Here is a 144,179-nt window from a genome sequence, read left to right as displayed (position 1 = left end):
GTCAGTCATTAATAATTGCCCCAGAGGAGTGGGAAAGGCTTCGGCATCCTGCACAATTGCACTCTCGCAGCTATATAGGGGCTTCATTCATTCCATTCCTGACTTGGTCGACTGACTGGGAAAAGGTGGTGGATTTTTCATAAGGATTAGAATGGACTAGGAATTGGAAAGAAGCGGCCATGCCCTTAATTGAGGAGTGTCTGTTGAACAGGTGCTGTTACGACTGCAAAAATATTCACCGTTTCGTTAATATACATTGCAATACCTGAACACTGCCGAATGTCAAGAGCAATTCAGACCAAAATATGTTGTCCAATTCCTTAAATGTTGCACCATACCCAATCATGGGTACGGTTCATATACATTCATTATATATTTCTTGAGGTTTCCCACAATTTTCTTAAGGTGGAAATAGCGACTCTTGAAGATACACACCTCACTTAAGGCATAACCCCAGCTTTCGCCTAGTATGAAGATGAGAAACCGAGGAAAATCCTCTTCAAGGCTGGTGACTGTGGATTCGATCCCACCGTCTCCCGTAAGCAAGCCGACAGCGTGAAAAAATGCATTTAATACGTGTTTATAACAATGAGACGACATTAGCTTGTAAATGAAAAGTGGCATTTATAATATTTAATTATTTTATTTTGTTCACTCTATTTAGAGTAACTTTCACTTCTTCCCAGTATCAGCTATCATGGGATTAACCCAAGCGTTTTTTATTGTATTAGTAACTATTTAAAATAAAGCGGCTGCCTAGCCAAGGTAGTTAAAGCGTCTTTGGTTGTCCTGGAAGAACGTGGGTTCGATTCCCAGTCAGGAAGTGCAAAATTTTTAGAAACAAGATTTCCACTTCCGGAAGAGCATATAGCCGTGATGATCTCTCAGCCAACACCAGAAATGAGTACCAGGTTAATTCATGGGAGCAAAGGCGACTGAGCGTAAAGCTAACCACTCTACCCCACCAAGTGCCGAAGTTACTTATAGTGGAAGCCTTTACCTTCCACCTCTCCAAGAGCATGCGTGGCCTGCACGGAGATGACTTTGCTTCTTAACAGCGTTATTTGTAGTGTTATGCGACGACCGCTTTCCTCGGACTCACGTAATTACATCACACCCTCACGATCTCACAATAAAATGAGGAAGGTTCAGGTTAAAGTGTATAAGTTACATTGCCTTGGACTCACTGCGGTGAGCCTGCTTCGTCACGAACTGTCAAGGCAGGTCAATGCCGTGTTGGAGAGCATTCAAGTACTTTCGATCTATCTTAATTATTTGGACACGGAAATAACAGCATACGTATCGATTAACTTCGCTTACCTGTGTGTATGTGTCGAAATGAGAGGAATTTTGGGCATTAATAGGTTATAAATACAAACGTATTTAACGAAGGTGCAAGTGTCTTCTAGCACACACAAGGATCTAGAGTGAGATTTGCATAACTATTAGCGATCTGAACGATCCTAACCCCTGAAATTCATGCAACACATCGACATAACTGTAGAGCAACTAGATGATACTTGCGCCTTGGTTAAATACATTTGCAGTCTAACCTACTTGTGAAAAAAATCCTCTCCTAGTCATGAAATTGCCTTACTCTACAGCAGGCCCCTGTTATGAAAATGTCCTAAGATTTTTTTCAATTTAATCTATGCATTGTCATTCATTGGAATACCGGTGCAAAGTTGACATTTTCTACAACAACCAGTGTGTGTAAAATTCAAATTTCACTCTCGAATGGTCAAAAGTTTCTGAATATTGCTTTATCCCCCTTTCCTTCAAAGATGATGATGATGACGATGCTTGTTGTTTAAAAGAGGCCTACCATCTAGGTCATATGCTGGTAGTGGTGCGCTATGAAAACGAAATGTAACGACAATTTAAAAGTCCAAAATCATCCACTGACCAGAATTCGAATCGTGATGACGAAGAATGAATGGTGGATATGAATTTAAGACAATCAGTGGATCCGACCCGCAATGCCTCACATTCCCAGAAACTATCGTAAAACAATGGTATTACTGACCAAGGGACTGCTCCTAAAACACAATCCTGAATCGATGATGCTTGCTGTGTACAGGGGTCAAAATCCAGGTCATCGGCCCCTCAAATCGCTAGTAAATTAGAACCATGGTATTTGACATGTAGCGGTACTAATCAGAAGTAACGTAGACTCGCGGTATTCTGCACATTAGTGTACTTAATACTCACAAGTAATGTAATACGCACATAAACGCTGACCTATGGTGTTTTATCACATTGCAGCACCACTTACAGGCCGCGCAAAACTACGGTGTTCCTCACATAAGTGTACTAATCACAGGAACTCGTACTATCCCGTGGTGTTCCTCACATAGGTGTACTAATCACAGGAACTCGTACTATCCCGTGGTGTTCCTCACATAGTGGGTACAAATCACACGCAACGCCCAGACCCGTGGTGTTTCTCACATAATGGTACTAATCACAGGGACTCGTACTATCCCGTGGTGTTCCTCACATAGTGGGTACAAATCACAGACAACGCCCAGACCCATGGTGTTTCTCACATAATGGTACTAATCACAGGTAACGTAAGCCCATGGTGCTCCGCATGTAGTGGTACTAACCACGGGTACTGTAAAACCCATCCTGATTCACACTCTGTTGCTACTAATCACAAACCTACTGTGGACCTAGCATAGTGGGACTACTCGCAAGTAAAGGCGATACATGGCATTCTCCACGTGATGGTACTAATTACAAGTAGTTTCATAGTTATAATTCGATCATCCCTTGTTCACCCCTTTTAGTCGCCTATTACGACAGGTACGGCATACCATGGGTGTATTCTTCGTCTATATCCCCACCCACACGGGGTCCCTTGAAATATGTTCATGTTACGTGTGCTTTCTTAAAGCTAATGAACTGCTCCCCCTTTTCCCTTTGGGGCTTATAAATATGCTTAACTCTGGAAAGGGCGCACGAAAATAACCTCGTGAGGAGGCGCACGCGGTATTATAGACCGGGTCGGGGAAAACTAACTCAAATTAAACAAAAACAATGTTAATGTTACAAAAATAGTACATAATTTTCAACCAACTTGTAAATGATGTCTAAAAGTATTCTAACAATGCGAACATTAATTTAAAACAATTGACATCACGTCCATTCTGCGTCATCACTTAATTCTTGACTGTCCGTAGTGCACCAAACACATGTCGCTGCCGAGTGTTCTTCGCAGATATGTCGCTGGCATACACGGCACCTAGTCTTGGTTTTTCTGTTCTTTTCTTCAGTTGCAGTAGGCGCATCTTCTAGGACCTTCTAGTTCTTGTGGAGCTTTACACGGCTGCTCTTCTTCAGGCAATCCTAACATTTGGCGAATATTCCTTTTCTAAAAGTCTTTCTATTTCTCGTCCCCTATTTCTATCCATGATGTGTTGTACTTCACTATACACGAAGGCACTATTTTACACGAAAATAAAACGAAACTGACACATTATCAACTGAAAACATAAAATAAAAGTTAACTCTTAAACACGCATACGTCATGGGTCGCGCCAGGAGTTTTAGCCCGGGTCCGTCGAACAATGCACTCAGGCTAAAACTGAGGAGGAGCGTGAGGGGCGAATTGTTTACCCACATTGATAGTGCACCAGTCTAACGTAAGGTACAGAGAGAATGGAAGTTAGCGGCACGCTACGTTAAGAACTATAATCATTTATCTCTGAACCCCGTCGAAAAGACCCTCTCCAAGTTCAAATGCCAGTTGCTAGATATTTTGTACCTCCTGGTTCTACTCGTTGAGTTACATATGTGGTCGTATGTTCATCTCGTTCTTTTTTACAATAATGTTTTCCCATTTTCATCGAAATTTGCTATCAATGTTGTTACATTACATTTAATATGAACCATTGTAGTCTCGTGCATTGTATCATTTTCTTGAAGACTATTTCCCCTTCCTATAGCGTTCTTCTAATATGTTAGACCGTAGATATACTATACGGTCAACGTCTGCTTGTTATTAATAACAACAATTGTAAGAATGTTGTATTACTCTTTGTTGTTGACTTGGCTGTTAACTCCTCTAGTTTCAAAATATGTCATGTTGAAATGTTGAAGGATTCTACAATCAATCAATCAATCAATCAATCAATCAATCAATCAATCAATCAATCAATCAATCAATCAATCAATCAATCAATCAATCAATCAATCAATCAATCAATCAATCAATCAATCAATTAATCAATCAATCAATCAATCCATCCATCACCACTGCTCTGCATTTATGGCAGACACCCAGGGGGCAGATTCTCTATCTGTTGTTTACCTACTCTTTCTTAAATAATTGCAAAGTATTTGAAAATTTAATGAACATCTCCCTTGATAAATTATTCGAATCCGTAAATCTTCTTCCTACAAACACATATTTGCCCCAACTTGTCCTCATGAATTCCAACTTTATCTTCATAATGTGACCTTTCCTACTTAAGAAAACACTCAAAGTTATACGTCTTCTAATGTCACTCCACTCCATCTCTCCACTTACATGTAGCAAGATACCACTTAGTCGAGCAGCTCGTCTCCTTTCTGCCAAGTATTCCCAGCCCAGCTTTATACCATCTACGAATCTGTCCTAGTTTACCTCTTTTCTGTTCCTTTTCTTTTTCATATTTTGGAAATGGAAAAGACCCCTAGGGCTTAGTGAACTTAGTTTCCCTATACTCTTGCGTTCCGGCCTTTGGCCTTTGAGTTTGCTGCGCCGTGTTACTCTGCTGTTTTCTCTGGTTCGTTGTAGTGCTGGGTGTTTATGAGCCAGACATTGTTGAGACATACAGTACGCGTCCTAGCATATATTATTAGACATTGTTTATTACTATCATTATATGCCTGTTCATATGCAGCAGTTATACTACCTTTCCACATGACGATATTAAATTATAATTAACGAATAAATGTGTGCATGCTACAGTTATTGGTAATGAATCCGCGTATTACTGTGGTATCAGTCATAACATGCCCCAGAATCACAAAAAATTCAGGGTCTGTACTATAATGTCATCAAGTGGTGAAAAGTCATTATCGTCTAAAAGCCCAATTCTTCACACGGATACATCATAGACCCTCGCAAAGAAAAGCATCACTTTATAGATACATGACAATGAAACGCCACAAACTTGTAGATTTGTGGATGAAAACGGAGTATGAGAAAGGGATTTGGTTTTTCAAGCCAGTGTAACGAGATATTCAGAGGATGAGACAAAGAGAGAGAGAGATTCGTGGATGGACAGAAGATGAGAAAGGCGCCATCCCGAAATTGTTGACGTACACATCTCTTATGGCTGGAGATCAATCGAAAATGTGTGTAGTGACGCGACAGTAAGTGGAAGTATAACCATAGCAACCGTCCAGGTTTTGTTCTTATCGCTGGTTGCCATATGAAATTAGTAGTTATTGTTGGTTGGCCATTACCAGCCATGACTTACGATCATTATATTTTCGGAAAGAGAATATTAGTTTAATTTATTTCTTTAAAAATAGTTTGAAATGATCTGTCCTCTTTCCACTTCAGAGCATATTATGGAATTATATTTCTGTGGCATTGTAGAGGAGGTATCTAAGACTACGTGATATTCTTTACGTAGATTATTTTTGGAGAATTCTCTAAGCAGTTCGGAGCTGAAAAACTTCTTCTCTGCCACTTGAATTAGCACAACAATAGGTACAGTCTCCATTTTTAGAACCACGCACTTGGAAGTTAAAAATTATTCCTTGTTCCCTTTTTCTTCAATTATCCTATTTCCAAAATGAATAGATTCCTGCCTAAACAAAATTTGTATGGTACTCTTAGCCTTTATGTAAGACTGCAAATGTTGTAGGAAAAATGTGAAATAAAAAAACTTTTCGCTTTGGGAAAACCAAATGATCATAAATTTGTCTCCCTGTCATGGCCATCCATCAACGGCTGCTAATTTTAGATGGTGACCAGCCATAAGAAACAGCCTGCACGGTTGCTAGGTAACATTGTCTGACCATACCTTACATCACTGCCTGCACGGTTGCTAGGTAACATTGTCTGACCATACCTTACATCACTGCCTGCACGGTTGCTAGGTAACATTGACCATCCACCCATACCTTACATCACTGCCTGCACGGTTGCTAGGTAACATTGTCTGACCATGCCTTGCATCACTGCCTGCACGATTGCTAGGTAACATTGTCTGACCATACCTCACATCACTGCCTGCACGGTTGCTAGGTAACATTGACCATCCACCCGTACCTTACATCATTGCCTGCATCGTTGCTAGGTAACATTGTACGACCATCCATCCATACCTTACATCTCTGCTGCACGGTTGCTAGGTAATATTGTACGACCATCCACCCATACCATACATCACTGCCTGCACGGTTGCTAGGTAACATTGTACGACCATCCATCCATACCTTACATCACTGCCTGCACGGTTGCTAGGTAATATTATACGACCATCCACCCATACCTTACATCACTGCGTGCACGGTTGCTAGGTAACATTGTACGATCATCCATCCATACCTTACATTACTGCCTGCACGGTTGCTAGGTATTATTGTACGACCATCCATCCATACCTTACATTACTGCCTGCACGGTTGCTAGGTAACATTGTCTGACCATCCATCCATACCTTACATCACCGTCTGCACGGTTGCTAGGTAACATTGTTCGACCATCCACCCATACCTTACATCACTGCCTGCACGGTTGCTAGGTAACATTGTCTGACCATCCATCCATACCTTACATCACCGTCTGCACGGTTGCTAGGTAACATTGTTCGACCATCCACCCGTACCTTACATCATTGCCTGCATGGTTGCTAGGTAATATTGTACGACCATCCATCCATACCTTACATTACTGCCTGCACGGTTGCTAGGTAACATTGTCTGACCATCCATCCATACCTTACATCACCGTCTGCACGGTTGCTAGGTAACATTGTCTGACCCTCCACCCGTACCTTACATCATTGCCTGCAAGGTTTCTATGTAACATTGTCTGACCATCCACCCGTACCTTACATTACTGCCTGCATGGTTGCTAGGTAACATTGTACGACCATCTACCCATACCTTACATCACTGCCTGCACGGTTGCTAGGTAACATTGTACGACAATCCACCCATATCTTACATTACTGCCTGCATGGTTGCTAGGTAACATTGTCTGACCATCCACCCATACCTTACATCATTGCCTGCACAGTTGCTAGGTAACATAGTCTGACCATCCACCCATAACTTACATCATTGCCTGCACGGTGGCTAGGTAACATTGTACGACCATCAATCCATACCTTACATCACTGCCTGCATGGTTGCTAGGTAACATTGTACGACCATCCATCCATACCTTACATCACTGCCTGCATGGTTGCTAGGTAACATTGTCTGACCATCCACCCTTACCTTACATCACTGCCTGCATGTTTGCTAGGTAACATTGTACGACCATCCATTCATACCTTACATCTCTGCCTGCATGTTTGCTAGGTAACACTGTACGACCATCCACCCATACCTTACATCACTGCCTGCATGGTTGCTAGGTAGCATTGTACGACCATCCACCCATACCTTACATTACTGCCTGAATGGTTGCTAGGTAACACTGTCTGACCATCTACCCACACTTTACATCATTGCCTGCAAGGTTGCTAGGTAACATTGTACGACCATCCACCCCTACATTACATTACTGCCTGAATGGTTGCTAGGTAACACTGTCTGACCATCTACCCATACCTTACATCATTGCCTGCAAGGTTGCTAGGTAACATTGTCTGACCATCTACCCATACCTTACATCATTGCCTGCATGGTTGCTAGGTAACATTGTCTGACCATCCACCCATACCTTACATTACTGCCTGCATGGTTGCTAGGTAACATTGTACGACCATCTACCCATACCTTACATCACTGCCTGCACGGTTGATAGGTAACATTGTACGACCATCTACCCATACCTTACATCACTGCCTGCACGGTTGCTAGGTAACATTGTACGACAATCCACCCATATCTTACATTACTGCCTGCATGGTTGCTAGGTAACATTGTACGACCATCCACCCATACCTTACATCATTGCCTGCACAGTTGCTAGGTAACATAGTCTGACCATCCACCCATAACTTACATCATTGCCTGCACGGTGGCTAGGTAACATTGTACGACCATCCATCCATACCTTACATCACTGCCTGCATGGTTGCTAGGTAACATTGTCTGACCATCCACCCATACCTTACATTACTGCCTGAATGGTTGCTAGGTAACACTGTCTGACCATCTACCCACACTTTACATCATTGCCTGCAAGGTTGCTAGGTAACATTGTACGACCATCCACCCCTACATTACATTACTGCCTGAATGGTTGCTAGGTAACACTGTCTGACCATCTACCCATACCTTACATCATTGCCTGCAAGGTTGCTAGGTAACATTGTCTGACCATCTACCCATACCTTACATCATTGCCTGCATGGTTGCTAGGTAACATTGTCTGACCATCTACCCATACCTTACATCATTGCCTGCATGGTTGCTAGGTAACATTGTCTGACCATCCACCCATACCTTACATTACTGCCTGAATGGTTGCTAGGTAACACTGTCTGACCATCTACCCACACTTTACATCATTGCCTGCAAGGTTGCTAGGTAACATTGTACGACCATCCACCCCTACATTACATTACTGCCTGAATGGTTGCTAGGTAACACTGTCTGACCATCTACCCATACCTTACATCATTGCCTGCAAGGTTGCTAGGTAACATTGTCTGACCATCTACCCATACCTTACATCATTGCCTGCATGGTTGCTAGGTAACATTGTCTGACCATCCACCCATACCTTACATTACTGCCTGCATGGTTGCTAGGTAACATTGTACGACCATCTACCCATACCTTACATCACTGCCTGCACGGTTGATAGGTAACATTGTACGACCATCTACCCATACCTTACATCACTGCCTGCACGGTTGCTAGGTAACATTGTACGACCATCCACCCATATCTTACATTACTGCCTGCATGGTTGCTAGGTAACATTGTCTGACCATCCACCCATACCTTACATCATTGCCTGCACAGTTGCTAGGTAACATAGTCTGACCATCCACCCATAACTTACATCATTGCCTGCACGGTGGCTAGGTAACATTGTACGACCATCCATCCATACCTTACATCACTGCCTGCATGGTTGCTAGGTAACATTGTACGACCATCCATCCATACCTTACATCACTGCCTGCATGGTTGCTAGGTAACATTGTCTGACCATCCACCCTTACCTTACATCACTGCCTGCATGTTTGCTAGGTAACATTGTACGACCATCCATTCATACCTTACATCTCTGCCTGCATGGTTGCTAGGTAACACTGTACGACCATCCACCCATACCTTACATCACTGCCTGCATGGTTGCTAGGTAGCATTGTACGACCATCCACCCATACCTTACATTACTGCCTGAATGGTTGCTAGGTAACACTGTCTGACCATCTACCCACACTTTACATCATTGCCTGCAAGGTTGCTAGGTAACATTGTACGACCATCCACCCCTACATTACATTACTGCCTGAATGGTTGCTAGGTAACACTGTCTGACCATCTACCCATACCTTACATCATTGCCTGCAAGGTTGCTAGGTAACATTGTCTGACCATCTACCCATACCTTACATCATTGCCTGCATGGTTGCTAGGTAACATTGTCTGACCATCCACCCATACCTTACATTACTGCCTGCATGGTTGCTAGGTAACATTGTACGACCATCTACCCATACCTTACATCACTGCCTGCACGGTTGATAGGTAACATTGTACGACCATCTACCCATACCTTACATCACTGCCTGCACGGTTGCTAGGTAACATTGTACGACCATCCACCCATATCTTACATTACTGCCTGCATGGTTGCTAGGTAACATTGTACGACCATCTACCCATACCTTACATCACTGCCTGCACGGTTGCTAGGTAACATTGTACGACCATCCATCCATACCTTACATCACTGCCTGCACGGTTGCTAGATAACATTGTACGACCATCCACCCATACCTTACATCACTGCCTGCACGGTTGCTAGGTAACATTGTACGACCATCCACCCATACCATACATTACTGCCTGCATGGTTGCTAGGTAACATTGTACGACCATCTACCCATACCTTACATCACTGCCTGCACGGTTGCTAGGTAACATTGTACGACCATCTACCCATACCTTACATCACTGCCTGCACGGTTGCTAGGTAACATTGTACGACCATCCACCCATACCTTACATCACTGCCTGTACGGTTGCTAGGTAACATTGTCTGACCATACACCCATACCTTACATCATTGCCTGCATGGTTGCTAGGTAACATTGTCTGACCATCCACCCATACCTTACATCACTGCCTGCACGGTTGCTAGGTAACATTGTCTGACCATGCCTTGCATCACTGCCTGCACGATTGCTAGGTAACATTGTCTGACCATACCTCACATCACTGCCTGCACGGTTGCTAGGTAACATTGACCATCCACCCGTACCTTACATCATTGCCTGCATCGTTGCTAGGTAACATTGTACGACCATCCATCCATACCTTACATCACTGCCTGCACGTTTGCTAGGTAATATTATACGACCATCCACCCATACCTTACATCACTGCGTGCACGGTTGCTAGGTAACATTGTACGATCATCCATCCATACCTTACATTACTGCCTGCACGATTGCTAGGTATTATTGTACGACCATCCATCCATACCTTACATTACTGCCTGCACGGTTGCTAGGTAACATTGTCTGACCATCCATCCATACCTTACATCACCGTCTGCACGGTTGCTAGGTAACATTGTTCGACCATCCACCCATACCTTACATCACTGCCTGCACGGTTGCTAGGTAACATTGTACGACCATCCATCCATACCTTACATCACTGCCTGCACGGTTGCTAGGTAATATTATACGACCATCCACCCATACCTTACATCACTGCGTGCACGGTTGCTAGGTAACATTGTACGATCATCCATCCATACCTTACATTACTGCCTGCACGGTTGCTAGGTATTATTGTACGACCATCCATCCATACCTTACATTACTGCCTGCACGGTTGCTAGGTAACATTATCTGACCATCCATCCATACCTTACATCACCGTCTGCACGGTTGCTAGGTAACATTGTTCGACCATCCACCCGTACCTTACACCATTGCCTGCATGGTTGCTAGGTAACATTGTACGACCATCTACCCATACCTTACATCTCTGCTGCACGGTTGCTAGGTAATATTGTACGACCATCCACCCATACCTTACATCACTGCCTGCACGGTTGCTAGGTAACATTGTACGACCATCCATCCATACCTTACATCACTGCCTGCACGGTTGCTAGGTAATATTATACGACCATCCACCAATACCTTACATCACTGCCTGCACGGTTGCTAGGTAACATTGTACGATCATCCATACATACCGTACATCACTGCCTGCACGGTTGCTAGGTAATATTGTACGACCATCCATCCATACCTTACATTACTGCCTGCACGGTTGCTAGGTAACATTGTCTGACCATCCATCCATACCTTACATCACCGTCTGCACGGTTGCTAGTTAACATTGTCTGACCCTCCACCCGTACCATACATCATTGCCTGCAAGGTTTCTATGTAACATTGTCTGACCATCCATCCATACCTTACATTACTGCCTGCATGGTTGCCAGGTAACATTGTACGACCATCTACCCATACCTTACATCACTGCCTGCACGGTTGCTAGGTAACATTGTACGACAATCCACCCATATCTTACATTACTGCCTGCATGGTTGCTAGGTAACATTGTCTGACCATCCACCCATACCTTACATCATTGCCTGCACAGTTGCTAGGTAACATAGTCTGACCATCCACCCATAACTTACATCATTGCCTGCACGGTGGCTAGGTAACATTGTACGACCATCCATCCATACCTTACATCACTGCCTGCATGGTTGCTAGGTAACATTGTACGACCATCCATCCATACCTTACATCACTGCCTGCATGGTTGCTAGGTAACATTGTCTGACCATCCACCCTTACCTTACATCACTGCCTGCATGTTTGCTAGGTAACATTGTACGACCATCCATTCATACCTTACATCTCTGCCTGCATGGTTGCTAGGTAACACTGTACGACCATCCACCCGTACCTTACATCACTGCCTGCATGGTTGCTAGGTAGCATTGTACGACCATCCACCCATACCTTACATTACTGCCTGAATGGTTGCTAGGTAACACTGTCTGACCATCTACCCACACTTTACATCATTGCCTGCAAGGTTGCTAGGTAACATTGAACGACCATCCACCCCTACATTACATTACTGCCTGAATGGTTGCTAGGTAACACTGTCTGACCATCTACCCATACCTTACATCATTGCCTGCAAGGTTGCTAGGTAACATTGTCTGACCATCTACCCATACCTTACATCATTGCCTGCATGGTTGCTAGGTAACATTGTCTGACCATCCACCCATACCTTACATTACTGCCTGCATGGTTGCTAGGTAACATTGTACGACCATCTACCCATACCTTACATCACTGCCTGCACGGTTGATAGGTAACATTGTACGACCATCTACCCATACCTTACATCACTGCCTGCACGGTTGCTAGGTAACATTGTACGACCATCCACCCATATCTTACATTACTGCCTGCATGGTTGCTAGGTAACATTGTACGACCATCCACCCATACCTTACATCATTGCCTGCACAGTTGCTAGGTAACATAGTCTGACCATCCACCCATAACTTACATCATTGCCTGCACGGTGGCTAGGTAACATTGTACGACCATCCATCCATACCTTACATCACTGCCTGCATGGTTGCTAGGTAACATTGTCTGACCATCCACCCATACCTTACATTACTGCCTGAATGGTTGCTAGGTAACACTGTCTGACCATCTACCCACACTTTACATCATTGCCTGCAAGGTTGCTAGGTAACATTGTACGACCATCCACCCCTACATTACATTACTGCCTGAATGGTTGCTAGGTAACACTGTCTGACCATCTACCCATACCTTACATCATTGCCTGCAAGGTTGCTAGGTAACATTGTCTGACCATCTACCCATACCTTACATCATTGCCTGCATGGTTGCTAGGTAACATTGTCTGACCATCTACCCATACCTTACATCATTGCCTGCATGGTTGCTAGGTAACATTGTCTGACCATCCACCCATACCTTACATTACTGCCTGAATGGTTGCTAGGTAACACTGTCTGACCATCTACCCACACTTTACATCATTGCCTGCAAGGTTGCTAGGTAACATTGTACGACCATCCACCCCTACATTACATTACTGCCTGAATGGTTGCTAGGTAACACTGTCTGACCATCTACCCATACCTTACATCATTGCCTGCAAGGTTGCTAGGTAACATTTTCTGACCATCTACCCATACCTTACATCATTGCCTGCATGGTTGCTAGGTAACATTGTCTGACCATCCACCCATACCTTACATTACTGCCTGCATGGTTGCTAGGTAACATTGTACGACCATCTACCCATACCTTACATCACTGCCTGCACGGTTGAAAGGTAACATTGTACGACCATCTACCCATACCTTACATCACTGCCTGCACGGTTGCTAGGTAACATTGTACGACCATCCACCCATATCTTACATTACTGCCTGCATGGTTGCTAGGTAACATTGTCTGACCATCCACCCATACCTTACATCATTGCCTGCACAGTTGCTAGGTAACATAGTCTGACCATCCACCCATAACTTACATCATTGCCTGCACGGTGGCTAGGTAACATTGTACGACCATCCATCCATACCTTACATCACTGCCTGCATGGTTGCTAGGTAACATTGTACGACCATCCATCCATACCTTACATCACTGCCTGCATGGTTGCTAGGTAACATTGTCTGACCATCCACCCTTACCTTACATCACTGCCTGCATGTTTGCTAGGTAACATTGTACGACCATCCATTCATACCTTACATCTCTGCCTGCATGGTTGCTAGGTAACACTGTACGACCATCCACCCATACCTTACATCACTGCCTGCATGGTTGCTAGGTAGCATTGTACGACCATCCACCCATACCTTACATTACTGCCTGAATGGTTGCTAGGTAACACTGTCTGACCATCTACCCACACTTTACATCATTGCCTGCAAGGTTGCTAGGTAACATTGTACGACCATCCACCCCTACATTACATTACTGCCTGAATGGTTGCTAGGTAACACTGTCTGACCATCTACCCATACCTTACATCATTGCCTGCAAGGTTGCTAGGTAACATTGTCTGACCATCTACCCATACCTTACATCATTGCCTGCATGGTTGCTAGGTAACATTGTCTGACCATCCACCCATACCTTACATTACTGCCTGCATGGTTGCTAGGTAACATTGTACGACCATCTACCCATACCTTACATCACTGCCTGCACGGTTGCTAGGTAACATTGTACGACCATCCATCCATACCTTTCATCACTTCTTGCACGGTTGCTAGGTAACATTGTACGACCATCCACCCATACCTTACATTACTGCCTGCACGGTTGCTAGGTAACATTGTCTGACCATCCACCCATACCTTACATCACTGCCTGCACGGTTGCTAGGTAACATAGTCTGACCATCCACCCATACCTTACATCACTGCCTGCACGGTTGCTTGGTAACATTGTACGACCATCTACCCATACCTTACATCACTGCCTGCACGGTTGCTTGGTAACATTGTACGACCATCTACCCATACCTTACATCACTGCCTGCACGGTTGCTAGATAACATTGTACGACCATCCACCCATACCTTACATCACTGCCTGCACGGTTGCTAGGTAACATTGTACGACCATCCACCCATACCATACATTACTGCCTGCATGGTTGCTAGGTAACATTGTACGACCATCTACCCATACCTTACATCACTGCCTGCACGGTTGCTAGGTAACATTGTACGACCATCTACCCATACCTTACATCACTGCCTGCACGGTTGCTAGGTAACATTGTACGACCATCCACCCATACCTTACATCACTGCCTGTACGGTTGCTAGGTAACATTGTCTGACCATACACCCATACCTTACATCATTGCCTGCATGGTTGCTAGGTAACATTGTCTGACCATCCACCCATACCTTACATCACCGCCTGCACGGTTGCTATGGTTCCACTTCCGTCACACATTTCGTCGAGTCACGTTACACAAATTTCCGTATGACCTCTAACTATAACCAGGGCAGAGTTCACGCATGCGCTGTACGGTTGTTGAAAACGCTATTCGTATGTGGCTTTTCACCAAGTAATCCTCCGAATAAAGCGGATTCTCTGTTATATCTTCACTTTAAATAGACGGTGCTTTAAAACCATAATCGTTTTCATGATTAAGAGTCCCTGCACAACCGTAGAATGTGCATAAAATTCCAGAATATCAGTGCTCTTCTGTTCACAGAGTGGCAGAAGCTGATATGAACGAGCTCAACAACCCGGTCTCTCACCCTGTGTTACATAGCATGTTCGCCAACAACCTAGCACTGAATAGATAATTACGGAAATGGTATTCATTATTTTAATTCATCCATTAATGAAGTTATTGAATTTGATACGTGCCATTTTATAATGTAACAAGCAATGAAACAGACACACAGCGTGGGTTCTAATTTTAAATGTATGATGTAATAAATGTTATAATGTGATTATCATAACCTACAAAAACCAATCAGGTAAGATCAGTATTAATATCATTCATTACGTAATTATTTCGTTACATTTCAGGATCGGTTAATGGTAATGACGTAATTAAATTCCATTGTGGACAGAGAGTTGAGAGAGGAAAATAGAAACCGAGAGAGATTAGTTTTCCCAAGCTATGCGTAAGGAGGGATTTAGGTGGATGGAACTATCATAAATTTCAGGGAACGGATTTCTAAGTAAATATGTATCTATTTAGGAAACTAAAATTAGTCATTACTTTTTGTTATCTTATAAGAATGAAGACGTGTGCAGTTGAAACATTAAGTACTTATTTCCATACTGGTTCATATTTTGAAGTTTAGCATATATGATCCATATTCTTAGACATTAAAGTCGATACAACCCATATTTCAGGCAAAAATAAGAAATTGTATTAAACTAACAGTTCTCTCAATAATGATGAAACATATTAAGAATGTATATTTAAACATTTAATATTTTAACTGATGTGCACATCAACAATCGCGAATTTCCCTTCTGAGCTGAGAAGAGAAGAGAAGAGAAGAGAAGAGAAGAGAAGAGAAGAGAAGAGAAGAGAAGAGAAGAGAAGAGAAGAGAAGAGAAGAGAAGAGAAGAGAAGAGAAGTATTGTAAACAAGGTTGGGTTTACAAAAACACAACTTCTTTATATACTTCACATATAAAATTACAATATTTATACTAACAAAACTGAAAGTTATCTCGAAGCAAAATGAACTATGAATTTGGAGAAAGAGTCTGTCTTTGTACACTATATACATGTTGGAGTATTCACGTTCACTACTATTTCGGAAAGATAGTCCTTGTGACATGAAAAGTTCTTGATAGTCGAAAACTATCAGAAGCACTGACGTAAATATCTCAGAGAGTCCTTCCTTGTTGAAGTGTCTGAGTTCATTAACGTAAGTTCAATGACTGAAGAGTTCCTACTTAGCAAAACAAAGTTGATAATGGGAGCTTGCATTAGCTAAGGAATGATAGTGGCATATTGTACCGGGCGGTACACCTCTACTCTGTTTATTTAAAAGTTGCGCCAGTTGAAACTCCTCTTCTGGAGGAAGGTTGAACTTTATCTATTCTATTAATTCTCTACTTTCTCAGAAGATGTCACCACGTGGAAAATTTTGAGTTTTTGAACTGTGTCACTTTTGATGTGTTCTTGTTTCGCTTGAAGTAAGAAGTGTGAACTTTCTCTTCTAGAGGACACTACTGAAGATCAACAATAGTGCGACCTAGTGCGGAGTTAAAGAACTATTTTGTTGGAGAAATTTTTATTTCAAGAGTTTGTTCTTTGTTAAATTTCTTTCTGTCATGGTTTAAGTTGGCTGTATACCCCTCTTTTTCCCCTTATTTTGGATCTAGCCAATCCCGAATTTCTTTAATTAATTTTCCACCAATAATGTGTTTCTTCTTCCTCTATGTAGGGGTTTCTTTTCCCGAACCAATAAAGATTTTGTGGGAGGGTGTTTTCTTTCCCCTAACGCCTAGAATCTTCCGCGAGAGGATATAAACTGCTGATTTTGGGGTCTCCGGGCCATTTCTGTTCCATCTTTCAGTGTATTAAGTACATAGCAGGAGGCGGGAAGCGCCTCTTTCTTCGGCGGCGTCTACAACAAGGTAATGGCCAAGTAATAACTTCTTTCTTTGCTTGCTCAGCAGTTTAATCTTCGGGGCGGGTTCTAGGCCTTCCACCATGTAACCTTCCTTTAAAATGTAAAGACTACTGGTACCTATCCTATCTTCTAAACCACATATTGGGATAGAGAGTGCTAACCATCTCGAGTTCCCACTCATATTGTTTTGAGGTGGACTTATTTTTCAAACCAATTCTTCCGTGATGTAATGTAAATTGTTATTTTCTGAAGTCACCTCTGTAGTATGGGATTAGCCCTTGCGTTAGCGGCCCAGAGCCAGATTAGGTTTTAAAAACAAAGTGTATTAGGAGTGCAAGTTCGCCTCCTCTCAAATTGTTATTTTAGAGGTCATGTAATCAACCTTCTTTTCATGTAATAGACCTCCGTAGTTTGGGTATTTTACCCCTGTAAATACGTCCTTAGAGGACAGCTCGAAGGTAGAGTTTGGTGTGGCCTTTGAGAGGCTTAAATTTTGAGAGCGGATCGCTCTTTTGAAATGGAGTGTCATATGCCTCGTGGAGGCTTTTCTGTGTAATTCGGAGCCAGGGGCTCCTAGAGATGAACGGGGTTTTCTGCCCCTCTGTTAAAACTTGTGTTTGTGGTAAAACTGAGCTGATCGCTGAAGTTAGGGCGTGAAGCCCAAAACCTGTAAATTTTGTAACTCCCCTTGTTTTGCTACATTGTACCTGCCATGTCTGTTATTGCTTTGTTTTTGAAAAGAAAATATAACCTTGTTAAATTTTAAATTAATTTTACATGCACTATAATTTCGTAGCTTGAAACCCATTCACACCCGCACCTTCTTTCACCTCTACCTACCACGGATATCTCCGTAACAAGTGGTAGCAGAGCGTGGTTGAATGGGTCTCAATTTAGCCCCTTTTGACGGCTAAACATTGCTTTGATTCGAACTCTAACAATTTTCTTAGTTGCTGGAATTTTTGAGTTTTTCAAAATTGTTCTGTCATCATGCCCGGCCCTCGCGATGTTCTCCTCCTTAACTACTTGCGTAAAGAGGAGTTGATATATGAGTTAACTATCAGAAACGTTCAATCTGGAGGCACGGTTGCAATAGATACTAACAAGCTTAGAGAGTCCCTTGATTTGCCCATTTCCATCCCCAATTTGGGAGAGAAAGAAATTAATGACTCTCTTTCCACGATTGTCGAGAATATTACTGGGCTAGCATCGGTAGTCAGCTTTTTTGATGAAAACGATCCGTCTCCTAATCAAATTAAGCGTGTGCAAGGCAGGCTGTATCACTTTGCAAATAGAGTTAATGATCTGTTGTCTCTAAAGGTGAATGACGTCCAGAGGAAGGACGCTAATACGCTCCTTGAAACTATTTCTGAATTGTCTAATAAGGTCACTCAATTGCTAACCGGCGAAGTTCCTCCCAAAACTGATCAACCCGCCACGGTGAATGTAGGTAACGAGGAAGAGCCTCCTCAGGGAGAAGTCAATAGGATAACCGTTGCTGCTCAAACTATCTCTGCCCCATCGAACAACGAATCTGAACGCCGTGCGTCATTGAGTAACATCCGCTCTGAATTAACTTCTTTGCCATTGAAACCTTTAACGACTATGTCACCTGGGTTCAGCAGCTTGCCTCATCCGTTGGCAATGTTGCTTAGAGGTATCTCTAAGTTTTCCGTCAACACCACCAGTGACGTAATTTCATTTTTAAGATTTCTAGTGGAATTTCAGGATCATGCCCTTGTGTTTTATCTTTCCCCATGTCAAATTTTGCAAATTATCTATCCTTATGCTATTGGTGTTCTATCTGACAAAATAGTTAGAGCCATTGCCGAGCAATCTTCTATTGAGGATTTCCATGCCCATTTGCTAGCTAACTTCATCCCGGCTAGGGCCAGGTCCTCCCTTATTCAGAAATACTATTATCGGGTACAGCGCTTGGATGAAAACCTGGCAGACTTCATCCAAGATATTAAGTTTTATACTAGGGTGTTTGCTCTTCACTTCCCTGAGGATCAAATTGTACAAGCTATTGTGGAAGGTATTTCACCATCCTATAGGTCATATTTGTGTTTCGCGGCGTGCCCGCAAACGTTCTCGGAACTTGAAGCATTGGCAGTCTCAGCGGAAGGAGTTAGGTATGCCGATTCCTTGCGTGTGGCGAAAGAACCCCCGCCTTCCTTTAGTAACACTCGGCCTCCACCTCGCCGACCAGTCAATCCCCGTAAATGTTATGCTTGTGGGTCGCCTGACCATCTGCGGAATAAGTGTCCTCTGATCAAGTCAAGTGGGACAAGGAATGGAGCAGGGTCATCACAAGGCTGTTTTAAGTGTGGGGCCTTCTCACATATCGCCAAGAATTGCCCAAACTCAAATAGCACCCCCTCCTGCTCAACTTCTGGTGCAAATTCCAGCTATGCCAATAATAAAAAGTGACTAGTGGCGTCGGCTGAGCCGACTAATCCATATTCCCGAGACTCAGCCCCTAGTAAACAGGTTGTAAATGCAGGGAACGACCAGCCTTCAAATTCATCTTTTGAATGCCCTAAAGAGTGTCTTAGGATTGCGGCGGATACCCCCGCACCTGTTCCTTTTCTTAAGATTGAGTTAAATAACGAGCCTATAACAGCTCTCTTAGATTCAGGCAGTGTTTGTTCCATTATTTCGGCTGATTGGTATTCTAAATTGAAATCGGTTTGTAAACTCCCTGACTATGACTCATCTCCTGTTAAATATGTTTCGGCTAATTCATCTCCATTAGAAATTCTAGGTTCCTTACATGTCAAAATTCGGGTTTTTAAATTTACATGGAAGATCAAATTGTTTGTGGCCAAGCGTTTGTCTTGCCCCATCATATTGGGAGCGGACTTCATTTCTCACACTGGTCTTGTGCTCGATCTCCAGAGTAGGTCGTGCACATTCAAATTTGCGTCCAATTGTAGAATTCCCTTGTTAAAGTGTAATTCTGTATCATGTTCATCTATTTCGCCTACCCAGGATGAGATGTTGTTAGACCTTAGACATCTACCTGAGGAGCAGGCTGATAGTATTCGGAAACTGTGTCAGTCGTTTCCCGAGGTGTTCTCTGATACTCTTGGTGTTACTGACCTTATTGAATACAAAATCGAGGTCACGGATTCGATTCCTGTTCGCTTTCCACCGTATAGACTATCTCCACCTAAAATGAAGGCTCTGAAAGAAATCATCGATCAGATGTTGAAGGATGGTATTATTAGGCCCTCTAAGTCAGCGTATTCTTCGCCTATTTTTCTAGTCCCGAAACCCCAAGGAGGCTTCAGGCCTGTCATTGATTACAGGGCTCTCAATCGGAAGGTGGTGTTGCAATCTGTGCCCCTTCCCGACCTTCATTCTTGCTTTTCATGGTTTCGTAAGGCCAAGTTCTTCACCATCTTGGACTTGAATCAGGCCTATAATCAAATTCCCCTTGCCGAAGAGTCTAAACATCTTACTGCGTTTGCCACGGACTGGAATTTATACGAATACAACCGCGTGCCTTTCGGGCTCCCCACGGGGGCAGCTGTGCTCACTAGGCTACTAGATAGGGTCTTCTCCGACATCAAATTTGAGTACTTATATCACTACTTGGATGATGTCGTCGTATTTTCCGAAACCTTTGAAGAACATCTAGATCATCTGCGAGAAGTTCTCAATCGCCTTCGTAAGGCTGGGTTAACTGTTAAGTTGTCCAAGGTTGCCTTTGCTAAGCCCTCTATGTCATTCCTAGGGCATATTGTGTCACCTGATGGTGTAGCAGTCGATCATTCTAGAACACAGGCCATCCGTGATTTTAAACCTCCTAAGGACATCAAAGGTATCGCTAGATTCATTGGTATGGTGAATTTCTTCAGGAAGTTTATTCCTAACTTCGCTAATCGAGCGGCGCCCTTAAACCTTCTTCGTAGGAAAGGCATCAAATTCGAGTGGGGACCTTCTCAACAAGCCGCTTTCGAAGATCTTAAATTAGCTCTCTGTAATGCCCCTGTACTTGCTATGCCTGATTTCTCGAAGAAATTCATCGTCCAAACGGACGCGTCGTCGTCAGCTGTAGCTGCAGTCCTTCTTCAAGAGACTGAACTAGGGAGGCGTCCCATCGCCTATGCATCTAGGACATTGTCAGCTCAAGAAGCAAAGTATTCCATCTATGAGCTCGAAGGGTTGGCAGTCTTATTCGCCTTAGAAAAGTTCCGTCTCTATCTGGAACATGTCAAATTCGACCTGGAGACAGATAATCAAGCCTTAAGCTGGGTCTTAGGTAGGCCGCGTCGTACTGGTCGTATAGCCCGTTGGGCCATCCGTATTTCTGCCTTCCAATTTGATGTACGACATATCAGAGGTACCGAAAATGTTGTTGCTGATGGACTCAGCCGTATGTTTCATAACGACGTCGAGACCCACGAACCGGTCGATAGTTCATCACCTTCCGAGTCCATACTATCTGGTGTTAATGCCATCTTAACAGGTGCTCCCATGCTTTTTAGGGATATTGAGAAATACCAACGTGAAGATCCGACGCTGGCTCCGATAATGGAAACCCTTTCTTCTGGGGAACATGCTGTCCCTTATGTTCTGAGGAATGGTGTTCTATGTTGCCCTTCGAGGCATGATAAGTTGATGAAAGTTGTTGTTCCAGCGGTTCTTGTACCTATGATCTTCAAATACTATCATGAGACCCCATTGGGGGGGCATCTTGGAATCTTTAAAACTCGTGAAAAGATTCGTGAAATGTTCATATGGAAAGGTATGGACGGTGAAATTCGGGAACTTATAAAAGCTTGTAAATCTTGTTTGATCAGTAAACCCACCATGTCCACTAAAGTAGGCCTTTTGTCTTCTCATCAAGCGTCGCGCCCCATGGAACGCCTGTATATCGATTATGTGGGACCCTTCCCCCAGTCAAAGGGTAATGCCAACAAGTTCATCTTTGTGTGTGTAGATGGTTTTACAAGATTTTCCTGGTTATTTCCGACTAAGCTGGCTACCGCTCAGTCCACCATTACTTGCCTAAATTCTATTTTTGCTTCTTTTGGTCCGTGTCAATATATTGTATCTGATAATGCTAAGGCTTTTACATCAAATTTATTTCGTAAATTCTGTTTTGACTTGTCCATCTCTCATGTAACTACATCTGCTTATTATCCTCAACCATCTCTGGCTGAACGGGTTAACCGTAATCTCAGGTCCGCACTCATTGCCTATCATCATGAAGATCCTTCCAGGTGGGACACGTCCCTGCATTGGATAGCTTTTGCTTTGAATTCGGCGGTTCATGAATCTCACAAGTTTACTCCAGCTTCTTTAATGTTTAAGTTTGTTCCCAACTCGCCGCTCTCTAACCTCTGGTCTTTGAATGACATTCTACCCGAGACAATAGATCCGGATAACATTAAAGATCTTTGGAAGAAGGCTAAAGCCAATCTTAAAGTGTCTCATGAAAAGGTTAGGGAAAGGTATGATCGTGGACGGAGACCCACCACTTTGAAGGTAGGCGACCAGGTTATGGTCAAAAATTTTGTTCCCGCGGGCAAGCTTGCCCCCAGATTTCATGGGCCTTGTATCATTCTCGATTTTCTTACGCCGGTTACCTTATTGCTAAGTAATCCAGCCACCGAGAGGATATTTAGGGTTCACCTGTCCCAGGTGAAACCGGTGTAATTTCTGTGTTAACTTGCTTCATATTATTTTGAAAGGATATGAAGGTTATATTTTTTTTGAGTTTCACTTTTAAGGCATTCTGCCCCTTCTATAGGATTTTGTTTCTTATGTAAGCATGTTTGTGAAACCTGCCCCGACCCATTAAACTGCCATCCTGTTCTTGCCACGGCCATTACCACGCTCCCGTCTCCTGCTCCACCTTACACTGTGGCTTCATAATAGCAAATGCCATGGATATCTACACGCCGCTGGCCCCTCAACCTCTCCACAAGCCTGTACCCTCTAAGAAAATGATTGTCCAACACAATTCTGCCGCCTAGCTTTAATGTTTCAGCGCCCCCGCAGCCGCGCAGCGCCGTGCAGCAACTGGGGAGGGGGATGGGCCCCCTCCTCTCCAGCGAGGACGACATGTGCACGGCGAGCCGGAGCTCACCTCCCGGCCAAGGCTGATGTGCGGCGCACGACCTGCTACATGCCCGCAGCCTGTATCTGTTCACCGCGGGCGCGGCGTACTTCAACACCTCTGCTCCCCTCATAGTGCGGGCGAGCGGTATCTCAGGGTACTTAAGGGGTCCGAGCGGCCTCCGTTGGACGCAAGCTGCAACGGCCGGTCTGGCCATCCGACTCAATCTACATCAACTACATGGACAGTTACTATAAGAGATAACTACATTTGGGAATTTAACAACAATATTTGGTGGACATTGCAAAACTTTTCTTCACTTTTAAGCATTAAAGGTTTATCTTCAGAAATTCAACTACTACAACAGAAAAACTTTACTGCACCTGCAACAACAAAATTTTGAAATTGCAACCAACCAAATTACTAAAATCTTATAAATGCTTCCGCAATTAATCTTAACATCAACATCAAAACTTGGACCTTATTTTGGAAACAAAACTTATGTTCTTCTGTGTTACCCCTTGGAGGAACTTTTTGGGGGGGGAGGTCTGTACCGGGCGGTACACCTCTACTCTGTTTATTTAAAAGTTGCGCCAGTTGAAACTCCTCTTCTGGAGGAAGGTTGAACTTTATCTATTCTATTAATTCTCTACTTTCTCAGAAGATGTCACCACGTGGAAAATTTTGAGTTTTTGAACTGTGTCACTTTTGATGTGTTCTTGTTTCGCTTGAAGTAAGAAGTGTGAACTTTCTCTTCTAGAGGACACTACTGAAGATCAACAATAGTGCGACCTAGTGCGGAGTTAAAGAACTATTTTGTTGGAGAAATTTTTATTTCAAGAGTTTGTTCTTTGTTAAATTTCTTTCTGTCATGGTTTAAGTTGGCTGTATACCCCTCTTTTTCCCCTTATTTTGGATCTAGCCAATCCCGAATTTCTTTAATTAATTTTCCACCAATAATGTGTTTCTTCTTCCTCTATGTAGGGGTTTCTTTTCCCGAACCAATAAAGATTTTGTGGGAGGGTGTTTTCTTTCCCCTAACGCCTAGAATCTTCCGCGAGAGGATATAAACTGCTGATTTTGGGGTCTCCGGGCCATTTCTGTTCCATCTTTCAGTGTATTAAGTACATAGCAGGAGGCGGGAAGCGCCTCTTTCTTCGGCGGCGTCTACAACAAGGTAATGGCCAAGTAATAACTTCTTTCTTTGCTTGCTCAGCAGTTTAATCTTCGGGGCGGGTTCTAGGCCTTCCACCATGTAACCTTCCTTTAAAATGTAAAGACTACTGGTACCTATCCTATCTTCTAAACCACATATTGGGATAGAGAGTGCTAACCATCTCGAGTTCCCACTCATATTGTTTTGAGGTGGACTTATTTTTCAAACCAATTCTTCCGTGATGTAATGTAAATTGTTATTTTCTGAAGTCACCTCTGTAGTATGGGATTAGCCCTTGCGTTAGCGGCCCAGAGCCAGATTAGGTTTTAAAAACAAAGTGTATTAGGAGTGCAAGTTCGCCTCCTCTCAAATTGTTATTTTAGAGGTCATGTAATCAACCTTCTTTTCATGTAATAGACCTCCGTAGTTTGGGTATTTTACCCCTGTAAATACGTCCTTAGAGGACAGCTCGAAGGTAGAGTTTGGTGTGGCCTTTGAGAGGCTTAAATTTTGAGAGCGGATCGCTCTTTTGAAATGGAGTGTCATATGCCTCGTGGAGGCTTTTCTGTGTAATTCGGAGCCAGGGGCTCCTAGAGATGAACGGGGTTTTCTGCCCCTCTGTTAAAACTTGTGTTTGTGGTAAAACTGAGCTGATCGCTGAAGTTAGGGCGTGAAGCCCAAAACCTGTAAATTTTGTAACTCCCCTTGTTTTGCTACATTGTACCTGCCATGTCTGTTATTGCTTTGTTTTTGAAAAGAAAATATAACCTTGTTAAATTTTAAATTAATTTTACATGCACTATAATTTCGTAGCTTGAAACCCATTCACACCCGCACCTTCTTTCACCTCTACCTACCACGGATATCTCCGGATATCTCGAAGCAAAATGAACTATGAATTTGGAGAAAGAGTCTGTCTTTGTACACTATATACATGTTGGAGTATTCACGTTCACTACTATTTCGGAAAGATAGTCCTTGTGACATGAAAAGTTCTTGATAGTCGAAAACTATCAGAAGCACTGACGTAAATATCTCAGAGAGTCCTTCCTTGTTGAAGTGTCTGAGTTCATTAACGTAAGTTCAATGACTGAAGAGTTCCTACTTAGCAAAACAAAGTTGATAATGGGAGCTTGCATTAGCTAAGGAATGATAGTGGCATATAATGGTAAGACTGGGCATGGACAGCGGAATAGACAAGAGGAGCGGTGACCCGAGGTGAGACCTCTTACTGCCAGAAATTCAGTCCACCTGGCCGAAGCACATTTTCAAGAGGAGTAGCCTCCGTGCTCGACGTAGGGTGTATTTTGGAGCTGGACACCGGGGTCAGTGGGCGTCTGGACAGACTAGGAGCTCCTTTTTATAGCACACACGACGTTCCAGGCACGCGCACTGAGAGCTGCGCGTCGAGGCTCGAAGAATAACACACTGGCACGCGTGTAGCTGGCTGGCGGATCGAGAAGGGAGCGACGGACATACAACACCCTCCCCTCCTAAATACGCCGGTACGGCGTGAAACGGCGGCGGCGCTGGCGGCGGCTGCGATGCTGGGCCGGAGCTGCTGATGTCTCTGTTGTATTGTCCGGAGCAGAGACTGGGCGGAGTGGCGCTGCCTCGTCCTGAAAGGAACCCATGGTTATTAAATGGTCTAAAGCTCGTTCAGCAATAGCTTTATCTGGCTTAGCAATGGCATCAATAGCTGGACATGGGCGGTAGCGCAGACGTATCTGGTCTTGATGGCAACAGATACGTTTCTCCGTAGTCTATATCTCGTAGAGACGATGACCCAACGATCTGCAGATGACTCCAGGTATCCAGAGTGGGGTGGACTTGAATGTCCCGGTGTAGACCTTGTCGTTGACGGAGAACTTCGGTGGTGAGGTCTGAGGCTGGGCCGGAAGAGGCTGCAACAGAGAAAGTAAAGTTCTGTGAGGTCGTCCGTGGAGCTTCTGTGCAGGAGTGATATTATCAGCGCCGGGCAGAGTTCTGTAGTTGCTTAAGAGTTGGAGCAATGCTTGGTCTTTAGTTAAGCCTGAAGAGACAGCTTTTTTCATACTTCTCTTAAATGTTTGTACAAAGCGTTCAGCTTCACCATTAGATTGAGGGTGAAAAGGCGGTGCTAGGATATGACGAATGCCATTATATGTACAAAAGTTCTTAAAAGCAGTAGCTGTAAATTGAGGTCCGTTGTCCGAAATGAGTACTTGAGGTAAACCTTCTGTAGTAAATATTTTCTAAAGAGCACGAATGGTAGCTTCTGTCGTAGTAGTTGAATGCATATCCACTACATATGGAAAGTGCGATAGTGAATCGATGACTATTAACCACATAGAACTGAGGAAAGGACCTGCGAAATCGATGTGAACTCGTTCCCATGGAGTAGTAGCAGGAGGCCATGAAGCTAGATCAGAAGACGGGGCGTTCTGATGCATTTGACATTGTTCACAATGACGGATGAGTTTTTCGATGGCGGCATCAATACCGGGCCAGTAGCAGTGTTGACGTGCTAGGTGCTTTGTTCTGGATAAACCCCAATGGCTTTGGTGTAATAATTCGAGAACTTGTTTCTGTAGGCTAAGTGGGATAACCACTCGGAAGATGGTGCCTGTTTCTAGGAGTACGACTCCAGCACGAGTCGTGAGACGATGCTGCAGACGATGATAAGGTGCAAGGTTGGCCGGAAGCTTGCTCTGAAGAGGCCAACCGTTGCGGATGTAAGTACGCACAGTAGCAAGTGTACTGTCCCTATCCGTAGCTTTAGCTATGCAGGTAGCATCAATCGGAAAACTGGATACAGTATCTTCAAGTTCTATGTCCAATTGAAGACATTCAGATTCCTGATAATCGAAGGCAGTATCAGGACCAACTGGTAAGCGTGAGAGGGCATCAGCATTGCAATGCTGGGATGTGGCTCGATAGACAATCTGATAGGAATAATCAGAAAGGAACATGGACCATCTTTGAAGCTTTCGGAGGGAATTCTCAGGGATCTTATTACCAGGGTGGAATAAGTGTACGAGAGGCTTATGATCTTGTGAGAATTCTTTGTGGGAAGAATAAGATTGATCTGATCCACTTCCATGTCTTGGCGGGGCTGTATATGCTTCCGGCGTGCTGCAGGGGTCTTAGCAGGGCGGAGCGAACTCCGACATACAGTCTTAATGTGTCCAAGTTTATTACATCGTTCACAAGTGGCTTTGAAAAAACGACATTCACGACGTTCATGATGCTTGAAACAGCCTCGGCAGGAAGGCAGGAGTTTCGAGTTGTTTTTAGAATTGGGCTTCCTTGTAAAATTACGAGAGGGACCCGTGCGAGAATGCTTGGTAGAGAGCGCCTTGTCTGCGCGGTTCACTGTAGCAGAGGACTTGTGGGCCTGAGGCGAGACTTGAGCAACTTCGTGTGGAGAAGCTATGGCTGCGGCAGTCTTGGTAGTAAGCTCATAAACCGTAGCAATACGCTGGACGTCTTCTAAAGAAGGGTTACTCTTCTTGACAGCGTCAAAACGTATTTTGTCCTCAGGAGTATGTAAAATTACCATGTCCCGAATGAGAGAATCAGTGTAGGGTGAACCACAACCGTCCTTGGAGCATATGAACTGGCAGGGTTTAGCTAGACCACGCAATTCAGTTATCCATTCAGTATGTGTCTGATGGGGTTGCTTTCTGCTATGAAAAAATTTATAGCGAGCAGCCACTATGTGAGGAGCTTTGGCATAGTGTTCAGTGAGACGCGCCAAGAGCAGTGCGAATGGGACCTCAGAGAGGTTTTCTTCTGGACTTAATTTACGTAGTAATTCACACGTAGCATTGCCAACCGAACTAAGAAAGAGTGCTCGGCGGCGTTGATCATCTGTGACAGAATGGCAGATGAAATGCTGTTGTAAGCGGGCTAAATAAACCGACCATTCTTCCTTAGCCGGATCAAAAGCAGAGAACGGAGGAATAGCTGATGGCTGTGGAGAGACAGAAATAGCTTGAATAGCCTGAATTAATGCTGTCTGTTGTTGTTGCATAAACTGTTGTTGTTGCTGCTGTAAGGCCTGGAATACTGTAGCGAGTTGCTCAGCTGTAGCCATTGCGATATGCGTGCAATAAAGAGCAAGTATAGCTGTGTGTCAGAACTGGTTGTAGGCGAGACCTTGACCGGTATAGCGGGGAGTGAGAGAGAGAGCAAGCAAACACGCTGGAGCGGGTCACACAGGTGGAGCGTACGACAGAGAGCTGTGGAATGTCGGCTGACGTTCCGGAGCGTGAAGAAGTCTAATAGCTTCACTTGAGAAAAGCGAACTGTTGTGATAGGTCGTACGGGCGCCAATGTGGAATGATGAGAGTTACGTAGTATAATGTCACTGTGCCCATGAGTGGATAATATCCCGCAAGAGTTTGTTGGTCTGTTGCAAATGAGTTGATAAACGAATGGACACAGGCTTGCACTTTGTTTCGACCGAGTGGGCGACACACTGAGCACTGATTGACTTCGTCGCCAAGGTATAAGTGTCTGAGGGCACGGAGTTTGCTGTATCTCGGTGTGAATGAGTGGATGAACGGGCCTATAAAGTTCGTGCTGTGTCTCGTCACCACTGAGTGTCGATTGGGGCAGATGAATTGCAAGTTTGTTATCCCGTCGCCCCAGAGTTGGCGACCGTGTCCGAGGAATTGTAGTTTTTTTTTTGTACCTCGTCGCCACAGAGTTGTGTTGTAAACAAGGTTGGGTTTACAAAAACACAACTTCTTTATTTACTTCACATATAAAATTACAATATTTATACTAACAAAACTGAAAGTTATCTCGAAGCAAAATGAACTATGAATTTGGAGAAAGAGTCTGTCTTTGTACACTATATACATGTTGGAGTATTCACGTTCACTACTATTTCGGAAAGATAGTCCTTGTGACATGAAAAGTTCTTGATAGTCGAAAACTATCAGAAGCACTGACGTAAATATCTCAGAGAGTCCTTCCTTGTTGAAGTGTCTGAGTTCATTAACGTAAGTTCAATGACTGAAGAGTTCCTACTTAGCAAAACTAAGTTGATAATGGGAGCTTGCATTAGCTAGGGAATGATAGTGGCATATAATGGTAAGACTGGGCATGGACAGCGGAATAGACAAGAGGAGCGGTGACCCGAGGTGAGACCTCTTACTGCCAGAAATTCAGTCCACCTGGCCGAAGCACATTTTCAAGAGGAGTAGCCTCCGTGCTCGACGTAGGGTGTATTCTGGAGCTGGACACCGGGGTCAGTGGGCGTCTGGACAGACTAGGAGCTCCTTTTTATAGCACACACGACGTTCCAGGCACGCGCACTGAGAGCTGCGCGTCGAGGCTCGAAGAATAACACACTGGCACGCGTGTAGCTGGCTGGCGGATCGAGAAGGGAGCGACGGACATACAACAAGAAGAAAGACAGAGGTGGAATACCGGAGGAGGTAAGATAAACTGATAAACGGTGCAGAGAAAATAGTTTCAAAGAACCCTGCAAGTGGAAAAGATTGCTGCAATTCATAGAGACTTAAGCGTGAAGTCAACGTTGGACTTTATTCTAGAAAGCAATCTGAAGTTCAAATATGACTCTATTACCTCTTCAGATGTTGGGCGCAGTTTGAGTCAACATAAACGTCGTCGGAGAAAGAAGATTATTCGCTTTTCAGCATCTAAGATATTTTTTTGCAATCCATTGTTTTCTTAAGATAAAATAAATGGTAATATGTTCTTCGGAGATCATATTAAAATGGCAACATTATGTTTCATGCAGGTATACATTCATCATAAAGTATGAAGGCTCTCACGGCCGGTGTCAATATAATAAAAATCTTCCGGGCTATTATGCCGTGGTCCACTCCTCTCGCCTCTCCTAGACGTTTCGACTACTGCTGCAGTATTCATCTTCTGTGGCGTCGTGTCGATGCAGACTGCGGGATGCAGGAGAGCGTATCGACACGACGCAACAGAAGAAGACTACCGCAGCAGTAGTCGAAAAGTATGGGAGAAGCGAGAGGAGTGGACCACGGCATAATAGCCCGGAAGATTTTTATTATACAGGTACACATTGTTTAGATTTGATATTTAATAAGAATGATATATTAATTCTCATCAGTGCTCCTATATTCAGTTCTGACTCTACTAATTCTTATGCCTCTCTCTTCTAAGGTTTTTCTATATTCATCTAGCTTCCCTTCAAATTTACTTTGGTCACGTATAACAATATCATCAACAAACAGATTGCGCCAAGGTTCTGTATTTTTCACAGCTTGCACATTCACATATATAACCACATTAAGTAGGTATGGGCTGAGGGCTGAACCCTGGGGTAAACCAATTGTTACTGGGACGCTCACTGTTCTTCCCGCAATATCTGTCACTTGCGCCACTACGCTATAATACAACACATTCATCAAACATATTTTAGGTGTTCCTTTCAGTTGAAAATGGGAAGGTAAAGCCAGCCGGTAAAGAGTAAAGTATATCCAGCAGGAGAAAATGGCATGAATTCCCTACATCATCAGCTTCATAAACTCATAGAAAGTGTGTTCTTCCGCGTAAAAATATCCGCTTAAAGAAACACATAAAAAGGAACATCTTTAACTTCTGAGTGCAAGGAACGAAAGTCAAGTATGATACGCAAGTAACATCATAAAAATCTTCACATCAAGATGGATGTGATTTGAATCCCAACCAAACAACTTGGCGGGTTCAATCGGTATACTTTCCAGAACATAAAAATAACACTTGAAAGACAAAATTCCGGCACACCGGCGCCTTTGAACAACGTTAAAGAACCTAGTATGTGTAAAATTATTATTATTATTATTATTATTATTATTATTATTATTATTATTATTATTATTATTATTATTATTATTATTATTATTATTATTATTATTATTATTATTATTATTATTATTATTATTACATTGTGCCCAAAGAAGAAGCATGACTGAACTTGCTTAGCTGATGTATTTGCTTTCTTCTTGCACCAGAACCTGTTCATCTTCTCGTTGTGTTTTTTTCTTCCGTTCTTCCGTACATGCAGTGGTGGCCTTTATCTTGGATTTTTCAGCAAAACTATGTTAGTTCTCCAACGTCCTAAGGCTAGGCTTTTCCCATAAAATGTCAAATGTTATGCTGATTTCTTGAAGGTCTTTTTAAATTTCTATTATCCAGTTATTCTTTACTTTTAGTGAGGAGGCGTAAAAGTTTTAGTAAGTATTTCAGTATCCATCCTTTGAGTATGGCCATAAAATTGCAGTCATATTTTTTCTAATAGTGTCTGATATTTTCTCACATTGCTGGTATAATTCAGGAGATCTCCTTTTCATCCACATAACCACATTAAATAGGTATGGGCTGAGGGCTGATCCGTGTAGTAAACCAACTGTTACTGTTACTCGCTGGCCTTCCCACACAATCCGATGGATTTCCCTTTCATGTTTTTCTAAAGTTTTAAGTAGTGATCTACATCCAACGATCAAGGTTTCTGATGCTTATAATGCTTCAGGCTTATTTACTTTGCAGTATTATTATATTAATATTATAAACATGGTACAAATGCTACAAAATCGTATTATCAAAACATTCTTTTGGACGAAAACAGCTTAAGTGAGGATATGTTAACAGGGATGTACCAGAAGGAAAGATGCTTGAGAGTTAAACAACTTTGTATGTACAACATAATTAAAGAAAATTACTGCAAGCCACAATATAGAATTGTAAATGAACATACACATGGAGCAAGACTGAGACATATAAGTTATTTTTAGGACATCAGGTACTACAACAGATATGGGTCCAGAACACTGCAAGTTGTAGTTCCTAAATTTTTGGGCAAGTTGCCCTCAGAATTGACAAACTTAAAAACAGAATATCAGCTTAAAAAACATGTGAAACTATGGATCATAGAAAACAACATTACAGTTAAATATTTGTACATGAATTAAAAATGCAGCGAAGACTTACTTCTTTTGAATAACAATTTTAGGGATTGAGAAGAACTCACACAACAGGACAAAATTACAATGATAATGTAAATGTACAGACCTTATTAACGTTGTAAACAGTAAGCATTGCAACAATGTATACCAATATGAAACAACTTCACCGGCAGATAAAACATCAAGTGCTATGCAAGTGTAAATAATTGCAAAGACAGTGTATAATATCTTACTGCATATTTTGAAATGTATTTTAGATAAGTAATAAATAAAATAAATATAAATAAAATTATTATTATTATCTATTATTAAAAGTCGCATTCTTGTTGTTCATATTGCACGTAAAATTGGAAATATATTAAGTATCATCACGAAATGATCAATTATGTGAAACTGTGAATTTGTGAGGAAATATATTTTGTAATTTATAGATTAGCCATGAATTATTCAGTTGTGAAAGTACACTAAATACATTCTAATAAGAACACAAGACACTATGTTTTACTATTATACAAATCGTTTGATAATAATTTATTTCCGCCTTGTTTAATATGTATATAACGTAGTTTAATTGCAAAAATATACTAACATTATCCTTTAATAACGTCAACTGAAAGAGATCAACCATTAGTGGTATATTTTTCTATTCACAAATGAAGGAGAACTCTGAAGTTGACGGAAACAACATTCTTGTTCCCACTTGGCCGTAGTCCAGACCACTGGAGGGAGACTGCCAAAGAAGAATACTACAAATCTGAACCAAATGCGAGGGGATATCGTGTTGATATATTCTGACGTCAGGGAAGATTATTACTAAAATTAAGCACCGTAACTTTACAAGACGTAAAATTAATTTTGCATGTTACAAAGATAAACTGCTATAACGCATACATTCGAAAGAAAAGAAAATGAGTCACCAAAATTTTATAAACATTTACCGGTATAATTACCAGGTAACCCAGCACTTTTTACTTATAAGTGCCCCGTATGTACTAATGATCGACGGGGTGTCTAGTAACTGATTTTCAAAAGGGTATTACTGCCTTTATTATTATTAATAGTATTGTACTGGAGGTACACCCACTCCGTTCATTTAAAGTGAGCGCCTATTAGAAGGCCACCTGTTATACGAACAGTGAACTGTCTTGCAGAAGAAGTTTCAAACCTTGCCTTCAGATGGCTCTGCTGTCGACTTATATGCCCCCTCTGGTGGGAAAATGGACAATCAATTTTCAAGAGAATTTTGGTTTTTATAAGTTTTCTAAACCGAACTGTTTGTAGATTGTTTTTGGTGTTCGAAGGTCACTACAACCTCTATCTATTCCCGTCTTCTTTAAATTTTAGCCAATCACAGTTTTGGATATTTATTTAAATTAAGCAATAGAAATTGGGGGTGTGTAATGGGCTTCGGCCCCGAGAGTTCTGGAACCTTCCTCTCCGCTATAAAAGCCGGGACCTTTTGGGCCAAGTTGTCTTTTCCATCGCTCCAGTCAAGAGGTTGAGAGTGTGTTGGAGGCAGGGCCCATGCCTCACCCATCGTTAGAAGTCCCGCCAGCTCGAGGTAATGGCACACATCTTTTAATCATGTGATAGTCTCAGAAAGCTAACTTGAGGGGAAGGTTTAAAATTATTTTTAATGTAAAACTCAATCTTTCAATGTAAATTTTCAAACAAGTCTAAACAGCCTATTCTAACTTGGGAATGAAGAGAGTGAACCCTCTTTTAATTGCCATTCAATTTGGTATTGAGGTGACTATGAGTTCGTAAACTTTAAAATTTAGAATTTACTCTCCATCTAGTCACCTCTTTAGTATAGGCTTAGCATCTGTAACTTAGGGCCATAAGCCCACATAGGGTTTTTAAGAATTTTCATGTGAATTTCAAAGGAGTGGAAGAGTTCGCCTCCTAACACTTTGGGTTTACGGTCGAGATATTAAATATTCTCTTTTTCACTAAGGCCATGTAGAATGTGCACTTGTTGCCTCTGTTGAAGTTTAACTTTCCTGTTTAAATGTAACTTAGGCTGTCGAGCGAGTAAGACAGTGAAAACTCTTTATATTTAATCTAACGTAAAAATAGAGAATAGGGCCTTGGAGAGGCTGAAATTTTGTCAAATATGGAGCCCCATCTCCTATCTTGTAATTGATTGGAGCAGCAGTGCTCTTTGTAATAGTGTAACGTTTGAGCTATCTAACTCATCTCCTAAAAATCATTATGACTATTCTACCTGATTTTCTTAGGTTTCAAATAACTATTGTTGCTAGAGATGACGACCTCGCCCTTTGTCTATTGAACTGTTATTTGGTGTTTTTCATTCAGATTTGAACTGAGAAAAAACAAGGAAAGAAATACAATTTTATATTTTAGAGTTTTAAATTAATATTTTATCTTCTCTGTCCACCCATTCACTCCCTCACCTTCTGACACCTCTACGCTCCACGGAAAGTCCGTAATAATAATAATAATAAGAATAATAATAATAATAATAATAATAATAATAATAATAATAATAATAATAATAATAATAATAATAACTCCGCACTGAAGCCTCATATGCTTCAGAATGTATAATATTCAACAGGAGGGAACTCACGGACAAGCTCGAAATCCACGAAAGAGAAATATTTAGGAAGGCAATGAAATCAGTCAAGGAAGGGAACGAATACAGAAGGCAACCCAAACCTGACCTCTACAAATACTGTGAATAAATAACGGACGATGGCAAGAAGAGACGCCTAGCATTTCATGGAAACGTCTACAGGATGCATCATACGAGGATGACCAAGCAGCTTCCGGCTTACTAGCAAAAACGGAAGACAAGGTCACCATAGTTGATGGAAGTAAGCAAAGACGAATTGGGAGGAAGAGAAAGATACTTAAAAGACCAGAACATCTCTCAGGAGGTTGCTAACGAATGAGGTTCCAGGAGAAACCATCAGGAAGGAAGGTAGGTACCCTCTAGGAAGAAGAGAGGAAGGAACAACACAACCAGAGGATGCAAAATCACTGGGCAAGCATCAAAGCCCACCACAAATGCACTAGTTGAATACCGTTATCCTGCACGAAACAGAAGGAGAATAACTCCATGTGGCTATTTCCAGCCTGGTGAAGCCCTTGCAAATCACACCCTCCGGGCAAGAGTGGGCAGCGTCCGGCGTGTATCTGAATTTGCGTGCATGTGTTCTAGAGAATAGTGTTTTAGTGTTTTGTGTAGAAAATGAGTTCCAGGAATGTTGAGTTCAACACAAATCTCCAGTCGCCAAACAAAAGGAATTAATCGTTTAGATTAAAATCACTCGAATGGGCCAGCAACCGAACCCAGGGTCCCGAGGATATAAACGTTGATCACTCATCAACAAAGCTGGAGAGCTACGTCCGTTAACTAGTTATAGAATATTAAAAAATGATTTAGTCATTAGTTTATTTCTTATTTAAAGTTTTTCAATAAAAATTCCCTTTATTTATACTTGATACGTAAAAAGGGTTAAGATATTAAATGAACTTCTGAATCGTCAAACGTGACCTGAGATATATTAACTATAATTTTCACGTTGTTTAATTCATTTTAATTGATATGGAATTGAAATTGTCTTATACTATCGACCAAAATTTATTTCTGTTTCAGTACGCTCAACATATACCCCAGGATTTAGAAGATATTACTAAGTAAGTGTTTCAGCTTTCTTGCTGCATTTCTGGGAGTTATTTAGCATAGTCTCGTTTTAAGAGTTGGTAATCCTGGGCACGGCCTAGAACGTGTGAAAGGATAGTAGTGTATAAGCTGTTGACGCCATTAAAGGCAATAAACTCACTATAGAAATGAATAGCATTGATGTGAACTCGACACCCTACATCCCTCTTCCCTGTCACCATGGATTTTAAAGCAATTAATCATTTCACGTCCTTTCATGGCCTCCAAAACTGCAGAGTTCATCTGTGCGCACTTCACGTCATGAAATAAACAGCTGCTAGCGGCTGAATCTATACAACACACAGTGGCAGTTTAAGTCCCATAAGATTGCAATGAATCATCCCGAACACCAAAACACCACATGCACTTGCTGGAAACAAGCGTGAGCAGAAAATATAGGAAGATCTATCTGATAGGACGGTCTGGAAAATTTGTAGTACAATTCAGATTAAATGTAAATCAAGTGATAAGGTCAGTATTCCACAAAGTAGGTGTATTTCCCGCGGTCGCCCTATCCAATGCTAGGCGCTCATCACTAAGTACCTACTGACGCGAACATTAATGCTAATCTATTTGTCACAATAATCACCTTTGGTGTAGTCATCGACGCTTGAGAATAATAGGAAAGTATGCGTGACATCCATCGAATTCAAGAAAGCTTTTGACTAAGTCGACTGGAAACAGAAATTGATTGTAAGGATTAGACGCCTCAGACTAAACTTATACAGAATGTAGAACACTTATTTTGAAATCAATGGGACAAAGAGAAATGTCCTTATAAATTAAGACCGTCCAAGCGGTTTTTGTAACTCTCCGATTCGAAAGCTGTAGTATTGGAGGAGCGCGCATAGTTTTTGACCTTGCAAGAAGCGTGCATGTATTCGACCTCGAAAACATCAGGCGCCAGTATGAAACTCGGCTGTTAACATGCTGAAACAGTTATATTTAAAACGTCGTATTATCGTATGCAAAAGTTATTTTAAGTACGAGTCGGCTCGACGGGTATACGATCCATTTGTTTAGCAATATCTAGGTGAAGTGCCACCTTCACGAGTACAAATTTACGCAATTGTAAGTGTACCGGGCGGTACACCTCCACCCCGCTAATTTAAAATGTGCGCCAATTGAAACTCCTCTGCTGGAGGAAGTCTGAACTTTATCTACGGTATTAATTTTCTACTTTCTCAGAAGATGTCACTACCTGGAAATTTTGGAGTTTTTGAACTGTGTCATTTTCGACGTATTTTTGTTTTGCCGGTAGTAAGAAGTGTGAACTTTCTCTTCTAGAGGACACTACTGAAAAACTACAATGGTGCACCCTAGTGCGATGTGAAAGAACTGTTTTTTTTTTTTTTTTTGGAGAAATTTTTATTTCAAAAGTTTGTTTCTTGTTAAATTTATTTCTGTTATTGTTTAAGTTGGCTGTATACCCCTCTCTTTCCCCTTGTTTTGTATTTAGCCAATCCCGAATTTCTTTAATTAATTTCTGACCAATCTGATCTATCTTCCCCCAACTGGGATATGTTGCTGTACCCTACCCAATAAAGTGATTGCGGGCGGGTGTTTTCTTCCCTAAAACGCCTCGAACTTTCCGCGAGAGTATATAAACTGCTGATTTTGGGGTCTCTGGGCCACTTCTGTTCCATCTTTTCGTGTGTAAAGTACATAGCAGGGGGCGGGAAGCGCCTCTTTCTCCGGCAGCGGTCAACAACAAGGTAATGGCCGATTAATTACTTCTTTTCTTGCTTGCTCAGCAGTTTAACTCTCGGGGCGGGTCCGAAGTTTTTCCATTATGTAACCTTCCTTAAAATGTAAAGAAACTCGTATCTATTCTATCTTTTAAACTACATACTGGGATAGAGAGTGCTTAACCCTCTCGAGCTCCCACTCATATTGTTTTGAGGTGAACTTATTTTCTCAACCTATTCTTCCTTAACATTATGTAAAATTCTTCTTAAGTCACCTCTTTAGTATGGGATTAGCCCTTGTATTAACGGCCTAGTGCCAAGTAGGTTTTAAACAAAGAGTATTAGGAGCGCAAGTTCGCCTCCTCTCAAATTGTTATTTTAGAGGTCATGTAATTAATCTTTTCTCACTTAATAGACCTCAGTAGGTTGGGTATTTTACCCCTGTGTCTATGTCCAGAGAGGACAACTTGAAGGTGGAGTTTGGTGTGGCCTTTGAGAGGCTTAAAGTTTGAGAGCGTGGGGCTCTTTCTTGATAATTAAGTGTTGTATGCCTCGAGGAGGCTTTTCGGTGTAATTTGGAGCAAGTGCTCCTGAGCATGAATGGGGTTTTCTGCCCCTCTGTTAATTCTTATTTTGAAGTAAGGTTGGGCTGATTGCCCAAGCATTATGAAGTCGGGGCGCGAAGCCCAAATCCTGTAAATATTGTAACTACCTTTTTGACTTGCTACTCTGTACCTGCCGTACTTGTTATTTCTTAATTTTGAAAAGAAAATATAACCTTGTTAAATTTTAAATTAATTTTACTTTCGTAGCTTGAGACCTGTTCACCACCCCGCACCTTCTTTCACCTCTAACTGCCACAAAAACACGGTAACAGTAAGTATGAAACTACTGGCTCAGTGCTCTATAAAAACATGCGTGCGCGTGAACAGTTTTAACAGAGGAAAAGCTAGATGACATTGGAAGGGGAAGAGGAGTTGGACAAGGGTGTCCACTCTCTTCTTGTCTCTTCAAAATGTTCAGGAAAGAAGCCCTCAGTCATGAACGAGAAAAAATCTGGGAATAAAATTAATGGTATTATATTATATTATATTATATTATATTATATTATATTATATTATATTATATTATATTATATTATATTATATTATATTATATTATATTATATTATATTATATTATATTATATTATATTATATTATATTATATTATATTATATTATATTTGCTGATGGTATTGGTGTACTAGCAGAAACAGGCAAAAGTGTTCAGAGAATGATCAACATACTAGCAGAAACTTTAGGCAAACGGAACCTCAAAAATAATGCAAGGCAATCAGAAACCATAACAATAGGTAAATCCAAGAAAACACATATAACGCACATCAAATTTGGCCCTGATAAAACTGAACAAGTGGAAAAGTTTTGTTACCTAGGAACTTCAATCACGAGTGATAATCAGAGCATATCAGAAGGCACGAAAAGGATAGTATATTAGATATTCAAACTCGGAAGGCCTTTGTAAAAAAACATTTGTATGCACGTTTGCAAAAGACGGACTTTAGGAGAGCAGGAAAAGAACAGACTAGAGGCAACTGAACTGTGGATCTGGAGGAGAATGCGTTGAATAAGTTGGACTGAAATGAAGAGCAATACCGAAGTCCTTAGAGGGATAGGAGGAAAACGATGTCTGGCAACTGAAATTGAAGAACGGAAAATAAAATTGATTGGTCACATTCTACGTCATGAGGAGTTCGTTTGTAACATCAATGAAGGAATAATTTCCGGGGGAAAGGAAGGATCTGTTTCAGAGAATGAACTGCAAGACCTACGCTGAGTAGAAAAGCCTGAGTCAAGGTAGGCATAGCCTTGAAAATATGATGATGATGATGATGATGATGATGATGATGATGATGATGATGATGATGATGATGATATTGATGATGATGATGATGATAATAATGATGATGATGATCATGATCATGATGGTGGTGGTGGTGGTGGTGGTGGTGGCGGCGGTGGTGGTTGCACAAAATTTTGACCTCTAACTCCTGTTCTTTCTAATATTACTCTCTCCCCTCTCACATGTATGCATTATGTTGCGAATGCCAAACATGATGAATACATCACCTTCCTCCTCATAAAACTCTCAATAGCCCTTGATACGCATAGAATTCTGAATACAGAGAATCCTTTCCTTCATCTTTGCAACATATTTAAGATTGTGAAATCTGTTCATGCCAGAAATAATAGGTTCCATAAAGACTACTTTCCTAATTCCTAACAACTCCATAAACACATCTAGGCAATCGTTTGTTTGTACGCATAACGCATCTTTACAACCTTTACAGCCGTTTCACAGATAATGCAATCTACCCTCCTAAAACAGTCCTTAACATTTGCCATTGATGCTTTCACGGCCCGTTCTTAGACATCTTTCTTCTTGGAGAAGTAGCCCTACGTAAAAGGCCACTTTAGATACATATCGCTGAGAAATCAGACACTCAGTTATTTCTTCAAAGGTTTGTACTCTTTTCAATTAAAATTAATTATAATTATTATAAAACAGTGGAACATCGATACATCGAATTACCTCGGGAGCTAAATTTTATTTCAAGTTATCGATATTTCGAGATATAGAAAATATCGTTTTTGGGCATGTATAGCACCGCGAAAGCACATAATTGAATTATATGTATCTACGGGCTTATACTGAATACATCACTTTTAACAGTACTTAAAAATATATAAACAATCTCTACTTTACAGCATCACTTTAATTACAACCCTTAGTATAGTGCCTTTTTTGAAACATAGGATACAGTACATACGACAGAGAAACAAGAAACATACCTCCGTTAATACCCTTGGAAAACATCCGTTAGGGTACGAACATACCGAAGATGCATCGCAGCTCGCGGTCGCGGTTTACATCGCGGTCGATGCCTCGATGTCACCTCCTGGTAACACAAACACACAGTTTTAAATGGAACAATTCATGTCAAAGATGCTCGCTTCCATTCACCATCGCCATTGTCTAGCGCGATGACTAGAAAGTTTGTGTTCTCATCGCTGTAGAAGGGGAGGCATCGATGTAGCTTGCTCCTGATTGGCTTGTCCGGATTGGGATCACGTGATATATCACCCCGTTCTACTTTGCCCTTGATCCTGGTGTTCACAGAGCCCGCGTGTGTATTCGTGTGGTAGTTATTGTGCTCCAAAATATCAATTTTTGATTCCACATGGTTCTATATGTATTCGAACCTCTCAAGGGACATTCTCATGTATGAATGGAATCTGTCCGGGTTGTGTTTCAATTCTTCAAATAAGTTGTGATATTCCCCAGCGCCTGCCTTCTTTGATTTATAGGATGAGCATTCCACTGGCGGGCTGACTGATTTGAAAGTAGCCACCCTCCAATATGACTTGACTACATATACTCTATACTTGTAAAAGCTCAGCAATAGAGGACAAATTATCTTTAACTTGAACGCGGAGATCTAAACATTACGTCCACTCACTGTAAACACATCTCAGAACACTGAAAGGTAAACCTTCCCGGTATGTTCACCCTCCATCGAACGCGACGTAAGCCAAACTTCTCCTCAACACCTCCCAGCCGAGATTCATAAATGGAGCTTGTCTTCCGCGACTTTGGGGGGTTGCTTTCGTACGTGACCGGTAATGAATTCATACCCGAGAAACTGGGAGGCCTCGCAGATATTCCGATCACTAGCATTTTTATTTTTTCGGTTCGCCACATTAGCTCCCAGCAACACTGTAATCCTTTCTTTACTTATTAACTGCTCCTCACAAACCACAAATGCCGTACTGCACAGTTAATGTTGCACAAAATTCGAGTTATAGACGAATTTTTGTTTCAAGGAAGGAAATGTTTGCTTCGAGAAATCGAATATATTTGTGTAACCGAATTTCGAGTAATGGAGGTTCGAGATATCGAGGTTCTACCACAGTCTAATACATACAGTCGCGAAGCTCTGATGATATTTTTCATCCGATGCGACTGCAGCTCTCCAAGCGACGAAGTAGGGGCAACTTGCTAGCAGACAACAGGGAACGAATTACCACTACAGTCTAAAATGGTCATAACTTCTGAACCATTCATGCAAATAATGTCCTGATAAGGTTATTGTAATCCTTATCAAATAGTGGAGGAGGTCAAACAATTTATTTCAATGAGGCGTTCGAGGATAATATCGAAATATTTATTTAATATATAGGAATTACTTTTCTTTACCGCGGATTATAATATAAAGTCGCTTCAAGAGGGCAACCGGTTCGAAATAGGTATACACCATCGCGGACTTTTTTGTAGAGGTTTCTATACTCTACAATTCTTACGCTTACACTTGGGGTCTATCGTTGACAGTTCAGGCAGCGTAAGCCAAGAATGCAAGCGACCGACCGACATCGAACCTGCCAAGTTGAGCTAAGAAGGTCAGCGCAGCGCTCTACCATGGTCGTCACTTGCTTTCTTGGCTTACGCTGCCTGAACTGTCAACGATAGACTCCAAGTGTAAGCGTAAGAATTGTAGAGCATAGAAACCTCTACAAAAAAGTCCGCGATGGTATATACCTATTTCGAACCGGTTGCCCTCTAGAAGCGATTTTATATTATAGTCTGCGGTAAAGAAAAATAATTCCTCTAGATTAAATAAATATTTCGATATTATCCTCGAACTCCTCATCGAAATAAATTGTTTGACCTCCTCCATTATTTCATAAGGATTACAATAACCTTGTCAGGACATTATTTGCATGAATGGTTCAGAAGTTATGACCATTTTAGACTGTAGTGGTAATTCGTTCCCTGTTGTCTGCTAGCAAGTTGCCTCTACCTCGCCGCTAGAGGAGCTAGTGTCGCTCCAGCTATCAAGTGGATGAACTTTCCTCTTATTAGAGCTTCGCGGCTGTATATATTAGACTGTGGTTCTACTGTATTCTAAGTGAATAAATGTCAGTAGGTACTATTAGTAACAAAATCCCGATATAAACTTGGTATAGGCCTGTGGAATTATAATAAATTATTGACTACAATATCAGACCTCAACTATAATGTACTGGGAGTAAAGATATACTCAGAAGGAATGGAGTACGGATCATGACAGATGGGGTACGACGTGTATACGGCATTCAGCGGATGGAAAATGCAGTCAAGTATCTCAGCTGGACTTCCTCTTCCGCCAGTGATAACAGCCCAGATGTGCTCGCCCGCCAGCGACCAATCATATGATCATTCCTTGCTACAATCGCTCGACTGAGCACATCTGAGCTGTTATCTCTGACGGAAAGTCGGCGAGGAAAGAGGGTATTTTGAAAATCTCATCCTATCGACGTTTTTCATATGAATTAAGTTACAGCAAATTAATTTCAAAAGAATTTTTCTCCTTCCACATTTCTTCGTAATCCCGATATTTAGGGCAGCTGTGACCGAAATGTTGCGATTTTTCAGCGCCTCACACTTGTCAAAACAAGTGCACGTGGTCTTGTTTGTAAACAATAGCACGTGGCCGTGACGTTATTAGCGCTCGATTTTCAATTTTAAACTTAAAAAGTTCCTCTTTAAATCCCGCTATGAGTTTTCCCCTGACGACGTTTTTAACGCTTTTTAACGCTTTTTTACGCAAGGTAGCAACTCAACAAGTGTGTGAAAACCTCTGGAGTGATATTGAGCCATTCCATTTCAATAGCTACTTACAGCTCTTTGGCGAATCTTGGGTACGAACGGACACTTGCCAACGCCCAGCAAATGCTCAATCGGGTTCATGTCGGGCAACAATGAAGGATAGGGGTTCGACGTATATAAAACATGCCCACACCTCTTTCTCTCAGGCTGTCGAACAAAATTAGCTTCTTATTTATTTTTTATTTTTTTGCTATTTGCTTTACGTCGCACCGACACAGATCAGTCTTATGGCGACGATGGGATAGGAAAGTGCTAGGAGTGAGAAGGAAGCGGCCGTGGCTTTAATTAAGTTACAGCCCCGGCATTTGGCTGGCTTAAAATGGGAAACCACGGATAACCTATCCTCAGGGCTGCCGACAGTGGGGTTCGAACTCACTATCTCATGGGATAACCACGTAACAGCGCGTGAGAAGCCCTCTGGATCAGTGATGTGCAGCAACTAGGCAAGGTAGCAACTCAACAAGTGTGTGAAAACCTCTGGAGTGATATTGAGCCATTCCATTTCAATAGCTACTTACAGCTCTTTGGCGAATCTTGGGTACGAACGGACACCTGCCAACGCCCAGCAAATGCTCAATCGGGTTCATGTCGGGCAACAATGAAGGCCATGTCAGTGTTTGAAATGTTCAAGCTGCTGAAGAATGATGGATCTGTGAACTTCTGCTGAAGTTGCTCATCGTTGTGGAGGCACATCAAGGCCATGAAGTAGATACAAATGGTCAGCAAGGAGATGCAGATCTATGGACTCGAAGTATGTCACGAGAACACACACCAAACTTCTACAATGCACGATTGTTCGGCAATATGGGCGTCCTCTCTACCGTGGACTGTAATACCTTCCATACAATACATTTAGTTCACACGTGACAGCGAGAATGGAAGAATACTGAACATGTGTACAGCTCTGGAAATAGAAAATGTCTTCCTTCAAGCAACCACTACCATGTTCGGTCACATTCTGTTAGTTCATGTCGTCTTACCATGAACGCCCTATTTTGTGTGCACCGCCAGAAGACGAAGTCCAACTGAGACAATGACTGAATTTGCCATCCAGTAACGTATACATGTACGCTATATATCATGGCCTGTACTTCTTTCCTTCGGAAAGATTATTGTAGTGAGTAACTGATCATAATTGCACGAGTTTATTCCAAATTTCATGACGCGACTGGAGCGGGTGCATGTGTTATTTTGCAGACGGTTGTACGTACAGTAGATTGCTTTCTCCCATGAAAGCCTCAACTTCTGTTATCCTGGAATGAAGTAATATTGTGATTAGATGACAAATATTACAATATTTTGGAATCTTGTCTTGCAGTAATGAGGCTAATCTATTTGAGCATCTTCAAATACCACCGCATTTAGTAGGGGATTGAACCGGTCAATTTGAGATCACATCTGCTGTCTGAATTACTCATCCTGGCCATACAAAGTTGAATGTAGACAGCCTAAGGAGCACACGTAGCGCTAAATTTCAGTGAGTTTAGCAGACAAGCATCTATTTTATTCTAAATATGTCTAGGTATTAGTCCACTTAACCCTGTCTTGAACAGCTGTCATGGTTTCATATAAGATATCTGAACTCGGCTTCGATTACCCATAACATTATCCATACGCATACACGAAGTAATCTGAGAGTACGTCTTAAACAGTCGTCCTCCTGAAATAGTATCCCTACAAAATCACAAACCTTTTCCCCACTAAAACTAAGTTGCGGTAATTCATTCTACCACCTGCCGTGTTCTCCAGAAATTTTCCCCCAACCCCTATCTTCTGTAGATCCACGGTATTCCCTACCTGACGTAAGAGGCGAATAAAAGGGGACTAGGGGCCCTTAGCTAGGGAGCATGTGTTGGCGAACACCATTCCCCTAGCTGAGCCTGGCATTGCTTCCACTTATATGTGTCAGGCTCCTAAATTTCATATTTATTTATTTATTTATTTATTTATTTATTTATTTATTTATTTATTTAATGTGAACATAAGAGTTCATGGGTCTTAGTTACAATGTTCACGACAATTATTTAACGTTAAAAAGTTACCTAGAACATTCTTAAAATGACTTCCAGTGGCACACGTCACATTAAAAATTATGAAAGACAATAAAACTAATATTAGAATACAGTACTAATTAAGATTTAATGCAATACTTAAACAATTATTAGAACAGGATATTTCACTTGTGATCAACAAATTGAATAATAATATGATTTAAAATTGTTATGTTAATTTTCATTTTAAATTCCCCCACATCTATTAAATTATACTGAGGCGTACAGTGTTACATGACGAAGTGAATGTAGCTTCTGTCATACAAAAATATCAATGTAGGCATGAATATTATTGTAAAATCTCAGTGCCCTATTGATTGGGGAGTTCTTGTGGATTTCAGTCTTAGCCTTCGAAAGAAATATATATTTCTAGAACGATTTAGTTTCAGTGGTGCATATAAAGAGACTGACTGCAACATATCTGAGTCATCAATTTCATAATTAATTATTTTATACAAGAAAGTAGAATCTTTGCAATTTCATGAGGCGCAAGCCATTCACACAATGTTCCTTCAATATACTTGAACAATTTATGAATTTTGGATAATTTCCCGTCATTTTATAGGTCATGAATTTTAGAATTTTTTTTTTAGCACTCGCGGTAGGATCGATGTTCCTTAAGTTCCAAATAACTGAGACATACTCAAGTCTAAACTTTACGAATGAGTTAAATGAAATTAATAGTGCCCTTGGCTGAAATGAGAGTGATTTCCGTATAATAAAGCCTATCATTTTCAGACCATAATTTAATGTGGTTGTTAAATCTTTAAACATTGAATATTATTCCTAAATACGTGTTCGTCTTGACACGAATTAGTACGTCAATTCCCATTGCATAGTTATACTTAATCGCCCGTTTCTTCTCAATAAATGCCATTTATCTACGTTAAAATTTAACCTACTCCGTTTACTCCAGTCTACAAGGGAATCGAAAACTTTATGAAGCTGATAACAGTCAGATATTGTATGTATTTGTATATTTTAATATCGTCAGCAAAAATAAGAATTTCATACGATGTTATAGGTATAGGTAAGTCATTAACCTAAAAAATAAATAGCAATGGTACCAGATTAGAACCTTGAGGAACACCAGAATACACATGAAACTTGGAAGATATATGATCTATGTAACTTACAGTCTGAGTTCTATCCTTTAAAAACGATATCAGTAATTTTTGTTACATGGTCGAAAATCCAACGGAAGAAAACTTATTTATTAAGAAATCATGATTAACCTTAACCAAAGCTTTTTGAAAATCAGTGTAAATTACATCAATCGGTACATATTCATCTAAACTGTCGGGTTCATATTCAGTAAAGTTGCAAAGATATGTTACTTGGATTTTCTCGTCATGAATCCATGTTGTCTCGGTGAGATACACATAATCATAAATGTATAAAATGATTTCAAAGATTTCGGCTGGAAAACAAATAATAGTAACAGGTCTACAATTACTGAGTAATTTTATATCTCCTGTTTTATATAAAGGAATAATCTTGCTTTGTTTCCACAAGTCGGGGAATGTCTCAGTTTTACAATTAGGTTGGCGAGAATAGTTCAAGGACTTTTCTACAACATTGCAAAACATTTCCGAGCCAAACGGATCATGTCAAGGTAGCACAAAGCAAGGATGAGAAACAAAATAAAATATTGAATAGATTACATATCATGCTCAGAGTTAAAATTACGCAGTGAATAAAAATAAACAAGGTGAGATAAACTAAAACTGCCTCCAATCGCAAGAAAAGCGCATAAGAATCATGCTACAGTCTTACGGACCGGCGACAAACAAAAGAAACTTAGATGCAAATAGCAAAAGTGAGCGCCGTTGAGAATAAAAGCTTAAAACGTGAAAATTTTGCCGATAACATTCGGATGATAATCTAAATGAAGTAGTCCCATTTTTCAATAATAATCCAATGACTAAGTCTCCTGTGAAAACGGGAAGGCATTTTCAAGAAAAGGAGAGAAAATACTACATCGGAATAATTTTGGTGCCATCTACCGGGAGACACCTACAGAGCGCATGAAGTTTATAAAATCAATTGGCACAAGTACAATCAAGTCCAATGAGAAAAAAAATGTGCGGTTGAGTCAACCGAGAAGAATCAGACTGGCACAAAAATGAAGAATCATTTAAAAGAAGGTCAATCTATGTCGGACTAATTAGGTACTTCATTAAACAAGGGCGTATCTGAGACTACGTAATCCCAACTTTAACAAATTACAAGCATAAGAATGAAGTGGGTGAATTAATTACACTGCTAACGTATGTGGAGTTCCTCAGATATCCATAACATAAGGATTAATACTAATCTACATTTTCAAAATGAAATAATTGAGATGTGTGAAAATGAACAAGGTCACAGAGTTATTTGGAAGAATAGGGTTGCGAAGGCGTGTGGCTAATTAATAGAGACTTCGAGAATGAATCCAAAAAGGTATTGAACCCTTGGGCCACTATGAAGGATATCTAACTTCCTTACCTATCAGCAATTTTCATGAAATCTGTCTCTTGGGTCGTGTCGGGTTCTTCGTCACTTGCTGAGGTAAAAGATAGGGTTCAGTTATCCTAATCTATCCACTCAAATGAAAGGTATATTGACAAAATATTTGTATTTTATTTTGGAAAATTTACGGAAGAAAATTCAATCTTGTCCACTTGACACCACAATAATTTTAACACAAAGGAGCGACTAATGGTTGAGCCTTTTAGTTAACTGCCTGATGGGCACCCTTACTAGAAGCCATTGTCTCATATTTAATAAAGAAAAGAAAGTCTGGAGATCTTTAAATTCGGCTTCCATGCGAGACTGCATGTACCATCATAATGACTCTTTATGGTCCAGCCCTCGTAACATGAACTCTGGACTCTGGGTATAATTAAGGCAGTCCAATCGGTGTGTGCCATACAGTGGTTATACGGCATGGACCCTTAATTGAATCGGTGTGGCCTGCGACTATGTCATGGACCGACATCTAAACTTCTAAGTTACTTTAGAGTCATTGTGGATTATGACCGCAAGGAAAATGATGCTACAGTGGCATGGCCCAAATCCAAGTCACTGAGGTTGATGACCCCAAGACCATCCAAGTTTCTAAACTGAAGGCTAAACACAATTAAGTTATATCGGTTGATGACCAAAGTTTCCACTTTACTAACCCCAGAACATTTAATGCTCAATCAATCAAAGTCAAATAATACAACAACAACAACGCTCACAACACTCTGAGGCAGTAAAATCAATTACCTTCGGATATGTCCCCTTAATCGTTACGTTAATATTTGAACTTGCCCACAAAAATAAACTAAGATTTCCAGAAGGCATCTTCAAGATATTCACTTGGCTTAAAGTTATTTAACAAATACGGTTTCCACTGAATTTAATAATTAAATGATTTAATGAATCTTAATAAACAACAAATTCTATCACCGCGGACGAATGATTTCTTTCACAAGTCCCTACTCAAATTCTAACGTAATTAATTTTAATTCGTTTGATGTTTATCATCTGTTGTTATCGTGCAGGTGGAAAAAATGTACATAATATATTTCCAGTATTATATCTTGTTTCATGACATCACACTTTAATCTAATCTAATACTAACCATTCTTAATACTTGGATAACCCTAATAATTAAATACAAAACCATAAGTAATTCGCCGTACAATGTAAGCCGATTACGATGCCATACCCCATCATAATGTTTCCATAGCTTTGTGCACCCCTCACAAACAAATCAATCATCAATACCATAACTCTATATATAGGACAACCCTGAAATTGGCTAACCTCGCTCATTATACTCTAACTTCGTTTTTTCAAATATACATTATAATCTCAATGAAACAAATTCACAGTATCTAATAACCTACACGTTATTCCCGGATGAGAATTTCAACTGGTTCACGCAATTAATGATCTCCGTTGCCAAGAAATGCAATCTCAATTCAACACGTAACACACTACATAACTCCCGTTATTCTAAATTGTCCCCTCTCGATCAGTTCGCGGCATTGAAACAAACGACCCTCCTTGCTGTCAGTTTCGACATGAAACACATATATTTCGTCATGTTTGACTGGCCTCTAAGAATGAAACCTTTGACTTCGCAAAATAGAATTAAAATACGATATTCCTGACCAAACCGATATGCACATATATTTTACTTTTAAATGCCCTACAATAAATGTACACGTCGCAAATTAATACCTGCGTGGTTTCTCTCGCTCTTTCCATCCTAAACATTATACAAAATCTTCCTCGGGCTCACATAAAGGTCCCGGGTTCACTACAGGCTTCCAATCACCTGATTCACAAATCCTATCTCAACTCATACGACAAATCTAACCTCTTGTCACAAACTCGACGATTCTCACTGACAAAAGAATGGAATAAAAATCCTTAGAATCCACGACGCATAATTACGCACAAATACTTTAATAACGAACAACTTCGCATAAAATGACCTCGTATCTTAAGACTGGATTTTCAGAAAAATGACTGACAAACTTTGCTGTTATTTATTGTCACATAGCCACAGTTTAAACGGACATAGAATAGCATTACACTTCCTGACAAAATTCACCGATCTGCATTACTCAACCCGACAGCGCTCTTCCACCCGATTGAAAATGTGTAACCACGGGTTTCTTGCACCAATTCCATCAAAATTGAAACAGAAAATGTACGTCAGATAAAACAACTTAATTCGACATCACAAAATATAGGCAATAAATTCACAGAAATGGCGATCTACTTTGGACGTGATATCACTTCGAAACCCTCACTAATAACCTTTTTACAACATGTTACACGGCACTCGCAATACTTTAAAAATTTATCCAAACAAAAAATAAAACAAATGACCTTTCGTTATATTTCTGACATTCACCGAAAACATATGGGTGATCAACTGCGTCATAAATACCCATTAAAAATACGTATAAGTTGACATCATAAAACAAGATAGAGTAGGCGGTAAGATGGTATTTTCACCTAAGTTTACGTCAGCTTCCATCTTTGGGCTTACCAGTAACCCTTCTATATTTATTTAGCCATTTTTATATTTCTGGCTTTACATAGGGTTTTCTTAATGTTTCCTGAAAATAAAGCATATTAAAAAATGTCCTTCACTTTGTGTTTCGTTGATCGAACTCGACTGCTTGTATTTTTTGCCCGCACACGAATTACTTCTCTTTGCACACAATGTTATAAATTATACAAAAAGTACTTCGGTATCGGGACCGTCTTTTATCAGATTACTTCTGCTATGAACAACTATTTCCACATGGAGTCAAGACCCAGCCACATCGTCAAAATCTAGGTTTGTAGTACTTAGTCTACTTCTTGTCGATCGATTTATAGAACAGTTCAACCCTCTCTCTAAAGCATCAATGATACAAATGCAGGGGGTTTCAACATGGCGTTCGTCGCCATAAGACCTATCTGTGTCGGTGCGACGTAAAGCCCCTAGCAAAAAAAAAAAAAAAAATCAACATGGCGTCCCTTCCTTTTTATAGACGCTACCCCCTCTCACCAGGCATTTTCCCTTGCCGCCAAGAAATTTGCGTACTTTCTCTAACTTAAACGAACTGTATTTAAAAGAGTTTTTGATGTAACCACCAAAGTCTTATAGATAAATACAGGACCCTCATTATACTGCATTCACTACTAATTCTTTATTTAAATATATTTATTCAACGTAAACTTTCTTCTGTATCCATCCACGTTCGACACGTACGGATGACGTCACGTATCATAGCGTGGGAAGGGCGGTAGCCACCCCCTTGCCACGTGTCACCTCTGAGATATATAAAATTCGAGCTTCTTATTACAATTGACATGGGGTTCCTGTAATACTTTAATACTTAAAATTCTTAGGGCACAAAGGTCATAGGTTCAGTATAATAATTTTATATATGAGTAGTTTTCTCAAACACAGTAGTATTCCTATAACCTATACGTCTATGTACTTTAAACCTCCACAAGTTTCGTTTTTCTGGGTCTTCCTCACATAGACCTCTTCCTATATGCTCCTTCGACACCATCCACTGATCTCTAAGTTTTCTTCATTTCCAGTTGCTCTCCAGATTTCCAATTTAAAATCATCTTGAGAATTATGTAATATATTTTCTCGTGTACGAACTAGTTTAATATTTCTTTCTTTCTTTCTTTCTATCTTTCTTTCTTTAAGCACGTCTAAAACATACTTCTCAACCTCCGTAAATTAATAATAGTCACTATCATCATTATAATTACAATAATCGAATGGGGCAGTGAAGGGTAGGGCTCACATCCAGTAATGTTGACGTAAAATATATACCAATCTAATAATAATAATAATAATAATAATAATAATAATAATAATAATAATAATAATAATAATGGGTCTCCAGCTGGGACATCGATTGAAAAAAAGGAAAGGAAGTTCCTCGGAAATATTTTGGGTCCTTAGAAAGTGTCCGAGGGTTTTGTCTTCCACTTGAGGTCACACAAGGAACTGTATGCGACAGTCGTAAAGATCACGAACGTTACGAAGAAGCGAAGCTTAACCTGAAGAGAATGAACCCGTAGATATTGGCGCATAAATTGCTCACATTACTGACAAAATGGAAATTTCATCCCTACTGGCTGAAAGAGCTACACAAAGACATGAAAATGATATAAGACCGGAGAACATAGAGGAGAGGACCATCTTCAAGAAGAAAGTTGGGGGTTGAGGGATGATCCAGAGAAAGAACCTGTTAAATCGCGGAAAATCTCGGTGGCAGAACGGCTGAAAAGGAGCGGAGGTTGAAAAACCTTGGTTGTTATGTAAACAAAAATGTGTTAACCTAAGAGAGAGAGAGGCAGGTATTTTGTGTAACAGTAGTCCATACCTGGCTGTATCGATGTAAAAAATTAATAATAATAATATTAATAATAATAATCATAATAATAATAATAATAATAATAATAATAATAATAATAATAATAATAATAATAATAATAATAATAATAATAATTGCGAATGTTATTGGATTTACGTCTCACTAATTACTCTTACGGTTTTCTAAGACGCAAAGGTGCCGGAATTTTGCTCCACAGATATCCTTTCACGTGCCACGAGGCTTACGTGTTTGAGACCTTCAAGTACCACCGGACTGGGCCAGTACGAACCTGCCAAGTTGGGGTCAGAAGGCCAGCGCCTCAATGGTCTGAGCCACTCAGCTCGACGTACCATAAGCTGGATATTGTCGAAATAAAGTATCTAGTTGTTATGGGTTTGAATTTTGCTGTTGATATTTCCTTTCTTAATTCTATTATTATTATTATTATTATTATTATTACTATTATTATTATTATTATTATTATTATTATTATTATTATTATTATTATTATTAATATCAAACACCCGTATCAGAACGAAAGTTTTTAGTTAGACACGTAGATTCATCATCAGTGATTTAAAAAATATTTGTAACACGCTAATCCACGTGGGTGTCTCTTTAAGATAGAAGTGAGTCCAGATGAAACAATCATTGGAAGTGCTGCCTGGACATGCTGTTACACATGGTTACAATAGTGTGGGGTAAATCGATGACTCTAATTTAAAATAGACACACACACACACACACACACACCACCAGCCAAAAATATATCTATATTAAACTCCTTAAACTGCAATCTGCACTTCGTACAACTTTTGAGATATTTCTTCTCCTAAATAGAAAAGAAATCGTCGAAACGTAGTATTATAGAAGAATGCTGAAGGTGAGGTGGTTAGATCGAATCATGAATGAAGATATACTGAATCGAATTTGTGAGGGGAGATCGATTTGACTAAATTTAACGAGAAGAAGAGATGGGACGATAATACACAACTTAAGGCACTCAGGACTTGTTCATTTGGTTTTTCAGGGAAGTGCAGGCGGTAAGAAAGGTAGGGGTACACCAAGGTACGAATATGACAAGCAGATTAGAGCTGATGTAGGATGCCGTAGTTACGGTACGTAGAAATGAAAAGATTAGCACAGGATAGGGTGGCATGGAGTGCTGCACCAAACAAGTCTATGGATTGATGACTCAAACACAACAACTATTTCCTATGCCTCCTTGCTGCAATGAAATAGTTAATGTAAAAATAATACGAAGCAAAAACTGTAAAGTTTATTTCATTCTTTTTGCTTAGGTCATCAGTCCATATATAACTCATCGCAGGGAATAACACGATAGTCAAACGTTGTCAAACCATTCTCCCTTATATATATATAAAAAGAGGTTTTTAATTCGTGGTTTTGGTTAGATTTTTCTTAACTCGAAAATTTTATGAAGTATCTGTTTTGGATCGTGAATGAAACTGACTTGTCCTATACTGACCAGGTATTTCCCTTATGCACCGAGCTTGATGGCTGCAGTAGCCTAAGTGCGGCCAGTATCAGTATCGGGAGATAGTGGGTTCGAAACCCACTGTCGGCAGCACTGGAAATGGTTTACCGTGGTTTCCCATTTTCACACCGAACAAATGCTTGGTCTATATTTAAGGGCACGACATATTCCTCCCCACTCCTAGCCCTTTCCTTTCCCATCGTCACCATAAAACCTATCTGTATCGGCGCGACGTAAAGCAACTTGTAAAAGTTGTCTTACGTGGATCAACAAAAACCAAAGCGTGCAGGTCACATTTGTGTATTGTTAGCTGGTAGGATTTAATATTTCTCTCAAACAGAAGCAGCTTTGTAAATTCACTGCCAGTAATTCATTTACAAGATAACGATGTCCCCATCCAAAATAACCACAGAAAATTTTGCTAGTTGCTTTACGTCGCATCGACACAGATAGGTCTTACGGCGACGATGGGACAGGAAAGGGCTAGGAGTGGTAAGGAAGCGGTCGTGGCCATAATTAAGGTACAGCCCCAGCATTTGCCTGGTATGAAAAATGGGAAACCACGGAAAACCATTTACAAGGCTGCCGACAGTGGGGTTCGAACCTGCTATCTCCCGAATACTAGATACTGGCAGTACTTAGGCGACTGCAGCTATCGAGCTCGGTACCACAGAAAATGTATTAAGCATGAGACATACTGACTTATCTGGTTGAAAATACTTTTACTAACAATATTCAGAATATTAACAAGATAACTCAACTTATCTGGTTCTTATCGGGGACTGTTTTCTTTCTTGAATAATATCCAATATAATGACGAAAGAACGTATCTTGTTAGTGTCAAAGGACGGTGAGCATTGATCTTAGTAGATTACTGGAAAAATTTTAAAAGTAAAATGAATGACTTATCTGGCATTTCCCGAGGTCGAGTGATATATACTACATGCAGATCTCGATGGCTACGTATCCAGTGCTAAGGTCTTTCAATGTCTACGAAACTACATAATTCTACATGTACTCTGATATATTTGTCATATTCACACCTTGATATACCCATACCGTTGGTACCCCGTCCCTGCTTCGAAAATTAAACATATTTTACGAGTCCGAGGGGGGGGGGTATAGTCACTGGCTTCTCACCTAGGTGGCCGCGGGTCGTATTGCAGTCGAAGCACATGTGTTAAAATGTTAATTCACGTTTTATGTGGTTCGTATTCCACGTTAAACTTAAGGCCTGTGGCTATGATCACGATAGCAACAGTCATGGAAAACTTTAACCTTGCTTTATATCTTATATACTGTACATATCAGAGATAGCGCCTAGTACAGCTGTTACACTCACAGTTAAGATGGGTGGCGAATTGTCTACCCTGCAGGAGTTACAGGACACTGTTCCACGATAGAATACAGACGGCTGCACATTCCGTCGATTTCATGAATATAAGTCATTGACTCCCTCTGCTACATGATCAAGTTCACGAATAAAATTACGTCAGTCTCGGAGCATGTGAACAGTATCACCTTCTAATAGACACATTCAGAATCAACATATCGTCTGACGGGATGAAATGCCTGTGTGTTTGCTGCAAAACAAGAAGTTCATAGGTTGAACACAGGGACGAGATTAATGCCACAGTTCCCAAAACCGCAATTTGATCTCAGGAACAAATACAAACCAACGTAATGTGAGTAATTCTTCCACATTAACTAGACAAACGATAATGATACCACTTAGAAATAAACAATGGTTTTATTTCGTCAGTTAATTCAATATACCTGGCTGTGACATAACTCAGGATTCCTGTGACCATTGCGGCTAGCGCTTGGCAATCGTTTCGCGGTCGCCGTAGGCCGTCAAACCGCAGTCAATTCCACATGACCCAGTAAACTGTGGAGAGGGATTTTTAAGGTCCTGCTGCACCTCGCCGTCAATATCACCTCTTAACTCTATCCTACAGAGTTGATACCTCGGTTTTATGTTCTAGTGGCATTCTTCCAGAGTGTTGAATTTGTTACATTCTTAAATAAACATACAAAAACCTTTTCAAATCAACTATTATTATTATTATTATTATTATTATTATTATTATTATTATTATTATTATTATTATTATTATTATTTAATGTGTGTTATTTAATAATAATAATAATAATAATAATAATAATAATAATAATAATAATCCCAGCCTGGTGTGGAGTAGAAAATCTGTTTCTTTCCCATAGACTCTGGGTTCGATTCATCTCCCGTAAAAGTATCGTAATCCTGGATTAAGTCCTCGCGGTTCGTTTAGCCTCCTGAGATTAACTGACAAGCTATTAATAAAAGCGACACTGGATCTGATCAAGAAACCCAAGTAATCCGGTTAACGATTCAGTCACGTTAACAACGTCACATTCCCACATCTGCAGAATATCTGGCTGGACTGCAATCGTCCTTCAGATCAAGAGAATCGTCTTTCTATGCCACTCGTTTTAACTAACAATAAAAATAATAACAATGATAATGATAATAATTTAATATTAATGACGTATGGTCTCCGAAGAAGCCTGGCGCAGGTCTTCCGATGTGACGCCGTATAGGTGACCTGCGTGTCTGTGAAGATGGGGCCCTATCAAAGGTGAATTCTAGTGATGAAGACAGCACAGACACCCAACCTCCGATCCAGAGGAATTAACCAATGAAATTTAAAATTCCCAATCCGCCCGGGAATCCAAGCAGGGATCCGATCGATCAAAGGCCAGCACGCTAACCGTTTAGCAATGGAGCCGGGCATGATAGTAACATTGTAATTAGAGAAGTCTTAATAGTTAGGGTTGACGTCAGGAAGGGCGTCCAACCGTAAAATATCGTAAATATACATGTGTGACAGAGTTCGCACCTGCGATCTCACAGATGTGGGAAAACGGTGGATGTAGAAGAAGGAGAAGTCTTAATAGTTTATTTTCTTATACAGTTCCGAACGTTGGCGACCTAGACACTGTCCTAACAGCACATGTTCGTCCATCCAAGTACCGTCAGCCGCATTCAGCTTTGCATACATTCCAGGATGTCACGGAATCCGGGTATTCAACGTGACTACATGGATTCTAAATGTTCAGTCGTAAAAGACATACTCTATCCTTTACTACCTTTTGCAAGGCAAATATTACGCCTTCTCTGTAACTTTTATTACAAATGCAGTTTCTTTTCCAACCTTTTCTCATTGTCCATAAGTGTTGTTGTTGTTTTTTTTTTCTAGTTGCTTTACGTCGCACCGACACAGATAGGTCTTATGGCGACGATGGGACAGGGAAGGGCTAGGAGTGGGAAGGAAGCGGCCGTGGCCTTACTTAAGGTACAGCCCCAGCATTTGCCTGGTGTGAAAATGGGAAACCACGGGAAACCATCTTCAGGGCTGCCGACAGTGGGGTTCGAACCTACTATCTCCCGAATACTGGATACTGGCCGCACTTAAGCGACTGCAGCTATCGAGCTCGGTTTGTCCATAAGTGAGATAATATTGTGTTCCATGTGTATCGATGATGTGCTCCAGTGCAGATTTTGTACATGTCAGAATATAGGTAGTTCATTTTAAATTACCGTGGAAATGTTGTTGCAGAATCTTCAGTTTCCTCCCATTTAATACTTTTTAGGAGAGTTAGGTAAGGCCCGCAGCGGATGTACCAATATGCAGCTTAATGAACACACCCTAGGAGAGAAGAAAATATGTTATTGTGCTGTGTCTAAATTTGAAGGAACTCTGGCGCCCAAATTATGGGCACTTCATTTTTTCAAGTTCAGTTCAAATCAAGTTTCAAATTGTAACCGATGGTTAACGATACATTAGTTACATGTCTTTGAACATGCTTCATTGGCTAGCCGTAAGCCGCACTATTGGAATGATTCCCTAACGTCAAGGCACGCGCTGTGTCTGAATCATGCGTCTGTTGAAATACAGATAATCTTCACCCTCTTCTTATTGTCAGGTATTCGGCCTCACGCGCACTAGAATGCCTTATGACAACAATGAATGATTTAAAACCTTAAGTATTTTTGCACGTAACACGTAAAGGAGAAAATGATATGTGACAACTACGAATGACATGATTAACCTGACATGGAAAGTTAACCACTGTCTTCCCTCACACTCCATTTTTTAATTTACCCGTTGCAAAAAATCCTTAAGGCCTAAGGTCTTTAACGTCTGACGCCGTAATTTGGTTTGAGTTCCGTTGTTGAAAAAAAGTAACTAACCCTCAGAATGTCTAATCACTGTACTGTACTGTATCAGAAAATCGTTTGGTTTACTCGTGTTCTGTGACAGCTTATTAATTGGAATAAATTTGGTATGTTTTAATATAAGAAAACTAGTTTCAAGTGATTGCGATGGGCGGATGCTCGCTCCCCAGTTGGTGCTCACCCACAAGTTATAAGAATGTAGAATAGAATATATCCTGGACTCTATAACTTGGTTAAGGTATAGCAAATACCTCAAGAGGCTAAGGTTGTCTAATTTTTTAAACGAATTTAAGTAATGTTTACTTTTCTTGTAACATTTCGCTAATTGTAATATCTTTCTTATTTTGTAGTACTATCAGTCCGATCCATTGGCTGAATTATCAGCGTTGAGGCCTGCCAATCAAAAGGTCCCGGGTTCCATTCCGGGCCGGGTCGGGGGTTTTAATCCCCTGTGAATAATTCTTCTATCCCAGGACTGGGTGTTTGTGTTTTCCCAACACTGTCTTTCCTCTTCATATTCAGACAACGCATCACGCTACCAGTCATCACAGAAACACGCAATAGTGATTACACCCCTTCATATAAGGTAGGGACAGGAAGGGCATCCGACCATAAAATAGGGCCAAATCCACACGTGCGACGCAGTTCGCTCCCGCGACCACACAGATGTGAGAAAAGCGGTAGAAAAAAATAAGAAGAAGATTATTTATTACTATCAAAAGCCAACTCCATGTAATTGTTTACAAAATTCGCGTACTCTTTCCTCAGTTGGCTGTCGTCCGTGAATGGAAGAGAGGAATATTCATTCATTCATTCATGTTTAAACACTAGATTCTGTGTCAGAATCCTGGGTCCAATTTCAAACTTCTGTGAAGTGTGCATATGAAATGAGGGCACATGACGCTACTGATGGTGATGTTAATGGGGATGTTAAACCATGAACAGATCCTTTGGTTTTATTCGACCGGAGTAGACTATGTACCGACATCGGGTTTCACCCTCTCCCTACCTTGTTGTTATCGTCATCACCCAATTAGACGCGCAGGTCACCCATGGTCGTTAACTGGAAAGACCTGCACCAGACCGCTTCAGAGCCCACACGATTTCATTATCATGTTATGTTATAATAGAACGTCCTGTATGGGAGGTGGGAAAGAAAGTAAAGATAAGAGAAGAGGGAGACAAAAACAGAGCCACGGGATGGTTTGATGAAGATTTTAAGAGGGAACGTGAGATAGTTATGTCAGCACTAGCAGAGTTTAAGAATGGAGGGAAACAAGAAAAAATAGAGGAATATTGTAAATTAAGAAGAGAATACAAGAAGCTACTGAATGAGAAAATGAAATGCTGGAGAGAGACGGAAGCAGAAAGAGTGAACAGATATTGCAAAGAGAAAAGATTTGAGAGGATATGGGAAACCATTAACAAACCTAAGAGAACTAGGCCTACTGGGAAGGCAACAAGCATAGAAGAAAACGAGTGGGTAGGATATTTTGCAGGTCTTTTGAGTGGGAGAGGAGACTGGCATGGGGAAAAGAAAAGGACATTTATCCAAAGAGATTTGCAAGTAGGAGTACCAACGAGCTAGAATAACATAGAGAGGCGGAAGCGCTGCCTGGGTGAAGCTAATAGAACGAAAGTCCGCCATGTTTCCTGTTGTCACACAAGCAAGGGGGCATGGCCTTTAAATGACGAAAAGTGTAGAAAATACGCATTTTAGAATCACTGGGGGAGAATTAAAGACCGTTGCCGATAGCTTGAAGCATTAAAGCGAATACCGCCACTTCATCATATTGCGGCACGAGACCAACATCACGATCAGTTGATTGTAGGGTAGTTCGAAATCATCGCACAGTGACATACGAATAGGCCTCGAAATCGGAACAAGAGCGTTACCCTGCTTGGCTGTTGTGGTTAAGCGTAAATTAGAATAAAAACGATGGACATAAATATTTATGACAGGAAGCCTTAAAATCATAGGGACCTACAATAGGTTACAACCTCATTCTGTTCATATTTTTAAAATTATTGCATCCTCATGAGTACTGTGTTCCTTTATTAATCTGTTTACCCTCCCGGGTTGGTTTTTCCCACGGACTCAGCGACGGATCCCACCTCTACCACCTCAAGTACAGTGTTCTAGAGCGTGATACATTGGGTCGGGGGATACAAATGTGAGGGAGGGCTGCACCTGCTATGCTGAACAGGGGCCTTGTGGGGGGGAGAAGGAAGCGGCCGTGGCCTTAAGGTAGGTACCATCCCGGCATTTGTCTGGATGAGAAGTGGGAAACCACGGAAAATCACTTCGAGGATGGCTGAGGTGGGAGTCGAACCCACTTCTACTCAGTTGACCTCCCCAGGCTGATAGAATCCCGTTCCAGCCCTCGTACCCCTTTTCAAATTTCGTGACGGAGCCGGGAATCGAACCCGGGCTTCCAGGGGTGGCAGCTGCTCATGCTAACCAGTACACCACAGAGGCGGCCCATGAATACTTTACCATAATATTCGTTTGGTGTAATTATTTATTATAATATAGAGGGGGGTATCATGTTTCTCCCATTACCATATCATACTGGGATAACTAGCTGAAAGGTAAGCTTGAAAGTTGTCCATTATGAAGTGTGGCATAGTTTTAAAAACCAAGGCAACAGACATCCACAATAAAGGCTGTATACATTACAAAAATAGCATTAAAATACTGTATTTACCATACTTGGTGTATGTTTGAACGAAATAAGTGGGGTTTTTTTGTGGGTACGTTTTCTCGGTTGTGGGCGCTCCATTTCCTTTATTTGTACATGTGAATGAAAATTAAATAGGGCTGGAAATGTACAGAGCATAAGCAACTGAATTGAGTGGGATACCATTTATCTCTTTTCGCCCTCACAACGCATTGTTCCGTTGATTCCTTGTTCTTTAAACGAAATCTGAAACAAAATTCGACAAATAATAACCGTGGCTATCCGTACTTTCGCTAAGTAAACAATAAAATGGATTTAATTACAAACAGAAATTACAAAAAGGAATCTCGGCTATAATTCAGTAATACTTACTTAAAGTACGATATATCCTTGGTTTTATTACTCCGATTAGAACAACCATACGCTGAGCTTACGGCTGGAACTCTTGAAAGCGAGAATCTATGTTTTCACTTCTTAAAACTTAGGGAATTAAATTGGCATGCACGATCTCCCTGTCACCTCAACATATGCTCTCGCGCCAATTCGCTTTGTTTGACAACCGTTAACATGGCTGCCCCTTACCAACTTGCTTCAAGCAGGGAGCGCTGATGACAGGCTTACAGCCCCTCTATGTTATTCTAGCTCGTTGAGGAGTACAGTTACTAGATGGGGAAATCAATCCAAGAAGTAATTAGTGTGTTAAGTAAAATAAAAATGAAAGTAGCTGGTGGGGCGAATGGCATTACCAACAGAGTATGGAAGGAAGTAGGGACAAACGAATCGATGTTATGTTATTACCTTTCGTGGTTTCCCATTTTAACACCATGAAAATGCTGGGGTGGTGTACCATAAAGCAAATTGTACAAAATAGTTATTACTGAATAAATACAACGTTTAATTACGAATATTCAATTATATTGATTACATGTTACGATTAAATCACGAATGATTATAATCATTTATGTTCATATTAAAGCGAATAAAACCCATTGCATGAGTCTTTGCCGGCGGAATTTGAGCGAATTAACAGTTGTGTGTGGCGCAGTAAGTTGAATAAGGGCGAGTGATACAGTCTACGCATGCGCATTATTGTGCACCTTAGAATTAAGCTCGGTTGAAGGTTGGATGCAGCGCTGCTTTTCCGTATTATAGAGTTTGTAAACATTTGCATGTACACGTATATACATTTTTGAATCAATTAGGGGCAATCGTCTATTAAATTTTATGTCAACTTCGCTGTATTCACATGGACTAAAATAATATTGCTCATTATTAATCGTAAAGATGACAGTGGAAACAACGTTGTTATAATATTTCTTTGCTATCAAGCTTGATGAATAGCAAGTTTACAGTATACAGTTACGTATGACCTAGGAATTAAACAAATAATTTAAGCCGTACCCTGTAATCCATTGTCACAAATACGAAAAGTAATAGTGTCATTAATGAGAATATCGAGATAGCGTAGTGTTCTCACACAGTGTTTGGTTAGCCTGGAATGAAACCATCTAAGAATAAGAGAGATGCTTAAATTGCCAACACAAAAACGATAAAAACATATTAAGAAGTCGTCTTCATACGATGTATCAATATTAGGAATAAAAAATGAACTGTGCATCATGATTTGACATGCTCATTTTGGCACAGTGAGTTATTAAATGCAAAAGAGTGGCGCTGAGATGGAATAGCCTTCATTAAATGGGATCTAAAGTGTTTAATTCATTTTTGAGAGCTCAACTTGCTTCGTTCAGCATATCCGTGTTTGCCATCTACTTTCCATCACTCACAGGCCTCGCCTCTATCGACTGTCCAATGGAGCCTCTTGAAATCGAGCACGGGAATTTATGCAGGCTTTAATAAAATATGAAATGTATAAAAGAGGTGATGATCTCTATGCTCTCTCCGTGGCTCAGTGGTAGAATGTCGGATTGGGGATCTTAAGATTACGGGTTCAAGTATGGCAGCATAAATAGTGATTCTTGAATTCCTAAAAAACGTCATTGGGCACCCCATGTCGTAGAGCATAGGCAGGTACATGATCCCTGGTGACACACTTAGTGTTTACGAGACAAAATTAATTCAAAACTCTGCCACATGTCTCCAATTATGCATCTGTAATTTGGTAGAATAAAACATAAAGCAAAAATTTACTCGCAGAAAGTGCAAATGGAATCAAATTTTAAAAAAGCAAACGGTAGCAGAAGCTGTACCCTTATTCATTCATTCATTAATTCATTCGATCGTTTATACATTATTTTCTTTGCTAGGGGCTTTACGTCGCACCGACACAGATAGGTCTTATGGCGACGATGGGATAGGAAAGGCCTAGGAGTTGGAAGGAAGCGGCCGTGGCCTTAATTAAGGTATAGCCCCAGCATTTGTCTGTTGTGAAAATGGGAAACCACGGAAGACCATTTTCAGGGCTGCCGATACATTATTTTATCGATACGGTCGTCTGTGGGCCATGTTAACACAATCTACCTGTCCTTCTGCCACGGAGCTAAAACCCTTATATTTGCTCTCACGCCAAAAATCCTTAAGGCTTTTGCCTTTCCTTTCTTTTTCTTCTGCCCAGATGCTCCGTGTCTTGGTTAGTGGCTTTTCGGGTGCATCCCTCACTCCCACAACCACTTCCTGAATGTTGTTCTGTCGTGCATCTCATCCTCCCTAACACCCACTTCTGCTAGGTCCTTGTGAACCTACAAGCCACCCCGGCTGTGTTTTCCATTTTACATGTATATAGAAGGAGTATATTGTTGGTCAACCTCTCTTGGTTCATTCTTTTAATGTGTTCTTATAAGTTCAGTCTTGTTTTCTTCTTCGTCGTAATTTCCTAAGGTTTTATTGTTCCCGATTTGATCGCAACTGGAAAGTATGTTGGTCATTTTGTGACTTCATTGGACGCAAGAACTCCCGAAGGAATTTCCTTTCTCTTTTTGCAAGGTCTGAGTCTGCCACGCTTTTCAATTTTCTCACGATTATTATCGCGATTATTATTATTATTATTATTATTATTATTATTATTATTATTATTATTATTATTATTATTATTATTATTATTACTATTATTATTCGTACACTTCTCCACAGGAAATATTGGTAGTAACGGGGCACGGGATGCACCAAGTGCCTTACAATAATTAAGGTATTTACACATTGTAATACAAATATTGATGTACAGGTATATACAAAACTCTAGATCCCGGGATCTTCATTCTTGCGTGAGGAACGATTGCGCAATTTTGCATATTGACAGGACATAATGTTTCATAAGTTTGTAGATGTTTGGTGGAAGACCCGGTCCTTGCAGACTCTTGTGAAGTGTGTGTGGAATGAGGCCATTGACTGACAGAATCACAGGAACGATCCGTAGCAGTTTCATCTTCCAGATCCTCTTGATCTATTCTGCAAGTTCTTTGTACTCGCAGAATTTTTCATGGTGCTTCTTGTCGATGTCATTGTCATTGGGAATTGCGATGTCAATAATGAAAGTTGTCCCAGTTTTCTTGTTTACCAGTATGATGTCTGGTCTGTTATGGTTGACTGTTTTATCTGTCACTACAGCATTGTCCCAATAAAGCTTAATCGACTAGCTGTCCAGGAGTGGTGTTGAATGGTACTTGTAATCAGGGATACGCTCCTGAGTTAATTGGTTTTCTTGAGCAAGTGCCTGGTGTATAATTCCCGACAAATGATTGTGCCGTCTTGGGTATTCTACGGAGGCAAGTACTGGGCAGCCTGCAGTGATATGGTCGATGGTCTCGAGATGAATGGAGGCCCAGTAGCGGCGATTGGGAATTAGAAGTGGGGGGGGGCAAAAAATATACAGACAACATAAAGTAGCCGAGTTGAAGGATGTAGCGGGCGGTGGGGAGGGGTTATACACATCAGAACTGAACAAAAAAGCTACAAAATGGTAAGTTTTTGATGCTCTTTGAGCGAATTTCGACAGAGAGGTAAAGGTTGACATTTTCCTAACTTAACTGCGGTATTTTTTTTTTTGAGATTTTGATTCAATACTATACAATGAAACTTTCACCAAAGAAACAATATTACACACGCATTACAATTAAATAGAAGTACGGAGTGATTATAAAATTTAAAAAATAATTTAGTATTTGCCTACGCTCAAAGAAACTAACAGACAATATTAAAGAGACTGCCAGACTGACGAATGCACGCAGCAAGCAGGTGAATCATACCTCAGTGTCAACGACCTTGGCAAAAATATATTCCTGTTACCCTTCCTCATAGCATTTGCGAAGTCTCTTCTACTTGCTGTGGCGCTTTACAAATTAAAATTTGCACAATTTTTTTTAATATTTCCTATAATTCCTAGTTTCAGCCAGCTAAAATGGAATACAAATGTAATGTTTTCTCTACAAAGTGGGGGGGGAATCGCCTGCCCCCCTCCCTCGCCCCCTCAGTCACCGCTACTGAATGGAGCATCGTATGCATTTGTGGGAGAGTACGCTGGTGTCTTTGATGATGTACTTTTTGCAATTGTTTGTAGCTATTACTTGGCTTTGAATAGCAACTGCAAATCCCCCTGTCTCCCCAAATAACCGCCCACATTGTAACCACATGAATGACGCATTCTTGTCTATGCTCTGTTGGTTTAGATTCCTGTAGTACGAGGGCTGATCAACAAAGACGGAGACTGATTTTTTCCAGAGATATTTACCACTCCATTTCAATGTTTGCATTATCTTTTTCAAAGTAGTCCCCTCCTACTTCAATGCACATTTTACAGCGTCGTGCATTGTCATGATGAAGTCGCCACCCAGTCCGAGAAACCTCGAAGCTCTGGTCGTTTCTTTGCAATGTGGTTCCTCAGTGTAGCCAATACTGACGTGCATTATGCTGCTGTAACAGTAGTGTAACAGTAGTGATCCTCTCGCCTTACCTCCATTGTCTGCACGTAGCGTCTATACAATAGAGCATTACTACCAACCTACCGATACGAGGGTCCTGCCGCCTTCGGACATTATACATAAAAACCGGCTCTTTTCATATATTTATGTTACAGATAGGAAACTACCACGGAATCTACAGGGAAAAAAGTCTCAGTCTTTGTTGATCAGCCCACGTATTTTTCGTGGAGGGTCTTTATTATTATTATTATTATTATTATTATTATTATTATTATTATTATTATTATTATTATTATTATTATTACACGTTGTGCAGGTAGTGTGGTAATGTCTGTCACAATTATCTGACACAGGTCAGAACAACATGTCGCTTCCACTGAAGTATCCACCATCAGTCATCATCGTTCTGCATTTAGGGCTGCCACCCTGGTGGCAGATTCTCTATCAAATGTATACCTAGGTTTTTCTTAATTGATTGCAAGTAAGTTGGAATTTTATCCAATTCCAATCCCTAACTCCTCTTCTCATAAACGAATATTAGCCTCAAATTGTCCTCTTGAATTCAAAATGTGTCTTTATGTTGTGGTTCATTCTACTTGTAGGGACGCCTTTCAAACTTTTCATCTACTAACGTCACTAACAGCTGTAAACATACCCCTAAGTTAAGAACACGTCTCCCTTCACCCAGCTCTTTCCAGCCCATACTTAGCAAACTTTTTTTTTTTTTGCTAGTTGCTTTAGTCGCACCGACACAGATAGGTCTTATGGCGACGATGGGACAAGGAAGGGCTAGGATTGGGGAGGAAACGGCCGTGACCTTAATTAAGGTACAGCCCCAGCATTTGCCTGGTGTGAAAATGGGAAACCACGGAAAACCATTTTCAGGGCTGCCGATAGTGGGGTTCGAACCTACTATCTTCCGAATACTGGATACTGGCCGCACTTAAGCGACTGCAGCTATCGAGCTCGGTAGCAAACTTTTAATAACGGTACTCGTTGTCAGAAATCCCAGAACAAATCGTGCTGTTTTCCTTTAGAATTCTTCCAGTTCTTGTATCATTTAATCCTAGTGTGGGTCCCAACACTGTGACAATTTACTAATTGGGGTCTTACTACAGAGTTATAAGAGGGGCGTACTATAGTGTTTTACACTTTATTTTTTGTACGTCCGGGTATAGTTCACATTTCATTTTTGAAGGTGGTGACGTGTAACTAGTGTCTTGTTCCACCGTTTGATAGCAGCACACGCACAGGGGCAAACGAATGCACTCGTCATAGCCATTTCAAAACAACAGTGTCAGTGTAGGAGCAGAAAACATGGGAAGTAACCGTCAGGAGCAGAGCTATGCGACTTGGTTCCTATGGAAAGAAGTCTTGGCCACTGCAGAAATTCATCGGCGTTTGGTGGCAGTCACGGAAAACAGTTTACAAGTGGGTGGAAGGTTAGAAAACATGGCGCACATCGGCGGACAAGGGACCCAGTTCTGGAAGGAATATGACAGTGACAACACCAGCCAACATTGCCCGGGTCGAACAGGCCATCCAAGGAAACAAATGCATCATATTTACGGAAATCTTGGCAGCCACGGCAATTAGCCGAAACACCCTGCAGCACCCTGCAGCGGATCCTGCACGGCTACTTTCATTTGGGAAAGGTGTCATCAACGTGGGTGCCTAGACTCTTGTCTGCAGACGAAAAGCAGAGGCCTGTGGACGTGTGCAGATAATTTTTGCAACGCCATGATCAAGATCCAGCCGACTTCATGGCTAGGCTTGTGACTGGTGATGAGATATGGCTCCATTACCATGAGCTACAAACGAAACAACAACCGATGCAGTGGAAGCATAGGGGCAGTCCACCGCCAAGGAAGTGATTATCACCTGTTCGGGAACATGAAGAAACCTCTGCGTGGTCGCCGTCTTGCGGATTTTGTAGAACTGGACACAGCTGCCAATGGTTTAAGGAAGGTCTGGAAAGACTGACACATCGATGGCGTAAGTGCATACAGTCACAAGGAGATTGTGTTGAGAAGGTGAAGTTGTTACCACTGATCTACAATGTTCTTCATTTGGGTAGGAAAAAATAAAGTCCGCCTCTGTGGTGTAGTGGTTAGCGTGATTAGCTGCCACCCCCGGAGGTCCGGGTTCGATTCCCGGCTCTGCCACGAAATTTGAAAAGTGGTACGAGGGCTGGAACGGGGTCCACTCAGCCTCGGGAGGTCAACTGAGTAGAGGTGGGTTCGATTCCCACCTCAGCCATCCTCGAAGTGTTTTTCCGTGGTTTCCCACTTCTCCTCCAGGCAAATGCCGGGATGGTACCTCACTTAAGGCCACGGCCGCTTCCTTCCCTCTTCCTTCTTGTCTATCCCTTCCAATCTTCCCATCCCTCCACAAGGCCCCTGTTCAGCATAGCAGGTGAGGCCGCCTGTTCATTCTCCCCAGTTGTATCCCCGACCCAAAGTCTGAAACTCCAGGACACTGCCCTTGAGGCGGTAGAGGTGGGATCCCTCGCCGAGTCCGAGGGAAAAGCCAACCCTGGAGGGTAAACAGATTAAGATAGATAGGAAAAAATAAAGTGTAAAACAATGTAGTGCGCCCTTGGTACGTCATTTCTTTTTGAACCTTACTTGAACCCATCAATATCGTTATAATTAGAGCCCGGTTTTATGCAGTAGTAGTAGGTATTTTCTTAATGCTGTTTGTTCGGGGTGTCGACGTATAGAGATCTTTTGCCCCTACTTGCACCATGTAATATGAACCTGCGTGTAATTGTAGAGTGTTAAATGTGAGAAAAAGAACGTTAAGGACGACACAAACACCCAGTCCCCAGTCATTTACAAGCAAAAACCTCTAACCTAGCCGGGAATCGAACCCGTGGCCGGCGGGTGACAGACGGACACGTTGCCCCCTACACCACGGGGCCGGACCAGCAATAGGTTGGAATGCGAACTTACTGAAGCGAAGAAGTATAGTTTAATCTGCACAGCGGTTGTGCTATGAGCTTTGCATAAACATTAGGGGTTCGGCCCCTCAGAATCCCCAGTCCTGTTATAACCATATATGAAGAGATGTGTAAATTTTAATTACAAGCAAGATAATGCAATTACCTCAATGAAAATCTTCCTTTATCTTAACAGCTGGGTACTTATAGTGATCCCCATGCGCTACTTTCATTCCATCAACACAGTAATTAAAACTGAGGGCGCTTTTTTCCATGGTGAACATTTCAACCTGACTTTGCACACGATTTACCACCGCTATACAGTATTATCTTCAGGAAGTCTTACCTGTGACTCCAGTTCTTTACTTATATCCAACGTACAGCCAATGGTCTCACATCAGAGACCTGGTTTTCTTCCACTTGATAGAATAAAATTAAACGTCTAAATTGACACTCAGGCACCCCAAATGTCACTAAATCAAAACACACGGTCTCATTTCGACGATGATATTACTTGCGTAATGGCAGGGCTCGTACCTTGGTAGCTAAATAAATGTTAAATATTGGTCACAAAATGAGATGAGTATCTTCAAAATATAGTTGAAATTTGGGAAGAAATGATCAAAAATAAAGATAAAATATTTTCCTTAAAGGAGATTTGTACGTTGTCCATATTAACTCTCGTTAGTGATGAAGTGAATTTATAATTAATCCACCATCATCGAAGTCTATGCAACCATTGTTCTGACTGTGGCATGGTATGGTGTGTGAGTTGCAGGGATGTTGGGGACAGCACAAACACCCAGTTCACGAGCCAAAGGAATTAACCATTTAAGGTTAAAATCTCCGACCGGGCCTGGAATCGAACCCGGAATCCCTGTGACCAAAGGCCAGCACGCCTAACCATTTAGCCATGGAGCCGAACATCCCCGAATATGTCAACCATTAACCACAAATACATGAAAACGACTACATAATAAAGTAGAACGAAGAAAAACTCTTGAAGTTAGTAAACATTAATTACTGAAAATAACATAATAATGACATTACATTGATAAATTGGAACGTGATTATGTCCACGCCACGTGATAGACACTGTGGAAATAAAATACTAGTCAGTATGTGTTTGAAATTTTAAGGTTGTCATTTTATTTTTTAATTCTTAACTATCTTAACACGTCTTCAAAACCACGCGTTCCGAATCATTACTCATCCCTGTAGCAGTAGCTAAATCATCAATCACCAATGATCGGCATTTAGGACAATCGTCCTGGTGACAGATTCGCTATATGTTGTTTACCTAGTATTTTTTAGAAAATTGCAAAGAATTTGCAAATTTATTGAATAACTCCCTTGGTAAATCATTCCAATCCGTAAGTCAACTTCCTGTAAAAATATTTTTCCCAATTTTTCCTCTTGAATTCCAACTTCATTTTCATAATGTGATCTTCCCTACTTTTTAAAAATTGAACTTATTCGTCTACTAATGTCATTCCACGCCATCCCTCCACTGAAATGAAATGGCGCGTATGGCTTTTAGTGCCGGGAGTGTCCGAGGACATGTTCGGCTCGCCAGGTGCAGGTCTTTCGATTATACTCTCGTAGGCAACCTGCGCGTCTTTATGAGGATGAAATGATGATGAAGACGACACATACACCCAGCCCCTGTGCCAGCGAAATTAACCAAGTATGGTTAAAATTCCCGGGCCTGCCGGGAATCGAACCCGGGAACCCTGTGACCAAAGGTCAGCACGGTAATCATTTAGCCATGGGGCCGGACGCTGATTAGCTCGGAACATACCGCTAAGTCGAGCAGCTCGTCTCCTTTCTCCAAAGTCTGCCCTGCATGTGCTCGGCTGAGGAGCCAGTAGTGCGGAACTCGCCTGCTCGGTCACCTTAACTTTGAGACGCTTCCAATAAGCCTTTTGATGCTCAATGTTGGTGATTTCAAACTTTTTGGACTTCTGAAAAGCCGCTTTATCCTCAAATGTGTTTTCAATCATGTTGAAACCATTCATTGTACATATTTCGTGACAATTTGCGAAGGAACTGTTTCAACTTTCTTCGTACCACAGTGTTCTTATGTTCAATATTTAAGCTTGCTTTTTTGTACGTGTGTAGAAACTACTGAGACTAATCAAACGCCACATCCGAGGGACATGGCAATTTTAGTCCCTGAAGATCGCAGCACTGTTGCATCACATTTGATAGGAGGCAGTTTGAGTTTTGCAAAATGTATTTCACTGAGGCCTCTACTTGTAGGATTCCAGCAAGATATTTTAGATTCAGGAGATCAAATGGTCTGCATCGCTATTAACCTACCCAATGCTTATTATAGGATAGATCACGGGAGACTACTCACAAAAATAAGTGCAATTGGGCAAGAAAAAATACTGTAGTGCTCGAATACGTTACTATGGGACCCATTCGAAACGAAATGATCCGGAGGCTATAAAATGAAAAACGCTGAAATTACCGTAATATAATTACCTGTGCAAGAAGGTGCGGACCTTATAAGAGTGCTAAGGTCCTGCTGGAGGGACATGGGTGCACACAACATGACGACAGAGGTTCCACGCTTTGATCGTCCACAACATCCAGTCGTGCTGAAAACAGTGAAATTGAGGCTTCCAAACAAAAGCAAGAGTGTGTAGAGCGTTTCGTGTGAGCAGAAGGAGTGAGGGGAACGAAAATTAATCGAAGAATGGCACAAATGTATGGAAAACACTCCACGTCCGGTGCAAGGGTCAAGGCACGGTACAAGCGATTCAGAGAAGGACGGGTGTCGTAGGCCGATGATGCACGGGCTAGAACGCTACACCGCATTACCGATGCCATTGGCCTCATTATGCAAGACCGGCGAGTTATGGTAGCAGCCATTGCCGCAGAGTCGGAGCGAGCGTCGGAAGTGTTCGCGCCATCATTAAGGACGTATTGAAATTTCGCTAAATGTTCGCCTCGCAGTATTCAACCAGCACAGGAAGCATATCGAATTGACCTTTCTCTTGAACATCTGATGCGCTGTGCCAAAGAAAGGAATGAGTTCCTGTCACGAATGGTCGCTGGAGACGAGACATGGTGTCATCACTTCGAACCCGAGTCAAAATGACAAAATCTCCAATGGAAGCATACAGGGTCGCCGCCGCCCAAAAAATCAAATGTGAGCTACAGAAGCCTCTGAGGGGAAACGATTTACCTCGGACACCGACGTCAAGCAGTACGTTCGGAACTGGATCACAACGCCGCCGCAGGAATTTTACGAGAAGGCCATTCACTGCCCTGGGACAAGTGCCTCAACAGTGCTGGGCAAACCTTTTAAAGTAACGGCACAGGTTTTTTTTATTTTATAGTCCATTATGAATGTCCCTCACACATTGTTAGAAAATATAACTAAGAGAATTAGAGTAGGTAAAGCATTATCTGAGCCTTTAATCATTAAGAAGTGAATTCTTTCAGGCAGTATTACTGGACCGTTATGTTTCCTTTTACATTATGAATTTAAAAGTGAATCCACTTTCCCCTTTGCGAAAATCAGACGATCATTGTCTCTCGGTCATGGTCATCCACAAAGGCAGAAAATTTCAGCAGACCACCAACCATAAGACGTAGCCTGCGCGGTTGCTAGGGTTACACCTCCGTCACATACCTTGTGACGCTAACTTCCCTAAAGTTAATTTTCAGAAGACCTCCACGCATAAGACATATTTATGTTACGTAATACACAGTCACAGAAATGTCACGCATGATGTGTTCAAACAGGATTTAAGATCTTAGTGTAAAGAACTGAGCTTCATGTCACCATTTTCTACTTAGTATTCGATTGCAAAGACAAAACGAAAAAGAAACAACGGAGAATGGATGCACACAAAAATCTACCAATAATGAAGAGACGAATACAAGGATGAACTAGGGGTTACTCTAGAGAGGAAACATTTAAGCGCTTGAAGGTAGGCATCGAGAGTATGATGGAAAATAATAACACAAAGGAATCAATAAATATGAGGTAATAATCAGAAAACTTGGGATAGAATGGTTATGAAAAGGCCTTTATAATGATGAGCGCAAAGGGAAGAAAGTCAAAGTAATAATCAAATACACAGAGTAGCGGATATTATTCAAGACATGCAAACAATACAGAGTGAGCTTAAAATAAACAATTGTCAAGATAAAGGGTTGCAATCTGTAAAGACAAAGAAACTGACCGTTTGATAAAGAATGAGAATCTGTATGGAAAAGGAGAAGTTAAAACCAAAAAAATAAGAGCAGCAAAGAATGGATGTGTGGATTACAAATGAATGAATGTTAACTGAAAACAAATATTATAAGGAAAGCACATTTATCCCAGTTCCCCTTATTATTTTGTCCTACGTATTCTTATTGTGATGGTAGTGGTAGTAGTGATTATTGTTTTGATAGGAAGTACAACTAGGCAACCAACCTCTATATACCACTAATCAGAGAGAAAAAATGGAAAAAATCCGACACTCCAAAGAAATGAAAATAGGACTCGACGCCTAATACATTCGGGGTCAGAGAAGAACAAGAGTTGACCAAGGGAGATCGGATCGGGTAGATGAAAGTGAGGAGCCTAGCTCAAGTAAGTGAAAAATACCAGGACTCAGCTAAGGGCACCTTTAGTCATCCTTTAGGGCAGGCAGGAGAGACCGTGATTGTTATTCTGCCCCCAGAAGAATATCTGCTTATCTAGAGACCAATGACGAGTCAAGCAGTCCACAAGATAGTGCCTGGAGAAGGATACATTCAAGAAAAAAGGCTACCAAGGTCTTGAAATTAGAAGAAGCCATACAGGAGTGAGCAGGGACAATATATTGTAGCTGTCCCGGGCATCGGCAGGATACTAAGTATAAAATCCTGCTTCACAAATGTGTCACGAATGGAGATCTTATGGATGAAGAACTTTGGAGAATCAAACCCGGGCATCGAAGTCCCATCCTCCCTACTTCATTCAGAACAACGGCTATGCTCTAGAGCATATGGATCTTAGCTCCGTCCGGTGAAAATGTAGAGGGCATGTAACATAAATGTCGTGAAAGTAGTGCACTACAGTAAGAGGAATACATTCATCTAAGAAATAATAAGAATGGATTTTTACCGAATTCAAAAGACAATTTTATTCAGAGAGAGATCATTGATGAGAAATACTGTACACACAAGAGACACCAAATTATTTCTTGCTGGCAGTTTTTAAGATATGCTACACTTATCACATGGGTAATGAGATCTAATGTCTTTATGAATTCGTTAAATACTCTTGAATTGCAGTCTGACATTCCCAAGTCAAATTCACTGCCACATATTAGGGACTTTTCCCTTTCACTTTAATGATGATAGCATTTTGGATATCCACTGTATTGTGAAAGAACAACATAAATTACATAAAGGCGGTGGCATCTCTAGTAGGATTTTTATATAGTGATTTTTAAAAGTGTTTGATAGGTACATTCCAAGTACATCAACAAATTATCTAGTCATGAAAATCCCCCGTCACCTATCATTAGGATATACGTGTCTCTACAATGCGGACATTACAATGCTGGTGAGCCTATAACTCCAGAATCAATCATCATACAATTAGACAAGGCACTAACAATAAAATAGTATCCCTGTAAACAAGACAATAAAATACACTCCAGTGCCCTCCAGAATCTGTGACCCCACAAAGGTCTTTTGGTATCGATCTGAAGACTTCGATACCAGTCGGGTGTCGATCCACGCCTTCTTCACTTCGAGGTGCTAGCTGAAATTCCCTACCTACGACATTACTTTAGACCCTTAGCTGGGGAATGCACCAACTACCTGCTCGTTAAACACCGATCCTTCCGATGGTAAAGACAAATTACCACGCAAGCGAATATTTTAATTGCTGTGTTTTTAAATGGGTTAGACTATCTCCGATTGTCCTTCAAAACTAGTCCAAGTGTTTCGCTCCTACCATTTTGTTCATGGCCGATCATCGTAAACCTTTTCCTTTCTACATTTAGCCCATTTAGAATGAGCACTCATTGGCCCTGTTTAAATTATAAATATGTATAGACGAGTGTGTAACAGATTGTCGAGCAGAAAGACAGTAAATACTGTTTTCAAATGTTATTAGTGTAAATTTGACAAGAAGCTTGTGCCTCTGAGAGGCTGAACTGCTGCAAATTTTGGAGCTCTGTCTCCTTTAGAGCTATAATTCTCATTTATTTGTAAACTATTGTGTTGAAAATCTTCTCTATTGTACCTGATGTTTTGGACTTATAATCCGCCATTCTTATCCGCGCTGACAAGCTCTTTGACTGTTATTTCTTGTTGTTGGTTCAGATTTCATAACTTCTTCTTCTTCACCATCTTTATCTATTTACCCTCCAGGGTCGGTTTTCCCTCGGACTCAGTGAGGATCCCACCTCTACCGCCTCTAGTGACCTGGAGATTTAGACTTTCGGTCGGGGATACAACTGGGCCGGAGGACCAGTACCACACCCACTCGTCCTCACTGCTATGCTCAACAGGGGCCTTGCGGGGATGGGAAGATTGGAAGGGATAGACAAGGTTGAGGGAAGGAAGCGGGCGTGGCCTTAAGTTAGGTACCATCCCAGCATTTGCCCAAAGGAGAAGTGGGATATCACGGATATCCATTTCCAGGATGGCTGAGGTGGGAATCGAACACACCACTACTCAGTTGACCTCCCGAGGCTAAGTAGACCCAGTTCCAGTCCTGGTATCACTTTTCAAATTTTATGGCAGGGCCGAGAAACGAACTAGGACCTCCGAGGGTGGCAGATAATCACACTAACCACTATACCACAGGCGCGGACACAGATTTCCTAACTATCAAATTTTAAACTCAGATAAAAGAAAGGAACGAATTTTTTTTCAAAATTTATTGTTTTAAATTATGCTCTCATATTTTATCTGTCTACCCATTCACACCAGCACCTTCTAACACCTCTGTAAACCACGGAAAACCCCCGGAATATTACGATTATTATTTCTCATGTCCTGCATATCTTCACAAATTTCTCAATCACCCTCAATTTCAGACAAGTGTACTTAATATCCAGACTATTCATATAACTTCTAGAATATATTGAGAGGACCTTTACCGAAAGGGAATTAAAGTATAACACTTCACACACTCGCTTATCTTTCTAGGTTATTTGTTCCCACTCGTATCATCGTTTACTTTCTTCACTTTTCAGCATCCTTAAACTGAAGGGGGATGTCCACAACCGCGCAAAATTAAATTTTTGTAGCACTTGCACAATTAATTATCGGAACCTAAGAAGATCCTACCAGCCAATTTAAAATTGAAATATATGGAAGTCAGTCGAAATATTTAAATCAACACAATCACGAATGCTTCACTAAAAACACATAACAACTTTAGGGCATTAGACACTAATTCATGGATACTCCCGGGAATAATTTCTTGATTAACCAATAATCACCCAGAAGACAAAGTAAATAAAGCTAATAAAAATGTACCATTTGAGACATGCATATCTCGCTGTCTACACACTATACATGAAATCAAAATGCATGCTGCTGAATTTATCTATAAGGTTAAATTATCATATTAATGCGACCATTGACGGATTTTCGTGCTAAGGTATCACTGGAATGTACTTATTGCTTCGGTGTGTAACCTGCTGTCATCTGGCGATACCCATATGTATTTAGTTATCAATGAATACCATTTCGATAGTCGAATATCCTGGGTTTATCTGGCTCCACATTGACTCCATGATGTACTGGAAACTGCTACCTCCAAGCTGTTCAAATCCCACGCTGTTTTTCCACTGAAGAACACCGCAGGCATATAGGCGCGATCTCGTAGTTCAAATATTGCACTGTTGGCTAGAGTCGTGAACAAAGCGTGTAGTGTAGTCAAGAAAATAAAAATAAAAATCAGCTGATGCTTGTACTCCGATCATCTGTAGTTCTGAGTAGGTAGTTAAAGTATCAATAATTTATATCTCGCACACTCGATCTTTCAGTACTTATAAGCCGTTAGCTAATAATAATCATATTCCTGTATCGCAATAATTGGCGTAGTTTTGACAGAAGTATTTTTGAGAAATTATTGTAGGCAACCTCGTATTTTTTAGCATTTAGGGACACTTATTCTTTGTCTCCTGGAGTAGGGAAAGTAATAGTAATCCACCAGCTGTAATAAACACATAATCACATTTCAATTGAGATTTGTAGTGTAGATACTGTATATTAGATAGCATCATGCTTGTTAAATTCGTGTGTATCTTTCTGTACGGTAACCTTTTCGATAATTTAGCATTTAACCAAACATCAGGTTTCATTTCTATTAGAGCATATAAGGATATAGTAGTACTAATAATAATCCGTCTACGCGTTTAACATTGTTGGTAATCCTTGTGTAGTTCTTGCGAATTTGAAACTTTGGGCCTAAATGCAATTTTCATTTCTATTTGTGCTTCGTAATCACCCATTGTAATTAGGATACGTCTGAACGTATCTTAAAACTTATTGTAGTATATTGTAGTAACTTATTAAAAATCAGAGCGCTTATTCTATTATTTTGAGTAGTCTTGGGAAATTAAAACTTTAATTGTAATTTCCACTTCTGTTTTTGCTTGGTAATAACCTGTTGTAATTAGGATACGTCTGAACGTAGTTGAAATTTATTGTAATGTATTGTAGTATCTGAACGTAGTCTGAACGTAGTTTTAAATTACTGTAGTGTATTGTAGTATCTTATTATAATTTAGTGTCTTGATTCTATTACAGTGAAATATTTGTGTACTATAGTACCTGTAGTGTCTGTGGTACCTGTAGTAACTCTCTTACTAGAATTTTGTTGTAGTAATTAAGGTAGACTTAACTGCAGTGTACAATTATGTAATTCTTGGGTATTACTTTCTGTTTTCAGTAATTAACAGCAATTTTCATTCTGCTAGGGTGTTGTAGGAAAAAAAGTGCGTACAACCAAGTAGTATTGTAGTGTAGTAGTAGCCTATATTAATTACCTTATAGTCGAGTTATATTTGTGAACTATCCTAGACAATATTTCTTTCCTTTCATTTTTATTTTGCACAGAATAAGTTATCTTTTTTCATTATTCCGTAATGAATGGCTAAGGAGTTCAAGTGTAGGAACCGTGGGTGGAGACCAGGCATGAAGGAGTATGACGGAGGAGTTGGACACTTTGAGGGCCGTAATTAGAATTATCTTAGAGGACAGGAAGGAAAGTAGGCCACCCTCAAAAATTGTACAGGATACAGTAGGTGTAAAAGAGGGAGGCGAAGGAAAGGGGGAATTGTAGTAGACAGGTGGTCCAATGTTCTAAGTGGAAGGAGATTGCAGGCTAACGGCTTCATTCAGGATCAGAATTCAGGACATGTGTATGTGAGAAATCGGTACCAATCCCTGCAGGTAGAACAACCGAGGGAAGATGAGGAACAGGGAACTGTTGCTCAGAAGTGTGAAAGTAGGAGGAAGGGAAAAGGTAGAAATGGGAAATGTGGAGTAGTGGATAGGAAAAGACAGCTAGAACAGGGTCATGGGAGAGAGAAAAGGTAGGAGGAAAAAGCTTCTGCATCTGTCCGGAAAGATAGGGCTGACCAGGAGTGGAGGGGATAAAATGAGGTGGATTGGATTGAGGCTCTGGTCTTGGGTAAGTGTGTGGAGGAAAGGGAACCAGGGTAGAGTGTTATCCAGGAATTAAGTTGAGGCAGATGTTGAGGAAAATAGAATAGAAAGAGTAGGGAAAGTAGGAGGTGATAGTGTTTTACGTTGGTACTAACAACGCAAGTCAAGCAGGTATAATTACCAATATACCTGGGGATGTGTGTGATCTGGTAAAAACAACACGGGTAAAGTTTAAGGAAGCGGAGATTTTTACCAGTGGAATACTGTGTAGCAGGGTTACTGACTGGAAGATGACTGGGGATTAAATGAGACTATGGAGTATGTGGGAAACTGGGAGTGTGTTTTCTAGATCATAATGGGTGGGTAGGAGATAGAGATCTGGGCTCAGATGGCCTTCACCGCAGTAGTACATATAAGTTAGGAAATATGTATACCAGCGTTATAGGGAGAAAATTATGGGAAACGTGGCAGCCTAGAGAGCGGTGATAAGGGTACAGGGAACAGGAAGTCAAGTAGGGATGACATTAAAATAGTAGTGTTCAGCTATACGAGTACTGTAAAAAAAATGAATAAATTAATTTAATAGATATATGCTAACCAGATATTGTAATAGTAGTTGGATCATGGCTGAGAAATGATATAATGGATGCAGAAATATTCTCACGGAGCAGGAGTGGGTATCGTAGAGACAGTATAGGAATGGTAGGAAGGAGGAGTAATCATTCTGGCGAAAGAAGAATGTGTAAGCAACGAAAAAGTTAAAGATGACAAACATGAAATTTTAGGTGTAGGGCTCATCTCTACAGATAATAGGCAATTTGATGTGTTTGGAGTGTACAGGCCAGGAAAGGGTATCGCTGACGCTGATTCAGAATAATTATTTGATAAGATAATCACCTATGTGGGAAACGACAATGAAAGTAAAGTGATAGTAGCGGATGATCTCAACTTACAATATGTAAATTGGGAAGGTAATGCGAAGGACAGGAAGCATGTCCAACAAATGGCAAATAATTTAATATGGGAAGGGCAGCTGATTCATAATGTGATGAAAACAACTAGAGAGAAGAATATTGTGGATGTGCTGCTGATAAAACCAGATGAGTTCTATAGAGAAACCGAACTAATAGATGGTTTTTGTCGTAATTAAAAATAAATGTGAAAGAAAGGAAGGTATTAAAATTAGGACTATTAGGCAGTACCATATGGCTGATGAAATAGGCATGAGGGAGTTTTTAAAAGTAAATATGATCGGGGGAAAACGGTAAATAAAAATATAAACAGACTCTGAGATGGGATTAAAGCAATTGTTGAGGAATGTGAAGATAGGTTTGTACCTTTAAATTCCTTAAGACAGTATTATTGGACCTTATATTTCCTTATATATATATATGTGTATATATATATATATCAATAATAAGTGTAAAGAAGTGGAATCAGAGATAAGGCATTTCGCAGATCATGTTAATCTGTACAGAGTAATGAATAAGTTACAAAATTGTGATCAACTGCAAAATGACCTCGATAATATTTTGAGACGGACAGTAGGCAATGGTGTGATGATGAACGGCCAACTCGCCCGGTACTTTAAAGTTCTGACATGCTGACGACACTTCATCCATCATGTCTAGTTTCAGGCTAGAGAATCGTTCATGAATAATTGAAAAGTCCTGAACCCTGTAGGCCTACAACCAGTGGGAACGGTATGTTACATATAAGCATAAATAATCGCAGGTAATTTGATATTATTTTATATTCATTTTTGGTAATATCCTCTAGAAGATCTAATCGAAAATCTACTTCTTCTTCTTCCTTTCCTCCTTCATCTCCTTCGTTTTCTTCTACGTAGCCATTTTTCCCAATTTATCAAAGTCGACACGTGTTGCGTTGCGTTGCGTTGCGTTGCGTTGTGTTGTGTTGTGTTGTGTTGTGTTGTGTTGTGTTGTGTTGTGTTGTGTTGTGTTGTGTTGTGTTGTGTTGTGTTGTGTTGTGTTGTGTTGTGTTGTGTTGTGTTGTGTTGTGTTGTGTTGTGTTGTGTTGTGTTGTGTTGTGTTTAGATGAATAGATGTGCGTCAAGATGAACACAAAGACACAGTTTCCGAGCAAGAGGAATCAACCATCAATGGTTTAAATCTTCGACCTTGTCTGGAATAGAACCGCGGGTCCCTCTGAACCGAAGACCAGTACAAAGACCTTAGGAGCCGAGGAGCTGGAAACATCGCACTGAAAACAATGAATTTCGGAAGAAAATAAAAATTAGGTTCGGTTTATACACATTCATTGAAGTCTCCATGAAAACAAATGTGGTCATACCCAATGGTACGTCACTTAATTCTTACTTACCGAGTGTGCGTTTACGGTCGCGAAGCTGTGAGCTTGCAGTCGGAAGATGGTGGGTTCGAATTCGACTATCGTTACCCCTGAAGATTGTTTTCCATCGTGTCCCGTTTCCACACCAGGCAAAAACTGTCTCTGTAGCTTAAGACCACGGCCGCTACATACCTAATCCTAGAACTTTCCCATCCTTCCGTTACCAACAACCTTCGATGTTTTAGTGCGACATTAAACCACTAGCAAAGAAAACTAAATGTTTTAGCAGTACTGTGGTTCTGCGTATTACTATATCAGTGGAATGCCTGGAGAAAGTAGGCTATTACCTCTTGTATTAGACTGTACAAGGTCACTTTTGGAGTGATGTGCACGGCGTAAGTTCATGGTCAAAGCCGCTTCCCCTCTCGCATAGATAGACCTGAGACTGCATATATGGTTAAAGCCTTTAATGGAAACATAATAATAATTACGTATTTCACATCTGCTTAAGTGCACTCATGAATAGTACACACGATTGAAAAGTACATAATGTATGTGTGACACAATAGGAAATGAAGCAGTTACATTATCTTCACGTCCACAAGGGGAAATACGAAGTCTGTATTTAAAAGTAATATGAAAGGATTTCCTAAGTAATTTACATGAAGAAACAATCGGAGAGGTGCCAGTGTGTTTTAATAGGAGAGTCGTGGGCGGACAGCAAGGTATGGTTGTCATGACTAAGTTAAATTGAGATGCCACGCACGTACTCTGCCGAGAAATATGAATAAGACTAGGTAAATACTAGGTTGTTCAACATATTCATATCTCCAGAACGCACTTTAGTTTATAGCGAGTTGGACAGAATGGAGAGGCCTGCAAACAGTGTTCTTTCGAGAAATTACTTCTAAAAATGCCTTCTGGAAAGCACAGGTGATTGAAATAGCCGTTCGCCCGTCTGAAGACTTCTCGGAAAGAAAATGTATGTGAAATTCAGGAATGTTGTCATAATTATGATTTACAAATTGAATAAAGTAGTTATTGAATTTATCTCACTCTGTTAATTGCATTATTATTATTCTTCCTCTTCTATCGCTTATTCCGAGACCTGTGAGGTCGCGGGTGCGAACTGCATCGCACATGTGGATTTGGCTCTGTTTTAAGGCCGGATGCCCTTTCTGACGCCAACCCCATATGGAGGGATGTAATTACTATTGCGTGTTTCTGTGGTGGTTGGTAGTGTGGTACGTGGTCTTAATATGATAAGATTGTTGGGGCGGACACATCCAACCTGTCCCCGAGCCAGAAGAATTATTCAGAAGCGATTAAAATCCCCGACCCAGCCGGGAATCGAACCCGGGATCCTCTGAACCGAAGGCCAATACGCTGACCATTCAGCCAACGATTCGGACCTGTTAATTATTTTCTACACTTTCAACCCATGTGGATAGGGGTGGTAGAACAACATCCACGGTATCCCCTACCTATCGTAAGAGGTGACTAAATGGGGGACCAGAGGCTCTGAACTTGAGCCTGGGACAACGACCACAGTTCCCCTAGCTGAATGAAGCATTGTTTTCACTTTTATATTTTCTCTGTGACCTCCGTTTGTCAACTATTGTCCTTTTCTGACCCCGATGATATTAAGCTTCGAGGCCTCGGAAGGCTTTCATTCCCCCTCTCTTTCGTGGACCTTGTTTTCCTTTTGCCGATACCTTCATTTCTCGAAGTTTCGTCCATTTTTTCCCTCTGATTAGTATTAACGATGGCTGCCTTGTTGTACCACTACTACCACTTTCCCTTTTGCTACTGTTGTAGGTTATTATTTTACTTCTTAATATTCCTTGGCATGTATTGGTCTCAAAAACAAAAAGCAGGCTGTGTTGTCTACACTGCCCTAGATGTTTCTGAGAGACAACGTCTATGACTGGTGAATTAAGACTTGTCTCAATGCAATTTACGGCTATATCCTTTTATCATCGACCTCTAAGTTCCAATCGGAATAAGAACTTTTTCATTTTTACGGACAGCCAAGCGGCCTTTAAGGCACTAGAGGCAGTCCGGATAATATCCAAAACTGTCTGTTGTTGCCAATCACTTCTCCTGAGTGGTGTTTTTAAAATTGGAAAGATCACAATGAAAAAACCTACAACCTGTTTTCCAGTCATTGACCGGATCAGGGATGGAGTGAATGAAGCAGATATAGGCTATTAGTACGATGGGGTCGCCACTCCCAAAGTGATTTATTAATGACTGATAGATGCTATGAAATGAGAATGGAGAGTGTTGCTGGAATGAAAGATGGCAGGGAAAACCGGAGTACCCGGAGAAAAATCTGCCCCGCCTCCGCTTTGTCCAGCACAAATCTCACATGGAGTGACCGGGATTTGAACCACGGTATCCAGCGGTGAGAGGCCGACGCCCTGCAGTCTGACCCACGGAGGCTCTTGAATGATCACAATATGAAGATAAATTTGGAATTCAAGAGGACAAATTGGAGTAAATATTCGTTTAGGGGAAAAGGAGTTAGGAATTGGAATAATTTACCAAGTGGGATGTTCAATAAATTTCCAAAATTTTTTGCAATTATTCAAGAAAGTGGTAGGTAAACAGCAGATAGGGAATCTGCCATCTGGACGACTGCCCTAAATGCACATCAGTGGTCACTGACTGGAATACTGTCATGTCTGATGAAGGAGTTGATGATGCAGTTCAATAATTGCGGAAAGGGTTGGTTTCTATTAATAATAATGTAATCTGTTTTTCAGTTTTATGAATAAATGTAATGTCTCGAATTTTGGTTATTTTTTCCTTCAAATTGCAATTTTAATCCTTACAGAAACTAGGTCGCCATTGTCCATTTCATACCGTTCCAGAATGACTCCTGTCCTTCTCCGAAAATTTGTGTTACATGACGCAACAAAATGTGTGACGGAAATGTAACCAGTAACCATAGGAACCATGCAGGAAGTGATGTAAGGTATAGATGGATGGTCTGGTAAATATGACCTAGCAACCGTGTAGGCTATGTCTTATAGCCGGTTGCTATCTGACATTAGCAGCCGTTGATGGATGGCCATGATCGGGAGACATATTTATGATCATTTTATTTTCGCAAAGGGAAAACTGGTTTATTTTTGTCTGGTTTATGGTCCCTTTAAGTGCTATAACTGATTTTCTAGAAGTAATAAACCTCCAGTGAAGTGCTCAAATAGATCAGCCTCGTGTCGGTAGAATTACTGACAAGTAAAACAACTCCTGCGGAACAAAATTTCGGCACCTCGGCGTCTCCGAAAATCGTAAAAGTAGTTAATGGAACGTAAAATAAATAACATTATTACCACCCACACTCCCAAGTTAAGAACCCCTGGAGCCCATTTCAGTCGACTCTTACGACAGGTAGGGGATACCGTGGGCGTAATTCTACCGCCCCCATCCACAGGGGGATATTCGATATACAGCAAAAATTTGAGCTCCAGATTCTCTCTAGTTAAATAGTGGAGCTGTCTTAACATAAGTACAGTATATGTGTATCCAAATATTCATACATAGCCAGAAATGTCAGCATCTTGCGCTGCTTTGAGTAAAGTCAAGTTACTCCGTGATATCAAGTAACTCCGTGATAAATCGTATTTCCTGTATCACTACGTTGCTTCAGTTCGAAAGGTTACAAAATTTTGCCAGTAGATGGCAGAAGAATCCAGGAGTCTAGCAAACCCTCGGGCTCCATCTTTGAGCAGTTCAAAGAGATTTTAAGAATGTATTCCTATTATGTTGTTATTTGAGCAGGCCCTGCACAAGCAGTGAAATCAGTAGTGAACATATTAGTTTCTTACAAACAGTTATTCTAGTGTATAAGTTTCATTTTAACACCAGTCACAGGTAAGATACAGATCATTCACATACAAAATTTGCTTGCACATAGTACCACGTGTTGAAGGTGTGTGAGCTTAGCAATAGGTTCGTTTTTCTTAGGTTAGACGCTGAGATGGCGCCAAGGCGGGATAAAGTGGCGCGCTCTTACACATCTGAAACACTTAAAGAAGCGTTGCGGTTGGTGAAAGAAGAAGGACGAACAGTATACAAGGCCAGTAAACGATTTGTATCCCGTGGAGTACACATAAGGAGTATTGCAAAAAAATAGACGATCCAGGAAGCGCAACTCTTTCAAAAATTGGAAAGCCATTTGTTATGCTACCTGAACTTGAAGTGAAGATAGTGAACTACATAACAACGATGCAGTCTTTGGCAGCTGAGAATGATGTCCACATTGTGACATTCGCGGCCCACACAACTTACCTTCTCCAGCCTCTGGACGTCGGGGTTTGTAAACCTCTTAACGAATCATGGAGGAAAGGGTTGGCTAGATTTTTGGTTGATCATCCTGGAGAGAAACCAGTTCTCTATGATTTCAACAGACTTCTGGCTAAAGCTTACCAAGACGCCTTTCAGACCACCACTATCTGCAACAGCTTCGCAAGGACTGGGATTTTCTCCTACAACAAAGTTGCTGTTTCCGATGATGCACTGGCTCCTTACTTTGTTACACAGGGTCAGAGGCAGGAATCATGTGAAAAGTTAATGGCTACTCTAGAAGACATTTTGAAACTCCCTGCGTGCCAAACAGAGTGTAAAGAAAGGAAGGAAGGAAGGAAGGAAGGAAGGAAGGAAGGAAGGAAGAAAGAAAGGAAGAAAGGAAGGAAGAAGAAGTGACCCTTCTACGAAGGTAATTTCGCCCCACAACAAGCCAACGACGTCAGGATTGGGCAAATCCATGAAAACGATAAATCAGTCTAGGCCAGTTCTGTAATGTTTGATCCCATGTGAAGTGCCAGAAAGTGTTAGATAATGTCTATTTTATGTGTGATGGCTGTCAGGAATCAGATAGTGACTACGAACAGTCAAGCAGACTGAAAACAAGAGCAGAATTTTGTTTGTGCATATTTTTTGTTGAATATATTTGGCTCTTTTTATCTTTATTACTATTTTTGTATGATACAAAGTTTCAATATGGCCAATAAAAGATAACTGAAACTTATTCATATTAATTGAACACTTACATTACATAAAAAACTAGCTTCCATGATTAAAAAGTATTCATAATGGTAAGCAGCATACTATCACGGAGTAACTTGAACACTATCACGGAGTAACTTGAATATCACGGAGTTACCTACTTCTACTGCCAATATTTGTAAGTTAATTCCTAGAAATAACATGTAGATATTTGTAATATATATGTAAGAAATGCTTCGTAGGACATCCCTCTTTCGCATGAAACAAATGAAAACAGCCGTAGTCTAAAGTTTCCGAATCTCTAGCAGAGAAAGCTTAGTATCACGGAGTTACTTAACTCTACCGTAGTTTCATTCAGCATCGAGATGAATGTCTGTCTTTTACAGGGGTTGGCTCGTCTCACTGGAGCTCTTAAATCCTTTCAATGGCCCTAGTAATAGGCAGTTATTGACAGGACAGGCCTGAGTGTCGGAGATTATACAGACGAGAGATATGTAATCAAAGCAGCAGGTTGGCCGTAGCTTAGCAACCGCTCGAGAGTCCTTGATTACCGAGCGTAGGAGCAGGCATGCCGGAAACCATTGGGGGAAATTACCACATGACAAAGGGAAGAGAAGTGATGGTGGTGAATGGCTTTTTTAAAAGCAATAATCATGTTTAATTAAACCGTGCCATCGGTAGAGATCCGCAGTCTAAAGTTTCTCACAATTCTCCACCTAACAGCAGGAACATAAAAGAGCATAGAAACGTACAGAGAACAGGAAATAAATACAAGGAATTCTCAAAGGCTCAAAATTAACGAGTAATCTCGCCAAACAATGGGTAGAACACAGGTTGTCAAACTGAAGAGGGGGTGGGGAGGTGTAGTTTTTTATTCCTTTTGTTGTTTTTGTTAGTGTTTATAACGTCGCAGTAAGACATCGAAGGTTTCCGTCGACGGAAGTATAGAAAAGGGCTAGGTTTGGGTCGGTGGCGGTCGCGGCGTTAAGGTACAGCCCGAACATTTATCTAGTATGAAAAAGGGAAAACCCGGAAAATCACCTTCAAGATTGCCGACTGTGGGATTCGAACCCACCGTCCCCTGAATGCAAGCTTACAGCCTTGAGACCCTAACTGCGAAACTGCGGGATGTTGTCAAGTGTGACGCAGCACACTTTCATACAAACACAAATTAACAATTTATCTAAAAGAAATTAAGACCCTAGTGAAGAACAGTTTACTCACAGGAGTGACGAATTTTAATCTAAACACCCACCTAGATATCAATATGGAAAGGACCAAACTAATGGAACACGATCGACGAGCCCACACCGAACCTACAGGATGCTTTAAGGACTTAAGGTGACACTCCGGAGATAAAATGATATTCTTACCTAATGCACGGATTTTCATGAAACTTTGTGGAAATATCACCTACATAAAAGTACAGATATCACGAACATTTCTTTCATATACAATTAATAATTTTTCCAAAATAATGTTTTTTAAAGTTTTAATTCCATTTTTCATGACATTTAATTAACATGTTAATGTAAGTTCGTAATTAGAGGGATAATAATTCTTTTAAAAGCACTACGTATCGGTTTTTCTGTACATAATTTACGTAAGGAGATATATCGTACTAAAGTTTGTGTAAATTTTACGTTCTAAAATTTTGGACTTAAAAATCCCTACTACTTGAAAAACTTCTACAATCAAAAATTCCATAAACAGGTTTCATAATATAGCTGTGATACATATACCATAGAAATGTTATTACATTTGGCAGAAAACGGGGTTTAAATGTAAAATTACAATTGGGAACATGCATCATTTTCAAAAATATTTTTTTTTTGAAAAGTACACCAATGAAATAGTACGTAAACGTATTACATTGTGGTATGTTGCCTTGTTTTTTACCATTTAAAAAATATTTAATAGTGCCTTTCCGCAAGGCGAGTGAAACGGCCTCTGACGTAAGCGGCGCGCTGTGACGTCACGATCCAGTACCGCATGAGCTCTGCCAGCCGTTGTGCATCAGCCGTTGCTAAAAGCCGATTGTTTATTATTCATGATCGCGAATAACTTCGAAATGACAGAAGAAAGGTTCAAAACAGCACAGTCAGACAATCTACCATGTGTACATGTCATCATTCTTGAAAAATGTGACATTTTTGGCCGCAGAAATTAGCGGATAACAAGCAAGTTTGTAAGTGGCGTCTTTTATATATGTGCAATGTACTGTAACCCATAGTATTAGGATAACAACGAACCTGGATAGATATCACATCACTTTCAATATTTCCTTCTAGACTGATTCCCCTATTAAAGAATAACATTACATTTTCGGGCTTTCAGCATTAGTAAAGTAAGAAATCGGATTTCAGCACTAACATAAACATATAGGTAGCATTATAGTACTAGTCCGCTTCTGTGGTGTAGTGGTTAATGTGTGCCACTTCCGGAGGCCCGGTTTCGATTCCCGGCTCTGCCATGAAAGTTGAAAACAAATAGTACGAGGGCTGGAACGGGGTCTACTCAGCCTCGGGAGGTCAACTGAATAGAAGGGTTTCGAATCCCACCTCAGCCATCCTCGAAGTGGTTTTTCGTATTTTCCTACTTCTCCTCCAGGCACCTAAGGCCACGGCCGTTTCCTTCCCTCTTCCTTGTCTATCCCTTCCGATCCTCCCATCCTCCAACAAGGCCCCTGTTAAGCATAACAGGTGAGGCCGCCTGGGCGAGGTAATGGCCCTCCTCACCAGTTTCATCACCATACTCAAAGTCTCACGTTCCAGGACACTGCCCTTGAAGTGGTAGAGGTGAAATCCCTCGCTGAGTCCGAGAGAAAACCAACCCTGAAGAATAAACTGATTAAGAAAGAAAGAAAGAAGGAAAGAAAGAAAGAAAGAAAGATCGTAGTACTGTAGGTCTATAACCTATCATTTCTAAAAAAAATTATATTTATGGTTGGGGCAACTGGCCTACCCACTTCCGGGGCCCATGAAAGAGAATTAAATATCTTTGTGGAGGGGAAAAGTTAAACATGATAAAGATAAATATGACTTCATCTAGTTTTCACAAGTTGGGCTGAGTGGTTCAGACGGTTGAGGTGCTGGCCTTCTGACCCCAACTTGGCAGGTTCGATCCTGGTTCAGTCCGGTGGTAGTTGAAGGTGCTCAAATACGTTAGCCTCGTGTCGGTAGATTTACTGGCACGTAAAAGAACTCCTGCAGGACTAAATTCCTGCACATCGGCGTCTCCGAAAATCGTAGAAGTAGTTAGCGGGGCGTGAAGCCAATAACATTAATTACATTTGGCTTTTAACAAGCTGAGCATATCAGGAAAGAAAAGTGTCCTGGTGACATTTTAGTCGCTCAATGCAGGAATGACTTTGGGTGCTGTGACTTTTACTTATTTTTTGTTTTTGCTGTTTGCTTTACGTCACACCGTCACATATAGGTCTTATGGCGACGATGGGACAGGAAAGGCCTAGGAATGGGAACAAAGTGGCCGTGGCCTTAGGTACAGCCTCAGCATTTTCCTGGTGTGAAAATGGGAAACCACGGAAAACCATCTTCAGGGCTGCCAGCAGTGGGGTTCAAAACCTTCTATCTCCCGGATGCGAGCTCACAGCTGCGCGCTCCTAACCGCACGGCCAACTCGCGCGGTATTTTTACCCTTCGGTTTATTGACTTGGCTTGTATAACCTAAAACTTAGGCTAAGTTGGATAATATTTTAAACACCTACATCACTATTTTCACCTGTGTGCAATTATGTTATTTATTTCATTAATATTATGATAATTATTATAATTGAGCATTGTTAACTTATAAGACCCCAACAAACAAGCATTGGTTTTGTGTAGAGTTATACATTTGTTAAATTCACGTTGTGTCCTTTCATGATGTACACGCCTATTCTTTGTTACATTATAGAGTATTTAGATATAGCCTAAATTTCTTTACCAATTAAGCTCTTCAATAAAGACATACATAACTGTCCCATGCCAAGATATATATTGGTAGAATTAGAGCTGTCAAATTGGTTCTTAACCCCTTTGATTTATTATCTTGACATGGATCACCCAAAACATAGGTTAGGTTTGGAGAATACTTTAATAATCAGCATTATTTAATGCACTGTTTATTACTTTCATATTCCAAGATGTAATTGAAGCATTTAAATAAAGCATCATACATTAAAATTTAAAGTTTTACCACTAGAACAGCTGACATGGAAAAATTATTTGAAAATTCAAACAAATTCATCTTACGTTAAAATCTTAAAAAAAAATAAACTGTAGACTTTTCCGATATATCACCAGCATTTTTCCGGCTCGCCAAAATCTATTTCTCCCTAGTTTTAGAGTCTTTGGAACATGTATAAACAATTTGTTTGGTATGGTATGCGATGTGCTATTGCACATCGGAACTCTACACCATTTATAAGTTTTCTGCCTCACTGTCTGCGCAGGATTCATTTTAAGTCTAAAATATACCACTCAGATTATTATCCGATGTATAGACCTCGAATTTAATCATACTAGACACTAACGTAAAGTAGAAATACGCGAAGTGTATCCTGCTTCTCACAGCGCACTATGTGTTATTTCGTCTGCTAATTCAGTCAACCTGTACGATGACGTCAGACCAATGAGATCGCGTACTTGCGTGACGTGACATTTTCGTAGATTTTTATCATGTTTTGAGTTATTATATGTACATTCTGATCACATTTTTGAATTCTGCACGAAATTTTGAATCAGATTAGCATATTTTTAACTAAAACCCCGGAGCATGCATGTTCCCTATTGGCAAACAAAGCATTATTACAGTGATAAGATAAATTGTTTGAATTCAGCGGAATAACTTCGTGACAAGAAAAAAGAAACTCAATTCTTTCAATTTCAGTCATTAGAGTTCACCAACATGACCAAAAATAATCGATTTTTATCTCCGGAGTGTCCCCTTAAAGGTGGTCAGTGATATTTTATCCCTGGGTTCAGTCGTCAAATAGATATATGGAAAAATGGAGAAAAAGACGCATTGTCCTAGGTCGAACACCCATTGTTTAATCAACTAAAATCTGGTAGAACCGACTAATATAAAGAACTACGAAGGTACAAGGTCAGGGCCGCGTTGCTATGAGCTTGCATTTGGGAGATGGTGGATTCAAATCCCATCGTCGACAATCCTGAAGATGTTTTTCCGTGTATTTCCATTTTCATATCAAGTAAACGCTGGGGTTGTACCTTAAGTGAAGCCAAGCCGCTTCCCTCCCAGCTCTCACCCTTTCCCGTCCTTACGCCGGTGGAAATCTTCGATGTGTTAGTATGACGTCAAACCACGAGCAAAAGGAAAGTCAGTGGTATTTTAAAACATACTGGATAGGAAAAGAGGAAATTAATGTTGGTTTATTTTACGAATCACCGATATGGATTTCATTACCGGCTCTTCCATGCAATGAACATTTGCAACATTTCTGAAATTGCTGATATTTATTTTCGTGAGTACACTTGGTATATTTTTTACTTCTGGAAACAATTTCAGTTGCATTGAGTATCTATTTTGTTATTTTGAGTTCGGGTAATATTGATATGCTTCTGCAAGTTAATTTCAGTGTTTAAAATATTGCAATGGTCCTAGCGTCCGCCATGTAAACTGGCAGTGGGCCCGGCCCGGCACCGTAAAGACTCACCCCTTATGCTTCAGCTGCGCCAATCACTAGCAGCTAGGCCAGCCCCCACTCGCTTCCGCTCGCGGTCCGTAGCCGAGAAGTATGGAGATGACTCCGCGATTAATCTAGAGTGTTCCATCTCGCGATGTCTCTGGATTCATCCAGCATCCGGACGATTCTAGAAGAGCCAGCGCAGGTATAAAAGAGAGGAACGACCTGCCTGCAGGAGTGAAGAGTTCGACCGAGTTAGAAGTCGGTGTGGCTCAGTCGTGATTATCGGACTAGTGTGCTACAGTGCGGGCTGTAGGGATGGGCATGAGTGCAGCTCGAGCGGCTCGAGCTGATGACGTCACTGCTCGATCTGGGTCGAGCAGTACTCGAGCAGGAGTATGGCCTGCCGTCTATGAGTGATTACCTTGTACTAAATCAGATGAGTGGCAATCTTCTTTGCTCTTTTAATACTAATGAAATGAAACCAGTGTGTGTACAGGAACACAACTGAACAAACTATATCCTCACCCGGCAATTTCAGAAAGAGCTTGTTACATTTCGTACCATGAAAATAATATTTATAGTGATAACGCCTTAACATTATTAACGGAATACATTGAATCCCTTACACAACATAGGAGTATATGGATTATATGGTTGTTATCCTAGAGTAATATTATCGCCTGAGAAATGATACGGCGTAATATGTAAGTCCGCCTCTGTGGTGTAGTGGTTAGCGTGATTAGCCGCCACCCCGGAGGTCCGGGTTCGATTCCCGGCTCTGCCACGCAATTTGAACAGTGGTACGAGGCTGGAACGGGGTCCACTCAGCCTCTGGAGGTCAACTGAGTAGAGGTGGGTTCGATTCCCACCTCAGCCATCCTCGAAGTGGTTTTCCGTGGTTTCCCATTTTCACATCAGGGAAATGCTGGGGATGTAGCTTAATTAAGGCTACGGCCGTTTCCTTCCCACTCCTAACACCTTTCCTATCCCATCGTCGCCATAACACCTATCTGTGTCGGTGCGACGTAAAACCAATAGCAAAAAACCCAGTTATATTATATCGGACGCAGGACTTCAGGTCTGTTCACATTTTTTTTATTATGTAGGAGAAATAGTAAATATAGCATTATAATAAAACTGATCAGAATATATTATTAAAATGATATATACAATGTTGAGAAGAACCAAAAATGGAAGTAGCGACCAAGTAACGAAAGGAAAACCACACAAATACTATCACTATGCAGAGCTCATCGCCATGTCGAGCAGTCACTTCCATTTGATAAAAAAAAAATTCGGGGCATATATGGATTTAATAAACTGATGCGTCCACTATGACTTACGGTACGTATGTATTTCTGTAGAATGGACGCTATCGCTAATGACTCTACTACTCTACGCGTAGTGCCGGAAAGTGAATATCAACGTGAATGAGTGCAGACGGAATTGTGGCTCGAGCCCTAACACACACTCCTGCTTAGCGCACATGCAAGCCTACGTCACGAGGGAATTCCGTGTTGCTCGATCTGGCTCGACCACGCTCGACACACCAGTTCGTGACGTCAGCACTCGAGCCTGCTCGAGCAGGCGATCGAGTGGCCCATCCCTAGCGGGCTGCCTGCGAGGAAGAGAACGTGCAGCCGTGCGACGCGGGACCGTGTGTGCGAGTGTAAAACTGTGTAGTGTGAGCACAAGCGAGAAACGAAGGGAGAGAGAGCACACGAACTGTGTAAGTTTGTGTTATGACCAACAGTTGTGTGCAGTCTTGTATAGTTTAGTGCGTAGTTAATAAACCTATGAAATTGAAGCTACCAGTCTTGTGCTAATTGATCGTACTACCCCGCCAACTCGTTACACTATCAATAGGAAGCAAGCTGTAGTTCTACGCGAAATTGTGTATTGTGGTCGTTGCCACGCGATCTCCTTTTTTATTTGAAATCCTGAATCAGAGAAACGAAACTTTTAATTTCAACAATCTGATATGCACTGTGTGAGATTCGAACCGTAACCACTTTTGTGAACGGTTAGTGACAATGTATCGTATTCTCAACATAAGAAAGAAAGATCACCAACGAGACAAGGCAATTCCCCCCACCCCTATCCTCCACCCATGAGGAAGGCTACACGTCCAAGGAGATTTTCAGACAGACTGATGAAGGTACTACAGAGTTCTAAATAATACGCCAAAAATACAAAATTTAGCAAATCCCACATAACAGCTTGAAGAACTGTCAGAAATCCAGGAGTAAGTCCCAAGGGATGTGAGGCACATTTCACAGAAAAGAAATTAATTTCTCAGCTAAACACAGTCCGCCTCTGTGATGTAGTGGTTAGTGTGATTAGCTGCCACCCCTGGATGCGCGGATTCGATTCCCGGCTCTGCCACGAAATTTGAAAAGTGGTGCGAGGGCTTGAACGGGGTCCACTCAGCCTCGGGAGGTCGACTGAGTAGGGGTGGGTTCGATTCCCGCCTCAGCCATCCTGGAAGTGGTTTTCCGTGGTTTCCCACTTCTCCTTCAGGCAAATGCCGGAGTGGTATCTAACTTCAGGCCACGGCCGCTTCCTTACATCGTCCTTGTCTATCCCTTCCAATCTTCCCGTCCCCCGCCAAGGCCCCTGTTCAGCATAGCAGGTGAGGCCGCCTGGGCGAGGTACTGGTTGTATCCCCAGACCCAATGTCTCACGCTCCAGGACACCGCCCTTGTGGCGGTCGAGGTAGGATCCCTCGCTGAATCCGAGGGAAAAACCAACCCTGGACGGTAAACAGATTAAGAAAGAAAGAAAAAAAGCTAACTTAACCCATATATGCCCAACTTTTTTTTCGTTTTGAATATCTTCCACCTTCACACAAAATGGTCAAATGGATGCACTGATGTTGTAAAAAATGAAAAATATTTGTTCCCTAATCCAGTCGTGAGGAAAGTGCCGCCCCATAAATGGGGTGATGGGCATGGGAGGGTACATGTACAGCAAATTACTTTCCCTTTTGACTAGAAGTTTACTACGTTCACACATTCAATTATATTACAAGAAATACAAATACAAAATATAAAACTTGTCAAATAAACAAAGAATAGTGTTCCAAGTGAAAGAGATTGTTAAATTATTTCTATTTGTCACCATTATACACGTAAACACTTAAGAACGTTTGATAGATATCACTTGCTTTATGTCACTTTACAATGGACCTTCTGAAAGCAATTAGCATGGCAGCCCACATCACATTTTCCACATTTCTTGGTAGTGTTCTTATGGCATTCTGCACATCGAATCTCGGTTGGGTTTGATATTATTATACCCCCAACACCATCCAACCGCACTTCATCCTGCACGCGCCGTTTCACAGGTTTCAGAGGAGTACCAATTGCAGGACGATTGGTGCATTTTCCTAGGTAACATTGGACACTATTACGTATGAAGCCCAAAAAATCACAAGCGCATTTATCCATTCCTGCAGGAGTCATTCTATACAGCTAGTATGCATTATTGATACTGCAGCTCAACGGGAACAGAATAAGCTGCCAGTACCATTTTTTCATCCTTATACCAGGCCGATCAGCTGGCCCACTCCTCCCATATATAGATAATACTGAGCAGCAAGCTCTACCTGTCTTATGGATATCCTCTTTCTTTCCTTGGAACTCCAACAACTCCATATGCCCATCGGCGAAACACCGTTCTGTTGGATGCCAGAGTTACAATATTATTGTCGTTGAAACTTATGAGAGTTGTTACTGAGTTTACATCTGTGACTTGGTCATAACTACATTGTGGAAGCTTTATTATTACAGCAGGGTCCTGGAGAGGGGCCGTTTCAATACGATTATTATGAATCGTGCTAGTGCAGTCATGACCACTTCTTCCTATTTTTGATAAGAGAGGCAGGGATGTAAAGTAGTTATCAGTAAATATACTATATGCCGAAACTTGAGTCAGTTTATTCACCATGTCTACAACTACTAATCCTCCTACACCCAGGTCAGGGTTTGTGTTACCTGGAGGGGCACCTTGATAAGGCTGAGCTTGAACAAGGTACCCTAATCGCGAACACATAGACCACACTTTGAAGCCGAATTTGGGTGTGCTGTTTGGTCCCATCTTTTCCAAAGTATGGGACCATGGATTCATCAGTGATCAAGTATGCATCTTTAGGAAAGAATTTGAACCATTTTTCAGTTCACATGATCCCAAAGTGGGTGCACTTTTGCAAATTTATCATTGGGATTTAGAGTGTTATTATCAGAAATGTGTATGTAGCAAAGTAATTATTCAAATCTATTCCTTGAAATAGCACCTGCGACCCCGGGATGGTAGGTATCAGCACCTGAAGCCCAGTAGAGACGATGCCTAGCAACAATACAATGTCCACTCAAAAGTAATATGGCAATAAGTAACCTGATGTCATTAACTTCAACATCAAATTTATGGTTACCTTTGAACATGGCATATCGTTTTGACTCATTAACAATGGCATTTATTATTTGGTCATCCCAGAATCATTCAAAAAGCTCTTGTTGTATTTGTATTGTTTGTGTTTAAAAATTCTGGCCTTGTCCATTCACGTTCAGGTTTAGTGGGTATATCAACATGTTCCCACTTACGTGTTGGTGGCAATGTTTTCTTCTTTTGGGGAGGTGATAACATGTAGTTATCACTAGAAATAGCTGAAGATGCAGTCTGTTCATTGTGACTACCTGATGATGCTACTTTGTCCAGCACAGCTAGTTGTATCTTCCCGAATCTCAGGTACTCCCAACACCACTTCTTCAAATCCATTCTCAGTAACGACAGTAGCCCGGAGCTCTCCCTCAGCCCGAGGTTGGTTCCTAGATAGATGATTGATGTTTCCATCTTCGTCACCACTTTCTTCATCACTATGAAGATGATTTTACGGGGGACAAGCGTATATTGTAGCACTTGCAAATTGTTGGTCGTCACTCTCAAGAATCGCCAAGATTTCATTGATGGTCGACCTAAAATATTATAAGAAACACGTGAAAATATTTTAACGATATATCTACAGTAGGTAACAGTACTGATATAATGCAGATGGAAGCCTACAATCATTTGTTCTGTTATTTTTACAACATTTTTGCTGGATTACTCGACGCATATTGTGTTTTATAACCAGTTAAGGCGCAGGATAGGGAATCTGTAACTCGTGTATATCTGAATATCATACCACAAAGTATTTTAGTCAGTAGAACGTAAGCTGCCGTAAAGATTGTATCATAAAATATGGTGTACCCGCCCATGCCCACTGCCCCATTTTTGGGGCATTGAAAGAAATGACTGGAAACAGTACTCAAATTACAAATAACCACCTATATTCTATTACCGCAACATTATGCAAGTTATATACCATAAGGAATCACACAAACATAATAATTAGAATACTTACTTGTTCTCAGAGATCATGTTGCATGTTCACAATGAGCTGTAGTCAACAACGAATAACTGTTCTGTTGAAGCAGCTGTGTGTTGGCAGGGACCCAGGTCTTATCCACCAATGCCAACCCTCTTGAAATATAATATCAAACTTACCTCAAGAAGAAATTCCTTGATATATAAAAATAAAATTCTAGCTGCCCCAAAAATGGGGCGGTGGGCATATATGGGTTAAATACAACGTAAAAGTGTGTGAAATGGCGTTAAAAATAGTAAGTCTTGGACTAAGACTAAACGTAGTTCAACAAAAACCTATTATGACGTGAATATACAAAACATCACTTTAACATGTGTTAAACATCTCATGCATATTCACAGTTATACCTAGTATTAAAAATTGCTCTGTTTAAAATAAGAAGTAATGTTGATGAATAAATTATTTTCTCTCTTAATTTCCTTGGAGACATTTAAAGTTGGTAAAAATAAATTGAAACTGAAAAACACCATATTTTTACAAAGTGTCCAGAAATAAGGCAAACTGTATCTGTAAGAATGAATAAGGAAATGGAATCGTAGATAAGGCTTCTTGGGGATTTTGTTATACTGTATAGAGTAATATGTAAGTTACGTGATAGTGAACGGTTGCAAAATGACCTCGACAAAGTCGTGAGATGGACATCAGACACAAAAGTACGATTTTCCTGATGAACAGCCGGAATTAATAAGAAAATTATTAATATAACGGTGTGCGTTATTTTATAGTAAGGTCTTAGGAGGAGTAAGTTAGCCTACCGAGTGGCGTCACTGAGTTATGGCCCCATCCGCTCGCCTCTACAGAAGCCAGTCAGGGCCAACCCTCTCCGCCACCACCCCATTATCACACTTCACGCCACCCAGTGGAGCGAGAAAGACTTGCGATCGAGAGGACTCTGGAGGCTTCTCCTTTTGGGAAGTATATGAATATCCCTATTTAAGGCAATCTGGGCGAGCTTCAGTGTTTAAATTCTGTCAGAGATTTGGTTGAATTTAGTCAGAGAGTGAGTGTACATCAGTCAGTGGACAGTGACGACTGAGCGCAGTCAGTGCTGTGGTGTTTACTGTCGGTGAATACCGGACAGCACAGCCGAGTGACAAGGAACAGTGTTGTGAGTGTACGGACGGTGTACCCGGTATAGAATTGTAAGACTGTGTTACGCGCGCGCAAGCTGTGAACTGTGCTGTCGTGATGTGTACAGTGAGTGGCATTGTGCCCTTACCTACGGTCCAAATGACAGTTGTGGTAGAGTGTGTAGTGGGATTGATTGAGTTTGTAGTGACTGTATTAGCGAGAGCAGAGAGAGAGAGCTAAAATCAATCAGCAAACATGTTTATTGGGTGCCTTTATAAAATATCGTTGATACGAACTAGTTGATCTGCTGTGGCAGAATGCAAGATGAACGCTGTATAAAATGAATCGCCGCCTCTTTGGTGTAGTTGTTAGTGTGATTAGCTGCCACCAACGGAGACCCAGGTTCGATTCCTGGCTCTGCTGCTAAATTTGAAAAGTGGTAAGCCGCGAGAGGTCAGCTGATTAGAGGGAGTTTGATACCCATCTCAGTGATCCTCAAAGTGTTTTTCACCGGGCGAGTTGGCCGTGCGCTTAGAGGCGTGCGGGTGTGAGCTTGCATCCGGGAGATAGTAGGTTCGAATCCCACTATCGGCAGCCCTAAAAATGGTTTTCTTCGGTTTTCCATTTTCACACCAGGCAAATGCTGGGGCTGTACCTTAATTAAGGCGACGGCCGCTTCCTTCCAATTCCTAGGCCTTTCCTATCCCTTCGTCGCCATAAGACCTATCTGTGTCGGTGCGACGTAAAGCCCATAGCAAGAAAAGTGTTTTTCCGTGGTTTCTCGCTTCTCCTCCACGCAGACTGTGGGATGGTTCCTAACTTAACGCCACGGCCGATTCTTTCCCTTTTCCTCGTCATCCTTCCGATCTTCCCATCCCCCCAGAAGTCCCCTGTTCAGCATAGCAGGCGAGTCCACCTTAACGAGGTACTGATCCTCCACCCCATTTGTAACCCGACCCAAAGTCACACGCTCCAAGACACTGCCCGTGACGCGGAATAGGTGAGATCCCTCGCTGAGTAGAGGGAAGAACAAAACCTGGACGAAAACCGATTAAGAAAGAAATAAAGAAATCATGCATCAGAGATATGAATCTATTACCTTGCAAGGTGGATAGCTAATTTCTGCATATACATCTTCTAAGAGCCAAACGCTGCATAGCAACCATAGCTGAAGTGGGGAAGTGCATGATAGGCGTCAGGTCTGACAGCGGAGAGGCGGTTCGAATCAAGGCGTATGCAAATATTTTTAGAAGTGCTCACAGGTTCCTAGAATCGTTACTGGAAATGTTCAATATTTGAAACCCGAATGAACTCTAAAAACGACCACGGAAGCGGATGCGAAAAACACGTAGACTATGTTAAAAACTAACTGTACATGAAGACTCTCTACAGACACCGAACAATCTGTGAACTATCGTTCGTCGAGTCTTGCAATAGCCCAGTTGGATTACTGAGAAGCCAGTAAACGACGAAAAAATGGCAGGTTCGAATCTAGAGAGGTACTCTTTATTTATGCAACCCGTTTGTCCTCTCGGGTGGCTTTTCCCCGGGACTCAGCGAGAGATCCCACCTCTACCACCTCAAGGGTAGCGTATGACATTTGGTCTGGGGTACAACTGGGTAGGGGATCAGTACCTCGCCCTGGCGACCTCACCTGCTATGCTGAACAGGGGCCTAGGGGGGGGGGGGAAGATTGGGAGGGATATATAAGGAAGAGGGAAGGAAGCGGCCGTGGCCTTAAGTTAGGTACCATCCCGGCATTTGCCTGGAGAAGAACTGGGAAACCACGGAAAACCACTTCGAGGATGGTTGAGGTGGGAATAAACACCCCCCCCCCCCATACTCAGTTGACCTCCGTGGAGCTCAGTGGACCCCGTTCCAGTGCTCGTACCAATTTTCATATTTCGTGGCAGAGCCGGGAATCGAAACCCGGACCTAACCACTACACCGCACTGGCGAACTCGGTACTCTTTACTTATTTATGTCACATATTACATTGAAAGTAGCAAGTTTTAATACCTATCCGTTCAGAAAGAATGGTTTATTTGGCCTCCAATAGAGCGGTGTTCTTGGTACGTCATTCACCTGGGTTGGAATAAAAGGTATTATTATTACTATTATTCATATATATTCAATCCTCTATGTAGAACTAATTATTTGTCTTCGTGTAGCTCACCACCTCTCATCATTAATTATTAAAAACGAATTATAACCATCGTCACTTTCGTCTTCCTATCCTTCTCTTACCCTCTATGTCCGAATCCATTTTTCTCCGAGGTAATATCCTCTTGCATTAGCCTCACACGATCCCATCACTGCACCTGCTTTATGAGTACAATTTTATCGGAAGAATTCATTTCTAACTTGGCCTTCATATCCTCATTCCGAGTACTCTCCTGCTATCGTTCCCGCCTGCTTCTAGGGGCTATAATTTTCAGTAAATTCATGTCAATGACTTCCAACTTACGAATAAGGTATCCTGAATCCACTCTGCTTCCACAGTCGAAATGAAAACAGATATTGTAGAAATGATTTCCTTCCAAAACTGACTTCTTCCATATAGAATACTGTTGATCGCAATTGCGAGCTCACTGCATTAGCTTTACTGCACCTTGATTGAATCTCGTTTACTGTACTATACTACCATCCTGTCAGAATTCATATCCAGAATATTTGAAATGATCCAACTATGCCAGTTTTTTGTGACCAACCTGACATTCAATCCTTTTAGCGTTACTACCTACTGACATCGCTTTCGTGTGTCCGACTCGTTGGCTGAATGGTCAGAGTACTTGCCTTCGATTCAGAGGCTCCCGAGTTCGATTCCCAGCGGGATCGGGGTTTTTAACCTTCATTGGTTAATTCCAATGGCTCGAGGGCTGGGTGTTTGTGGTGTATCCAACATTCCTGCAACACCCACACAACACGTAACACTATTCTCCACAACAATAACACGTAGTTACCTACACATGGCAGATGCCGCCCACCCTCATCGGAGGGTCTGCCTTACCCAGCTAGTCTACTGCTCGCACCTCCTTCCATACTCCGAGGTAGTAAATCTGTCATTAACAGCAAGTCGTCGGAGTATCCCAAACTGCTTACTATTATTATTATTATTATTATTAGTAGTAGTAGTAGTAGTAGTAGTAGTAGTAGTAGTAGTAGTAGTAGTAGTAGTATTACAGTATTATTTATTTTTCTCTCTTTCTTTCCTTCCTCATTTGCTTTCTTAATCTGTTTACTGTCCAGGGTTGTTTTTCCCTCAGTAAGGACAGTGTCCTGGAGCGTGAGGCTTTGGGTCGGAGATACAACTGGGAAGGAGGACCAGCACGTCACCTAGGCGGCTTCACCTGCAATGCTGAACAGGGACCTTGTGGGGAATGGGAAGATTGGAAGAGGTAGACTAGGAAGAGGGAATGAAGCGGCCGTGGCGTTAAGTTAGGTACCAGCCGGGCTGAGTGGCTCAGACGGTTAAGGCGCTGGCCTTCTGACCCCAACTTGGCAGGTTCGATCCTTGCTCAGTCCGGTGGTATTTGAAGGTGCTCAAATACGTCAGCCTCGTGTCGGTAGATTTACTGGCACGTAAAAGAACTACTGCGGGACAAAATTCCGGCACCTCGGCGTCTCCGAAAACCGTAAAAGAGTAGTTAGTGGGACGTAAAGCAAATTACATTATTATTATTAAGTTAGGTACCATCGCGGTATTTGCTTGGAGGAGAAGTGGGAAACCATAAAAAATTCGCTTCGAGGATGGCTGAGGTGGAAATCGAACTACCCTGTACTCAAATGACCTCCCTAGACTGAGTAGAGCCCGTTCTAGTCCTCGTACCATATTTTAAGTTCCGTGGCAGAGCCGGGAATCGGATAAGGTCCTCCGGGGGTAGCAGCTAATCACGCTAACCACTACACCTTAGAGGTGGACAATTATTATTATTATTATTATTATTATTATTATTATTATTATTATTATTATTATTATTATTATTATTATTATTATTATTACTTAGAATGATTTTTCAGTATTTTTAATCGCATTATGTTTCACCACATACGTTACAACTGATGCACCGACTATTCACTCAGAACTGATGTTAGATATCCGCAACACCTACATGCGGCGACACTATAGACTCTCTCCTATTCACAGATGACTGATTGGCATTAATGCGAACTGTGAGCAACCCAATAGAGCTTGAGTGATATATAGAATGTAACGCAGCAGTATATTAGCGAGAGAGAGAGGGAGAGAGAGAGAGAGAGAGAGAATTATCCCGAAGTACTTGTACGATAATGTTAATAACATAGTTTTTGATTCATGCAGAGAAGCAGCAACAATTATTGTAAAACTATACACGTTTTCAGACTGATTCGTATCATGGATAATTAATAATAATAATAATAATAATAATAATAATAATAATTTTATTTCCTAGCGTTTAGTCCCACACTGACGCAGTGTCCGCTTTTAAACATGCCATTCTCCACTTCCTGCGATCAAGGGCATTAGCTTCAGCGATGACCAAAAGACGGATGTCTTCCTTGATGCAGTCAAGCCATCGCTTCTTGGGACGACCTCGGGATCGAGAACCTCCAGGATCAAATTGAAGGGCTGTATGTATCATTGAGTCCGTAGGGCTTCGGGCGATATGGCTATACCATCTAAGTCATGCTTCTCGCATCTCCTCTAGGATAGGTGCCACTCCCAATCGCATTCGGAGATCTTCATTCGGCTGATGACCTTCGATGTTAGGCCCCTTAAAACAACAAGTAACAACAAGCAAGAGATCTTCATTTTTCACATGGTCTAGTCTTGTAAGACTCAGTGACCAGCGTAACATTCTCATCTCCATACCATGTATAACCTGCTCATGCTTCTTAGCAGTAGGGCAAGATTCTGACCCATAGAGTGCAACTGGTCGGACCATACATTTGTAGACTTTTCCTTTCAGGCAGGTGGGAATTTTCTCGTCGCATAACACACCAGTGACCTGGCGACACTTCAGCCATGTAGCATTTACTCGTACGTGTGTGTCTGGTAATGTCTTTCCGTCTGAGGTGATGAATGATCCAAGGTATTTGAATTGATCGACTTTAACTAGGTCTTACACGTCGATGCGAATACTACCTCCAGTCTGCAAGCCACATTGCACACACTCGGTTTTAATGATGTTAAAGCGCAAGCCATATTCCACTAAACGGTCTTTCCAAATTTGCAGGAGATTTTCGAAATTCCTTCGGGACTGATCCGCGAGGAACACATCATCAGCATATAAGATGGTCCACGAGTATGGCGTCTGGATATCAGCTGTTACTGTATCCATACATAAATAAGAGAGATGACAGTGCTGAACCTTGATGAATCCCAACATTGATAGGAAATGAGCGTGAAATCCCTACCGATCAGCGAACCACACTGAACACTTTGTCATAGAAAAGCTGGGTCCAGCGAATATAGGCTACTGGAACATTATGGGATAGCAGGGCTTTCCAAATAAGCTTATGTGGTATCCGGGCAAAAGCCTTTTCTAAGTCCAAAAAGGCTAGGTGTAGAGGTTTGTTTTGCTCTCTATCTTTCTCCACCAGGAGACGGGCTGTATGAATAACGTCAGTGCTACTGACCCCTTTGACAAATCCGCATTGGTTTGTAGAAATTTGTACGATGTTTCTTAGGCAACGATCAACAATACTTTCAAAAGTTTTCATCGTCGGGCACAATAAATGTATTGGTCGGTAATTGACGCATTCACCAACATCACCTTTGTCTTTCCAGATAGGGACTGTAGTGCTGGTCAACCAAATTGCAAGTATGGCACCATCGTAGTGAATTCTGTTAAACAGCTTGATGAGAATCTCAGCTCCACGCTGTCCAAGTATCTTCCAGACCTCGGATGCAATATCGTGTGGTCCTGGTGCTTTGTTATTTTTCATGTTTTGCATAGCCCCTAAGACTTCCTGAATGGGCTGGTATAGGTTCATAAACTGGGTGTTTACATACTATTGGGTGACGGCGAAATTTTCCATTACTCAAACCCTTGAAATAATCCTTCCACCTGTGAAGGATGGCGGTCTGGTCACGTAGGGATTGATGACTGTTGTCTCTAATTTTCATGACATAACCAACGTCTTGGGTAGCTCTATGACGGCATTTGGCGAGGCGATAAATAATTTTTCCCCCATCTGATCTATCTAACTGATTATAAATGTGTTGGTGATAGTAGTTTTTTGCAGTAGCGACTGCATGTTTACCAGACTCGCTAAGTCTTGTTTGCCGCCAGGTCTTAAAAGCTTCCCTCTTTACTTTGATAACTAGCTGAACTTCCTCATTCCACTACCAAGTCTCCTTATCAGTGAACTGTTTAAATGGTTCGGTCTTGCCAAGTATTTCAGCTGCTGCCCAGTGTATGCGATCAGTGATTTCATTCCACATGGTCTCAGTTGGCTGGTCAGTATTTATGTCAAATGTACTTAGCTTTGATATCAATTCCTCTCTCTGGTGTGTTCGTTTCCACCATTTTATCTTCTCTGGACCAGTCATATTTACCCTTGTTGAACGTAGCTATTCCATAGTTTTCACATCAAGAACAAGCAGGCGATGTTGTAGGGCTATGTTATCAGACGGTATTACCTTGGCATTTGTTACTATCTTGAGGTGATGCCTATGCATCAGCCAACAGTCAATCTGATTGGACCGACCTCCACTGGTATAAGTTATGAGGTGGGTAGTCTTTCTTTTAAGTATATATTGGCTATAATTAGGTCATGGGCTTCAGCGCAGCCTAGAATCCTATATCCATTATCATTTCTACTTCCTTAGCCATCTCTGTGGCTCATAATTTAACTCTCATATGCCTTATTCGGTGTTTTACATCTATGTATGAGGGAAAGACATGTTCACATCCTATTTACATTTCAATGCAAGCAATCAGCATTAAACTCAAACAAGATACATGCTCACCCATGGCGATACAATGTGGCAACATTCGTTGTACTCACGTGATTATTTCATATTTTTGCATATTTATTTATTTATTTATTTATTTATTTATTTATTTATTTATTTATTTATTTATTTATTTATTTTACGTTACAGTACAACAACACAGATAGAACTTACGGCGACGATGGAATAGGAAAGGGCAAGGAGGAAGAAGGAAGCGACCTTGAATGTAAGTCAATCTATGAACAATGGCAATGGATCGCTGAGTGTGTTACGGCTCGGAGGGGGGGGGGGGGAGCTTGCTGTCGGACTGATCTTTTACAGAGTCAGTAATCAAAAGGTACAACAGAAAACTAAGCTTATGAGAAAACATTTAAGCTCTTTATGACTTTAGGCTTTTCCAATCGTACAAATACCAGCGTTTCGTCCCAGTGTAGCAGTGAGCTCATCAGTTGGAATGCTACACCGTTCTAAGACGCTGGCGCTAGTCCACCGTTGAAACACCACTGCAAGCCTCCTATGTAGGACAATGCAGTGACGGTGTACTAGGGGAAGCATGTGCATCCACTTGTATTAATGCTTGCCTTCGGCCTATATCAAAATCGTAGTTTCCTCCTAGGAACCTTATTCTTTAAACTTGTGAACTTTGGTGTTAGTTTTGGGAAGATTGCTACGGACCCTTCTAGAATATAACTGTTAGGTCCTCGTCTTTCTAAAAATTTAATGTAGGGTTTTCTTTCTTAACTTTATATTCATGTACTGTAGGTTCTGTTCTACTTCTTCATATTCTGTATGTTGCTCTAATGGACTTTTGTAAAATATAGGGAAGCACGAGTGACGGTACCCTTGTTAACTTCCTAGCATCTTGAGGTTGATGGCCAAGTTTTCTCTTAAACTTTAAATTTATTTCTCTCTTTCGGTATTTCAATATCTCTTTTATTTTTGATCACCTCGTAGTATGGACAAGCGAATGTTATCGGGGCTCTTTCCAAACTAGGGCCGTTTTGTAGAAGTTTTCAGGAGTGCTTGTTTTAGCCTCTTTCATTTCGGTCTCGACCTAAGTTTAATAATTCGTTTTCCATTTCTCTTTACGGTTTTGCAGTAAGGACATTCCGTTCCTGTATTTCGGATATTTTGACCCTTTTTCTTGAAGTAACGAGTTAACTTGCCGTAATTTAAGGGGGTATGTACATATTTCTGTGCTGTGACCTCCTAGGTTACTTTTCGAGCCTTGAAATAGGTGAGAGGCTTCGGCTCCTTTTCTCCGTGTTACTGGGAATCGGTTATGATTGTAAAGGCTGTTCTAAAGTATTCTGTTAGTTTATTGGTGTTTTTTCTTTACACCCATCATTTTGTAATGGTAATTTATTACCTCCTACCGAGGTGATTTGGGTGTAACGGCTTAAGAGCTCTGAGCTTTTCTTTAATGCAAAACTTATTCAGAGGTGGGGTGTTCCCATTTATATGGTTGGTGTCTGAGATATTTACTCAACTACAGATTTTTTCATTGTAATTATCATTGTTAATTTGTTACCTGCTGAAAAGAAAGACAATACAAAGCTTTTCCAAATTTTAACTGAATTTCTTAATTTCTCGGATCTGATATTTCGTTTTGTCTACCCATTCAACACAGGTGCTTCATATTCCTCTTTATTAATAATAAATATAATATTAATATTAAATAATATAATAATAATAATAATAATAATAATAATAATAATAATAATAATAATAATATTAGCTTAAATAGTAATTGGAAACGAAGGGTAAGGTGTCCCCCCCTCACGGATCAATTTTAGGTGACAAAAACAATAATATATATTCAGCACGGCAAATCCTCCCCACTATTACTAAAGATCATTATAGGGCTTCTAAAGCAATAAGTTAAGAGCTACCGCCTAGAACGAAGTTTACAAAGAGCGTTATAAGAACACTTGGATGATACATCATATCAGCTGCAGAAAGTAGAACAGGCTCTGTGATTTTAATTCTTAACCACTCTATAAATATTCTGCTACTTCATCTGTTGTACGGGTAACACACAAACAGGGGTAACATAAACTCTTGCTTCACGCATACTTGGAATTACAATCTAATTGTGAGAAGCCGAGCTCACTGACAGTCAAAAATTACCCGCAGGAGACCAATTGCATCAATTTTAATTTTTAACCTTTTTCTCGCTGCCTGTGTTTTCAAATGAAAGCCAGGTCCGAAAGTCGTAAAGTTTTATTATGTTCCAAATGGCCCCTTGCACAAACACACCAACAACTGAACAAATGATAGTTCGCAATGTGTAAAGTTCATCCGCCAGTAAAATGATGTTTATTCGCCCAGAGGGTATTTCTTACGCCAGCATCCACTAAATGCGCCAGGAAAGGATTTTTGCACTTGCTATTTTTACAAATTAGGGAATTATAAATTTGAAATAGAACTTTTGAATCGTGTTAAACATTTAAAATCCTCTGCTGACATTGACGATGTAATTTATTTCCCTCCAGTGTCTTGTTATTGTTGTAGTTGCTTCGTGTAAGTTGTTCAGACATTTCCTTACAACTATTCCTTGTACTTAATAATAGTAATAATAATATGTTTTATTTATTCTGGCAAAATTAGAGATGTACTTACTTTCTTACACTTAACCAGTCTTAACATTGATCACTGTTAATAATAATAATAATAATAAGAATAACAATAATAATAATAATAATAATCGTATGGCCTCAGCTACCGTGTGCAGACATTTCGATTTGACGCCATCTGGCTGTCTGCTCGTCAATTTCGACGTTCCGTTTTACTCTAGGTCCGTTAGATGGCAGACAGGGTAAACCGGATCTCTCTTGGGCGTCTATGGCTGCGATTTAATTAATTTTGTCGGGTAAATACCAACTGTGGCCGCCTCTGTGGTGTAGTGGTTAGCGTGATTAGCTGCCACCCCCGGAGGCCCGGGTTCGATTCCCGGCTCTGCCACGAAATTTGAAAAGTGGTACGAGGGCTGGAACGGGGTCCACTCAGCCTCGGGAGGTCAACTGAGTAGAGGTGGGTTCGATTCCCACCTCAGCCATCCTGGAAGTGGTTTTCCGTGGTTTCCCACTTCTCCTCCAGGCAAATACCGGGATGGTACCTAACTTAACGCCACAGCCGCTTCCTTCCCTCTTCCTTGCCTATCCCTTCCAATCTTCCCATCCCTCCACAAGGCCCCTGTTCAGCATAGCAGGTGAGGCCGCCTGGGCGAGGTACTGGTCATACTCCCCGGTTGTATCCCCCGACCAAGAGTCTGAAGCTCCAGGACACTGCCCTTGAGGCGGTAAAGGTGGGATCTCTCGCTAAGTCCGAGGGAAAAACCGAACCTGGAGGGTAAACAGATGATGATGATGAAATACCAAATGTATCACCAGACATCTTTTACATGCCGACATCGTACGACATGGAGTGTCGAATGGACTTTTTTCCGCCCTTCAAAAATCCGACTACCTCTGCCGGGTTTGAACCCGCTATCTTGGGAACCGGAGGCCGACACTCTACCACGGATCCACGGAGGCAGCTATCACTGTTAATAATAACTACCGATGACAATAATATGAAAATAATAGAAACAATAATAACAGTAATAGTATTATTGAAATAATCAAACGTAGTGATAGCCTATTAAAGGAAGAATCATATCGTACACAAAAAGAAAATTATATAAAATATATAATATCTATATAATACACATTGTAAGTGGAATGATAAAAATATATGAATAAAATGTACAAGACATCATCATAATCTGTTTACCCTCCAGGTTCGGTTTTTCCCTCGGACTCAGCGAGGGATACCACCTCTACCTGGAGCTTCAGACTCTTGGTCGGGGGTACAACTGGGGAGAATGACCAGTACCTCGCCCAGGCGGCCTCACCTGCTATGCTGAACAGGGGCCTTGCGGAGGATGGGGAAGATTGGAAGGGATAGACAAGGAAGAGGGAAGGAAGCGGCCGTGGCCTTAAGTTAGGTACCATCCCGGCATTTGCCTGGAAGAGAAGTGGGAAACCACGGAAAACCACTTCCAGGATGGCTGAGGTGGGAATCGAACCCACCTCTACTCAGTTGACCTCCCGAGGCTGAGTGGACCCCGTTCCAGCCCTCGTACCACTTTTCAAATTTCGTGGCAGAGCCGGGAATCGAACCCGGGCCTCCGGGGGTGGCAGCTAATCACGCTAACCACTACACCACAGAGGCGGACTGTACTAGACATACTACTTAAAATAAAGTTTCAGAAATGTATTTCAAGAAGATGCCGAGGTATCGCCTTCAATTGAGAGATGAAGAGAAGGATTAGTAAGACGATGGCCTGTGAAAGGGAGAGGCAAAGGAGTCTTCAGGTCAGAACTTGACGATTCATGCATGTTTATCTAGTATTTCGCCACAGGCATGTTTAAAAGCTGAGCAGCTGTACGTGCTTCTGACGTGTACTGGTAAGAGATTCCATAGTCGGGCTGCGGCAACGGTAAATGATTTCGTATAGATTGTTGTTCTGTATACAGGAAGAGATAAACACATGGTGCTGTAGGATCGGATACTTTAGTTAGGGCCTGTGGAGAGGAGTTTGATGCGATTACGGAAATAGGCTGGTTGAGGAGTTCTAAGAATATTACGCAAATATCAAAAAGTGTTATGTGCACGTCGTTCCTGCAGACGAAGCCACCCGAGCCACGTGTACAACGGTGTGACATGATCAGCGTAACGAAGCCCACAGATAAATCTTACACAAACATTCTGAGCACAGTTAGTGCCTGTGATTTTAAGATATCCGATAACCAGTAGCTGGTCTCAGTAAAGCAAACGAACCCACTAGTTCTACATTCAATTAATTAAAATAATACAGGTATAGAAACATGAAATGAGCGTGGCTTCCGTAAGAATGTTTCGTCACTGCCATCATCTTCAGTAGTTCAATATCAAAATCACCGAATATTACCAAACAAACTGTCCTCAATGCGAGCAGCAATAATGGGTATTCCCTTACCTGCGTGTATGTTTCATAAAGGCTCCTTAGTTAATCAATATTATTGGATTTACGTCCCACTGACTACCTTTACGGTTTTCGGAGACGCCGACGTGCTGGAATTTAGTCCCGCGGGAGATCTTTTACGTGCCAGTAAATCTACCGACACGAAGCTGAAGTGTTTGAGCACCTTGAAATAACACCGGACTGAGCCGGGATCGAATCTGCCAAGTTAGGGTCAGAAGGCCAGCGCTCTGCAAACTGAGGCACTATGTCGGCAAAGGCTCCTTCATCCAGCCACATAACATTAATGATGATGTTTATAACCAACACAGTTTTCAAACTCAATAAGGAATTAAGAAATCTCTCTCTCTCTCTCTCTCTCTCTCTCTCTCTCTCTCTCTCTCTCTCTCTCTCTCTGCAATCAGTACCACAATAAAGCAAAGAATATAACGAAAATTGAAATTGTTTTAAATTTCACCTTATTACTAGACATGGGATTTTAGGTTTTTTCCTACTGTTTTTCGTTAAACCCTACCAAGCCTATCTATGACAATTACCCGCATTATGTACCTATCGTCACAGTAAATGAAATTTTATAGTGGATATGCGCGCCTATTTCGGCGTTATGACCTATTTTTGCTTTTCTGGGCCTAGAGGAACTTTTTTTCTCGCTTTAAATATTACACATTTCATAAAATAAAGAGGAATATTATTCAATTATTACATAATTAAGTTTTCACAGAAGGCACCCAAGCTGACGTGAGAGTGGGTGTGGGGATTGTGAGACAAGCTTGGAACCAGGAATTTGTGGGTTTTACCATTATCCCACTACACCGAGGAGCAGAAGAAATTAGAAATCGGTTCACAAAACTGAATGATTTAATTTCTTCAGCAAAGGAAGTAGTTTCAAAATCATTTACTAGAGCTGCTGCTTTTAAAGAAAATTACCCAAATCTGCCCTCCCCCACCCCACCCCCACCCGCCTCCAGCACCTGTTTCCACAAGATCGGGTCCGTGGTTACAGGCTGTTCAGTATTATATTGAGAACATCCATTGTGCAGACAACGTTGTCAACAGTCTCTGAAATTACTCGCAGTGTACTAAGGAGAAGAATCTAAGGAATCTGACATATATTCGTGCTAGCTTCACATTCTTAACAAACACTACAAAACAATTAGTCGCTAAAGTTCAATCTCGCTCATTTATTGTTTCTGTATACAAAAGCAGATTGTCATATGAAGAGCCTCCGTGGCTCAGACGGCAGCGCGTCGGCCTCTCACCGCTGGATACCGTGGTTCAAATCCCGGTCACTCCATGTGAGATTTGTGCTGGACAAAGCGGAGGCGGGACATGTTTTTCTCCGGGTACTCCGGTTTTCCCTGTCATCTTTCATTCCAGCAACACTCTCCATTCTCATTTCATAGCATCTAACACTCATTAATGTAAATCACTTTGGGAGTGGCGACCCCATCGTAATAACAGCGTATATCTGATTAATTCATTCATTACATCCCTGACCTGGTCAAAGACTGCAAAGCAGGTTGTAGGTTTTCATTTTTCATTGTCATATGAAAATATTCAAACTAATCCTGTCCAGACATAAACTTACTCCACAACGTTTGAAAATGCTATTAATGATTTACTGCGTACAAAATTATGTCGAAAACGCGGTGAGAATGACAATGATGCATAAGTAAATTTGTTGTTGTGTTGTAAGCTATTTGCCAATTCTAGTGATTTGAGCTCAACCATGATTTAATCTATTGTACACAAATGTTACATTATAATGCCTTGCATGGTCTATTTTAAATGTTTTAAATTATTATTAGTATTATTATTATTATTATTATTATTATTATTATTTCTACTTGCTCAGTATTTCTTTAGATGTATTTCGTTAATTTCATTGCGGCTATTTTAAGCCAATAAGAACGTATTTTATACATCTTTTACGGTCATCTACTTATTACCATTATGTCAGAAAATGATCATAGAAATAAGATTAAAATAAATTTCTAACGTCCTATAATTTAGCAATCTGTATAAATAAAGTTATAGTGGGTCCTAGGTCTGTAATTTCGTTTGTTTTGACAATTTTTCAGATATTTATCCGTTTTAGGTCAACGCAATACCGAAACGGTGGATTTTATTTTTCGTGTCTGTTTGTTTGTTCCACCATCACGGCGAAACGGATGGATAAATCTCGACCAAATGTCATACTTAGTGTATACAAGTCCCGGGGAAGGTTTTGTTATGCATATCATTTAAAAATCTTGGAAGAGAATGGGTGTTTATAGGAAAACCCGAACAGCTTTCCTCCATTTCTCTTATGTTATTGTTTTTATGCAAACGCCGTGGACTGTATGTGAAACGTCTCTTCATTATAAACAACTTTTGTTTTGTTCATAATTTACCTTACTCTTCAAGTGACGGAGAAAATTACTATTTTTTTGCTGGTATCATGCTCTACATTGAGTGACCGACAGACCGCCAACGCACCTTCAGGTTACCATGGCAACGTCTCTGACTGCTTGTCAGCAGGGAAGTAACGTATTGCCTTTTTCGTCATCATTCCTGTAAATTCGTGCTAGTTTCTTGGGTGGAAAGCAAGAGAGACGTCAATCGGCCATTCTACGCGATTTTGGTGGAATATCGTTGGAGGTTATAACCGTCCTCGAGTAGCTTAAGTAATAACAACACCGGGCGAGTTGGCCGTGCGCGTAGAGGCGCGCGGCTGTGAGCTTGCATCCGGGAGATAGTAGGTTCGAATCCCACTATCGGCAGCCCTGAAGATGGTTTTCCGTGGTTTCCCATTTTCACACCAGGCAAATGCTGGGGCTGTACCTTAATTAAGGCCACGGCCGCTTCCTTCCAACTCCTAGCCTTTCCTATCCCAACGTCGCCATAAGACCAATCTGTGTCGGTGCGACGTAAAGCCCCTAGCAAAAAAAATAATAACAACATTAGTCATCTTCTTATCCGTTTACCTAAGAATCCCTGCGCCTAAATTTCTCCTCTGTTACCCGTTTATTAGATCCTTAACTCATATCAGCATAATTTATTGAGCGTCATTTGATTTTCCAGGACATTCACTTGGTATTTACGTATTATTGTCCTATCCGGCTGTCCTCAGTTATTAACCTATTTTCTATTAATTTCAACTTTCTTAACTGTACTATTTTCTTACTCCGTACATATGCGAATGCTAATCCCAAAGTTTGACACTCTTTTCTTTAAGGAAATATTCAAAGCTATGCAAATGTATAACTTTTGGACCCGGAAGATATCGGAATACGGATGCAATTTTAACGACGGTGCAGACCTTAGTTTCGGGATAATTGGTGGCTAAATGGTAAGCCGTATCGAAAAAGAGAAAGCACAATCGCCTTTCATTTTTTTGGGGTTCCTATGATTCATTTCGTATTTCTTTCCCTTATACGTTAAATAGAGCTGTAGTTCTCCATTTCAAGTTAATTTTGTACTTCTTACACGTATAAGTAATCGTTTGGCATACTTATAGGAAAGATGCAATCATGACATTGGGCACGCACATTGAGATGACCAGTGGCCGTATGTTCGCCAAATGTTATGATTCCAGTATCACATGGGTATCAAAAATATAAAATAGTATGTGAAAACTGTACCAAATTTCACCCCTTTCAATGACTAACTGATTCTAACCCATGAATATAGGAGATACGAGAAAATGTCACAGGACCAACCATCTAGAACACTGAACGAGGCGTCGCATGGCGAAGCCCGTCTGTAGATTCAATTTAGTATAAACTTACTCACTGCCTTTACAGTAATTTACGAAGAAATCCGTATACAATGTAGAATACCGAACGAAGCAAGGGTACTTTTGCTAGTTCTTAATATGTTTGTTGTATCAAGCGATTCACACCTTTTAATTTACCTTACTTTCTCAATTCCTCGTATGTATTTACGAAAACGATCTGAAGTGAGCTTTGTAGAACACATGAGCATTGTTATGGAACGTTTCCATTCATCACTTTGCACCGTTAACGTTATTAAATATATTACTTGAACACTGCCGATATTCTATTTTCCTAATATTATCCAAGCACAGTAGATTTACAGTCCTACAAAAAATGATAACGTAAAATTAGTCTGCCTACGTGGTGTAGTGTTTATTGTGATTAGCTAATCCTCCGGAGGCTCGGGTTCGATTCCCGACTCTGCTATGAAATTTTCAAAGAGGTACTAGGACTGGAATCGGGCCCACTCAGCCTCAAGAGGTCAAATGAGGAGGAGGGGGTTCTATTCCCACCTCAGCCATCCTCCAAATGAGTTTTTGTGGAGTCCCACTTCTCCTCCAGGCAAATGCCGAGATGGTACATAACATAAGGCCACGCCCGATTCCTTCCCTCTTCCTTGTGTACCCCTTCCAATCTTCCCATCCTCCACAAGGCCCCTCTTCAGCACAACAGATGAGACCATATGGGTTAGGTATTGGTCCTCCTGTACAGTCGTATCCCCGACCCAAAGTCTCACGCTTCAGGACACTCTGCCCTTGACGCGGTAGAGATGGGATCCCTCGGTGATTCCGAAAGAAAAACCAACCCTTGACGGTAAAAGAATTAAGGAAGAACATGCAGCAGTATAACTGTTGGCTTTAGGTAATTCTCACATAGCAATTTGAAAGATAACTGGAAGACATCATTCAGCAAGCACTGTATGGCTGGAAACATCGAATACCACCCAGCAGTTAGATACTAAATATAAATAACTACCATCAGTAGTAATAGGGGTTTCCTTAGGGACCAAAGTTACGTACTACCCCCTATACAACTCAACCATAGTCAATGATTGGGAATATAAGACTTTGAATAAGTAGCTATCACATGTAGGTTGGTATAATCTACGTTACGTTTCAGAATACATAGGGATGACAAAATTTTCTCTGGCCATATTGGACGTACGATCGGACCAGGTCAAAGCTCTGTCGAAAATTAGACCTAGATTGTAAACGATGTCACCGTAAGAGATCTATGTGTTGAGAACCGTTATCCCTGGGAGGGGTTTGAGTTCACCAGGGTGCAGGAGTTTTATGTAACCAATGCACATGGAGTAACAGAAAGAAGAAGCAAGGATATACAAGAAAACACAAAAGAACATGGATATTCTCCCACACCTTCATACACTGCCGTCTTCAAAGAGAAAAGCTTCTACCTCATACCATTTCTTCAAGGATAATTTTTCTCGGCCCCTCAACTGCTTCCTGATTTCGTCAGTAGGGCGCACTTCAGCACTCACTGAGGGGCCATACTGACAGTTCTTCAGTCTTGAGGATAGAAATAATCGGATAACCACAGGAGAATGGAAGAGACAAACAGATAAAGATGAATGCTGGCGGTAAAAAAAATCAGGAACATGGGATAAACACAGAAGGAATAATATTGAAAGATGCGTTCTGACGGTTCTTAGAGGGAAGCCCGTTTACTGCCTGCCTGAGTGGGGAGAAGGGAGTAGCGGCCATGGTTGCCATGGAAACGTGGGCGGACTCACTGCAGTCGCCATGGAGATAAGCGTGCTGACCGGGTAGTGTTGCTTGGAGTTGCCAAATCTCTCATTCTGATGTACAACAGAACACAGCGATCTAAATTGACGAACAAGAGAGGGGGAGCGAAGGGAAGGAGAAATAAATGTAGGAATGAGGCAACACAGTGTAAGTAATGGAAAGGAAAAAACAATTGCCTAATAACGTTATACTGTATTGTACCGGTTACGACCTGTACATAAGTATTTTTTGAGCATAAGTTACGTCTATTTACCACGCGTAATGTTCCGAGCGCGCCTGGTTTGTTTACCAGCAGCGAGGACCAGCTAGCGAGTGTATGACGACTGTGAGCTGTGACGTAGCCACAGGGGCTAGCTAGACCGCCCGCTCGTCTCAACACGTGTTACCAGCCTTGACTGGTATTTTCTGGATTCCACGTCACTTGTTCTAGAGAGTTCGATGGAGAAAATTTTGAAATTTCTATAATAATGATGCTAGCGAATCGAGCGATATGTCATCTTGTTTGGGATTACCTAAACGTCCCAATGCTCAAGTTTCAAGCAAATCCATCGAGGGATTCGGGAGATATTCAATCAAACCGTATTATAACGTAGACATCCCGGATTGAATAAAAGGAGGACCTACTGTAGCCTATTCACACAGTCTCAGCTGAGTAGTCAGCGGGGACACTCTTGCTGCTACTATCATCGTGGAACTCTGTCATTATACAAGTGTGGGAAGACGATTCTTCCAAGTACTATAAGTGGACTCATAAGACTTCGAGTGTTGTAGAAAATTTTCTAAGTCCTCGTAAATAAACTTAGAATATTTACAGGTGTTAATTAAATGGACTTGTATTATTTACGTGCCTTCAAGACTGAAACTTTTCTAAGTGTTTGGACTTGTATTATTTACGTGTCTTCGAAGCTGGAATTTTTCTAAGTGTTCGTGAAATGGACTTGTATTATTTACATGGGTTTGAGACCAGAATTCTTCTAAGTGTTCATTGAATGGACTTGTATTATTTACGTGCCTTCGAGACTGAAACTTTTCTAAGTGTTCACTAAATGGACTTGTATTATTTACGCGTCTTCGAAGCTGGAATTTTTCTAAGTGTTCACTGAATGGACTTGTATTATTTTCATGTGTTCGAGACTAGAACTTTTCTACGTGATCATTGAATGGACTTGTATTATTTACGAGTATTCGAGATTGGAATTTTTCTAAGTGTTCGTGAAATGGACTTGTATTATTTACGTGGAATATTTGCGACTGTTGAGGATCTCATCCTTATAATAGACAGCGATTGATTAACATTGCTAGTGATGAACTTTAACTTTCCAACGGCTTTAAACAAAATTAGGATTTCACTTGCATTTACTCAAAGACTTGTACATTTGCCAGTGTTGGTTTAAAAGACTTATAAATTTCGTCAGTGAATTTATTTATGTGGAAGGACTTGTGTTTCCGTCAGTGGTCACTCAAAGACTTTATGAATTTCACCAGTGATTAACTTTAAATATATTCAAACTTCCAAGTGAATGGACTTGTGTTTTCATTTGAGTTTAGGCAAAGACTTGCACCTTCGCCAGTAATGAACATTGAGTTTAACTATAATTTCACAAGAAGGGACTTGTATTTTTCGTTGCCAAAAGTTATACAGGGAAGGGGATTTTCCTAGTGATGAACTCTAAAATTATTAATACCACTCATATCGTTTTAGGAGTGTTGGAAGTCTTGATGTACAATTATCAAGAGCTCTCCTTATAAGTTGAACATCCAAGGTTTTCATGGACTCAGTGCTACTAGTGACCTTGGGAACATCAATCCTCTCAGTCTCATTGCCTCATCGCCTGGATCACCGGGGTTCGACCCGGGCCTCAGAGTTCGAGACATCTCTACTTGCCGTCAATCCAGACAGTCCAGCTGCCTCTGTCTGGAGTATCTGGAGTCCCTGGAATCCCTGGAGTCTTCTGGGACGTGCTTCAACCAGCTTGGCTTGGTGAGCTGGAGAACCCGAGCCATTCTATTGGAATACGAGGAAGACAATCCATTTCTACTTAGAGGTGATGTGCCAATTCATGACTTATTTGAATAAACTCTTGTGCAATCAGAGTCAAAGTTTTTCTATAGATAGGACCTACCTCCTGTACCGAGCCCTAGCTACAATTAATCCAGTTTTTCACCCTGAGAACTATAGCCATGCTACTTTAACATTTAATCTGAGAGTCGGGCTCCTTTACCGGTACAGTATATACAAAGGAACATGAAAAGGAACACATGATACAGTGAGTTTAATGACAGGTCAGTGTGAGAAGGAGCAGTAGAAACAAGCAATAAATAAGAAAATACAAAAGGATAAAGACAATAGCCTCATCGTTATATAATGCGTTTTCAAATAGATGGTGCCTCTTCTCATTACACCCAGTTCTCCAAGATCCGCCGCGCGACGAAATCGCTTCTATTTCTAAACATCATCAAGAGGGCGGCCTCCCTGACCGGTCATTAGTTTCGACGTGGAAAGTCTAGAATAGAGCAAAGAAAATCCCATGGCGGTATGGCTCTGATGGGCCTTAGCCTGTCAAGTGACCGCTGCCCAGACCACAGGCCTGCATATTACGGGTGACAGACACGTGGTCAGGGTGACGAATCATCTCGGCTGTTACTAGTTTTACACCGAGGCCGCTATATCACTGTCAGAGGTCTCCTTTATAATTCTCGGAGCATGAATGGACCTGCAGTCAGCCCTCAGACTCCGGTAAAATTCCGTGACCTAACCTGGAATTGAACCAAGGGCCTCCACAAAGAGGCAAACACGCTACCCTTAGACCGTGGGGCTGGCCTAGAATAGACAACTTAAATATTATTATTATTATTATTATTATTATTATTATTATTATTATTATTATTATTATTATTATTATTATTATTATTATTATTATTATTATTATTATTATTATTATTATTATTATTTGTTCAGTTTAGAGTCCAAGGTTGTTTTTTATCCGGACTCAGCGAGGGATCTTACCTCTACTGCCTCAAGGGCACTGTCCTGAAACGTGAGACATTTGGTCGGGGATACAACCGGAATGGAGGACCAGTACCTCGCCCACGTGTCCTCACCTGCTACGCTGCACAGGGGCCTTATGGGAGGTAAGAAGATTGGAAGGGACAGACAAGGAAGAGGGAAAGAAGCGTTCGTGGCCTTAAGTTAGATACCATCCCAGCATTTGGCCGGAGGAGAAGCGGAAAACTACGGAAAACCACCCTGAGGGTGGCTGAGGCGAGAATGGAAACCCATCTACTCATTTGACCTCCCGAGGCTGAGTGGACCCCGTTCCAGCCCTCGTATCACTTTTCAAATTTCGTGGCAGAGCTGGTAATCACACTAACTACTACACCACAGAGGCAGACCTTTATTATTATTATTATTATTATTATTATTATTATTATTATTATTATTATTATTATTTAAATATCCGGTCTTTATGTGCATTATAACCCATTGTGTTAGAAAGGGGAATATTTGAAAATAAGGAAGATTTTAAACACCTTGCACTCATCGGGAGGGGATATGAAGTAGAAGAAGAAGAAAACAGATGGTATCATCCAGGTGACGTGGGAATGGTCATTATGTTTTGTAGAACTTATCAGGTTATGGTAAGAGTGTGGAATATTAAAGCCAGATTATCTTCTTCTGCTACACAAAGGAAAGTTTCAACTCGTAGCCACAAATGACCGAACACCTCAGGCGTTAAACAGCTCTTAAGTTAATTGCTGTCGACAGCGGCTGCTCATCTGAATTTATCTTCTCGAGTGGAGAGAAATTCAAACGGCTTCGCAGGAAAGTACTTACAGGATTTAGATCTGATAATCAGACAGATGATACCTCCCAACCTCCCAACTAAAAGTCACATCCCGTTACCTTAACTTTCCTCGTTCCATTAAAGAGCATGTTATATTCCACTCAGCTTACTGAGAGTTATTTCATAGTGCATTTTATATCGGAGATTCTTTTCCTGTTAGCATCTCGTGATGCGAACAATTTTCTCGAATCTATCTCTAAGCGTGATCTAGGGAAGGATTACCGGGCGAGTTGGCCGTGCGTGTAGAGGCGCGCGGCTGTGAGCTTGCATCCGGGAGATAGTAGGTTCGAATCCCACTATCGGCAGCCCTGAAAGTGGTTTTCCGTGGTTTCCCATTTTCACACTAGGCAAATGCTGGGGCTGTACCTTAATTAAGGCCACGGCCGCTTCCTTCCAACTCCTAGGCCTTTCCTATCCCATCGTCGCCATAAGACCTATCTGTGTCGGTGCGACGTAAAGCCCCTAGCAAAAAAAAAAAAAAAAAAGGGAAGGATTACCAGAGTTTGAAATGTCGGTTAGACAGTTTCACGGAAATTACAACGATGTTTTCGGTTGTACGTTACACTAATTACTTTAACGGCATTCAGAGACACTGAGGTGCTGGAATTTTGTCCCACAGGTGTTCATTAGCGTGCCAGTAAATCTATGAACTGAGGTAGGTAAGGGTTATTCTGCCCAAAGGCAGGTCCGAACCTCCGCAGAGGTGTTCCTGAGCCGGAGTTTACGTGCGGTAGGGTGGCCAGTTCCTCTCCGCTCCTCCATTCCCTTACCCCCAACCAACAGCACGTGGCAACCCATCCAACTCCTGATCACGCCCAATGTTGCTTTAAATATCGAATCCATTGGCTTAGAAGACTAGCGCTCTACCGTCTGAGCTATTCACTTTGGCCAGAGAAATACGAGTATTATTACTTCTTTTATTACAATTTTCTTTAAGAGGTAGCTCTTATGGCGTCGATAGGGTAGGGGTGGGAAGGAAAGCGAACATGGTTTTAATTAAGGAACAGGCCCAGCATTTGCCTAATGTGAAAATGGGGAAACCCCGGAAAACCATACTCAAGGCTGCCCACAGTAGGATTTGAACCCATTATCTTCCAAATGCAAGCTGACAGCCATTTGATAAGATAATTAGCTGTGCAGGGAACTGTCTTGAGTGATCGGAGCTTGTGTTGTGTTTGAGTCATCAGTCCACAGACTGGTTTGATGCAGCACTCCATGCCGCCCTGTCCTATGCTAACCTTTTCATTTTTACGTAACTGCTGCGTCTATCTGCTCTAATCTCGTTGTCATATTCATACATTGGCCTACCCCTTCCGTACTTACACCCTATATTTCCCTCAAAAACCAACGGAACAAGTCCTGAGTGTTTTAAAATGTGTACGATCATTCTATCTTTCCATCTCATCAAATTGAGTCAAATCGATCTCCTCTCACCAATTCGCTTCAGTTTCCCTTCATCGTTATTCGATATATCCATCTCAACTTCAGCATTCTTCTGTAATACCACATTTCAAAAGCTTCATCCTCTTCATTTCTGAACTAGTTATCTGAACTTATCAAATGTTAACTTGGAAGGAAAGCATGACCAATAAAAGGTGAATAATTTAGTGTGGGAAGGATAGCTGAGTCAGAAAGTGATGGAAACAACGAGAAGGAAAATATCGTAGATGTGGCGCTGATAAAAGCCGATGAGCTCTATAAACAGAAGTGGGAGATGGTATAAGTGATCATGAGTATCTTTGTCGTAGGTAAAAATAAATGCGATAGAAAGGAATGTCGTAAATGTAGGACTATCAGGCAATATCATTTGGTTGATAAGAGAGGCATGGAGACTTTTTTAACACAATTATAATCAATGGAAAAAGGTAAATAATAGTGTAAACAGCCTATGCCATGGGTTTAAAACAATTGTTGAGGAGTTTGAAAACAGAAGTTTTCCTTTACATGTGGTAAGGAATGGTAAGGACCATATATATTATAAAAGGGAAATAAAGAGATTAAAAGGGAGGTGCAGCTTAGAAGGAAAGAGCGTTAGCAATGGTTGCGCGAGTAAGGAGAGCTTGAAGGAACTTACTAGAATATTGAATTTAGCGAGACCAAGCAAGTGGCCGCGGGTTTGGGTCACGCGGTTGTTAGCTTGCATTCAGGAGATAGTGGGTTCCAACCCCACTGTCGACAGCCCTAAAGATGGTTTTCCGTGGTTTCCCATTTTCACACCAGGCAAATGCTGAGACTGTACCTTAATTAATGGCATGGTGACTTCCTTCTCACTCCTAGTCCTTTCCTATCTCACCGTCGTCATAAAAACTATCTGTGTCGGTGCGACGTAAAGCAAAGTGGAAACAAAGTAGTGAAAAATTCAGCGAAGGGTAACATGATGGCAAACATAATTGGCAGCCATGCGAATTTAGGGAGCAATGGAAGGATACGTAATAGATACTTCAAGGCAGAAACAGGTTCCAGGATGGACACTTCAGGGATCATTAATGAACAAAGGGAGTGTATATGTGAGAAGTCTTCCCCCAGAAGTATGTATAGGTAGTTGGATATAAAGAAAATGTCCAGACAGAGGAGACTGCTAATACTGGCGAATTACTGAAATGTGCCTATGAAAACAAAGATATTTACAAATTGATACAAAGGCTTAAAGCTAGAAATGCAGCTGGAATTGATAAGATTTCTGGAGATATATTACAGGTAATGAGTTGGGATATAGTGCTATATGTGAAATATTTGAGCACTGCTTACATGAAGGACCGATACGAAATGAATGGAGAGTTTCAATAGTATCCCCAGTGTAGAACAGAAAGATTGACAAACATAAAGCAGATAATTACAAACCAGTCAACTTGACACGGCGTGTTTGTAAGCTCTGGGAAAGCATTATTTCTAATTATCTTACGCACATTTGTGAAATTAATACTAGATAGGAACAAGTACTCTATATTACGTTGAAGTTCGAGCTTCCCAATGCTGAAAGGTACATTATGAGAAGTATGTTTGTTAATTTGTTGGTTTTGTTTTCTCTTGCTTTTTTTTGACATACTAAATTTTGTAACTTATAATTTCGTGTGGCTATTTCTAGCCGTGTGCAGCCCTTGTAAAGCAGACCCTCCTATGAGGGTGGGCGGCATCTGCCATGTGTAGGTAACTGCGTGTTATTGTTGTGGAGGATAGTGTTATGTGTAGTGTGTGAGTTTCAGGGATGTTGGGGATAGCACAAACACACAGACCCCGAGCCACTGGAATTAATCCATGAAGGTTAAAATCCCCGACTCGACCGGGAATCGAACCAGGGACCCACTGAACCAAAGGCCAGTACGCTGACCATTCAGCCAACGAGTAGTGCATTTTGTAACTGAACGACTGAAATGTCAGAATGGACCACCAGCAGTGTTTAACCTATTTTGAATGTGTAAACAAACTTTTGTTGGTCTATTCATCTCAAATATTGCGAAAACTATTCAAAATGTTGTACTTAGACAAATGTGTGTAATTTGTTGTTGTTGTTGGGTAGTTATGTTTTACCTTTACTCTATTATCACTTGTAATTTTTTTTCTGTGGTGTAGTGGTTAGCGTAATTAGCTGCCACCCCCGGAGGTCCGGGTTCGATTCCCGACTCTGCCACGAAATTTGAAAAGTGGTACGAGGGCTGGAACGGGGTCCACTCAGCCTCGGGAGGTCAACTGAGTAGAGGTGGGTTCGATTCCCACCTCAGCCATCCTGGAAGTGGTTTTCCGTGGTTCCCACTTCTCCTCCAGGCAAATGCCTGGATGGCACTGCACCCGTCCCTACACATAATGGCTCCGGCATGATATCTACAGGGCGTTAACGGGTTGGAATAAAACAAATAGGCGCTGAACTAGACTTAGCTTAAAGGCATACAGGGTAGGAGACGGATCATACCTAATTACAATGAGAACACATTCGGGTTAAAGTTTAGATTAATACAAGTGGTTTATTAGGCCTTAATGATGATGATGGTAATGACGCATTTATATACAAATGAATTACATGGATTATTATCAATTGTTGTTGTTTGTTATCGACTTTTAGTCGTATGTGATGGATCCGAGTATTATCTATCGCAGAGCGATCTATTATGACGAGATTCGAACGGAAAAACACTTATCATAGACACTGAGGCTATGTGATATCATTGACCAATAGGATTAACATGCATGCAACGAATCTGAGCAATCCCTATACTAAACACACAACTATTCCCCCACGAAGTACCAAGAAGGAACTCATAAAAATGTGGAACAAACGCCCGGGTTTGAACCGACCCTCACTTGTAAAAATTTCACCACCCCGATGGTCAGCACCATCGGCAACTCAATTATAATCAGAACAAGATACATAAACACTTAGAGAACACAAATTATATACAGTAAACACGTGAGACATCCAGCCTTCGGTTGAGCATTGGTGTACCAATGCCGCTGTCGGGAACTGAACTGACACCCCTTGGGATGGAAGTGGGACTCTGAAAACCCTAAGCTACATTATACTCAAGTGTGTAATGACAGTAAACTAACAAGTACTGGTAACAATCGCCGTGTCATTTATTAGCGACTACATCATTCTGGCGTGTTGAATATTCCATTATTAGGCGATTCTTCCGGCCCTCGTTTTCTTTAACTCAAGGCTCCCCCTTATACGAGCGGACGAGCATACAAAAAAAACCAACACTTCTCCTCACTAGGTCAACTGCCCCAGCCCCTGCACGGCGGGTGGTCAATGGCCTCGGCCTTCACAGGCATAACGCCCTTTCTTAACAAAACACTCCATCTCGGGGATCGTTCACTAATAAACTGAGCTTCATTGTTCATTAAACAAAATTACATCGGCTCTCAATACTTCACTTCAATTCAACACACACATTCGTTTACAATATCATGATCCCGCGACGCGACACCGGTTTCTATGATACCAATACTTGCATGATTACCATAACTACAATTTATTATTATTATTATTATTATTATTATTATTATCATTATTATTATTATTGGGTTCATCATTACACTATCTCCCTACACGACTTACCTGGAAATTAGACCATACTGCGTGATCATAATTAACTTCCTCGTAATAACGGTGTAATTAATCCATATCTAAATTGTGATTTCTGATAAAATCGTCACACGGTAATACAATTATGAATTAAATATTCCTCAATTTGCACTTAAATTGTGATAAGCCTGCCAATTAAAATCGTACACTTCCTATCTAAATATATGTCAGTGGAGGCCTATGGTGTCAGTTCCGAAGTCATATCTCGTAGTTCTGGGTGCTCACGGAATAAAATTACACTATATACCAGCCATGCATTATCAACGCTGGACTAACTACAGCCTAACTTGAATTACTCTGAATTACTAAAAATTGGTTTCCTGACGCATCAATAATTACAAGTTTCCCCAAATAAAATGATTAAGTCAATCTACTACTGCATGCAAACTTATCGTATTACCCCTTTATTTACAATTGATTGCTCAGACGTGTTACTAATTAAATAAAGTAAATAGAAGCTACGTGTATCATGGTAGCACATCTACATCTAGAGTTACAATCTCTAACATTATAGCGTCAGGTAATGATAACTGTTCCCCGCCCAATCTGATTACGTCATATTAAATATGATTGATACTCATCTCCATCACTCGATGACCCGTTGTCAGCTCAGGAAGTCCATTGCTGGTTTAGTGCTGACCCATAGGCACCAAAGCAGTTACTGGAGGCACCATTCTTCTTTCCAACCGGGAGTCCATTGTTCTAGGTTGACGAAACCGCTGGCAGTATTCCTGAGGCACACAATACGTCACTATTTATTCCAAGATTTGTTTAGTTACATTCAGTGTGAACGTCCAGCCACGATATCGGACCTCACTCCGCAATCCACGGTTCAGTATCGGATTCCGCGTACCTTTGTTACTACTCGACACAGTAGCGCCGTAGTAATAATAATAATATTATTACAAATTATATTTAATGTTCGCGACACGTCCCTGATCTTTAAAGTTTAGACACTAGCATCGCGTCTATCCAATCTCTGCAATATTTACGCACAGTACGCGATTTCACTTGTAAATTAAATTTAAATTCACTCAAACAAAAGATCGCTGGAAGCTCGAATGCACATAGCTTCGCCGTCTGTAAGCCACCAGTCCAGACTGACCCTTGTCCCTTCCTGCAGTAGTTTTTACTAGGGAGCGATACCCCTTCCACTAATTTGCGTAGCGCCTATTCCCGGCGTACTCGAGGTAAAATAGTGCGGGTGACCGGTGACCTGTATCTAGTTGGTGCGATTGAGACATAACCACTCAATTATCCTTCGGTGAATATCTTTAAATTAATTAAAATATGTTCTGCTTCCCCTACCACACGGGGTGAAGTCCCTCCGTCGAGGACGTGTCATGAGACTAACCAGATGGCCACAGTACTTTTCCACGCAGAAACAACACAGTATTCTTTCTTCTGCTGAAAGTTATCACGGAAGAGGACATTAAACACTCTAAATAAATGTCCCAGTAACATTTATCCCTTTTAAATCGGGAGATGAGCCCCTAATTCGAGTTTTATTAATTTTCTACCTCGTAGGTAATTAAGTTGGCCAGTCCGATTCCAAGATGGCTTCTATATTCCGTTTCGAAAAAGTTAGTTTCCCCTCATTCTGTGAGTCTTGAGGAGGGATGTCTTCTCTCGAGTGATGGCACAGGGAATCCCCATTCGTAACCCCTCCCGGGTCTAAGTTGGCTTGGCTTCATCTGCAGGGCCCCCGCTACACAAAGGATAATACTGCGCAATAAATCGCAGACAGAGAAATCTCGTAGAATAATTTTAAAATACACAATTTATCCATCTCAATGGTATGAATATTAATTAGTTTCGGTATGACCTCTATTAATGATATGAATATTAATCATTTTCTGCGTTCTTTCCCTTTAATAGCATTGCGTGCGTAATTACGGAGATCGATATCAACCTAAGGTCCTTGGATCATGCCCCTGTCGGGTTCAGTACCTAACTTAAGGCTACGGCCGCTTCCTTCCCTCTTCCTTGTCTATCCCTTCCAATCTTCCCCATCCCCCTCCAGGCCCCTGTTCAGCATAGCAGGTGAGGCTGCCTGGGCTAGGTACTGGTCATTCTGCCCAGTTGTATCCCCCGACCAAGAGTCTGAAGCTCCAGGACACTGCCCTTGAGGCGGTAGAGGTGGGATCCCTCGCTGAGTCCGAGGGAAAAACCGAACCTGGAGGGTAAACAGATGATGATGATGATGATTTTTTTTTTGCTAGTTGCTTTACATCGCACCTACACAGATAGGTCTTATGGCGACGATGGGACAGGAAAGGGCTAGGAGTGGGAAGGAAGTGGCAATGACATTAATTAAGTTACATCCCCAGCATTTTCCTGGTGTGAAAATGAGAAACCACGGAAAACCATCTTTAGGGTTGCTGACAGTGGGAACTTGTAATGTTAAGCAAGTAGTAAGCTCAGCCAATAGTATTATAAGCCGCAGTGTTAAGCACTGCAAATACTTAAGTTGTATGTGAATTCCTGTATGATGATGCTGGATTTAGAATGTTAAACTATTAGTTTAGTATTTCTTGTAATACAGTGTAACCTCGATATCTCTAATCACCGCGGGAGCTAAATTTTATTTCGAGTTATCGAAATTTTGAGTTACAGAGAATAGCGTTTTTGAGCATGTATAGCACATAATTGAATCATATGTATCTACGGGCTTACATTGAATACATTATTTTTAACATTAATTAAAAATATACACACTCTATTTTACGACATCACTTTAATTACAACCCCCATTATAAGGTTTAGAAGACAGGATACAGGATACAGTAGTGAACAAGAAACATACCTCCGTTAACACCTTTGGAAAATTCCGTTATTCTCTTCTGTTTGTTACTGTCAACCTTTCCTCCCTTCACGTTGAAACTTATCGTCAACATCAGCAGCCGAGATTCGTAAATGGAGCTTGTCATCCGCGACGTCGGTCGCGGCTTTCGTACGCAGTGTTGCCAACTTATATTTCAAGATCCGCTAAATACTACTAAAAGTCGACTAAAATTCCGCCAAGATATCCGATCTCAAATAATGAGCAATAAAATGAGCAATAATAATAATAATAATAATAATAATAATAATAATAATAATAATAATAATAATAATAATAATAATAATAATAAAAGTAAATGTCTGCACACACCTGATCTGTGAGTTTCACTGGGATTAAGTCCTTGCCTGCGAGCCGGCGAGCTAAAACTTGTAGGCGTTTTAGTGCCGGGTGCAAATTAGGTGAATCCCCTACTTCAAGGCCATACACAAAACTCGCCGGTTCTTTATAAACGTTCCTTCATAACATAAATATAAATGCTACTCACTCACAGTTTCCTTCTCTGTCGTCATTCATCAACTAAGAGATAAGTGTCCTATCCCCACACGCATTACAAATTTATGATACCATGATCTCATAACATCAAATCCAAATAACATGATTTCCTCATGTGATTGCTGGCTCCTGACAAGAAATACGGAGTAGATCGGAGACACACTGGAGTACATTTTTTTTTTAAACGTATAGTGGATAAAACACTAAATTCCGCTATAATAAATCTAGAATTCCGCCAAAAACTCCGCTGTCCGCTAAATGATATATTTCTCCGCCGACAGTCTTCTAATTCCGCCAAATTTAGGGGAAAATCCGCTAAGTTTGCAACACTGTTCGTACGTGACCGGTACAGCTTGCAAGGAAATAGAGTTAGGAATGGTTGCGCGAGTAAGGAGAGCTTGAAGGAGCTTACTAGGATATTGAATTTAGCTAGACCAAGCAAGTGGCCGCAATGAAATGCTGTGTAAAAATCACCAAATATACGAACAATCCACAAATACAGGAAGAAACAGCGAGGATTCGCCGATTTTCCGAACACTAGAAGTTTTAATTTTTCGGTTTCCGTCATATAAGTTCCCATCATCACTGTAAACGTTTTTTTCTTTTTTGCTTGTTAACTTCTCCTCACACAACACAAATGCCGTATTGCACAATTAGTATTGCAGACAATTCGAGTTACAGGGTATTTTTTGCTTTAGGGGAGGAAATGTTTGCTTCGAGAAATCGAGAACTTCGTGTAACCGAATTTTGAGTAACAGAAACAGAGAAATAAGTGCACGTGAAGAATATAACAAAGGGCCGGGAAATTGTAGTTACTTAGAGATATTGAAAATTCGAGTAATGCAGGTTCAAGATACCGAAGTTCGACTGTATTTTCTTTCAATTGAATTGCTTGTTGTACTCTTCTTCTTGTTGTTCTTGTTGTTATTGGGCAATTATATTTTAACTTTACTTTATTATCACGCTGCTGTAAGTAACCATTCCCACCAGGATATTTCTCAATTGCAACGTATTTGTTAATAACAATAATAGTACAGTCGAACTTCGATACCTCGAATCACCTAGGGAGATAAATTTTATATCGAATTATCGAATTTTCCAGATAGGCAGAATTCATTTTTTTTTTTTTTGAGCATGTATGGCACATAATCGAATCATTTCATTATTATTTCATCATATAAAAACAAACTCAATGTACTTAATATTTAATTACAGTACAACACTTATATATAGCAATTCGTCAAAAACAAGAACACATACACTAGAGCAGGGCCTCTCAAACGCCCAAAATCTCACGCGTGCAGAGCGAGGAGCAAGAGCTCCGTGCACTGTGCATCGGTGCCGCTCGGTATAGCTCGGATCAACGCTTCGTCTCTGCGCTACTCGGCTAAGCTCGGCTATACTCGGCTCAACTCAGCCCGGATTTGGAGCGCTACGGCGCAAGTGGGGAAGAGGGAGACAGGCGGAGCGAGCGAGAGAGGCGTGAGGAAAGAGAGAGTAAGCGCTATTGCTCCAAATCGAGGAGTGGGGGGTCTGCACTCTGGTCAACCAAGCCAAGTCGTCTTTTGCACCATGCACAGTGCATGCACCACGCGCATGCACCCTGAGAGGCCCTGCACTAGAGGAACATGAAAGCTCCGTTAACACCTTCTTAATTAATTTATACTGCGCTCGATATAAAGAGTCAGTTTTATTTTCTTACTAGCAAATGTTTCCGTGCTTCGCTACGGTTTTTTTTACATCGTGTACGGAGTTTTGCATAAATTACTTTACACGCCGTAATTTAGATTTCATTAAATTTATTAAAGTGCAGATCTCCACTTCGAGTTTCACTACTTCTAACCGGTATATCATATTAACAAACGGTTTGCGCCATTAGACGCCCCCTTTGTTTTTCTACATATCTAGTTCTATAATGTTTCCTCGTATCTCACATATTTGTGGGTTAAACTGAGTTCGAAATTTGAATAGGGTGAAATTTGAGTACATTTTTAACGCTTTACATTATTTTTGCATACTTAAGTCTAAGCTAGAAACATGAAATTTGGTCCATATATGGCCCTTAATTTTACCAATGTGCACAATAAACTTGATGAGTCTACCTTTCCTATAAGTGTGTCAAACAATGAAATGCTGTGTAAAAATCACCAAATTTACGAACAATCCACAAATACAACCAAATCTAACGTATAAGGGAGAGAGATACGACAAAAAGTCATAGGACCTAAGCTGTAGATAACTCCAAATTATATTGAGATTTTGCCATCCGTTTTGTGATACGACTTACCGTTTAGCCAACAAATAGCTAAAAAGGAATGTCTTCACAGCCATCAAAATTGCTCCCATATATCGATGTCTTGGGGGGTGAAAAGTGAAACATTTGAACATCTTGGAATTTTTCCGTCGGTTAAAGGCTAAAAGCTATAATTTCGCTAAATTTCAATTTCCTAGCTCGTCTGGCAGACTGTGCCGCCATCTTGATTTGGAAGGAAGGGGGATAAAAATGAGGAAATTCACGAACTCGTTAAGGCCACGAAACCTATAGGTTGTCGCTTTGGATAAATTATACGACTGCGTTCTTATGCTGAGCCCAAAATTTTAAGACCCCAGCGTGCCCCCTTCAGGTAATTTCGAGAATTTTGGATTTTTCTAGAGATGCTGGGGTCATCAGCTCCAGTACCAAATTTCAAATTTCTGAGATTTCTGGAAGTGCCTCATTAATTCACGTCTATTTTAATTTTTATACCTTTATATACAGATCGCTCCAGAGCGACTTGCTTATATACCAGGTGGCTCCCGAACGCCCTACTTTCTACTTACAAATGTCCCGCATGCACAAATGATGAATGGGATGTCTACCAACTGATTTTCACAGGCGCACTTCTGCCAGCGGGTAGGTTAAGTCAGAATATGAAGAGATAAGAACCAGCCTCTCGCTCGCAGCATGTTACTCAGCATTACAGGTCTAATGCACCCCTTGCAATAGTAAACATCGTTTTCCACCGCATATTTCTAGGCTGATGTATGGTACAGCCGCACTGTATTTGCTGACAGCATATCGGCAATGGATAGTGTGTTCAGCAGCGACAAATACACAGACATTATTTTAATCTAGACAACCTGGTCGGAATACAGCCGAAGCTCCAAACAGACGTAGGCCAATGCCCCCTATACACGTATTGCACCGAACAGTATTAGTTTTTGTTTCATACAAGCAACTCTATTATCGAGTGGAATTTCTACACGTTTATAAGTTAATAATTAAATTTCCTTTTCTACATCTTTGGCGTGTTTACAAACAGTAGCGGTGATTAGCGGGTGGGACGAGGAGGGACAGTGGCACCCTCCCCCTACTTGTTGGAGTAAACATTACATTTTTTCCACTCCAGCCAGCTGGAACTAGGAATTATTTAAAAAAGAAGCTATTTGTACAAGCCTTGTTGTCTTATCTGCTAATTCTTTCCTTTATTTTTTAATTATTAACATAATTATTGGCGGAAAGAAGCACAAAATGCCGTTCGTCGCGCCTAAACGATTTGTATAGAGCTATGGCAGGTAGTGGAGACTTTGCATGTGCTGTGAGGAAGGGTAGTAGGGGTACAAGGTCGTGGACACTGAGTTATAATTCACTCGCTTTTCGCGCGAATCCATCAGTCTGGCACTCTCTTTTTGTGCCAATTAGTTTCTTAGTGTGTATTCAAATACTAAATGATTTAATTGCATAATCATGCCGCACTTCTATTTAATTGTACCGGGCGAGCTGGCCGTGTAGTTAGGGGCGCGCAAATGTGAACTTGCACCCGGGAGATAGTGGTTTCGAATCCCACTGTTGGCAGCCCTGAAGATGGATTTCCCTGGTCTCCCATTTACACACCAGGCAAGTGCTGGGGCTGTACCTTAATTAAGGCCACGGCCTCTTCCTTTCCACGCGGAGTTCTTTCCTGCTTCATCGTTGCCATAAGTCCTATCTGTGTCGCTGCGACGTAAAGTCAATTGTAAAAAAAATATTTAATTGTAATTTCAACGGGAGATAATACCAACTTTACTTTCACCGGACTAAATTCTTTCGTTTGTGTTATGTTATTTATTATGTAAATGTAATTAACCTGCCCCTTGGTTTATATGCAATAATCCTTTTTTGAGATTGTGATTAAATGCTTTAAAGTAAAATTTTCACCAGGTCTCACAAACAAACCACGGGACAGGTTAAATAGATTTACTTAATAAATAACATAACACAAATAATTTAGGCCAGTGAAAGGAACGTTGGTATTATTTCCCATTGAAATTACAATTCCAATTGAATTTATTTTACAATTGGCTTTACGTCCGCCTCTGTGGTGTAGTGGTTAGTGTGATTAGCTGCCACCCTCCGGAGGCCCGGGTTCGATTCCCGGCTCTGCCACGATGTTTTGAAAAGTGGTACGAGGGCTGGAACGGGGTCTACTCAGCCTCGGGAGGTCGACTGGTTAGAGGTGGGTTCGATTGCCAACTCAGCCCTCCTTGAAGTTGTTTTCCGTGGTTTCCCACTTCTCCTCCAGGCAAACGCCGGGATGGTCCCTAACTTAAAGTCACGGCCGCTTCCTTCCCTCTTATTTGTCTAACCCTTTCAAACTTCCCATCCCCCCGTCAAGGCACCTGTTCAGCATAGCAGGTGAGGCCGCCTGGGCGAGGTACCGGTCATCCTCCCCAGTTGTATACCTACCCAATGTCTCACCCTCCAGGACACTGACGTTGAGGCAGTAGAGTTGGGATCCCTCGCTGAGTCCGAGGAAATATCAACCCTGGGGGATAAGCAGATTAAGAAGAAGAAGAATTGGCTTTCCTTCGCACCGACACTGATAAGACTTATGGCGACGATGAGACAGGAAAGGGCTATGCGTGGAAAGGAAGAGGCCGTGGCCTTAATTAAGATACAGCCCTAGCACTTGCCTGGTGTGAAAATGGGAAACCACGGAAAACCACCTTCAGGCCTACCGACAGTAGGATTCGAAACCACTATCTCCCGCGTGCAAGCTCACAGCTGCGCGCAACTAACCCCACGGCCTGCTCGCCCGGTGCAATTAAATAGAAGTAAGGCATGATTATGCAATTAAAATCATTTAGTATTTGAATACACAGTAAGAAATTAACAGACACTAAACGAGACTGCCAGACTGACGGATGCGCGCGGCAGGCGGGTGAATTATAACTCAGTGTCCACGACCTTGTCAAAAAATATGTACCCCTACTACCCTTCCTCACAGCACATGCAAAGTCTCCACGACTTGCCGCAGCGCTATACAAATCGGTTACCCGCGACGAACGGCATTTTGTGCATATTTCAGACAATAATTATGTTAATAATTAAAAAATAAAGGAAAGAATTAGCAGATAAGACAACAAGGCTTGTACAAATAGCTTCTTTTTTAAATAATTCCTAGTTCCAGCAGGCTAAAGTGGAAAAAATGTAATGTTTACTCCAACAAGTGGGGGGAGGGTGCCACTGTCCCTCCTCGCCCCACCCCCTAATCACCGCTACTGTTTGTAAACACGTCGAAGATGCAGAAAAGGATATTTAATAACATATTAATTTATACACGTGTAGACATTCCACTCGATAATAGAGTTGCTTGTATGAAACAGAAACTAATACTGTTCGGTGTAATACGTGTATAGGGGGCACTGGCCTACGTCTGTTTGGTGCTTCGGCTGCATTCTGACCAGGTTTTCCAAATTAAAATAATGTCTGTGCATTCGTCACTGCTGATCACACTATCCATTGCCGATATGCTGACAGCAAGTATAGTGCGGCTGTACCATACACCAGCCTAGAAATATGCGGTGGAAAACGATGTTTACTATTGCAAGGGTGCATTAGACCAGTAGCGCTGAGTAACATGCTGCGAGCGAGAGGCTGGTTCTTATCTCTTCATATTCTGACGTAACCTACCCGCTGGCAGTAGTGCGCCTGTGAAAATCAGTTGGTAGATATCCCATTCATCATTTGTGCATGCGGGACAGTTGTAAGTAGGAAGTACGGCGTTCTTGAGCCACCTGGTATATATTCATTCAAAGAAAACTGACACGATATATTTTTTGTTACAATGTGCGAAGGTACAGGGTTTAAGCGTAGAAGCTACGATTTACAATTTCTTAGATGGACATGATAATATTCCCATTTAAAAAATTAAAATTAATGTTATTAATTAAGCAAAAAGTAATATAATTACATAATTCAACACGTTTACTGCTTGATATTGGACAATGTATTGTGTAAATTTCTTTGTTCACTGAATTTTTAAAAATAGTATTTAACATTTAACTCGCGTCCGATTATAAATGTCGAGAGGGAGTTTCATCACGAGTGAGGACATAGATACTTAATATCCAAGGTTAAAGTAACGATGTGAACAATGTTTTTGTATCTACCAAATAGATGTACCGTATGGTTTCAAATAAACAACCTAACTGGTGTTATTCGCGGTAAGCGTGATTCGATTGTTGATGAGTTTATCAGATAACTTAAACCAAAACAACCACAAACCACAGCTTATCCACCTTAACACTATATTATATTAGAACTGTTTCTAAAGCACCTCTTAAACACCGAATAGTGAAAATTGTAATTCATTACGTACATTACTAAAATATTTGAGGTTATAGGCCTAACTCTTTATTGTATCCGAGCAAAATACATACATCGCAACCGGGCGAGTTGGCCGTGCGGTTAGAAGCGCGTAGCTGTGAGCTCGCATCCGGGAGATAGTGGGTTCGAACCCCAGTGTCGGCAGCCCTGAATATGGTTTTCCGTGGTTTCATATTTTCACACCAGGCAAATGCTGGGCTGTACCTTAATTGAGGCCACGGCCGCTTCCTTCCCATTCCTAGGTCTTTCCTGTCCCATCGTCGCTATAAGACCTATCTGTGTCGGTGCGACGTAAAGCAACTAGTATAAACTGCAATGAAAGTAAATAACTTATTTCTTACAACGTAAATTGATAATGACGTGGATTTTTGCCCTCTTTCTTTCACTTTTGTCTGCCTCTATTTCAATACAGGAGAGCTGTGAAGCAGCTCTAACTGCATATAGTCAACACACAGCGCCTCAAACATCTGAGCCACTCGGCCCGGCGGCTAAACAAGTAAGGCGCTAAGTAAGCCTACCGAAGTCGGCCGGGCAGATGTACTGTACAATAAACGCTGTACTGCACAGCCGATATCGAACAAAAAATTCGAATTACAAAATGTTTCCTTTGTGTAAGTAGGAAACATTTGCTTTGAGAAATCGAAAAATTGGTGTAATGGAATTTTAGGTAATAGAGAGATAGATACAGGTGAATAATAGCACTAAAGGACAAGAAATTGAAGTTGCTTCGAAATTTAAGAAATCGAGTAACGGAGGTTCGAGGTATCGAGGTTCGACTGTAATAATAATAATAATAATAATAATAATAATAATAATAATAATAATAATAATAACAGAGCCACACGAGGAATAATGAAGATGTACGTATATGTGAACGTGTTCATGGACACTGAGCGAGAATGGTTCAAAATTCCTTTAAATTAGTATGTAAATAACGGAAGACGTCCATCCACTTATTATTCAGAGTGTAATGAACGGCTGCACGGTACGGTCTCCCTTGTTTTGTCACTCAATATTGGGTTCCACTAGCCACGCTCTTGGGAATACTAAATCTCTTCATTTCCTCTCCGTAATGACAACACACAGATACCGTTAACCAATTTCCTTGATTAAGCCACACCATTTTACTTCTTGAAGAAATTGTCATTATACGGCAAGTTCATGCGTACATTTAGTTTGCTCTAAAGGGAACGAAATGATGTACTGCAATTCTGAGGAATGTTCGTATCTGAGAAAATGATGAACTTGTAGTAACACTAGAAAATAATTTGTAAATGGCTAAAAGGAGTCCGCCTCTGTAATGTAGTAGTTAGTGTGATTAGCTGCCACCCTCGCAGGCCCGGGTTCATTTCCCGGCTCTGCCACAAAATTTGAAAAGTGGCACGACGGCTGGAACGGGGTCCACTCAGCCTCGGGATGTCAACTGAGTAAAGAGGGGTTCGATTACTGCTTCAGTAATCCTCGAAGTGGTTTTCCGTGCTATCCCACTTCTCCTCCAGGCAAATGGCGGGATGGTACCTAACTTAAAGCCGCGACCACTTCCTATCCTTTTAATTGTCTATCCGTTAAAAACTTGCCATCCCCCCACAAGGTCCCTGTTCAGCATAGCAAGTGAGAAAGCCTGGGCGGGGTACTGGCCCTCCCTCCCGAACCAAAGTCTCACGCGCCAAGACACTGTCCTTGAGCGGGAGGGGTCGGATCCCTCGCTGAGTCCGAGAGTAGTATAATTGGACAGTTCTGGCGCCACCGCCACCTCCGGCTCCCAGTGGCCGCCTCCACCTCAGCCAGTGGCCACCTCCACCTCCACCTCAGCCAGTGGCCTCCCAGTGGCCTCCTCCACCTCAGCCAGAGGCCTCTTCCAGTGCTGCCAACTTAACCTAACTAGCGCGAGATAAACAAAGCCACGTGCTTTTTGACAGACAACAACGCACCGCTAACCTCAGTACTGCCATCTTGACGGGCCTAAACCTCAGTAGTGCCAACTTAACCTCACAAGCGCGAGGTAAACAAAGCCACGTGCTTTTTGACAGCCACGTGCTTTTTGACAGATTTGTAAACAAAGCCACGTGCTTTTTGACAGCTGTCATCGACAACAACGCATCGCAAACCTCAGTACTACCATCTTGACGGGCCTAAACCCCAGTAGTGCCAACTTAACCTAACTAGCATGAGGTAAACAAAGCCACGTGTTTTTTGACAGCCACGTGCTTTTTGACAGATTTGTAAACAAAGCCACGTGCTTTTTGACAGACAACAACGCATCGCTAACCTCAGTACTGCCATCTTGACGGGAATAAACCTCGGTGGTACCAACTTAACCTAACTAGCTCGAGATAAACAAAGCCACGTGCTTTTTGACAGCCACGTGCTTTTTGACAGCTGTCATCCGCCATCTTTAAACTACAGAGCGCTGTGCTGCCCTCTTTCGTCACCTGTCATCGGCAGTGCTGCCATCTTGGCGGGCCTAAACCTTAGTGCTACCAACTTAACCTCACTAGCTCGAGATAAACAAATCCACGTGCTTTTTGACAGCCACGTGCTTTTTTGACAGCTGTCATCCGCCATCTTGAATCCATAGAGCACAGTGCTGCCCTCTTTAGCTACTTACCTTTGAAATGTGGTGGCAGATAATTTGAAAAATGCTTTTTGACAGCAGCCATCTTGCATCGCAAACCTCAGTGCTGCCCTCTTTAGCTAGATACCTGTGGTAGCAGACAATTCCACGTGACAGCAGCCATCTTTAATCAAGAGAGCACCGTGCTGCCCTCTATGTGGTGGCGGCAAATTGAAAAATTCCACGTGCTCTTGTTTGGAAACAAACTCACGTGCTTTTTTGACAGCTACCATCCACCATCTTTAATCAACAGAGCACAGTGCTGTACTCTTTAGCTAGATACCTTTGAAATGTGGTGGCGGCAATTTGAAAAATTCTATGTGCTCTTGTTGGGAAACAAAGCCACGTGCTTTTTTGACAGCTGTCATCCGCTATCTTTAATCAATAGAGCACCGTGCTGCTATCATGCGGGCAATTTCGTCACCTATCACCCGCCATCTTTAATCTACAGAACACCGTGCTGCCCTCTTTATGGCTACTACCTTAAGCATGTAGTAGCGGGCAATTTGAAAAGTTCTGTTAGCTATCATCCGCCATCTTTAATCAAGAGAGCACCGTGCTGCCATCTTTAGCTAGATACCTTTGAAATGTGGTGGCGGCAAATTGGAAAATTCCACATGCTCTTGTTTGGAAACAAACTCACGTGCTTTTTGACAGCTACCATCCGCCATCTTTAATCAACAGAGCATAGTGCTGCCCTCTTTAGTTTGAAATGTGGTGGCGGCAAATTCCACATGGTCTTGTTTGGTAAACATAGCCACGTGCAGCTATCATCCGCCATCTTTAATCCAGAGAGCACCGTGCTGCCCTCTTTATCGCAGTAGATGTAAATTCGTCACCTGTCATACGCAGTGCTGCTATCTTTAGCTAGATACCTTTGAAATGTGGTGGTGGATAATTTAAAAAGAAAAATTCTACAGCAGTCCTCTCTCGACGCTAATTGCATAAGATGGCGGCTATACATGACTCCTTAAGGGTGCTTACGCAAGACGGCTGCTATACAAAGGTTCTTATGAGACGCCCTTGGGATGCTTGCGCAAGATGGTGGTTATACAAGGCTCCTTATGAGACACCCTAGTGATGCTTGCGCAAGATGGCGGTTGCTCTTATGAGGCGGCTTAAGGGTCCTTGCACAAGATGGCTAGAGACGCCCTAAGGATGCTTGCGCAAGATGGCGGACACAAGATGGCGGCTATACACGTCTCCTTATGAGACGCCTTAAGGGCGTGGCGGTTGCTCTTATGAGGCGGCTTAAGGGTCCTTGCACAAGATGGCTAGAGACGCCCTAAGGATGCTTGCGCAAGATGGCGGACACAAGATGGCGGCTATACACATCTCCTTATGAGACGCCTTAAGGGTGCTTGCGCAAGATGGCTGCTGCTCTTAGCTTAGAGGCTAACGTGTCGTGCTAGTTCGATTCATTAAATTTAGGGCTTAAATGCAAAATGTTAAATATCTCGAAAGCAGTGCACCGTAGAGCAAAACGGACAAAATTTTTCTGCCTAATACCTAGGTTCGCAGTATGAGGAACAAGAAAATCATAGTCTAATGATGGGATCAACGGTTCGGTTCCTACTTAGGCCCTTTGGCATTTGCTCTGTTTTAGCTTGTATTGAAGCGAGTCTTCGTAACATGATCAGGTTTAGCTATGGTAGAGAGTATAACGTGCCGTGCAGGTTCGATTCATTAAATTTGGAGGCTTAAATGCAAAATGTTAAATATCTCGAAAACGATGCATCGTAGAGCAAAACGGACAAAATTTTTCCGCCTAATACGTAGGTTCGTAGTATCAGGAACAATAAAAAACATAGTCTAATGATGAGATCAACGGTTCGATTCCTACTTAAGCCCTTTGCCATTCGCAGCTATCTATTTCTACAAGATGGTGGCTGCTCTTATGAGAAACAAGATGCCTTGAGACGTCCTAGGGATGCTTACGCAAGATGGCAGACACAAAATGGTGACTATACATAGCTCCTTATGAGACGGCCTAGGGGTGCTCGCACAAGATGGCGGCTACTCTTATGAAGAAAGCTAGCTTAGAGGCTACTGCGCAAGATAACAGCTGCTGTTATGCATGCGGTGGAGGGCAATTTGAAATTCTATGTGCTTAAACAACAGAGCACCCTGCTGCCCTCTTTAGCTGAAATGTGGTGGTGGATAATTTGAAAAATTCTTTTGACAGCTATCATCTTTAAACAATGGCGACTATACATAGGCTGTTAAGGCCTTATCATTCTCCTCCTCCTCCTCCTCCTCCTCCCCTCCTCCTCCTCCTTCTCTACCTCCTCCTCCGCCTCTTATGTCAAGGCATAGCTTTATATCGAACAAGTTTAAACCTGCATCGCGAAGGCAAGCGTGTGCAGCGATAACATTATTGTGCATGTTTAGAATTTCGAAACATAAGAAGAGTAGAATCAAACGCTGTACTCGATACGACATGTGATCAGAACATTGATTGATGCGTTCAGAAAACAAAATAAGTGATCAAGACTAGAATCGAACGATGTACTCAATACATCATGTGTTTAGAATATGTCAGGGGATACGCTTGTTCTAAGAAGATCAGATTGAAACATAACAAGACTAGAATAGAACACTGTAATCGATGTTGTTAACTTCAACATGTGATCAGAACATTGATTGATGTGTTCAGAACACAAAATAAGTGATCATGACTAGAATCGAACACTGTACTCGGTACAACATGTGATCAGAACATTGATCGATGTGTTCAGAACACGAAATAAGTGATCAAGACTAGAATCGAACACTGTACTCAATACAACATGTGTTTAGAACATGTTAGGGGGTACCCTTGTTCTAAGAAGATCAGAATGAAACATAACAAGACTAGAATCGAACACTGTAATCGATGTTGTTAACCTCAACATATGATCAGAACATTTGTTTGATGTGTTCAGAGCAAAAGTACAATTTTGATGATTTGCGCAGCTAACTCGCTCGGTAAACGATGTGGCCAAAGTATAACTTCAAATTATTTACCTTCCATCATTCGTCTTGTGTGTAAAAATCAGTCGAACAAGCTATCGCATAAACATAGCTGAAAAAAAATCGTGATAGGGTATGGAACCCAGGGGTTACATCTTGTCAGAAGAGCAAAAAGGATGAAAGGACTCTTCCTCCTCCTTACCGCACATTCCTTGGCTAAAGGGCTAATGGGCTAAAGGGCTAATGGGCTAAAGGGCTAATGGGCTAAAGGGCTAAAGGGCTAAAGGTGCAACAACCTCGTCGATCGCTATCAGCAAGAACGCTTGTACTTTGTAGAAAATTAATCTTTATTTGTAAATGGTTTCATGTTCAGAACAAGGAATGGAACCTAGGGGTTACGTCTTAACGTAATAAAATCCCCGAGGTGCGATGAGTTACGTTTTTCGAACTAGTGTTTGGAACACTGAACTTTTCAAGATGATAGCAGAGAGTTTAGCAATGTTCTGTTGTTGGATTTTAAATTCCGCGCTACAGCATGCATAAGGTGGCAGCCTTGAGGTTTACCGCCGTAAAGATGGCAAGAGTGAGGTTAACAATGTTCTGTTGTTGGATTTTAAATTCCGCGCTATAACATGCATAAGGTGGCAGCCTTGAGGTTTACCGCCGTAAAGATGGCAGCAGTGAGGTTAGCGACGCTCTATTGTCCTTCAAAGTGAGGTTAGGGTTCGTCAAGAAGACAGCTGTCAAAAAAGCACGTGGCTATGTTTACCAAACAAGAGCACGTGGCTGTGACGTCACGGTCACGTAATCAATCCTTAGCTCGACGTCGTTAAGAGCAGTATTAGGGTTAGCTATGCTTAAAAGTCTTGGGAACAGAGCAGCAGTATGAATTGCTATGTTTCAAAGCGTGTACACATGACCTATCGATTTTACATGCATCGACCATCGAACTAAACTTCACCCGCTAGATCGTGCTGCTATCTTAGCATAACCTATACCCATTAAATTAAAGTACAATGAATAGCCATGTTTCAAAGCGTGTACACATCACCTATCGATTTTGCACACATCGACTCTTGTACTAAACTTCTTCCGCTAGATTGTGCTGCTATCTTAGCATAACCTATACGCGTGACCTTAAGGTACAAAGAATAGCCATGTTTCAAAGCGTGTACACATTACCTATCGACTTTGCATGCAACAAATATCGTACTAAACTTCTTCCGCTAGGTTGTGCTGCTATCTTAGCGTAACTTATACACATGAACTTAAAGTACAAAGAATAGCCATGTTTCAAAGCGGGTACACATTACTTATTGATTTTGCATGCATCAAATATCGTACTAAATTTCTTCCGCTAGATTGTGCTGCTATCTTAGCATAACCTATACCCATGAACTTAAAGTATAATGAATAGTCATGTTTCAAAGCGTGTACGCATCAACTATCGATTTTGCATGTATCGAATCTCGTGCAAAACTTCTTCAGATAGATTGTGCTGCTATCTTAGCATAACTAAGACGCATGAACTTAAAGTACAAAGAATAGCCTTGTTTCAAAGCGTGTACACATTACCTAATGATTTTGCAAGCATCGACTCTCGTGCTAAACTTCTTCCACGAGATTGTGCTAAAATCGTGTAAGTGTGCTGCTATCTTAGCATAACCTATCGATTTTACATGCATCGACTATCGCGAGCATAACTAAGACGCATGAACTTAAAGTACAAAGAATAGCCTTGTTTCAAAGCGTGTACACATTACCTATCGATAATGTATGTATCGAATATCATACTAAACTTCTTCCGCTAGATTGTGCTGCTATCTTAGCATAACCTATACGCATGACTTTAAAGTAAAAAGAATAGCCATGTTTCAAAGTGTGTACACATTACCTATCGACTTTACATGTATCGACTCTCGTACAAAACTTCTTCCGCTAGATCGTGCTGCTATCTTAGCATAACTCATACACATGAACTTAAAGTACAAAGAATAGCTATGTTTCAAAGTGTGTACACATCACCTATCGATTTTGCATGCATCGAATCTCGTACTAAACTTCTTCCGCTAGATTGTGCTGGTATCTTAGCATAACTTATACCCATGAACTTAAAGTACGAAGAATAGCCATGCTTCAAAGCGTGTACACGTCACCTATCGATTTTGCATATCTCGTACTAAACTTCTTGCGCTAGATTGTGCTGCTATCTTAGCATAACCTGTACGCATGAACTTAAAGTACAAAGAATAGCCTTGTTTCAAAGCGTTTACACATTACCTAATGATTTTGCACGAAACGACTATCATACTAAACTTTTTCCACTAGATTGTGCTAAAATCATGTAAGTGTGCTGCTATCTTAGCATAACCTATCGATTTTACATGCATCGACTATCGTACCAGACTTCTTCCGCTAGAGCATATAGCAATCGCTTTTGTGTATCCCAAACCCATTTGCACGAACTTAAAGCATAAAGATGAGCTATGTTCTAAAGCGTGTACACATCACCTATCGATAATGTATGCATCGACTGTCGTACTAAACTTCTCCTGCCAGAGCGTACGACTATCGCTTGTGTGTGCACGAACTTAAAGCATAAAGAATAGCAATGTATAAAAATCTTGTAAACAAAGCAGCAGCATTACGTATAGTCAAGTTTAAATGCGTACACACATCATGTATCCATGATGCACATAGTACTAAACTTATTCCATTAGAATGTACAAAGTTCGCATGTGTTTGTGCTGCTATCTTAGCATAGCCTATGTGAATGAACTTAAAGCATAAAGAATAGTTATGTGTAAAAAATCTTGTGAACATAGCAGAATGTTTACTACGTAGTTGTAGACATTAAACTTTGCATGCTGAGGCGGCATACTACGTGACCGTGACGTCACAGCCACGTGCTCTTGTTTGGTAAACATAGCCACGTGCTTTTTTGACAGCTGTCTTCTTGACGAACCCTAACCTCACTTTGAAGGACAATAGAGCGTCGCTAACCTCACTGCTGCCATCTTTACGGCGGTAAACCTCAAGGCTGCCACCTTATGCATGTTATAGCGCGGAATTTAAAATCCAACAACAGAACATTGTTAACCTCACTCTTGCCATCTTTACGGCGGTAAACCTCAAGGCTGCCACCTTATGCATGCTGTAGCGCGGAATTTAAAATCCAACAACAGAACATTGCTAAACTCTCTGCTATCATCTTGAAAAGTTCAGTGTTCCAAACACTAGTTCGAAAAACGTAACTCATCGCACCTCGGGGATTTTATTACGTTAAGACGTAACCCCTAGGTTCCATTCCTTGTTCTGAACATGAAACCATTTACAAATAAAGATTAATTTTCTACAAAGTACAAGCGTTCTTGCTGATAGCGATCGACGAGGTTGTTGCACCTTTAGCCCTTTAGCCCTTTAGCCCATTAGCCCTTTAGCCCATTAGCCCTTTAGCCCATTAGCCCTTTAGCCAAGGAATGTGCGGTAAGGAGGAGGAAGAGTCCTTTCATCCTTTTTGCTCTTCTGACAAGATGTAACCCCTGGGTTCCATACCCTATCACGATTTTTTTTCAGCTATGTTTATGCGATAGCTTGTTCGACTGATTTTTACACACAAGACGAATGATGGAAGGTAAATAATTTGAAGTTATACTTTGGCCACATCGTTTACCGAGCGAGTTAGCTGCGCAAATCATCAAAATTGTACTTTTGCTCTGAACACATCAAACAAATGTTCTGATCATATGTTGAGGTTAACAACATCGATTACAGTGTTCGATTCTAGTCTTGTTATGTTTCATTCTGATCTTCTTAGAACAAGGGTACCCCCTAACATGTTCTAAACACATGTTGTATTGAGTACAGTGTTCGATTCTAGTCTTGATCACTTATTTCGTGTTCTGAACACATCGATCAATGTTCTGATCACATGTTGTACCGAGTACAGTGTTCGATTCTAGTCATGATCACTTATTTTGTGTTCTGAACACATCAATCAATGTTCTGATCACATGTTGAAGTTAACAACATCGATTACAGTGTTCTATTCTAGTCTTGTTATGTTTCAATCTGATCTTCTTAGAACAAGCGTATCCCCTGACATATTCTAAACACATGATGTATTGAGTACATCGTTCGATTCTAGTCTTGATCACTTATTTTGTTTTCTGAACGCATCAATCAATGTTCTGATCACATGTCGTATCGAGTACAGCGTTTGATTCTACTCTTCTTATGTTTCGAAAT

The sequence above is a fragment of the Anabrus simplex genome, chromosome 6 (assembly GCF_040414725.1).
Source record: "Anabrus simplex isolate iqAnaSimp1 chromosome 6, ASM4041472v1, whole genome shotgun sequence".
In the NCBI taxonomy this organism is placed as follows: domain Eukaryota; kingdom Metazoa; phylum Arthropoda; class Insecta; order Orthoptera; family Tettigoniidae; genus Anabrus; species Anabrus simplex.
This window is presented reverse-complemented; position numbering follows the sequence as displayed.